The following is a 144179-nucleotide window of genomic DNA, read 5'->3' on the forward strand; positions in this document are numbered from 1 at the left end:
GTGAAAATGAACCAATTTTATTGTGTCTTCTTACCTTTCAATGTGTGCGTGCGTGTGCGTGTGTGTGTGGGTGTGCGTGTGTGTGTGCGTGTGTGTGTGTATTTAGTAAATAGATCTTAGATTTAATAGCAACTGTCTCTCAATACATACAGTAACGTGTGCCTGCAAGATTTTATTTGCAGTACTAAAAGTCGTATGTCTCAAATTAATTTTCTGGACTTGGATCACTCATCAACAGATCTTTAGGACACAGAAAAGTCTGCACACTACTGCCCCAGACTGCCTATGACGGCGCTGATAGGAAAACGTTAGAGTTCACTAACTTATTGCATTTAGTGTGATCTTAAATTATATTCACAAATAATAAGCAGGGGTCGGGAACTTATATTGTTTTGTTGGTCTGACATTTGTCAGTGCCCCACCTCCTTACGTCATCAACCGTCTGACATTTTTTTACACTGAAAATTGCAATCAACAGCCCGTCGGTACGTCAGACATACCAGCACTCCCCACCCCAGCCAACTTCAGCCAACCATGTCACACTGCACTTTAATCATTTTTTTTTCTTTTTGTACTTAAAGTTAACACATCTGTAACACTCCTGATAGATTGCACTTGAAAAACAAAACATTAATATGTTGAAAAAAAATTTCAACTAAGTGGATTCATTCTATGCTACAGTATAATACACCATCATGTTGAGTAACCCGCATCTGAGTGAATGCAAGTGGGACATGAGAGCGATTAGCAATGGCACTATCATGTTTTACATGATACTTATATGCTGGATTTTGGGTCTCATTTATAACTGTGTGGCCAACTTTTCTACAAGTAGATGAACATTAAAAGAAAAAAAAAATCATTCAATTTTGTTCAAATTTCATTTGACACATACACTACAAGTAAAACAAAGTAGTACCGAGGTTGAATTTAGTCAAAAAATGTTTACTAAAAAACTATATAAACGGAATTCAAAAACTTTTATCTTGTAGTTCTTGGCTAAGATCCAATTAGAGAAAGCATTTAAATTTGTTCTGCCCCATCCAATGGTTACTTGAAAGAGTGACCTCTATTCAGTGCAAACGCATCCCAGAATGCTCTTATCAGCAAGCAATTCCTTGATGTAAAATATATTTTAAAAGCAAAATAACACAAAAAAAATACTTTTAACTTTTGGTCTGCGAGATCGTGTACAGAATGCAGATGATTGCGTCAGATTAAAATTGCACTTCCAACATTTTTAGTTTGCCTTTTTTTGTTAAGCATTCCCGTCATTCGTCGGCAGAACGGGCGTCCATAGGTGATGAACTGATGGACTGTCCATCGGTGCTGATGAATTGCCCACCTGTTAACTATGTACATGACACACAGTAGTACCTCTGAGATGTCAGGAAAAGAATAATTACAAAAAATATATTAAAAATTCAGTCCAAAATTTGTGCTTTTCTGTTGTATAATGTTTTTGAATTCCTGTTTGTGATTCCCTTTTTTATATGCTTAATTTTGTTTGATTTGCACTTCACAGCCACTGTGGTAAGAGACCTTTTTTCATCTCTTAATGGAAATCTTTCACTCCTGATTGAAAAAAGTTCTACAGTAAACAAAACCAAGTTCTAGATCAGGAGTGTCCAAACTCGGACCTCAAGGGCCGCTGTCCTGCATGTTTTCCAGGTTCTTTCCCTGACACACTTGATTCAAATGGTCAAGATCGTTATCAGCCTTCTGCTGAGCTTGCTGATGAGTTGATCATTTTGAATCAGCGGCCCTTGAGGATCAGGGTTGGACATCCCTGCTCTAGATTAAACAAGACCAATTGATGCGAAGCTTGCTGTGTAAAGACACAAGACTGGCGTGTCGGTCCACTTGAATGGCCATTTCTTGCCAATTCGCCAAAGTCATGCAAAACTCACATGTTGCTGTCAATCATGTCTGATTGTCCCCTGGATCTAAAGAACAGTGGGGGTCAGGCAAATCAATTGTTCAGGCCTAGAAGATTCTTTCACCATACCAGGGGTGCTAAAATGTTTTACTCCAACAGGAAAATTGGATACAAGTGCAAACCTTGGCATGGTTTACCTTTCGATTGTGTGAAATGCTAAATCCAAACTCGTTAACAAGCATGCTAAAACAAAAACCTCATTGGAGGTAAATACATTATATCTACAAGTACGTACAGTACAAGTATGTTGTAATATGTTAGGCAATAAGGTAAAGTTTAAAAAATCTGAATTTATCAATAAATGTGTGGCAGCTCAGTAGGACTTGTAGTCGAAGAATCTCATTTCCAGTCAGAACTCAAGCCAAGAGCAATATAATATAAATGTGACATTACATGCTGTAATTACACTATTTTCTTTTACTGTTTTATTATTATGTGCAAAACAACGTTTTTTAAGTGGATAAAGAAGTGTTTAACTATGAATTTTAAAAAAATCCTCAACATAAATGTCAATAATATGAAAATAAATGTTCTTTCACATCAACAATTTTGCTTCAGATAGCTGACCTGAATATTTCACAAGCGTAATTCAGTTTTTGACTGACAGTTTGTTTCATTTCTGTAACCAAAAAGGAGCCAAAAACAAAAAACAACTGAAACAAAGTTAAAGTTCATGTTTTAATCATGACCTAGAGACACTGCAGAGGTGTAAATTTATAAATTTAATCATGCAACACAACGTGCACTATTGTTCTATACACAAAGACAAGAAAACATTCACACATATATGGACACCCCTATGCTTGAACATGGTGTTCGTTATTGACAATCCATGACAAGCACAGAAGTCCAATAACAAAACACCACTCAGGTTCAGACCAGGGGGGCCGTACCTCCCAATCACACCCCTCCAGGTCTCACTGTCCTTGCCCACATGAATATTGAAGTCTCCCAGCAGAAGGAGGGAGTCCCCGGAGGGAGCGCTCTCCAGCACACCCTCCAAGGACTCCAAACAGGGTGGGTACTCTGAACTGCTGTTTGGTGAGCTACCACACACAACGGTCAGGAAGGCGGAGGAAGGCTAGCCTCTCGTCCACTGGGGTAAACTCCGATGTACAGGTGCTGAGCTGGGGGGCAATAAGCATGCCCACCCCTGCTCGCCGCCTCTCACTGCGGTCAAGTCCAGAGAGGAAAAGAGTCCGACCCCTCTTGAGAGGACTGGTACTAGAGCCCAAGCTGTGTGTGGAGGCCAGTCCAACTATATCTAGTTGGAACTTCTCGGCCTTACAGATCAGCTCTGGCTCCTTCCCTGCCAGAGAGGTGGTGGTATTCCATGTCCCAAGAGCTAGTTTCTGTAGCCGGGGATTAGAGCACCAAGGCTCCCGCCTCTGGCTGCCGCTCAGCTCACACTGCACCCGACCCCTATGGCCCCTCCCACAGGTGCTGAGACCATGGGAAGGGGGACCTATGTAGCCTCTTTGGGCTGAGCCCCATGGGTGAAGGCCCGGCCACGAGGCGCTCGCCAGCGAGCCCCACCTCCAGGCCTGGCTCCAGAGGGGGGCCCCGGTGACCCACGTCCGGGTGAGGGAAATGTGAATCCATTATTTTTATTCATCATTAACGGTCGATGGACCATACCTAATCTGGTCCCTCACCTAGGACCTGTTTGCCATGGGTGACTCTGCCAGAGGCATAAAGCCCCAGACAACATAGCTCCTAGGATCATTGGGACGCGCAAACCCCTCCACCATGATAAGGTGACGGCCCACAGATCGGTTCCTCCGTTTTGAAACAAGTGAGGCCGACCAATACCAGACCACCATCTCCGTGAGGAGACGCTGACCAATAGCAGAATTGTAGTGGTGCGTTGCAGGGACAGCAACTGATAATAAGTGTAATTACCTAAAAATGCCTTCAGATGGAGATGAAACAACACAAATACAGCCAAGCCCCTAGGGTCAAGACAGTTGTTTTTGTCGCAAAACCAGGAAAATACCATAAAGAGGGGATGAAAAAACTATTCCGCGTCACGACATGAAAATAACTTAAATCAGGGAAGTTGTAAATGTACATATACATACATACGTATTAATATAACACACTCATTTTTTTCTACAAATGACATAAAATTCACTTTCTGGGGGGAATGGTGGCAGAAACTTCTCCTTTCTTGGCAGTGGATATCAACTACTTTTTAATAGGCCAAAAGGGAAGCAGCACACACCTTAAGGTAATATTGACTCATGGTTTTGTATTTAAGACGATCTCCGTGTGTGAGTGAGTCAGTCTGCACAAGTCAAGATAATGTTTGTTACATTGTTTGATTTTTTTTTTTTCCCCCCTCAGGAAATTTTACTTGAGCACGAAATTTTCTTCTAAAGGTGTATGTGTGTAAGCAGGCATGGCTTCACTGGGACAGATCATCTTTTACGTGTGAGTTTCTTTACGATTGTATTTACTGTAACCACATTTAAGCCAAAATATAATCAATAATGGAGTCAATCGGACTTACTTTGGAATGATGAATCTTAGATTATTACTACGGCTAGATCAAAACATTATCTCTCATAATTGTGTTGTAAGAAAGCTCATTATGTGTGTGTGTGTGTGTGTGTGTGTGTGTGTGTGTGTGTGTGTGTGTTTGTGTAGCATGATCACGCTCATTGTTGTCTTCGCAGCGCTTATCATTCTCATCTTGTCCTTGACACTCCCAGGTAAGACTTTTATGGTCAACCAAGGAATCTTTAATATGTGTCTTTTTTTTCCACCACGACACTGCTGTGTTTAGAGCAAAGCTTCTCAATTATATTTTGCCAAGCCCCCCACACCCTCCCCCCTTCCCCACAAACACACACACACCACGCACTGACTTTAAATAAGATTTTTGTCATAAAAATTGTATAAGTATAAAACCAACAGTATAAGTATAAACCAACAGTATATCAATTTTAACATGAACAAAAGAAAAAAAAACTGATAATTGTTTTTTACCACTATAGGAGCCATTGTTTATTTTGTGTGACAGTTGCATAAATGGTCACTGGTTGGCGATATAGGCTGCTGGGGTAGGTATAGAAAATGCCAGTAATAGCATATTTAAAAACAGGTGTGGGGGCTGCACGGTGATGGGTGACGAGGAAATAATACTCGTTTTACCGCTACCGCCAAACACTCAATTCTACCGCTGAACACTATTCGCTACTCTCTGGACGCACAATGTTACATGTAATACCCTTCATTTTGCACCATTTCAGCTTTGCTATCAAAATTCATTCAATAGTATTCACCCCAGCCTGGAGTATTGTGGAAACTGTTTAAAATGTAAATAAATTGGAAACCTGATTCATCTTGTAGTGTTGGAGTTCTCAAGAAAGGCCATGGACTTGAGACCACTTTTTAAGAGTCTTGGTGTCCTTATAGTTATGGTCTCTGTCTTGTCCCAGTCTTGGACAGGGTGGACAAGGGATTGTTGATCATCCAGTGAAAATAGGCCAACATGCAGAATGCAGGTGCTGCACTAGCTTTCTGATGTCAGTTGGACTGCCAGTTCCCCACATGCAGCTGAAGACGACTGGAGAAGCAGCGGCCCCGAAAATTTTGAATATATGTCGACAGACCCATCACTAATTAAGTTTGTTTGCCAAAAACAAGAGAGTTTTTTTGGTGCTGTTTTGTTTTTCTTTTTTTTTTTTTTTTTAATATATTTATACCATTTTGGTCTTATCTTGTTCTCAGCCTCAAAAAGTCTTGGTCTTGCCTTGGTTTTCCCCTCCAAATGTCCTGGTCATGTCTCAGACTCCATAAGTGATCTCAATTAAGTCTTTATAACACTCATTCCTTGTACTGACACTTGAGGGACCCCTCCTAGTCACATGTTGTAATGACCACAGTACAGAATGTGTTGACTTGTGTGTGTGGTTTACGACGTCCCTGCCCTTTGTTTTTTTCACCTTACGACATGGACCGTGACGTTGTTTTTTTTGGCCCTTCTTAACGCCATTTCTGTCACGTTCTGTCGGGTCTTTTCTTTTGTGGGTTTATTTTTGTGAAATGTCAGTTCAATTCGGGCTTAGGCTCATGTTCTTAAGTTCAAGTTTGTTTCCCCTCGTGTTTGTCGTTAGTGGGATTTGTTCATCCTGTCATCCGCGTGTTCCAGTCACCCATGTGTTCAGCCAATCAGCTCCCCTTGCCTCTCGTTTCCTTCGAGCTGTTGCCTGTTGTTCCTGATTAGTGACTTTAGTATTTAAGCCTTGGTTTGTCAATGCTAGATGTCGGGTCATTGGTTCTTTCTCCGCTGTCTTGCCGTCATTCTGTTTTTCTCCTCCTTTTTCTCCTCCTTTTTCTCCTGATTTGCCTTGTTTGTATCCATTTTTTATCCTTTTTTGTTGAACTTGGTATGATTTCTTCCTGTTTGATCAGTTTTGTAAATATTCTTTGTTTGAACCACATCCCTCTCAGTTCCTGCATTTTTTGGGTCCACCTTTCCCACACCCCCCATCCCCATGTCTCAAAGACATGACAAATTTTTTCGCCTTACAGTATAAAAAACAACAACTTCTCTTTTCAAACATGGCGGTCAGTGTCGGCACGTGATAGTCATGTCTTACGTCACCACACGCGTCACGGCCTATGTCACTACAATGCTGGTCTGCTATCGGTCGATGTTACGACTCCCTAAGATACTGTTCTGCTATTGGTCAGCGTCAGTGAGTAACTAAGATACTGGTGTGCTATTGGTCGGCATCACTGTCAAAATGGCAGAATGTTAATAATTTGTTCTCATGTGAGTGCTCACAATATCGTATTTATTGTGCATTCTAACTTAGTGCTTAATTCAAACTTTAATTGGTTAGCCATGGGTCCCAGGATTGCTAGTGATGTTAAATAGAGAAGTAAGTAGATGATTAGTCTGGAACCGAAGCTGGAGATAATCAAGAAATGTGAAGGCTAGGCTAGGCTAGGCTACCCTCACTAGGGAATAACAAGCTCGTTAAGTCACTCAAAAGTGAATAAATCATTTCTATATTTTTTATTATAATTTTATTTAATTTTATACATGTATATTATATATAAGTAGCACTTACCATACTATTTTGTTACTGATTTTTTATATGTGTATACAATTTTGACGTGTTTACCTGGGGTTTTACACGCATTAGCTAATTCCATAGGTTCCTATTGCCCGTCATACGACAAATTAGCTTCATGATCCCAACCACGGAATGGATTAATCTCGTAAACCGGCGCCCCACTGTAATACTATTTGTATCTATATGTAATTACTATTTGTTTGTACCTTTGCCCATGTGTCGCCATTTTGGAAGACCCCACCAGTCCACATCTCTTTTCGAGGGTAAAGAGTTGGTTTTAGAATTGAGGTTCGAATTGTATGTGTGCGTGTGTGTGTGTGTGTGTGTGTGTGTGTGGGGGGGGGGGGGGCTGGGAAGCCATATCTCAGTGCAGATCTTTTTTGTGTCTTTGTCCATGAAGGTGGCTTGTCTCTGGTTCAGAGCCTCAACAGACTTCCTGTGGCCAACCTTGGCAAAGACCACATACTTAGTTGTTTCCTGGTCCCAGATAATGAAGAAAGTACGCTCAAAGAAGTGTCCGTCACATGGGAGAAGGAGTCGCTGACGGGAATCGTTTATCACTACGAGGATGGTGCCGAGAGCAACAGCGACCAAAACTCACAGTTCATCGGCAGGGTAGAAATCTTTAGGGACATTTTGGTGAAAGGAAACGCCTCACTTCTGTTGAGAAGAGTGCGACGCAGCGACGCAGGCAAGTACACCTGCTCGCTCAGCCACTCGGGAGGCAGCGGGAAGGTCAACATCATCCTCAGGACAGCAGGTGGGAAAACTAGACATTCCAGTCGCACTGTTTGCTTCCACAATCCAACCGCAGGAATATGCAAATGGAAGTAACAGCTTTTAAAAGTCAACAATGTTCTGTAACAACTTTTAAAAAAAAAACACTACTATAATTTCTTATTGACAACGTGCACTCAAATGTTATACTGTATTCAATTCAATTATGAATAGTACTCTATTTTTCTGATTGATATCTACAGTACAGTACAGTAAAAATGTATCTCAAATAAGTCGGCTTAAATTATTTTGTCGACTCAGTCAAGTTTATACGTATAGCCCTGAACAAAACTCCCAGAAGGGGAAGGAAAACTCAAAAACCCCATCTGGGGAATAAAAGAAACCGTCAGAAGGGACCGCAGGAGGGAAGGAGCCCCCTTCCAGGTTCAACAGATTGCTCTAGATGCTGACTGCTTAAAAACATTGTGCCATGTTAGGCACTAACTGTCCAGTGCAAAGATGCATTGACAACAGGCGAGGCCATTGGGTAAGATCCTCCTCACAGTCTGGCCTAGTGGGTCCATCCTAACAAAAGCGCCGGAGAGGAGGTGGTCCATCTCAAAACACTTTGTATTACCATATGTGATGTCTCGAAACCTTTGATCATAAGATGCCGTTTTGTTGGCGAGCCTGAGCACCGAAAAGAAGACCGCAGGATCCCAATGAAGAATGTATTATACTGTATTTGTGTGAGACACTTTGTTTCAATGCACTTCCATCATTTTAAAGGTATACTTTGCATATTTACGCCACTGTAGTAGTTCAAAACTAATACTTTGTCCAAAACAAATTTGATTCCCATCATTTTTATGTACATTTAATGAAAACAAAAACGATTTTAAAATCAAATATTTTGCTGTCAAGTTTATCAAAGCTGCACTTGAATGCACAATGATACAAACTGTAAATTGAACTACAGCACTTAGCTAAAATGTTCTCGTGTGCACAAGAGAAATGCTTTACTGCATTATTTGTCTATAAATCCTCCGGGTTGTCTAATGTATGTAAGTTGTCCAGCAGTGAGGTGGAGTCATTTCTGGAAGCTTCTGTAACAGCTAGTGACCACTGCTGGCAGAAACAATCCCTGCAGTTGATTTGGAAAAAACAAAACAACCTTTCCTTTAATTGCACACACCAACGCCGAAGTAGGATCCTATTACGAAATAAAGATTAGTTGACTAGAAATAAAGATTTTTATATTATTTACTTATTTATTGTTGTGTTTATGTGGCAGTTAATCGTTAAATATTGTGACAAACCACTTTAAAGTTTAGATTAAGGATTTTCAAAACAATAAATTGATTTGGAGTCCCAGGTCATTAGCCTGTCAGCCCAATTTCATAAAAGTATTAATGAATAAATTGGACATTAACGTTTTAAACTTTCAATTGTTGATGTATGAAGTAAGACGCATGCATGCTTGACTAATGTTGGCGCGCGGATGACTCTCATTTCACGTAACATTTCAATTTGCATTGCCAACTCAAATCCAAAGGTTCAGATCCACGAATGCAAAGGGTTAGATCCACAAATCCAAAAGTGAGATTCATGCAAAGATGTGAAGTCGTGTCTCGCGATGTCATAGTTGTGCAAGCGAGTTTTGTATTCAAAATGCCTCCACGCACACGACTTTGTGACAGCGGTCTTACTCCATATAAAAACAGCACTTCTGTCATCACTTGCATCACCCATATCTGCCCCCCCCACCCCCCCCAAAAAAAAAACTTGCCCAAGAAAACTACAATCTAACTTCTATCACCTTAAACCAAGCCAACACCAGATAATAAGGTAGACAAGCTTATGACAAAAATTACTTAAGTCAAACCTACAAAGCCAAGCACGCATACATCAACACCTATGCTCTTTGTTGGTATAATACAGTGCTTCTCAAATAGTGGGGCGGGCCCTCCTGGGGGGGCGCGACGTGATGCCAGGGGGGGGTGCGGCTGAACCCAGGAAAAAGGCTTTGTTTTTGTCATGTGGGATGTAATTGCAATAAAGATATAATTTTCATCATTTTCTTTTAGTTTCAGGCACTTTGGTGCACGTGCTTCTTTTTTTTCTGTTTTAGACTAAGCTATAACTGCATAAACACGATAAAAATAATTAATAGTTGTTGAAAGTTGATTTTTATTTCGTTTTTATGCTGTTAATGTTAAAAAGGATAAATGTGTAGGTATACTTAAACAATTTTCATCAATAATAATCTTACTTATATTCAGTGCATCGACTGGGGGGGGTGACGCGAGAAGTTTTTTCTTTTCTAGGGGGGGCCTGGCAAAATATAGTTAAGAAACACTGGTATAATAATAGGTATGTATGCTTGCTGCCTGTTTTTTAGACTGTGTTTACATTTATATGCGCCCAGGTATATGGAAGTTTAAACATTCCTCAGAAACTTTTAAGCCTTAAGGGGACAGTGTGTAAAATGTAGATTTTTTGTTTTACTACGGACAGCAGGAGGTGCTTACTATAACAAACATCGCCACCTCCAGAGAAGTACCAGCCCCCGTGAAATATAATTTAATGATAACTAGACCTATGATTATATTTAAAACATACTGTTGGTCATTAAGAACACATACATCTGCAAATTTTTGAAATTTACAATCATTTAACGTACCTTTTTAGTGAAAAACGTTCTAAATCTTACACACTGTCCCTTTAACTTGATGAGATAACAAACCATTACCAGAGATCACAGCTGACACTGGTGGTGACGATTACTGAACGGAATAAAATGACTGACGAAATTTACATTACCGTTGGTCGTCAGTCCATTGTTTGTAAAATAGTTTCGGTGGTCCACCTCTTCTTGTTCCGTCTCGTTCGACCCGACATGGACGTAGCACCCATGTGTTGAAAGTATAATCATCAATGTGAAGTTCTGTATATGAATATAGAAGTAAGAAGCGTCAGCTCTTACAATGCCTTTTTCAAAGTGAACTAATACTTTACTACTACTCAACCTCACATGTAAATTAACGAAGCCTTCCTTTAACTCAAAACTAATTTTCTGGTTCAAATCGGTTTTGTTACACCCCTAGGATTTACACACAAAGTGCTCCAAGTCTTTTATAGCTCGGGAGGGCATTTAATGTGATCAGCTCCCATTAGATCACCTCACAGTTTTTTGTGTTTAGATTTGTATCGTCACATGAAACAACGCATTTTTATGCTGAATTCAATATTTGTTTCTTACCTCGTCATCAGCTTTCACTGCACCCATGTTTACGTTGTCCAACGGGGTCCTGACAGCGGAGGCGAGCAGATGGTTTCCCAGGCCCAACGTGACTTGGCTGGATGCTGACGACAATGTTCTGCAAGGGAGCACAGACTTCCAGGAGAACTCTGCCGGCATATTTCGAGTAGTTAGCACACTGCAGCCGGTCAACCTGAGTGACACTTACACCTGCCGGATTAAGAATGATCTTGTGATGGCTAACTCTGATGCCACTGTAACAACAGGTCAGTTACCCAGTGAATGGAACATGTTACATTTTGGTCCATTCATTTACAAAACCATAGGAGGATGTTATGAATAAGTTCCTTTGACGTCTTATTTTGCAGGCACTGATGTTACCAAGGAAACCTACTTTACTTACAACACCGCAACAGCCCTGCTAGCGTCATATTTTAGAATCATAATGTGTGTCTTTTGTGTTTATGTGCTGTAATGCAACACAAATACTTGACAATTTATTAGACGTTATGCACCACATAGATATTGTAAATATAAAATAATTGAAATATTTCTGGTGGTTGCGCAGTGAATAGCACGTTCACCTCACAGTTAGAAGGTCCCAGTTCAAGTTCACCTGCCTCCGGCCTTCCTGTGTGGAGTTTGCATGTTCTCGTGCCCGTGTGGGTTCTCTCTGGGCACTCTGGCTTCCTCGCATCGAATCTGCTTATTACTTATTACATACTCTTGTAGTAAATAGCGGTTTGTGTGGCATTTGAAGATTCACTTTAACTGATTTTTTGTAACCTTATATCTGTCACTGGATACTTAACCTGTCTTTCCAGACTATAAGCCGCACCGGTATGTAAGCTGCAGCATCAAAAATTGAGCAAAAAAATAAAATACATTTTGTCACGGATAAGCTGCACTCCGGCTTCCTCCCACCTTCCAAAAACACGCATGGTAGGTGTATTGAACGCTCTAAATTGTCCTTAGATGTGATTGGGTGCATAATGGTCGTTCGTCTCTGTGTGCCCTGCGATTGGCTGGCAACCAATCCAGGATGTCTCCCACCTACTGCCAGAAGTCTGCTGGGATAGGCACCAGCAAGCCTGCAAACCCATGTGAGGATAAGCAGCTAGAGGAAATAAAGGGATCTCAAAGTACTGCTCAAGGGTTAATTTGGGAATTTATTTTTCTCTTTTGATAGCAGTGCATCCATAAAATACATAGATGTACAGAAGGATTGATTTTTCAATTGACAAAAATACACATTTTTTAAGTGACGATGTTTGAACCCCTTGAGCATGTGTCAAACTCAAGGCCTGGGGGCCAGATCCGACCTGCCACATCATTTTAAGAAGCTTGTGTAATGCCGATATAACGTCAAGTTTCTGGCTAAAATACCAAACTAGCAAGTCGTCCTCAACTTTTAAAATTTTGTGAAGAAAAAAAAATCCTCCCAATAGAAACTGCACATCTCTTCGGTCAGTCAATGTCCCCTGAGAAACTGAGAATACTTCTCCAAATTAAACTAAGGCTTTGTCACGGGGTGCGCGGCGGGTGTGAAAGCCGGTGTGGTTGTGGAGGAGGAGGACCCAACAGCAGGAGGGCGTCGAGACAGGGGCTTCATGTAATCCATATTTATTAAGGAACGGGAACAAAAGCGGGAAAAACAGGACGGCAAAAATTCTAACTAAGGGCGCGTGCAGGCTGGCAAAACAGAAAACAAACACTACGTGCAGGCTGGCAGGAAAACACGGAACTGAGGGACGATGGGCAAGACGGGACTACAAGACGACTACGAAAATAGGACAGAGACAATATGACAATGATCCGACACGGACTGTAACGAAAACTAGGTTTAAATACATTCACACTCTAATCAGACAAACGCACAGCAGCTGGGCAGGGACAATAGGCAAAGGGAGCGGATTGGAGGACGCGAGGGGCAGGTAACGCCGACAGGTGGACTAAATCAAAACTAACGCAGGGAGACACGAGAGGAGCAGGAACCATATATGAAAACAGAAAGGAACAGAACCCCTCAAAATAAATCCACAACCCAAAATCCGACAAACCATGACAGGCTTGTATGATCAAGAAAAAACATTGTGTGGAAAATGTCATGTATCTTTTATTTTATTCACTATTTTCACCTCCTACCGGAACAGTGCTTCTCAAATAGTGGGGTGGGGCCCCCTGAGGGCGCGAAATGATGCGGGGGTGTGGATGACCCCAGGGAAAGTGCTTTTTTTTGTCATGTGAAGTGTAATTGCATTACAATAAAAGTTTTCCATCTTTTTTCAGGCATTTTGATGCAATTTTTTTCTTCACAGTTTTAGACTAAACGGCAGGCTGTAACCGGCATAAATGCTGTAAAACAATTCACAGTTGTTGAAAGTTGATTTATATTGTTGTTTTTTTTTCCCCTTTTGTGATGGATACAGATTTAGGTATACTATACAGGTTTAGGTATACTTATAAAAATGTTATAGATATATTATTTATAGTCATCGAGTGGAGGGGGGCACGAAAAGTTTTTTCTTTCCTTTGGGGGTCTTGGCAAAATATAATTGAGAAGCACTGCACTAAAGTGACACGTAAAAAAAGCCCACACAACTCCACATGAAAAAAAACTGTGTTTGTGTGTAAAACATTGTTAATGTTTAATAAAGAATGCAATACAATGTGTACACGACTGGTGTGAATATTTGCTTAATGTGAAAAGTTGCGTTCAGCCCTGCGAGTAGAAAAGGCCTGTTTGAGCATGTTTGGTATGAGGGTCACTTAAGTGTTAGTACCGCCCATGCTGGACCCTGGCGCTTATCCATTGGCCCACGGATGAAGAGGTGTCGTATGTCCCATTGGGGGCATGAAGCAGTGCATTCCAGTGAGATTTTAACAAATGAGTTAAAGTTTAAAATGTGCTTTGGTTTTAATAGAGAGATTTCACGCGAGTGACTGTCGTCATGACAAAAACTCTCCTTCAGCATTGACAACTTTTGAACTGAATTGCTGCATAGTTTTAATGTATTTATTTTTGGGGCACCGACAATGTCCAAAGAAAACGATGATCCGGAACAGCTGACGACAACTTCGGAATTTGCAAACGACGGACTGCCGGCGAACCCTCGAGCGGTTTGTAGCGCGTGTAAGCGCTTGTATCGGGAACCTAAAATCCTGCCGTGCCTGCACACCTTCTGCCTGGACTGTATCAGCCAACTGGAGCCATTCTCGGTAGCCTCTGGTTGCCACCGGGAAACCCCAGAACCGAAAGACGGTAATGGAAGGACTACGACAAGGGAAGCCGCAAGGGTCAACGTCACGGTTCTCTGCCCGGACTGTGATTCCGAAGTTGACCTTCCGCCTTCGGGGCCAGCCGGGCTGAGCACCGACCACCTGGCGTTAGACGAGGTGTTTCTCGAGACCCTGGCCACCAACGGCCCGCTTGGTTGTGACCTGTGTGGCGAAGGACGGGCCGAGAGCCGTTGTGAAGTCTGCTGCGTTAATTTATGCGAGTTCTGCTTGCAAGCGCACAGGTGCTTCTTTCACTGTCTTCTTACTGTTTACTTCCGCTTTTTTTTTTTTTTTTAGCCAACGTCAATCTTTATTGAAAACTCAACTCACCAGAAAACAAGACAGACACGAGGGGCGTTTAAAGGACACATGGTCAATAAATATTCACCTCGTGAGTACGTGAATTTTTATTGACCATATGAATTCGGAAATAATTATCTGAATTCGGATTAATAGTAGCAAAATCCAACCAATTTTTATCCTTGGAGGAGACATTTTGCTACTTGCTGTACTTTGAAATTGACGTGTCGCGGTTGTTCAAGTCTCGTGTAATGATCATAGGCGACTAGGCTTGAGAATGTCTCATGACAAAAATCAGAAAATAGTTGAGCCGTGATCATTACTTGAGCAGTGAGCAAAAGTGATGTGATTTCCAGATGTAAGTAAGTGGCAAACTGGCTACCCAAGGTTGGAACTGATTAATTTTTTTGCGTAGTTAATATTTCACAAACACAATAATCAGAATGCCCTGTTAAGACTAGTAGGAGAGTACAGAACAGGAGTTGTCAAACGTGTTGGAGTCAGGGACCCCTAAAGGAAAGCAAATTTTCCAAGGACCCCATTGCAAATGTTTGACAAAACAAAACAAAAACATTTAAGCCATTTTGGTCGTCTATTGTTGGTTTCAATAAATCCAGATTAGATGTTGTCCTCCCAATTTTTTTTTTTTTTTTGGATAGCTTTTTTTTTTGTCTTTTCCTCAGTAGATGTCAGTCTTACAAACTCATCCATAGCTAATTAGATTGCAGAGTGCGTGTTGGTCAAACTTTTTCATGATGACATGAGTTACGTAGATCCATTTAATGAATTACAAAACGGTTACATTTTTAGAAACGTATTAAATTCGTTAAATGTATTGCTTTATTGAATACATTCACAGTGTAATATAAAATAAGAGGAAAACAACACAAATATGTCTTTTATGATTAATTACCCAAATTATTTCATGGACCACCTGCAGTCATGCCACTAGCCCCAGGGGTCCGCATATCCAACTTTGTAAATCACCAGTAGCAAACATATTATTTTAAAGATCATTTTTGACTTGACTCCCCTTTAATAACTTCAGTTTTACAACAATTCAGGTTATAATAAGAAAAAAAAAACTTGTCGCCAAGAATTGATTTCACAAGATAGAAAATCTAAACTTATGAGGCAATATTGTTCAAACTGTATAAAAAACTTTGTTAAATTAGTTTCTCTACAAGGTACTGTTAGGGCCTTAGGCCCTTATCCATTGAATGTTCTGCCACTGGCAGTCATGCCTTTGTCGCAGGCATGGATAGATTAAAGAACATAAGTTATTTGTCGTAAACAAAAAATTTTTTGGTTCTGTCATGCAACACTAATATGTTGGGAATGGCTGTTCTTAATTGATGCTGTTGTCCACAGGCGTCAGACACGTACAGCGTCTCACTCGGTTCAGCAATTGCAGGCTCTCAAGTCTCGGGGTCGCCTCTGCCGTCCCGTCCTGTGTGCCCTCCATCCAGGCCAGGAGCTGCGCCTCTTTTGCCAGCCCTGCGACCTGCCAGTGTGCCTGGAATGTGCCGCAACGCTGCATTCCGAGCACCGCTGCTGTCCTTCCCATGAAGTCATTGGCTGCCATGGAGATCGCATCAGAACGCTGGTCACTGTCCACCTGCAACCTTACCTGCAAAGACTGGAGCAGACTCTGCAAAAGGTATGACAAATTTCATTTGGTACCTCCGCTGTTATGTGTAAACATTTTACAAATATTCTCCAGGTGGAGGTTTCCCATGAGACTTTGCAGACAAAAGTGGAGGCCACAGCCAATGAGGTGAGGACATTCGCTCGAGGCTATGCCAGTGCAGTGGAAGCTCACTGTCTGGCGCTGCTGCGTCGCCTGGAGGAGCTTCACCTCCAACGCAGGTGCGATACCAACATGGCAAACTATGCTGGAGGCGATGCTGAATTTGGGATGTTGGATGATTTGCTGGATGCAGTGGTGGGCCTACTATAACCTGACATTATCATAACTATAATAAACTGTAATAACTATAATAAAAGTCAGTCCCATTTTTATTTATTTTTACCAAATGTTTACTAAATATATATATATTTTATATTACATATATAGAAAATGATTCTCCATATTCCGTTCTTTTCATGTCATATCCATTTGGTTACGATCCTTCAAGTGCTGTAGTTTTATATTGGAGTTTTTAGCCAATTAGAATTCAGCTACGGTGCTTTTAAAAACTTTGGGGGACACCCAAGTGGATACACTGTACATCTCAGTGCGAAGGGAAAGAGAGAGCTCCACAATGAAGAGGGAGAGTAAGAAAAATCGGGAAAAATTGAAAATACTGATTGATTGTGACCGCCGTTTTTTTGGTGAGTGATAGCATTTTCTGTATTTATTGTTTCATTTTTAATATGTTTGTGTTATTTTATTTCGTTCATATTCAAATAATAGTAAAGAAATAAAAAGATGTTCATCTTATATTGAACTGTGATTTGTAATTTGGACTTCATAAAATTTCGTGGATATTTATTTTAAATAATTATTCATTCTTTTAAGTATAATGACAAGTTTTAATTGCTGATGCAGGTTTATTGACGTTTAGATGCTCCGGAAAATAGCCTATGTAGCCCAGTAATGCGTACGTGTGCGCATGATGGGTATTTATTCGAGCGTCTGACGTCACTGAAGGCGTAAGTGTAAAAGTCATGGCCCGCCACTGGTTGAATGAAATGTTGGATAACATGCTAGATGCTGAAAGGTACTGTATTTCCCCATGCATAGTAAATATTTTTTAATTAAATCAACATTATTTAAAAAATGCATTCATCAATCCTTTTTCGAAAGCTACTTAGGCTCGCGAGGGTCGCAGGCTTGCTGGTGCCTATCCCATTTGACTCCGGGCAGCAGGCAGGAGACATCTTGAACTGGTTGTTAGCTAATTGCATGGTACACAGGGACAAACAACCTTTCACGTACCCAATCACACCTAAGGACAAATTAGTATGTCCTATTAAAATAAATGATTATCAAAAAGAACAGAAAGTTATAAGAAAGAATGTCATTGCACCATTATACTTGGGCACAACAAATTAATAAGAATGCTCTTGTCAAAATTAACGGAAATCAAAAAAAGTCATTGCACCATTCATATCACATGACATAGAATCACTTTACAGTACATCTTATCCAGTAGTGGTGCATAAAGTTGCATGAAACTAGATTGCAACATGGTAAAAAGCAAGTTATACAATCACTTTTCAAAGAAAGGTTTTGAAGTTGCTGAAAAATCTGGCAATCAAGCGGCAACGTGCAAATGTGTTGTTAACTGAGCAAACATCAGACTCTGGAGCATGAAGAAGATGTCTCCAGCCAAAGCTGATGCTATGAGAAGATAAAAAAAAAAAAACACATTCCCAAATATAGAGGCCAGACTGGTGGATTTTCTTTTCTGGATGCCCATTTAGAAATATGACTGCTAGCAGCAAAATGAACACATGCAAATTACCCCAACAAAGATTTCAAAGCCTCTCCAAATTAATGTTATTGCTTTATGAGGAGGAATGACATTTACTTTAAACAGAGGACTTCAATTGCTCAAAAACTTACGGAAGAATGCAACAAAAATTAATGGATTGTCAAAAGAGTGTTAGAAGTTTACCATGAAAGCATACATGTGCAGAAATGCCATTTCTGACTCTGGGAGTGGCGGTTGCACACCACTTAATTTTGATTTGATTGCAACCAAACACTGAGATTTCAATGGCAAGTTGAATTAAAAACAGTTTTGTTTTGATTTCATCTGAATTGGACAGCCTGGGTTGTGCATAATACACAAACGCTATACATAAGTAATTGCGATATTATATGTTGGATGAGCGGTCAGAGATGCTTGTTAACATGTTGGAGTACATGGTGAATGACATGTTGTAATTTGACATGCCAATAGGTTGACATGCGCTGGATGTACACATGTCACCTGACATGCTAAGTGACATGTTGCGCATTCACATTAACAACAGACACCACTGGCTGACATATGGGAGGGATGAGGTGCTGGATGCTGACATTCTCGATGTTGGACGAAATGCTGGGTGACATGGAACTCTGACATACTAAAAGCAACAATCCAGCTGGTTCGCAAACAATTATTCAGTTTTGTTGCTTAAATGTACTGTCAATATTCAAGTGGTTCTCAAAGTGGGGTCCATGAACTAATTTGGGTGTTGATTTGGAACGGATTTAGTGACAGTTAACAGATATGTGCCTTGTTTGGCCTTGTCTTTGTTTTTGGCGCCGCCTCTGGCCGCTGTTGATAGTGAATTGATAGTGCACTGTCTACCTAAACAGAACCCATTGTAATGTCTAGGAAGGACAGGGCATTGGGGTCTTAATAAAAAAAAATATACCGGTACATATATTTATGTTAATTTCATATTATATTATATTAAATTGTGAAAGTATTCATGTCTTTTGAGTAATGCAACAAATTCAACCAGATTAATATATTTTTTCAAATTTGATAATGTTTTAAGTTGTCAAAATGGTCCTTGTGTCTACGATTGCTTGCTATCAAGGCATGAAGCCAGCAAAGCTGATGCCGTTTTTTGACTAAATAATTGGCAGCAACCCTTTTGAGGGAAATTGACCGGTCTATTGTAAGGAGGCGTGAAATTTGCTTTTTCTAAACTTTAGTATAGCTGAAAAGTAAAATTTACTTGTGGTCAAATTTAATATGTTGCTGAATAAAAAGGGCACTTATGTTTGGCCTGAATGTGTCCCCCCCCCCCCCCCCCCCCCACAAACATTTGCATTGGGGGTCCTTGGAAAATTTGCTTTACCTCAGTCAGATCAAAGAAATGTCCCTGACTCCAAAAAGTTTGAGAACCCCTGGTCTAGATCATCTTAGTTGCAGTTCATGTTGGATGACTTGCTAGATGACACATTGGACACTGACATGCTGAATGACAGAATGGCCTGTTGATGTTAACATTCTGGATTACATGGTGAAATGCTCACATTATGGATTACTTGTTGGAAGATGGATTACTTGTTGGAAGTTGACATTCTTAATGACATTTTGGACAATGAGATGCAGTAAATCGTTTAGCGTGATGACATCCTCGATAATATCTTGAATGCTGTTAACTTAAGCATCATTCCTGTTGTGTTGCAGGAACCAGCTACATCTACAGAGGGTACAGCTTAAGCAGGCTCTCTCAGATGTACGAGGTGGCGTGGACTTCACCAACAGGCTGTTGACCTGTGGCTCAGATGCCGAGATCCTCAGTGCTAAAGGCGTGACGCTGAGGCGACTGAGCAGCCTGGCAGAGAGCAGCTGTGATGACCAGCTGGCGGCGCTCATCCCCGATGATGGCAGTGGTATTCGCTTTGATCCCCAGGAGTTGGCGGGTGAGGTTAGCGGCTACCCGGTTGTGGGCGTGATCCATTTCAAGGCCCTGGATCCCAACAAATGCACCGTAGATGGAGAAGGTGAGCAGTCATGAACAGAGGTTTAGAATACCGGCTAGTTAATTGAATGAGCTTTCATGTCTTTGCGCTCACTTACCATATCCTATTTACAGTATGCTTTAGAGCCAAAGGTTATATAGTTCAAATCCCACTGCAGACAAAATGTATCTCTGTTATTTACATGCCTTGGGTATGCAAACAATAAACATACAGCAGTTTGAATTTGAATTCTCTCCTTGAGGGATTGTAATGAATGTAATAATTTATGAATTATATTTAAAGTACTGTACCTTTTCTCTATAGGTCTCCAGCAGGCCAATGAGGGCCAGCAAGCCCACTTCACATTGGTCTGCAGGGACTCCGCCGGGGACCAGATGGCACATGGCGGGGATCATGTCCTGGTCAGCATCGTCCACAAGGAGAAGAATAACTGGTGAGGATCGGTCATCTTAACATTTCGTGTTGGCCGATGCCGAAGGTTTGTAAACAGTGGGTGCCAGGCTACTTCCATGTGGGAGAACCTGAGTGACTACAGTACTGCTGTTGTGAACTGAAGTGGTGACAAAACCCTATTGTTTGGGTTGACTGGCCACTCGTCTTGAGCCTTTCTCTGTTTCTTGCCCAACATTGGCTAGAATAGATTCCAATGTCCCCCCCCGGTCCGCAATACAAACCTAAGGCGTTGACCGGTCCGTGATGATAAAAAGATTGGGGACCACTGCTCTAGAAAATGAAATGAGGATAAGCGATTAAGATAATGGATGAGTGGACTGAGATCAGCAAAGGCATCCTGAACTCCTAATGGCGAGAGCAAGAAAAACAAAATGTCCAGGCATCCTCAAAAGATCAAAGCACAAAATATTAAATTAGTTTGTATCACGCCTATTTGCATGTTGGCTTAGTATGTGGAGATTGCTATAAATTTTATATTTCACATTGATTTTGACATACAATATATGCCATTTTGTTAAAGGTACTGTACTGTACTTTTCAGTGTGGTGGACAGCACAGTAGTGGACAACAATGACGGCTCTTACAAAGTATCCTACACGCCAGATGAGCCTGGAACATACTCTGTGTGGGTGTGTGTCAAAGCTCAACATGTGAAGGTACAACATGAACCCAAGTGACTGACTTAATTGGAAATTGTTTAGATACAATACTTACAAAAAGGCGATCCTTTATACCTTAAATGTGATGACATCAAAAACTTTCCTGAGGTTTTCCACAATTATTTATTTTTTTTACAAAGAAGGAAAAAATCGTATGTTGCTTCGTATGCCGTTTATTAAAAAAAAAAAAAACTCACATAAGATATACAATATGAGATCGTTGGAAGTGCAGCACTTTGACGCCTCTTATGCTACGTTCACACCAACACCAAAGTAGCTTTTTGCCACACCTGTTTCGATAGCATTTCATCTCAAATAAACATTGGAATACACCGGCAAATAGGATGGGTGTTGCTGAGCACTTCCACTTTTTTTTGGGACTGTGGCAGTGCCAATCTTTTGTCCTACTGCACAATTTTTTTTCTTTGTGTGTTTCTTTGTGTGACAGAAAGTTTCAAGGAGCCAATACTCTGCTAAATACCGTAATTCCCCAAATATAGGACGCCCCTGCATATAGGGCAGGCCCCTATATATAGGTGATAACAAAGATAAAACACAGACTACAATGTAAACCATCAATAGGAATTGGAATATATTGAAACATGCACTCACATCATCATTTACTAGAAGCAACCCTAAGAACTGAATGACAATGGAGTAAATAAAACAGGGAATGTAAATACAGTCAAGCACAAAACGCCAACCCAATTGCCTCTTTGTTGACAACAACGAGGCTGCATGGATACTTTTTTCGGCAGACTTTGGCTCATTATTAAAAGGAAAGGACGGATTGACTGATCTCCTCAGCCTTTAAATGTGTGCTTGAACAAGGTGGCATGGTTGCCGGCAGCAAAGGACAACGTTCCATGCTCTGATATGACAACAGTCGTCACTTGGGTAAAGAACATCCCAATTAGGATGATCAGCAAATCATCTCCGAAGACCTGCATCTCATCCAAATTTGATGGGTCCAAAGGTGACTACCCACGGAAGAGTAACGAGGATGATTGAACAAATTACGAGGAGATAGGAGAAGACGTCCGGTTGTTAAAATGGAGGAGCTATTTTGCGTGTCAGATAGTAACAATTTCTTTCAGGGCTTGACGACAATATTCAGCTGTATTTAAAAAAAAATAAAGCATTGAAACTTCAAATCGTTTTATTGTAGCAACATTAGTTTCAGCATTTGCGTCTAGGCGCACTCGCACATTGTCTCACACTTGTCTCGTTACCACCCCACAGTATACGATAAAGAAATGCATCAAAAAGTCCTGTAATTTCATCATTTTAATAACACACACCATGTCTTATAATTGGACAGCAATGATCTATGTAATCACTAATATCAGGGGTAGACTTCTAATTGCATTTTTGTAAAATTCACCCAAATTGAAGTAAAAAAAGGGGGAGGCTTATAGGTGAGGTCGACTTGTACTCTGAGACATACAAGGAGTGCACGTTTGTCACCATTGTACAAACCTCCTCTCGCTTGGCTCTGGCTTGAATTGAAAGTTCAGCTTGGCCGTGTTGTATAGCTCCCGGTTTACACAAACTAACAGTCATGATTGATTCCTCCCGAAACTGATTGGCTGTCGCGGCGCAAAGACTGGCATAAGTTCAATTTACTTAACCTAAGCAAATGGGTGAAATAAGGAGCGTGTCCTGTCGCCTCAAACATTTCCTTCGCACCACCCAACATACATTGGTGCCCTGCCGCACAAACTACTTGATTTCAATTCAAACGCGCCCCATGTTTGGGCCTACATGCAGTTGATGTGGATGTAGCATGGGAATCAGGAGTTTGTTTCACAGAGTGACTTCTGTCCTGTTCTGTAGGGCTCTCCATTTGTTTTAAATGTGTCAAAGAAACTGAGGCGCCACACTGGAATGTTCCACTGCTGCTCCTTCTGCTCCAGTGGAGGAGCCAAGGAAGCACGCTGCGGCTGTCCAGGAACTATGCCCGGTACGAGAAGACCATAATTACAGAAATGTTGCCACACTCAACATAGAAATTATTTTTGATGACATAAAATCACCTAAGCAATGATGTTTACGTTGGTTCTAATGTACATAGATTACAGGTAAGTCTGTAAATTGCAGCACTACAAAATATTATGCATGTCACCTAATATTATGCATAAGAAAAGAGTACAAGTTAAATATAGATTTTACCACCACAGAGGTTCATGTGAATCGTTTCTAATGTTTACAGTATGTTGACATATTTAATCCGATAGTGTTTTTTTATAACTTTTTTTATTTTATTGGGGGGGGGGTGATACCGTACTGATATCAATACCTGATCGGGACACCCATATTAGGCGTCTTCTCACCTTTGACAAAGACAACCAGTAAAGACAATAATTGGGCAATATATGATAGACTAGAATACAACAGATTAGAATGCCTTTATTGTCAGTGTACACAGGTACGCAACAAAATTGAGAGCGCTGTTTTGATTGATCCATATTAATAACATGAACAGTAAATAAAATAAATAAGAAGAAAAGGATGTCATTGAATTTTAATTATTTATTCTTATTTGAACGATAGCCGCCCTCCGTTAGGGGCAGTGTTTCAATAAGTACATTGTCTCTGTACAAGACAAAGAACAATATTTGTCTCTGTGGCACGTGCGACACAGAGGAATATTTATGTTGTAGTGGTGTGAAGCTGTTTTGTTGTGAGTGTTCTTACTCATACTGATTATTTGTTTTCACTGTGTTGTATTCTGTATTTATGGTTTGTTTGCTTTGATGCAGGGCTTCCTCATCTTTCTCATTAAAAGTTAAGTTGACATAGAGGAAGAATATTTTTCATTATTAGGGCTACAAAGATCTATAGTGACTCAAAATGCACAGATATTGCTCTCAAAATCAGATGACACACTCGCTTACAAAACTTGTGATTGGAGCATCCTTAGTATATATATATATATATATATATATATATATATATATATATATATATATAGTAGTAATAATAACAGTAATGATGATGATGATGTCTCATACTTTTGTATTGGGGAAATAAATGACAAAGCACACTTCCTCATGATATCGAATCAGAAAGTGAGTGTGTCAAAACGTGTAACAGGCTGTGTATTTTCTCTTTTCACACTCATGCAGGACCTTAATAAGCCCTGATACTAACATAAACGTACATAAATGGATAAAATATAAATATATCAGGTATCAGTGTAATTCGACAGGCGATAGATGTTTCATCCTTGGCAGAGGTTTCATGCAATTGATGACTTTGTATTTGTGTGCTCAGGAGGATTTCAAGGGTGCGGTCACAGCCACAAGGGTCATCCCGGAAAGCCACACTGGTCATGTTGTGGCAGCACCACAGAGATGTCTGAGTGTTTACCTGCCAGCGTGATCAAAGCCGTTTCGGCTGGCAAACATTTACGCACCGTTGAGCTGTAAGGTTGGATGATGTGGTCAGTGACGGGCCTGAGACAGGAAGTCTTCCTGCTTGACTCATTAGCCAGTAAGTCATTTCCATGTGATGTGAAACGTTCTTCGGCTGTTATGTTGAAGTGCTTTTTTTTCTAGAACCACATTGCCTTCAAACTTCAAATAATGCAACAAACAGTAAAGTCAATATGACAATTTAAAACAGAAAAAAAAACAAAAACGAGTGAAAAAAAAAACAAAAACGAGTGACTGACTGGTTAGCACATCTGCCTCAATGCGGAGGTCATGGGTTCACTTCCGGCTTCGGCCTTCCTGTGTGGAGCTTGTATGTTGTCCCTGTGCCCACGTGGGTTTTCTCAGCATTCCGGTTTACTCCCACATTCTGAAAACATGCATGGACAATCCAAACGACCCTTGAGTGTAATTGTGAGTGTGACTAGTTAGTTGTTTGTCTATGTGTGCCCTCCAATTGGCTGGCAGCAGTTCATGGTGCACACTGCCTGAAGACGGCTGGGATAGGCTCCAGCACTTCGGCTGTTGTTATCGTTGCAGACTGTTGTGTGAAATTCTCTTGTGGTGGCCTATTTAGTCAATTGCAGAGATGGTAGCCATCCATCCATGGGAAAGATTTCATTTGTGGTATTACGTTTTAATCAATGTTTCAGATTTGCATATGAGATTCTGTAGCGCTGCGTTTGAGCTCATGAATTAACTGTAACTTCTTTGATCTGACTGAGGTAATTACACTCTCGTGACCTGCTTTTTTGCATAATGGAAGCTCTCTATGATGGAAGGTTCTTTTTTTTCCCCTTTAAGTGAATGCCTTTTGGCGATTAAATTCTTTCCTTATAAGCGATCATATACTAACAAAATTCATGGTTACCTACTGTGTTACTATCATATATTAAATAAAAATATACTGTCGATTAAGCGTTAACACAAAAGAATTTTTCATGTTTCTTACAACTGATGATGTGCCAATAATAATGCCACTTTACAAGCTCCCTGCATGATAAAGGTTTTATAATTTATTCGACAAATGTATTGGAACTAAGAGGAATCCAATAATTGCAGCTTTTGCTACTGTATTGCAATAAATGTTGTTATTACACACTATCCAGTCCTCCATTATATGCATGTTTTTCACTGAAACGACACATTCTGGAATAGTATATTCAAGTGTATCTCATGTATGACGATATGGTACTAATACTTTTACTGATATTTTGTTAAAAAAGGTTTGTCACCTAACCTGTACTTGTTCAGTTTTAATGTAAAGTCCTCTCGTTCCTTCTTGTACCACTAGATGGCAGAAAATACTTTTATTTCTCTTAAACCTCCTATTGCGGGGCTCATGCTCTTGGATCGCTTTCATTTCTTATGGCAGCTGTCTTTAATCTTTTTTTTTCTAACTTGTTAATATTGTAATGAAATAAAAAGCAGTACTTCCAGCAACAACTATGAAAACCCAAGATAAAAATTACTGCCGTGCAAACAATTTATTTTTGCCTTTTAATGCTTTTCTATTGTCTCAGCTTGAATATTTGTAAAGTTGTGTTTTGTTTTGTTTTTATTAATTGCCCGCAGAAGTAGGAATAAAATAATATAAGATTTGTCTTTCGTTGTCAATTGCACACACATACATAGTTTGATTTTCATGCCAGGACAAAACTAAAACATCAAATTTGGGAATTTGTCAGATGGTACACCACCATGTCTGGCAGTCTCATGAACCAAGAGTATTTTCTTTTACACGTCTCTGGGTCACATGACAATTAGGTGACAGAAGGTTGACTAAATCTTAGAGCAGCTCAGAACAGGTCTAACTCACGGCGCAGGTAGTCTAAGAAGACTGGTGGATTTGATCAAAGTGCAGGCTGACCGATTCGAAGCTTCGTGGACATGTGTGGTGGATGTCATACCGTAATTCCCCAAATATGTATAAGATGCACTTTTGTTTCCCAAAAATAAAGGCGAAACGTATGGGTACGTCCTATGAATGGTAACTTAAAGATTACACTTTTTTTTTTTTTCAAACGCGACGACATTCGAGGAAGCCTCATTCTCCAAATTTTGATGTACAGATGGCCTGTTGTCAACCAAACAGAATAACGGGGAGGTGAAATCAGCGTTTACATTTGTTCCAATGACACTCTTCCTGAACCTCTGTAAGGCTCGCTCTTTCTCTCTCTCTCTCACTCTCTCTCTCTCTCTCTCTCTCTCTCTCTCTCTCTCTCTCTCTCTCTCTCTCTCGCACACACACAACAAATAAATAACTTATGAATGCAAATACAAGAAAGTTTGAAGAATGACAAAGATAAGATTTATTCTGTTTTGCTACAGTTTTCTACATTGTCGCCTACTATTGGTGCGTCCTTGTAAAAAAGGGGGGGGTGTCGCCCTAATTTCGGAATCTGATCTTAGGCTTAGCACGAGCACGAGTCACACTTTCAAGACATTTGAGGCTCTCGTTATGCGATCGAGCTCCTCACCACCATTTTATGTGGTAGTTATTTACCGTCCTCCTGGCCCATACTCTGGATTCTTAGATGAATTCCCTGAACTTATGGCTGACTTAATAACTCACACAGATAATATATTAATTATGGGTGACTTCAATATTCATATGAACTCCCCATCAGAGCCACTTACTGTAGCTTTTCAAGCAATAATCGATGCATTTGGTTTTACACAAATAATAAAAGCAGCAACACACCGGAATGGTAATATCTTAGACTTAGTGCTAACCCGTGGCCTAACTGCCTCAAACGTCATAATTCTGCCACATACTAACGTTATGTCTGATCATTATCTTATAACATTTGAAGTCCTAGCTCAGTGTGGTCTTGTTGTCCACAACCAAGGCTTTAAGAGCCGTGATATTAATTCTTCAACGACTGCTGCACTTTCTGAATTACTGCCTTCCGCAACAGCTGCCTTTCCGTCCTTCACTGGCTCAGTCGATAAGCTCGCGAATGATTTTAATTCGGTTCTTCTAAATTCCCTAAACTCTATTGCGCCGCTGAAACTTAAAACTCGTCCGAAGCGGCGCACTCCGTGGTTTACGGAGGAAACGCGTACGTGTAAACTGTTAAGTAGACAACTTGAGCGTAAATGGCGAACAACTAAACTTGAGGTTTTCCGTCAGGCCTGGTGCGATAGCTTGCTGAAATATAAAGAGGCTCTTAGGCTAGCAAAAACTAATCACTTTTCCAAAATGATTAGTCTTAATAAAAACAACCCAAAGTATTTATTTGAGACGGTAGCGCAGCTAACACAGCAGCAGCAGGTTAATCAAAATTCCCTCCATTCAGCACACGATTTCATGCAATCCTTTACTCAGCGGATTCAGCTAATAAGGGAAGAAATAAAAAAGGCAGCGCCGCTCACCACCTCAACTGTGATTGTTGATGCTAGTTCGGACAATCAGGTTCATGAAAGTCTGGCTACCCTGTCCCAGTTTGATTTAGTATCCCTGGAGTGTCTTACACAACTGGTTAATGCAGCAAAGCCGACGTCCTGCATGCTCGACCCGCTTCCAGGCAAACTCGTCAAAGAGCTGTTCCCGATCTTGGGGTCGTCTGTCTTGAATATTATCAACCTGTCACTCTCCTCTGGCATTGTACCTGAAGCTTTTAGGACGGCCGTCATTCAACCATTACTTAAGAAACCACACCTAGATCCTGAAGATCTCGCTAACCATAGGCCAGTGTCACACCTTCCGTTTATCGCCAAAATTCTCGAGAAAGTTGTAACACAACAGCTTAGTGATTTTATGATAGACAACAATAGATTTGAACTCCTTCAGTCAGGTTTTAGGGCCAACCACTCAACTGAGACAGCCCTAGTAAAAGTGACGAATGATCTTCTCTTAGCCTCGGATTCCAACATCTCATCAATATTATTACTGCTTGATCTTAGTGCCGCATTTGACACTATTGATCATCATATTCTTATAGAACGTCTTAGATCATGTGTTGGTATCTCGGGATCAGCACTTTCTTGGTTCAGATCTTACATCCTGGGAAGGACGCATAGTGTCTCTTATGGCGACGCAATCTCTGAGTCTTTCTCCGTCTCATGTGGTGTCCCGCAGGGGTCAGTACTTGGCCCCTTACTGTTCAACATCTACATGATTCCTCTCGGCGATATTATACGTAAACATGCTATTAGTTTTCATTGCTATGCTGATGATACCCAACTCTATATGCCCTTAGAAATAACGGATCCGTGCAAGTGCAGTAAACTGGAGGCTTGCCTTGCCGAGATTAAACAATGGATGTCTTCCAATTTTCTGCTTCTCAACCCTAATAAAACTGAGATGTTATTTATTGGCCCTGCTCATCATCAGCACCTGCTTAAGAATACCACGCTGAACCTAGAAAACTGTATTATTTCCCAAAGTAGTTCTGCAAAAAATCTCGGCGTGATATTTGACTCAACTCTCTCCTTTCGAACACATATTAATAACATGACAAGAACGGCGTTTTTTCACCTCCGCAATATAGCTAAAATTCGCCCTATTCTTTCTCTTAGCGATGCAGAAACATTAATTCATGCATTTGTTACGTCGCGCCTAGACTATTGCAACATTTTGTTTTCTGGCCTTCCCATGTCTCACATTAAAAGCCTGCAGTGTGTACAGAATGCAGCGGCGAGACTATTGACAAGGACGAGAAAGTTTGATCATATTACTCCGATTCTAGCTGACCTGCATTGGCTTCCAATACACGTGAGATGTGATTTTAAGGTGTTGTTAATTACTTATAAAATTTTACACGGTTTAGCTCCTTCCTATCTCGTCGACTTAGTATCACCTTATGTTCCGTCCCGACAACTTCGATCGCAAAATGCCGGTTTGCTATCGACCCCACGGGCTAAAAAGAAGTCTGCGGGATCAAGGGCATTTTCCATTCGCGCGCCAGTACTATGGAATGCCCTACCTATGGAAGTTCGCGCAGCCACCTCGGTAGAAATCTTTAAATCCCGACTAAAAACACATCTATACTCAAAAGCATTTAGTTAAATTAGCCTGTCTGCAGCCTTCTTCTTTTTTCCTGCCCCCCTCTTCCGGCCGGGAGAGGGGGCTAGCTAGATGGTGAGGGTTGACTTGACCGCCTCCATTGGGTCCTGCGCTGGTCGACCATCACGGGTTAGGAGTCTAGCCGTCTGCGGTCCACCTGGCTGGAATGCGGGATGGTTCCTGCCCAATGGCTTTGCCTGCTGTCAAGACATCACTGCACTATATAGCACAATATGTTTTCTGTAATTTATATTGTTTCTGTGTTCGGAACATGCAGCATCCACTTCAACCTGTGGGCCTGGAAGGGGGCTCCTCCCACCTGTGGTCCCTTCTGGAGGTTTCTGATTTTCCCCAAATTGGGGTTTTTGAGTTTTTCCTTCCCCTTCTGGGAGCTTTGACAGGGGATGCTGTTGTGTACCTTACATTGAAAAGATGTCTCTGTATGACCTCTTTTCATTCTGTGAAGCCCTTTGAGACTTCGGTGATTTAGGGCTATATAAATAAAATTTGATTGAATTTGATTGATATACACAGTAAAAGAAAATACCCAAACTGGACCATCAAATTAAGGGAGCATCCTCTACACAGGTGCGTCCTACTGTGTATTTGGGGAATTACAGTCCTAAATATTGCAAGATAATTACTTAAAGAAGAATTACAAGTTAGGTTACAAGTTTCTTGCCAAACAACGGCATCTTCAGGCCTCTCGCGTAACTAACCTTGATGAAATGCTTGTGCCTGTAGCATGCATGTAACAAATACAGTAAAAGGAAACTACATGAGTGTGTTCTCTTGGAACTTTGCGTTTCATCCTTTACAACCATAGTGCTTCGCGTTTGTTTTCTCATTTGAAAAAAAACAAAAACAAGATGCCTTGTGAAAGTTTCCAGCATGCCAGACAGACTGTAATCGCAGATGCCATGGGCACTTTTCTGACTACCTAGTCACTAGGTCCTAGTGGAACCCATTGCTGAACAAACATTAAAACAGAAGCTTAAAGCAGAAGAGTTTACACCTAAAATTCATTTTTTTACAACAGCATTTGTAATATCTTCCCAATGCTCTCTTCCTAACCATACTCCTTCAGCAGTGTGCTCTCACTCCTACTTCGAAGATTTCACTTTTTGCATGGGGTTTTTGGTCCATGAAAAATGAGGGAATCCTGTATTTGCATCCCTAGCAGGCAGAATGGTAGACAGGTTTACTATAAGGAATGTCTGAGGTAAGTAAAGTTATATTTGTAGGTTTTGAAGGCAAATATAAACTAGAAACGTGTGCGTACGTAAATGTGCTGGCTGAATTGGATGAATTATTTACGCAAACAAAAACATGGCAGCAAGCAGCCCATCTTGGTTGTCTGGTATACATAACCAAAAGACAAGCAGAAGCAATCTGAATGAGAAGCAGTAGTGTGTTAAAAGGCACAGCTGGGCAATTTATGATGAGTCGCTGACAGCGCACCCGCCTTCGATAAGCGCTTCCGCACTTTTGGTGAGAGCTTTATGATGTGACACCTTGTAAAAATACACTGATTGAAAAAGACTGCCCTCAATCAACAGACATAAACCACTTAAATCAGTTCTCAATTTGCATATTTTTTGCAAGGCCTCTCATCATGAAGCACATGCTGAAAATGCAGAAGCTCTCGCTGAAGGTCGGCGTCCCGTCAGTGATTTTCCGCTTTACCGACAGATTCCCCAGCTCTGTAAAAGGCAAATGTTTTTTCCTACTTGTTATTCGGCATTGTTAATATAAATTTGACCGTGTTAAAATGTCAATCAATAATGACTGTGTCTACTTCGGAAACAGTCACCTTACTCATCTTATGCTACGTTCCATTTACAGTGTTGGGCAATTACTTCAAAATTGTAATGCTTTATTTATTATAACTGTCATTTCAAAGTAATTAGTTGCTGTACTTGACAAGATGACTGTGTCTGAAATGTAAGGCATTACACTACTATTGCATTACTTTTATTTTACTCTCACCAACATAACTGCAAATACGAATTTGCCATTCTAAATGTAGCTCATGACACTCATTACACCAGTGGAAGGCTGGTTTAAGCCTAACAGCAGTTCAAAGCATTTCATCTGTATTGTTATATAAACCTTTAAAGACATGACAAAGTACAGAATCTTTCTTTTGTCTTTTAATCTCTTTATTATTTAGCTTCACAGCATAGTGATGCATTGTTTATGTCTAAAGTTTAGACAGAAACAGCACATTCCACATATTAAATGTTAATATTCAAATTCAAGTTTAGTTGACTAGGCTAGGGACAGACGTTTCAAAAATGGATGGTTTCAGTGGAGCTAACCTCAGCAGTTAGCCTAAATCAGCGTAAAGTAAGGGCCGTATGTCCATCTTGTGTACGTATTGTCCATATTCAACCTGTCTGCTGCTGCCGCACTCATGTCCAGCACTCATGTCTGCTGTAGTAGGTACTAATAACAGAAAGTAAAGATTTTGCCGCCGACTTTTCTTCTCTGATCTCATGGTGTTTTTGATAAATTTGGGGGGGACACACCACTTTCAGGTTAAAAATGCATTGTAAGGCATTGCATTACTCTTTTGTTCCGAGTGAAATATGGGGGGTGCATTACAATACCATGTTACAGCAAAAAGTAATGCCATTCATCCATTTTATAGAGCTGCTAATCTTCAAAAGAGTCGCAGGTTTGCTGGTGCCTATCCAAGCTGGCCGGGCAGTAGACGGAGGACACCCTGAACTGGTTGCCAGTAATTAATGATGATAATAATTACTTTTATAATGCATTACTCCCAGCACTGTCCATTTGTACTCGAAAGTCTAAAGCCCATTGTCCGACCTTTGAATTGAAAAGCCCGCAGAAGTGTTTTAGCTTGTTTGTTTCGGATCTGCATGATTAAAGAGTGTTTGGGGACACCAACTGATGACCAGGCTCCTTCAGGATCTTCTGGTAAATAGCATAATTAATTCTTCCGTCAATGACACCAACTTGTCCTGGTCCTGAGGAAGCCAAACAGCCCCAGACCATGACGTCACAGCCACCACCAAGTTTTATTGTTGGTATCATGTTCTTTCCACCTTCCAAAATGTTCTGTTTTTGACCCATTAGTCCACAGAATCTTTTTCCATAAATATTAAAAATCGTCAAGATGCTGTTGTGCAAGTGTGGGATGAGCCTTTGTGTTCTTTTGTGACAAGAAATACAAATGTAACTAAAGTGATTTCTATGGTACAATGTTTGATAGCCTATATTCTATGTGAACTGTAGAGCGCTTGAACAAAAATGATTCCTTTACCATTCCTTCACCATCTCTTTCTGCATCTGAGAACAAAGCCTCCGATAAAGAACTGACACCGTTTCTTATCGACCTGATGCACCATGTGGAAACTGAAGATCATGGTCTCTCAAAGACATTAAAAGAACTTACCAGGAAGCATGCTTAACAAAAGCTTAGATGTATCTTTCGTAAAGTATAACTTATTTTCAGAAAGTCAATATAGAACTTAGAATTGCTTATGAAGCGATTGAAATAACTGATGCAATAGAAGAGTAAAAAGACATGCAATTGTTATATTCAATGATTTAAAAAAAACATTTGACATTAACCATTAACCATGATATATTGCTAACCAAGTTACATCAAGTAAATTGTTATACCGGGCGTTGTACGGGAAATGGACTAAAACTTTTTTTACTGATGCAATAGAAGAGTAAAAAGACATGCAATTGTTATATTCAATGATTTAAAAAAAAAACATTTGACATTAACCATTAACCATGATATATTGCTAACCAAGTTACATCAAGTAAATTGTTATACCGGGCGTTGTACGGGAAATGGACTAAAACTTTTTTTCATATAAGGAAGCCATTTGTACAGCTTGAAAATCACTGGTTATCATTCCTCAACAACACCAGTTGATGTCCTTTGGGATTCGGTATTGGGCCCCAAAAAATTCATTACATACGCACAGTACATCAATGTCATTTGTAATGTGCTAGACAAGAGACAATGAATGGGGTTTATTTTGCAGATGACACACATATTTTTGTGTCGATAATGACCGAGTTACAGCAAACAATTGACAACGAATTGAACGTGCTTAAAATGTGGCTTGATATTAATAAACGATCGCTAAACCTGGACAAGACATAATTCATAAAAGACATTCAAATGTGCATAGAACTATATGGGTTAGAAATTGAAAAGGTGCTCAATTGGATTCACAATTGAGAAGAAAATTAACTGGAAGTCTCAGAGTGTGTTCAAATTTGCTTTTTGTACAATCAAACCAGTTCAAATTTACGGATATTGTATTATTTCGAACGGGACAATCGTATAAGGTCAAATGCAATATATTCCTGGAAAACATTGTTCTTTTACTACAGAATACAAATGAAAATTATTATAGAAGAGGTCAACACGTCTTTAAGTTGTTGAACATTTGCACGACTAGGAACGGTTTCTGTCCATCAATTTGTAGCGTAAATCTGTGGAACAGAATAAGTGCAGAATCAAAACAATCTTCAAGTGTCATTCAATTCAAAAGAGGGTACATATATAAAGGGACTTGTTGGTGTGAAAGGGGCTGATGTTGCTCCTGTGGTATGTAAGTGATGTATGTGAGGTGTATTTTATGTATCTATGTAGACTGGATTAAATGGATGTTTGTTTGTGTTTGTTTCTGAACCCCCTAAAAAACTGTGAGGTCAAATAAAAGGAAGATCCGGACAGATACTGCAGAGGCTCAGCAATCCTCAGAGTCCTTTGACCCTGATAAGTTGGCAAATAAGTGCACCACACTTGATGGTTAAAAAAAAGGTCAATAATAAAACCATAGGCCAAGTAACTATCAGCTTCTAATGGTTTTGGAGACATGAATGCCATTCTGGGGGCACAGAGAGCATCACAATATTGATTTTGCTGTGGTTGGCACATCAGTGGGTGTGGAAGTCACACAACCAAAGGTGCTTAGGCTTCTTGGCGTCACATCACACTGAGAGGGTACCTCTTTTCCCCATGACCGAGACAACTTGCTAGGTGATAAACAAATAAGCGACTTGACACTTTTGTTTCATAGTTAACATGTTTACTGCCTCACTACATAGAGAAACTATTTTGCACAATTTACATCTTTCAGTGTGTTATTAAACTGTTGTATTTCTTGCAGCACTCGTGAGTATGGAGGGATGGGACACTCGACCAAGTAAAACCTCAGATCACTTTTAAAAAGAGCAGGATCATGGCCTTGTGGTGTTTTTGTAGTGTGTCACCGACTTGCTGTTGGTCTATCCCAGCAATCTTCGGCCAGTAGGCGGGGGACATCCTGGACTAACAACCTTTCATACCAATCACACCCAAGGACGATTTAGCATGTCCAGTACACTAATACACCCAATAAAAAAATGTGCTTTCAGGTGACTCCACCTTAACAGTTCTGCCTGCTCCTTCAATGTATGCATAGAAATTGACAGAATCTGGCTGCAGCCTACATTCTCAGCCCCTCCTCCCCACAACCCTGCAGACCTCTCACATTGTGGCTTAGATGTTTACACGTTCTCTCCTTGTGTACTGTCCTTCCCCTCGAGCGGAACAAATCCTGCTCTTTCTTTGTCCCGTGAGAGTGTGTGGGTCACACCCCAAGAGAAGTGTCATCATTGAGGTTTTCAGACAAGTTACAGCCTTCGCTGTCTTCCAAAAGTGTTCAGAGGGTGGAAGTGCCATAATCAAGACAGAGTGGTCAGTGTCAGCATGAAATAATAATAGTCACACAGAATGAGCATCTTCAGGTGACACCTGTCCACTAATCCAAAACTATCAATCTTAAGGCCAATATGAAAGCAACAACAATGAACTTAAATTCGTGTTTCAGGAGGCAAACATCATTGTGGTTAAGTGTGGTTTTGTTGGTTCAGTGAAATTGTTTAATTTGGTGAAACACTTCTAAGAGTTTGTCTTTCTGCAAAAATAATCGAAATAGAAACGAATTAAAGGCTTGATTTATTTAACTGTGTGGTTTATTATTCATTTTACTTTTTGAAACAAACTTTTTGGAGCTTTTAACAATGTTAAGATGTTAATCTAACACACCAACCACCCCCGAGTGCTATTTTCAACTTTGATACATTTCTAAAAATTCCTTGCTAATTCTGCGCTCACAGCACTGGCCCCACCCCTCTACTGTCAAAATATTTGGCACCCATCTTCACGTGACAAGATAGTAGTTACTACATGAGTTATATCACATTTAAATAATATTTCTGGATCACAGATTGCTTCGGAGGGCTTAACCAACAAAAGGGAGTGAGTTCGATAAAATCACATTCAAGCCAATGATGCGTGATCATTATTATCAGGTAATATTGTGTTTTTCCCTTTACGCAAATTGTCCCTCATGCAATTGTCATACGGTTCCTTATTCAGCTAGGCTGAGAATGCAGTTGCAGCTCACTCGTGGAGCTGCAGCGGCAGAAAAGCTTCAGTCCCCTGAGCGGGCCCTATGGAGCTGCCAGACAGGCAGCTCCACCCCATCTTATCGGAGATTTTTTTTTCTTCCCAGCACAAAATCGCTTATGGGCATCATGAAACCACCTGGCGGTCACGTTTGTCTTTTCCGACGGCCTGGGAAAAAGAACGCTCGTCAAATTAAGTCTGAGAAATTGAGATCGTCGACGACAGTGATGCGGCACGGCAGAGACTAAAGCCCGCCTCTGTCGGCTGCTCACCAGGCAGACTAGCATTAGTAGCCGAAAAACGTAGCTAACAGAACCAGCCCATCGATGTGAGTGACCGTTCGGCGTAGGACATCGACGACTTCAACTCCGTGAGCCATGATGTCAGCACGCTAGACGTGCGTGCGGAAACGATTATTCTCTCCAGGTGACGTCTCCCGTGCAATGTTTTCGGGGAAGTGACACATTTTTATTTTATCCACGGGTATTAGCTGCTCGCGAACTAGCAAGGGTAGCTTGCTAGTCCGCTAATCGTCTGAGCCAGAATGGAACAGTCGATGGATGAACTTCCCGTTAGAAGACGTCATTCAACAAGACGTACTATTCCGTTGCATCCATTTGATCAGATTCTTGCGTAATCTCTGCCTGTGTTGGTGTTTTTAAAGTCGAGACTCGCGTCATTATTAGTGATTGCTACCCCATCCGTCTGTCCATCCATTCACTGAACGTTTGGATTGGAAGCGAACGTGTCTGCTTTGCATGCACCGCCACGATGCGTGTTTAACTCGGGTGTTTAGTGGTCGTTTTGCGGGAATCCATTCACACATTCTTACCTCAGACATCTGCTTTTGTCGATCTATTTATTTGTTGTTGTTTTTCTCCAGTTAATTTGTGGTCTGTGGTGTCAATGCAGTAAACAGGACGAGAATTCTAGGGTTGAGACAAGTGAACTGTCGATTTTGTCGTTTATCACTTGCTTGCTGGCCGCACCGTTACATCAATTGCAGTGGTTCTCAACTGCTGTGATCCAGATTTCTGCTTTTGGAAAAGTGTAAAATGCTTAAGGTTTAAAAAGCGTTATCAATCATCACCAACATTTATGTGAACATCTCTACTCATGCCCACTTCAGAAAAATCACCCCAATTCTTTTGATTTGGGGGACATTAGGCATTTACTGTACCTCTCCAAGCTCAGCTTAATCAGGAAGCTACAATCAATTATCACCCAAATGTAGGTACACATCCCGATTCATTTGGTTAGCAATATCTGAAAGTATTACTAATTATTGTTGCAATATTTTCTATTATATGGGCCCATAAGACTCATGGTGATACCAGTGCCGCAAACACTTTGAATGCCGCAGTCTTTTTTGACATAAAACTTTGTCTGACTTGACCTCATTAAAATCTGAAGTGGCATGCATTGAACATTATCATGCGATAGTCATGTGACTCTGACCTGAAGTAGCCTCTCCAAACTGCTGGTATTGCTGGTGGGCTGATTTCAATTTCATCCATTTTCCATAGCCGCTTATCTCGGGTAGTGTCACTGGTTTGCTGGCGCCTATCACGGCTGTCTATGGGCAGTAGGTTGAACACCCTGAACCAGTTGCCAGCCAATTGCAAGGCACACCGGGACGAACAACCATTCACGCATCCAATCATACCTTGGGACAATTTAAAGTGTCCAATACACCGATCATGCATGTTTTTGGAATGTGAGGGGAAACCCGAGTGCTTAGAACTCACGCTGACTCGGGGAGAGCGTGTAAACTCCGCACAGGAAGGCTGGAGCCAGCTTGAATTGAACTTGAAACCCTGAACTGTGAGACCGATGTGCTAACCACTGCCACCGAGATGCCCCAGCCAATTTCAAAATGTTATTTGATACTACAGGTAATTTCAAACTCATTTGACGGTTCCATTACTTTGAGTATGTTCTATATTACATTCAACTGGGTTTCACCATATTTAGTGAACAAAGTCATGTAAAACTAGAGTTGTAAATATCGCATTGGGCTTTTAGTCCTAAGTCAGAATGAACAGCGTGGGGTGATCTATTTGTCACAATAACAAAAATGGTCATATTCCTCCCATTAAAATTAGCAATATCTAATAAATTCAGTTCAAGTATGTTCTGCTTGTAAATAGACAGTGTAGTAGATGGACAAAAACTTAAAACAATGTGAACTTATTCTGTTTATATTATAAAACATTTTTCCAACACTGATGTTGTGCTAACACTTTACTCATTTATTTTTATTGCATATGTAGAATGCTTAAAAACCCACCCTACTCACAATCATGGAAAATGACGGCGAGTTTGAGGGATGTGAAAATAGCTCAGCTGAAGACCCTCTTTACAATCCTACTAGGCAACACATGGAGAATGAGTCAAATAAGTTTAGCCTAGGACAAAAACAAGAAACAGAAGAAAATGTCCAAAGGAGAAAACACATTTCTAGGAAGAACAAATCTTTTGAAACCCCTGAGTACACATTCAAAGGACCTTGTGTCTCACTTCCAGACAATCTTCTTAGTCTTCTGGAGTACTTAAAAAAGATCATAACAACAAAAATGATTGTATTACTACTCAAAGAACAAACATATTGGCACAGTGTACAAAAATTGGAAAAGCACAACAATGTTTATGCCGCTAAAGAAGACTTATGAATGGGTCTTTGCTAACTGACAAGAAATTGTGCATACTGGGAAAATGACACAAAATATTGCCAGGTGCGGCTCGGTGACGCAGTGGTTAAGCATGTCTGCCTCACAGTTCAAGGAGACAAGATCAAAACCACCGGCCTTCCTGTGTGGAGTTTGTATGTTCTTCACGAGCCTTCGTGGGTTCTCTCCTCCCACTCCCACTCCCAAAAAACAAAAAAATGCGTGGCAGGTGTATTGGACAAACAAAATTGTCCTTAGGTGTGATTGGGTGCTATTGGCAGCTGGGATAGGCACCAGCAAGCCTGCGACCCTTGTGAAGAATAAGTGGCTATAAAAAATGACTGGATAGATGTTCCATGGTTGCTGACATCATGTCATGTCAATATTCTCAGAATCTGATTTGCAAACCATGTCTGGCTATCATTGGAAGAATACAACTCGATTGATGAGCAAATGGTGTCCTTCAGAGGGACACTTTGTCCAATAAGACAATATGTGAAGAGGAAGCCTCACCCTTGGAGATTGAAAATTTCGAGTTCGTATTGGAGTTCCAGATGATGTAGGGCTGCACGATTATGGGCAAAATAACAACCAAGATTATTTTGGCCAATATTGAAATTCCAATTATTAATTATGATTATTCATCATGTTTGATCAAACATGTCTATTTATTGCACTTTTTTTTAAACAAGCAGTACAAGGGTCGATACTTACAAAAAATAAAGTAAAATAATTAAAGTAAATAATTATGACAAAAACTTGGCACACAGGGAAAGACCGCTATCTTGCTGAGTGCAAACCATTGGAAAAAAATGTAGCCTACTTAGAACCAAGCACATAATACAACAACAGGCCTTTAACAACACCTACAACAGCCTTAAAGTTTTTTTGCAAGAAAAAAACAGTACAAAAGAATCACTCAAAGTGTGTATGGACTTAGCAGTCAAAAATGTCATTTTTGGTCATTTCAAATCCAATTTATTCCAATTTTTGCCATCGGATTTTCCAACCTTCAACGTTGTCATCATGTCCCACTCTTGACGTGTGAAAAGAAGACGCGCGGAATCTCGCCGGCACATATTTTGCTGCACTTTATACTCTGTGCGGCTTTCCTCCGCACTTAGCCGATATTCCTACTGCTGGCAATAAATAGAGCCTGCAGCATATTTTCTCCTCATCTCTGTGTGCGTGCTCGCCAGAAGTTGTTTACGATACTTACCGGCAAGCTTCCAAAAGATTTCGTTAGTTCGGCATGGTTTCTCCTCGGTCCTTCTGCGCGGTAAAGAAATTCAAGAAGGTACACGTTGCTGAAAATCCGGCCTGCTTGGATGCGGCGCTAAGTGGCGTGATTGCCGTGGAGCCGTGCTGAACTCGCGGAATGAGTCAAGCATAAACCAAGCTGCCGCCCTTCTAGCAGGATTTGCTTGCTCGCTATTTAAGCTTAATTAAGTCTTAAACTTGTGTTTGCCCCCTGGTGGTGGGATGACTGAAAGTGCTTGTTTTGATGGCCAGCTTTTTAATTGTTAATATCGCAGAATATCGTCGTAATTAATCGTGGCAGCAAATATCGTGCTCGCAAGTAAAATTTTATTACTTGTTGTTGGATCTTTCACATTTAATCTCAGTTTTGATTGCGGACCCAGTTGAATAATGCTGTATTGTTTTCACATACCTTTGTGAAAGATTCCTGCGCGTTCGGGTATGAGCCGGGATATACACACATGCACACGTTCATCGCGTCAACAACACTTAAACGATTTATTATTACCATATTGCAGTTTACAAGCCAATTGTCCAAAACAGAGATCTCTGGATCATTCCCGTGTCACGATGAGAATGATGCCGGTTCGTCTTTCGGTCCCATCTTTTGTATTCGCCGGTCCACTAAAAGGGGTGGTCCCATGGCCAGGTCAGCATGTTTTTTCCGTTCCGCTGCTGCCCCCTTTCGGGTGGAGGGTTCGAATCTAGCCAATCAGCACCTTGGCGAATACTCTTGGAGATACATTGGAATCCCCCACAGTCCGAGACCTGTGGGCGTCAGTTGACTGATATGTGTATTCAAAGTTGAGAATGGAACAATGCGCAGTGGAGACGCTTTCCTTCACTTCTAGGTGTTATGGCGTCTAACAGCAGGAGGGCCCCTTCGGGGGTGACCAGACCACAATGTCCAACTGATCTTATTACAAGTCAAGAATGAAGAAGAAGCTACCAATGTATATTACACTATATCTCCAGAGAAAATTAATAAAAGCTTCATTATCATGTATGAAATTATATAAATCCCGTCATTGTGCAGTCCTACTTGGGACCAAGTTGCAACAGACTTCTGAAATGTGAAAAGCGTGGCCCCTGCAAACTCTGCAAAGAGCACGCAATTCCCACTCTGTGATAAACGTGGTGTGCGTCTTGCTTCACTGAAAAACAAAATTGTAGCGAGTCTTACTGTTTGACGTAGGCTAAACGATTTGTTTAATACTTAACAAATGTATGTCAAACATGTTTGTGACATCGTGGTGATGATGTGGGTTCTATTTTTCTGCAGCATTTTTTTTTTTGCACAAATAATGTTTAAAAGTTTATTGTTAAGTTCTGTGTACCCATGGTAGCTTGTTACAGCTGCCCTTAAATAAGAAATATTATTTATTTTGAGACAATTTTAATATTTATTTTGTGACATTGTAAAACTTAAGGTCTGAAAATTTGTTGTTGTGCAAAAACATCAGACAAAAATGTTGTACAAAAATGTTTCACATCTTCCTTCCCATAAAATTAGTATTTTGTTGTTATTTATTATTGTCAGTGTAATACTTTTTTTACATGATTACAATACTATTCTGTTTTTTCCTAAAATATAAAATAAAATATTTTGTAATACAGTAGTATGACAGCACATGTAACAATTTGGGTACATTCTGCATGATAACCAGAGCAGATGCTGCTGTGGGCGGGGCAGTGCTGGCGAGAGTGGTGATAGCAGATAAAGACCTTGCTCAGACTGCCAGAAAAAAAATCTGATTTTTAGCCCATGCAAATTGAAACTGTATGGGCGCTTCTGTAGTTTGAACAGTCACAAAGCACATGAAATCCGATTTTTGCAGTGAGGATTATTGCTACTTTTGGGAATTAGTTTCATATCAGATTTTGAAACATTGCCTGCCATTGTTGACAACTCCAAACGCAGAGATCGGTTTTGACTTCCCATAACATGACACAAGACCCACAAGAGACAATGTTCCAGACCAAAGAACTCTCCAAGCCACCTTTCAAAACACGCCCACTCTCAAGGGTAGTGCACAGGTGTCTGAGTGTAATTTTCAAACTTGCCCTAGTTGTTGTTGCCGCTGCCACCGTTATGACGTCAGACATTACATGCGCTGCTAAATGTCTCCGTTCCGGCCTGGTTGTTACACCAGGCAGATGGGTCAATAATGTGGCCTAGTCTAAATGTGACCAGATCCCATTTGGGCACTTGCTACAAACAGTGTGGACAGTCACCCTCAAAATCGGATTTGAGGACGAATCAGATTGGAATCACACATGCCATCAGTCTGAATGCAGCCAAAGAGGCACACCATGGCTGCACTTCAGCCAAAATAATCATATTTAAATAGGGTATTAGTATCATAAATACTCAGAAAACTGTACAAAAGTCTACACTGTACATAAACATACCATTTCAATATTGCTCCATTGTGTGATTGGCTTATATAAACTCAGAAATGGTGATGGAGCCCCAAATTCCTGTTCGTGTGAAACCTGGTTTTAATAAAATTTCGTAATATCTTGATGATAAGCTGTTGTTTTTTGTTTTGTTTTTCTTGCAGAATGGTGATGAGTCTGCTCACCAGTCAGTCCTACTTTGAGGGACCTCATTCTCTTTTGGTGTTTGGACCTGGCAGCACAGGCATGAGATAATAAAGTCAAGCAGCTGCAACTAACGACACCTGCGGGGCTCGTGAGGCTGCCGCTGCCCTTCCTCCTGCCTGATACTCTCCTGTCCCGCTGCTCTATAGCTCTTCAGCAGCTCTCGACATGACAACGCCAGCTCTTTTACCGCTCTCTGGGCGCCGTATCCCCACACTGTCGCCGGGTGCCTCCTCCTTTCTGCACCACCGCGCTACCTTGAGGCTCTCTGAGAAGTTCATCCTGCTGCTCATCCTCAGTGCCTTCATCACCCTATGCTTTGGCGCTTTTTTTTTCTTGCCTGACAATTCCAAGCACAAGCGGTTTGACTTGGGCTTGGAGGACGTACTCATCCCGCACATTGACTCGCCAAAGGAGGGCAAACATGCTTCGGGACAGGTGATCATACATGGTCAGGGAGGACATGATGAGCACAGACACAGGTAAAAATGTTTTCATCATAAAATTGTGTATTGTTGCTTTAACTGTCCTTCTCAAATAGTGCGGGGTTAGGCGATCGGGGGGTGGGCGGATGGAAGGAACAGGCTTACAAGTTTAGGCTTACAAGTTAACATTTGTTGAAAGTTAAATTATATTGCTTTGGGTGTTTGTTTAGACTGCATCAATGGTACAGGGGGTGGTATGCTATGTATCCAGGTTGGGAGCACAGAATGCTACAGGTGAGGTCAAATTATGGTCTGCCTTGTTGTCTCAAGTAAGTGGAATGCATGCTAATCAGCGTTAGCAAATAGAACTTAGACCAGGGGTAGGGAACTATTTACTTGAGGAGTCCTACCTTGCCTGTTATCTTTGTCTCCCCCTCCCATCACACCACCTCATCAGCAAGCTCTGCGAAAATCTGTTAATGTTCTTGATCGTATGAGTCAGGTTTGTTGAACGCGAGGGACATCAAAAACAGATAAGATACAGCTGTCGAGGAACCACTGTTCCCCACCTCTGGCTAAGCTCATCATTTAGCTGCTACAAAACGTCACCTAGGGACTATAAGCAAAAATCATGCAAGATAGCTTTAAAATAGGTTAATCAACATGATGGGTTAATCAATATACAAAGAGCATAAACATCTTGGCTGAGGCACTTTAGGAGTGAGGCTGGCCAAGGTAGAGGCACACCCACGTAGTATTATGTCACTATGGAGACTGTTCACCTTTTTCACCCCTGACTCGTTTTCATGCCTAGAATGCAGTAGGCTTGGGAAAAAAACAACAACAATATGAATGTGGAAACAAACACGCTCTGTTTAATTGAATTCATCCATTGTACTCTTATAGTTTGTGTTTGAAAATCTTTCCCCGATCACTCCAATTTTTTTTTGTTTGTTTTTCCTTTAATCCCTGGTCTAGTTGTGAAGGCTTCTGTGCATTTGATCGGCTGTATAATAGTTTGCAAGTTGTTGCATCATGCAACAGCGATTCATATTTTATAATCGCTGCTAAAACAGCGGCCGAGACACACCACTCATGAAATGATGCGGCACAACTCTGTTCTCTGCAAGAGGCTTACACGTTTCAGTTGATCACACCCCACCATTTGGGCCGGCGCCTCTCGCAACCGAGGGGTTGTTGTGTGGTGCACGGCCAAGTGGAGTGATGTTTTGTGGGGCTGTTAGGGGCTATTAGAAAAGTGCCATAGGTGGGTCTTGTATGAGGTGGCCAAATGTTCGATGTACTGGATCTTCTGTCAAGTGTTCAGACCCTGTACTGTTGTCTTCATTTCAGTCAACATTGCTGGAACAATATCAAATTGTTTCAAGTGAGGTTTGGTGGCCTTATCAGTCTTTCATGTTGAAGTTTTTCATCTGACCGCTGGTTGTGCCCCGATTAGCAAGTGTCCAGTAACTGCTGACGTAAGGATGACATATGGTCTCATTCAAAGGCAGTTGGACATTTTAAACTCATGCAGGCCTTTGACACATTCAACATTAATAATAATAATGATAATAATAAAAACAGTAAGGTCATATCATCGTCATCACGGTATTGTAATGTAAACCTTTAAGACATACAAAATCTTTTTTGTATTACTTAGCTTCACAGCATAGTGATGCATTGTTTATGCTTTAGGCAGAAACAGCAACAAAAACAGCTCTGGACTTCAGCTCAATGTTGGCTTGCAGTGTCAAAATCTCATCCTCCATTTCAGATGAGTTCAGGTGAAACAGTTTTGCAAATTTTAATGCAAGTGTAAAAACCTCAGCATCTTCCCGAAAAGTATCACATGAATGAAGCAACAGGCTTGAGTGAAGCAAAGTCCTGAAATCGTTTGTCAAACTCTGATAGGCAAATTTTAATCTGTTTCGTGTAGCGTATACTGTCAAGCTGCACACACTTCCCCTACATCTCCTGCTCTGATGTGAGGTTCTGGAAGTTTGCCAAGGTTTGCCTGGTGCTTTGAGGAGAGATGTTGCAGTTTTCGTTGGAAAGTATTAATTGAGCTGATCATATTGACCACAGACAACAGAATATTACAAAAGTAAGGCATTTCAAAACCAATACGCAATATATTGGAAAATGAATGTTGTTTTGCAATGTGTGCATTGTGTCACTTTGTATTGCAATTTCTCAATATTATCAATTAGCCCTAAAGTGTGTGTGTGTGTGTGTGTGTGTGTGTGTGTGTGTGTGTGTGTGTGTGTGTGTGTGTGTGTGTGTATATATATATATATATATATATATATATATATATATATATATATATATATATATATATATATATATATATATATATATATATATATATACACAGTGGTACCTCGGTACTCGACCATAATCCGTTCCGAGGTGGTGGTCGAGCACCGATTTGTTCGAACACCGAAACCATTTTTCCCATAAGAAATAATGGAAACTATTTTAATCCGTTTTTACCATTAAGAAAAATACCTAAAATATTATAAGAACATGTATCTAAACAACAATGAGGACGTAAATGTGCACAAGCGGTACATGATAAAGATATATAAAGCATTATTAAGCATTTTGTATAATTTATTTACGTTTTGGAGAGTGGCTGATGGCATACGGGAATGGATGCGGCGAGGACGGGAGGGAGGGTTAATCCTTGGAAGGGGAATCCCCTTTCATGATGACGCTAGGTAACGCGCCTTCAGGGGTTTTCTCCCTTCTCTCTCTCTTCTGTGGAGGTAAATCTGGCTGGGCAGTAGCCTTCCTCTTTTCTTTAAGAAGGAACCTGTCCATTGTAAGTTGCTTCTGCCTTTTTTGCACTATTTTTCGGAAGTGCGCCATAACAGTCTCATTGAAAATTATCACAGCACGGTTAGTGACTGTGGTATCAGGATGGTATTTTTCAACAAACGCCTGCAACTCACCCCACTTAGCACACATGTCATTGATCACTGCACTGGAAGCCTCCTCTCTTACATTCTCATCGTCTGAGGATTCCTGCTCCTGAACCAAATCTTGCTGCTGCTGTTGTTGCAGGTGCAATAACTCTTCTGTGGTTAACTCAGAAGAGTGGCCTTCCACAAGCTCATCAATGTCCTCCCTGCTGACCTCAATGCCCAAACTTTTTCCCATGGAAAGAATGTCCTCCATGACAGCATTTTCTTCAGTAGTACATGTACCAGCAGGAATAACAGCAGAAGTGCTTGGAACAGCCTCATACTGGAAACCCTCGAAGTCCCTTTCAGGTGCACACTCAGGCCCAAGTTTTCGCCATGCAGAGTTTAATGTCCTACAAGTGATGTTACTCCAAGCTTGGTCTATTAAGTTAACACAATTGAGGATATTAAAGTGATCCTTCCAAAATTCTCCAAGGGTCAACTGGGTATCACATGTCACATTAAAACACTTTCGGAAGAGGGCCTTGGTGTACAGTTTTTTAAAGTTAGCAATTACCTGTTGGTCCATAGGCTGGAGTAAGGGAGTAGTATTGGGGGGCAAGAACTTCACCTTGATGAAACTGTATTCATCTGTTAAGTCATCCATTAGACCTGGAGGGTGGGCAGGGGCATTGTCCATCACTAAGAGGCATTTTAATGGCAACTTATTTTCGATGAGGTATGCCTTAACTTGGGGAGCAAACACTTCATGGACCCATTCAGTAAAAAATTGTCTTGTGACCCATGACTTAGTGTTAGCTCGCCACATAACTGGTAACTTAGTTTTAATGATGTTATTTCTCTTGAATACACCGGGATTGTCTGAATGATACACTAATAAGGGCTTGATCTTGCAGTCTCCACTAGCATTGGCACACAATAACAGCGTTAGCCTGTCCTTCATAGGCTTGTGACCAGGCATTTTTGTCTCCTCCTTTGTGATGTACGTATTGGCCGGCAATTTCTTCCAAAACAGGCCAGTCTCGTCACAGTTAAACACTTGTTCAGGAACATACTCTTCAGCCTTGATGGTCTCGCTGAATTCTGTAACATATTTCTCAGCCGCTGCTTTGTCCGAACTGGATGCCTCCCCATGCCTGGTAACTCTATGAATTCCCGTTCTGTGTCTAAATTTTTCAAACCATCCCCTGCTTGCCTTGAAAGTAAATGAACTAGCACTTTCACCTCCAGTAGTTTTCAATAGATCTTCGTAAATTTGAAGAGCTTTTTCGCAGATGAGAGCTTCACTAATGCTGTCCCCTGCCAACATCTTTTCCTTGGTGAAGATAAGAAGCAACTTTTCCATTTCTTCCATTATCTGAGGCCTTTGCTTACTAATTGCTGTCACTCCCATTGCAACATCAGCTTTCTTTAACACTTCCTTATGCTTCAAGATAGTGGAAATGGTTGACTTTGCCATTTCGTACTTCGATGCGAGGTCGGACACCCGTAGACCACTTTCATATTCTGCTATTATTTCTTTCTTCCGTTCGATAGTGGTCCTCACTGTTTTTCTCTTTGCCTTCCCCTTATCACTATCTCTCTTAGGACCCATCATTAAGGGCTAGCGCAACACAAAAAAGTTGAAAATTGGGAAGAAATACGTACTCAAACAAACTGCGTAAGTCTTACTCCGTTGGCGGTCTGAGTTGAACTGGCGCTTGAACTGGCCGAAAAGAGCCGAGGAGTGCGTTCGGGTCGGCTCGGCTCGGCTAGGCTCGGCTAGTCGAGAACCGAAAATCTGATCGAGGTCCGATGCATTACCTACTTGATTTTTTTGGTCGAGCACCGATTTGGTCGAGTATAGAGGCGTTCGAGGACCGAGGTACCACTGTGTATATATATGTATATGTATATGTATATATATATGTATATGTATATATATATATATATATATATATATACAGTAATTGTATGCATGTACATTATATATACGTAGCACTCAGAAGAATAAAGCAATATTATCTTATGGTTATGTCAATATTTTTTAATTTTCAACACAAAAAACATACTTCCTTTATATAAAAATTCCCATAACATTTATTAAATGAATGAGGCAATTTTATTTCAGGCACCATCAGTATATTGTCTCTGGGAAATGGCAAAAGTAGGCAACATTTTCTTCAAAGAAATCAATATCAGCATTTTTTTTGTCAGTCACTCAAGTGAAATACTTTTAAAACATAATTGAAAAATAAATTACCGGCAGTGGTGATTTATTTCTTTTATTAACTTCTGGGAGTAATTTTTTCACTGAAGTACTCAAACACTTGTCCACATAATTTACTTGACAGTATCACCTTTGGCCTTTGCCTACCATACACAATCCGGTGCTTTGTTTCCCCCTGTAGACCCGCGGTTGGGGTCTTGACACCTCTTTATACATATCATGTCCTGTAGTTGTCCCATGCATAGAACCTAAAATCTCCACTGTCACTGTCTGGCTGGAGCCCACCCTGCGGATGAAAATTGATAGCTGGGCAATGTCAGAAGTGTCATGCTCTCATCCACAGTGTGGAAGTATGCGATGAATTGTTTTCCCTTTATCACAGGCTGCTCTTTTAGATTGATGGACACGCTCAGGTTCAGTGTTGTCTGCGCAGGCTCACGTTTTAAAGGAGTTGCCTTTTATCTGGGCAAACTGCATCGTGCTAGATCCATGAAATTTGGCCTTTGCATTTGACCCAGCAGAGCGACCATGCACACTTTTATTGGCATCCACTGGAGCAGGTGAAAAAAAAGTTTACTTGGCATGTGTGGTTGACGATATGTGATGAAAAATGTGTCCAGAAATGGCAGAAAATTGTAAAAATATGGGAGCATTCCATATGGAAAATTGCGCCATGTAGTGTATTCATTATTGTCACAAGGGCCATGTGCTCCGCCACAGATATCCACTGTTGTGTCTAGGTAAAATACCTAGTCTCATCCTTATGTCCAGCTTTAGTGATATACTGTCATGACATTGATGTACCAAAATGTGGAGGGATATATGTGTCTGTCAATTATGACATGTTCTGCTGAGTTTTGGCCTGTTTATTTCCATGGTGAAAAGTGCAGTACAGTAAGTGTTATGTCTTATTGCTCAACATGAAAAAATTATGAGAAAAATCAAAGATGAAATAGCTCAAACAATTTGAAAACAACAAAAGTAGTTGTTGATGTGTCTAGCAGCATGTCATTTGGAGCTGCATCATTTGGAGTGTGCTCGACGACGCTTCTCACCTCAAAACCCCCCCATAAATTACAGGGGCTATGTGACCTGATGCTAAGTAGGACTACATTACCGGTCCATGACATACATTTAAGTGTTGATGCACATCATCATGTCATTAGTTTTTGCAGCTCCGTGCTTCCTTGCATCATCAATGCATAAGCCACACACTTTGCCTCGTTCAGGCATAGGTCTCAAACTCCAGTCCTCGAGGGCCGCAAACCTGCATGTTTTCGATGCTGCTCTCTTAAACACACCTGATTCAAATGATTAGGATAATTTTCAAGCTCCCGCTGAGCTTGCTAATGAGCTAATAATTTGAATCAGGTGTGTTTATGACAGAAGTATCAAAAACATGCAGGATTGCGGCACCTCAAGGACTGGAGTTTGAGACCTATGGTAGCTAGCACCTTGGATGCCCAGGGCAAACATACTCAGAGAGTCCTTTGTTCGTTTTTGACAAAATATGAGTTAAGTGATGTAGGTCACTTTATAAGTAACATCAGACATATTCATGGTGACTCACCGTGCACATGCTTGATGTTGCTCACTGTGGTTCTAGACCTGCTCAGGAAGTTTGCGTGAATGCATCAATATGAGCCTGAAATAGGCTGTCCCAAATGGTCATTTTATTCTATAGACATATTTAGAACACCCCTGTACCCCCACCAAAGTTTCGGATGCCTTGAATTTTGAATATTAAAGACATTTTGTATAGGGATATCATCTTATTGATTAAATGATCACAAATGATCGCATCATTTTCAGCTGCAAAGCAACAAAATGTTAAGTACACAGATTTTGCCAAATGAAAAATATGTTCGTTTTATACGATACGCAACATCATAACCAGTAAGAGCCAGTGGAGGGAATGTTTAATTCCGCAGGCGACTTTGTTTAAAACACTGCTTCATAAGCTTAATTACCAATAGATCCATTTACCCACCCACAACTCTGGTCACGTACTATGGATTGTGACCGAAAGAACGAGATCCCGGATACAAGCGGTCAAAATGGGTTTCCATGACCCGATCTCAGAGAAGATAATAGAAGATAATGGATTGATGGATGGGCAATACATGCTCGCTGTGTTTGCCTCTTATAGGTGTATAGAAGTTACCTTTTTCCTACTTTTCCTGCATCATCGGTCATTGCTATGTGTGTGATCGAAGCAAGAAACTATGTTCAAGAGTGCTTCCATTCTTTTTCCAACTTATCATCTTGAAAGCAGCAGAGTGCTAATTCCCCAAAGAGCATGTCTTTTCTCGTCACAAGATTATTTAGCTTTTATCACATTGATAAATTTACTAAATTACACTGTTTATTTAATGTCAGGATTGCTTGCTACTCTCTTTGTACAGGCTAATTATCTGCCAAAGTCAAGAGGATATTCTCCTAACTTGTTTGCTCTACTTTCACAGGGAGGATGAGGCGAGTCTCCGGGACAAGATTCGTGCTGACCACGAGCGGGCTCTTCAGGAGGCCAAAGAAAAGCTGCGGAAGTCACGTGAGGAGCTGCAGGCCGAGATCCAAACGGAGAAGAGCAAGGTGGCAGAGGACCTGAAGAAAAAGGGTGCGGACCCAAAGCCTTTGCCACCCGTGCCCATGCCCAAGGTCGTTGGCGTTGGCGATGGTGAACCTCTTGAGCCAGACGTCAAAGAGAAACGGAACAAGATTCGTGAGGTAAGAAAACAAGTTGTATTTAATACTCGGTTGATTCACAAACATCCAAATTTCTATTTATATAGTACACTAGAGGTGGGCATAATTTACTGCCCGAGTTTTTGGTCTTCGAATTGAATCGATATTTGATTCAAAATACCGTATTTTCCGGACTATAAGCCCTACCAGTACATAACCCCAAAAATGGAGCAAAAAAAAACAAAAAAACAAAAAAACAATTTTTTGTCATGGATAAGCCGCACTGGACTATAAACCGCAGGTAGTAACATCAGATACTTATGCAAAAAGATGTTATATGGAAGTTTTTTAATTTTTTATAATTCTTTTCTAAAAATGAATTCCCTGCTAACGGCAACATTCTCTCTTTAACATACTCAACATTTCTGCATTTTTAGCACCAACATATTTATGCAAAAATGGATGGATTATTTTCAACATAACACCAACAGAATACTGCAGCGTTAAATAGCAGTTCAAACTCAAAATCATTTCTTCGATAGCATCTTCTTCTGTCTCTCAATGTTTAATTGCTAGATTATTTTAGTGAACATACAAACACATTGCAGATAATTCATACGTACAATCATAACTATTTAAATACAATCATATATACCTTATATCAAATTTACACATCACAAACTTGTATACGCAATCTTTTTCAATTTATACATATTTTTTACTATTTTTAATGATTTATTTTTAAAACTCGTTTCAAGTTCAGCCATTGATTCACATCTTTTCAGTTCTATTTCATGGTTGTTCCCTTAATTCAGACCTTGAACAGATACACACATTTTCTTGACCGGTGGATTGTCTCCTGGTGGCTAGCGCAAAAAAATAACGCAGGTAAGCTGCACTGGACTATATGCTGCAGGGCTCAAATCACGGAGGAAAAAGTCGCGGCTTATAGTTCGAAAAATACGATAGTTTTTAATTCAATATGATTCTATTTAATTGGTCACATTATGACTCTGTCACCCATGCTAAACAAGTAAAAGTGGTCACAGAAATGAGTTGAATCTGATAATACAGTAGTAATAATAAATAAAGCCTACAGACCTTTAGAAACCTTTGAATTGTGGTTCCAGATTATTATTTGAAAAGACAAACTCATGAAACAAGCCTGGACAAATGACAGTATCATCGACTTAATATTTTGTTGCTCAACCTTTTGAGGCAATCAATGCAACAATTTTCGTGACATTCATTGAGACTTCCGCTCCTCTATTTTGGCCCTCATTTTCTCAGAGTGCTCCAATTCAAACATGTCTTTTATCCATACAAAATATAGACAAAATAATCCGTTGATTATTTATTTAAAATATTGTCAGTTACAGGCCTGGATTAATAATAATTTCCCCCAATTAACCCATCAAACCCAGTTTTTGTTATATTTAAAATGACTTGCAGGTTGCCCACTCTCGACACTCTATTCTTAATTTTCTTGCTTTTAAATTCCTATTTTAAAGATCCAAATTGCTTTAACTCTACATCTATTACTCTGTCACTGTGACATTTCAGATGATGAAGCATGCGTGGGACAGCTATCGTCAATATGGTTGGGGTCACAATGAGCTCAAGCCCCTTGCCAAGAAAGGGCATTCTACAAATATCTTTGGTAAGTTTCCAGACAAAACTCAGATCACACACACACTCACGCAAACCCTGGTGGTAAATAATGTCGCCCTTCTCAGCCTTGTCTGGTAGGCTGGATCAAGTGATAATACTTTTGTAAATAAGTTGCCAAGTGCCTTTGCATAGAAACAATTCCAGAAAATTTGAACGATACATAAATTGTAGGTCATAAAACAGAAACTATGCCATAGACATGGGTGCGCATAATTTTATTCGTGGGCTACTGATATGAGTACTAAGACATAATATTTGGTATGCACCCTGTCTTTCATTAAAATGTCTTCCTCAAAGTTCTTCTCATTGTTGTTCCCACATTAGCAGTGCACCATCTGCAGCCAGCCTGCATTATGGTCTGTGAAATTCGTTCGGAATCCAATTTAATTCGTCCAAGCCTGCAGCTTGTCTCGTCACCTAGCAAGAGAGCGATTAGCCATTGCTTCTCAACTGGCTTGCTTACCTGTCAAGTTGTACACATTCAGTGTAATTCAAGTGGAAGCACTTTTTTTAAACCACGTACGCCGTACCTCGCAATGTGTTCAGCCAACGAGCGTGCATTTTCCTATGTATGCAGGTATAACCCTGGTTACGATATCTTTCACAAAATAAAAGCTTTTTAATCAAACATTCAATAAGAAAATACATTAGTTGTACATACTAAATTGATCTGCATAACTCAAGAACATGTCAGATTAAAATCTTGCAAATTAATTTGGTATTATATATTTTGTATTCATTTAAAACGATCAAAGTATATATCTAAACTTGTTTTGGAAGGCTGGTTGCGAAATAACACCGGCGACCCGAGACCATAAGTATGCACTTTTGCAGTAAGTCTCTCAACGAGCATATGTTAAACCATGGGGAGGAAAATTGCTGGAAAGTATTTCTTCGAAGCTTTTTTGTACCATGAATGAGATTTTTGTGTATTTTTGCAACCTGTTCTTACCATGCAATTAAGTTTGTGTATATAGCAAAGATCACAAAAATGATAATGCTTTGGACTTAGAAGAAAAATGTTTTGTATGCCATGTTTTGTTTTGTTTTTATCTTGCGCATGCGCTACAAATTCTGTGTAAGATTTTTTACAGAAATGTGAGGCCGAATTACATCTTTCATGAGCAGCCTGTTTGTTAGCAATAACGTTGTTTGTCATGGATGAAAGTAGGCACACAACTGTGCGCAGTATGCGACATTACGCATCAGTAATTTTTGTCTCGTATGCGTACCTGCATACCACTTATGTGCACTTCTAGCCTTAGGTTTGTAAACACCAATGATAAAATGTTATTCAGTGGTGGAAATGTCCATCATTGAGATCAAGGTTGCATGGTCCTTCACGGTTAATGCAAATGGGATCACCAAAAGGATAGAAAAGGAGGATTTTTAAAAAATATTCTGTTGAAAAAAAAAAAGTTGTCATTGTTATATCTTCGCCTCAAAACATTTACACTGGTGTAAAGCAGTTTTCCAATGAGGGTTATGTACTGTATCTTAACACATTGCAAGAGATGCATTGAAACATTTACTATTTTATTTCCAAAATGATAAGTAAATATTCTCATTCACTTCTTCAGTTGTTGGTAACTGGTGATTTTTATGAGTTTTATATAACAGCATGGTATTTATTTTTATTTATTTTTTTCTATCAATTACTTTTGTTCATTTTGAGATGTAAAGAAAAGGACATGAAATATAAAATAAAATAATTTTCATACAAAAAAAGTTTGGGAACAACTAGCGAGCATAAAACATAAGCTTCTTCCATTGCTCCTACACAAAAATGACCTCGCAACAAAGTCTGCATTCCATATCCATTACAAGCATTTGACCCAGTTCCAGGTTGTGCCTTATTGTAAACGAGCACCTTGCTTCATTCCCTGAAGTGACATTATTTACACATGATGGACATCAAACCATGCCCATCATTGTGAGTTCCCTCTAGCCTGAAAGAATCACTGTTGGGAAAGACTCCTGCGAAAAGTGAATCTGCGAAGTAGGATCCACAAACATGCTGTATGTTTGTAAATAAATAAAGTGTATGAAATGTGTTTCCTACATGTCAGACAGATGAGGTAACTGTAAATACACTTGCCACAGACGCCAAACTACTGCAGTACACATATTTACTTAAATCTTAAATTATTAAACCTTATACACAAACTGAACAGTGACCCCTTTCCATCCTGTGTAGTTTTGCCAAGAGGCACAGTTATATTAGCGGTGCCTGGAAGTCTAAGGACAATATAGAGTGTCCAATACACCAGTCATACATCTTTTTGGAATGTGGAAGGAAGCTGGAGTGCCTGGAGAGAACCAGCACGGTTGACTGGAAGAACATGCTAACTCCACACAGGAGGGCCAGAGCAATGCAGACGTGCTAACTTCTCTGCCACCAAGCCACCCTAATGCATTTTTATAATTTATTAATATTCATTTAAAGGGTTTAGGAGAATTTTTTTGGGGAGGGGGGATAGAAGGGATTAGGCTTCAGAAAAAAATCACGTTACGAAATTACTTCCAGAACGAGTTCATTTTGTATGTAGATGTAAGTGAAATCTGTAGATGAGCAAACATGATAACAATGAGAGTTTACACTTGAAATTCCAATTTATTACAAAAGAAACAGATTTCGATTTGCAACGTGCGCCTGTGAAGTTCCTTCCTCCTCTGCCTTCCGTCTATCCAACAGCGTGTGTGTTGTATGATTGAGACAGGAACGTCCCTCTCAATGTAACAAGCGGGAGTTGGGGTGGGAGTAGATTACAACTCCTGCCCTCAAATGTCGATGGTCGTGCCAAGAGCCAATCACGTTTTATAGAAGTGCTCTCCCTCTTGAAAATATGTTTAAGTGTCCTGCAAGAATCGTTGGAAGCGAGCAAAATCATGGTTGCTGGCAAACAGCGGTGACCTCATAGAGATCATAGAGAGGTTGACTGAGAGGTGTACTACAGATCATAGAGAGGTGGACTGACAAAAAAATCAAATAAAAAAATGCTGTTCGTACGCAGAGTAATTGTGACTTGTGAAGCTGCAATACCTGTTTACAATTTCCAGAAGTTGATCAATTCCATGCACCACAGAAGCAAAGCACTTATCAGAAACCATGGTCATGCAACTAAGTATTAGTTTAGGCTACTCAGTTTTTTTTCGATTTCTTAATTTGTACAGTACAATTTTGAGTTTCCAAAGACAGGTATCAATGCTGCTATTTTTTGAACATCACATTTCTTGATTTTTGGTGAAATATTATAAAATGTATTAACTATGATATTTTCCGCACTAGATAGATAGATAGATAGATAGATAGATACTTTATTCATCCCCGTAGGGAAATTCACATTTCCAGCAGTATCCTCAAGTCGAGATATAAAATATGAGAAATAAAATACACAAGATACACATAAGTCCAGTACAGAAGTATACTTAAGGTGCTTGTTAACAGTGTAAACAGAATAGTGTGAATCGTTGGAGTCCAGTGCAAGTATAATTAAGGTGCTTGTATAAAGTGAATAGTGCAGTGCAGAGTATGAGGTTTTGAGTTTAATGTGAGCTTTTACTGCCCCGGGTGGAGTTGAAGAGCCTCATGGCATGGGGGAGGAATGATCTCCTCAGCCTGTCCGTGGAGCAGGACAGTGACAGCAATCTGTCACTGAAGCAGCTCCTCTGTCTGTGGATGATGCTGTGTAGTGGATGTGTTGGATTGTCCATGATTGATAGCAGCTTGTTTAGCGCTCGTCGCTCAGCCACAGTTGTCAGACTGTCCAGCTCTGTGCCCACAACCGAGCCCGCCTTCCTCACCAGTTTATCCAGACGCGAGGCGTCCTTCTTCTTGGTGCTGCCTCCCCAGCACACTACTGCATAGAGGAGGGCGCTCGCCACAACAGTCTGGTAGAACATCTGCAGGAGCTTTTTGCAGATGTTGAAGGACGCCAGCCTTCTGAGGAAGTACAGTCGGCTCTGTCCTTTCCTGCACAGAGCTTCTGTGTTGGTAGTCCAATCCAGTTTATTGTCCAGCTGCACACCCAGGTATTTGTAGGTCTGGACAAACTCTACACATTCTCCTTTGATGGTTACTGGTTCCGGATGGGGTTTAGGCCTCCTGAAGTCCACCACCATCTCCCTGTTCTTGGTGGTGTTCAGGTGCAGATGGTTAGCGTCGCTCCATGAGACAAAGTCCTGGATCAGTTTCCTGTACTCCCCCTCCTGCCCACTCCTGATACATCCCACGATAGCAGTGTCGTCTGCAAACTTCTGCACGTGGCAGGACTCAGAGTTGTACTGGAAGTCTGACGTATACAGGGTGAACAGGACAGGAGACAGCACGGTCCCCTGTGGCGCTCCTGTGCTGCTGACAACAGTGTCGGACGTACAGCCCCCCAGTCTCACGTACTGGGGTCTGCCTGTCAGGTAGTCCGTAATCCATGCCACAAGGTGTGAGCCTACTCCCATCTCTGTCAGTTTACCACTGAGCAGCAGAGGCTGTATGGTGTTGAAGGCGCTGGAGAAGTCCAAAAAAGTAATCCTCACTGCACCACTGCCACTGTCCAGGTGAGAGAGGGATCGGTGTAGCATATAGATTATAGCGTCCTCCACTCCTACCTTCTCCTGGTAGGCAAACTGCAGGGGGTCAGTGGCATGGCGGACCTGTGGCCTCAGGTGGTGTAGCAGCAACCGCTCCATGGTCTTCATCACGTGTGATGTCAGGGCGACCGGCCTGAAGTCGTTGAGCTCCTCCGGTCGTGGTTTCTTTGGGACTGGGATAATGCAGGATGTCTTCCACAGCTGGGGGACCCTCCCCCGTTGCAGGCTCAGGTTGAAGATGCGCTGTAGAGGGTCTCCCAGCTCCAACGCACAAGCCTTCAGCAGTCGCGGGGATACTCCATCTGGACCTGCTGCCTTGTTGGGTCGCAGCCTCCTCAGCTCTCCACACACCTGGGCTGCAGTGATCTTGGGTGGGGGGGAGATGTCCTCCTCTGTGCTGGTGTCTAGGGGGGGAGGGTGAGCTAGGAGGGAAGCTGCAGTACTCCGGGGTGGGAACGAGTGGGGGTGGTCAAACCTGTTGAAAAAGTTATTCAGCTGGTTGACTCTCCCCCTATCTCCTTCCATGGCAGCACCCCGCTTTGTGCTGCAGCCGGTGATAGTCTTCATTCCATCCCACACCTCCTTTATGCTGTTGTTCTGCAGCTTCCGCTCCAATTTCCTCCTGTACTGCTCCTTCGCCTCCCGGAGCTGGACTCTGAGCTCCCTCTGCACCCGCTTTAGCTCCTGCTGATCACCGTCTTTAAAGGCCCTCTTCTTCTGGTTCAGAAGGCCTTTGATGTCGCTAGTGATCCAGGGCTTATTGTTAGCATAGCAGCGAACAGTTCTTACAGGAACAACAGTGTCCATGCAGAAGTTGATGTAGTCTGTAGTGCAGTTTGCCACCTCCTCAATGTCTCCCCCATGTGACCCCTGCAGTACATCCCAGTCTGTAGATTCAAAGCAGTCTCTCAGAGCCTGCTCTGCCTCAGTAGACCACTTCCTGAATGAGCGTGTGGTTGCTGGTAGCCTCCTCACTTTTGGTTTGTAGTGGGGCTGAAGCAGAATGAGGTTATGGTCTGCTTTCCCCAGTGCAGGCAGTGGAGTAGCACTGTATGCATCCTTAATGTTTGCATACAGCAGGTCAATGGTCCTATTTCCCCTGGTGTTACAGTCCACATACTGGAAGAAAGCAGGTAATGTTTTGTCCAGAGTCACATGATTGAAGTCCCCAGTGATTAACAGAATGGCCTCGGGGTGCTGTGTTTGTAGTTTAGCCACAGCGGAGTGGATGACGTCACACGCTACGTCCGCGTTGGCGCGCGGTGGGATGTAAACAATGACTATAAGACATACCGGATTATAAGGCACACCTTCAATTAACTGCCTATTTAAAACAAAACCCAAAAAAAAAAACCTGACACAACACTGTCCAAAACAGCAAAAACAAAGCCAACAGGGTCAAAGCATCAAAGCTTCATTGCAACATGCCTACTGAGTGAGAGACATGGTCCTAATGCCCTCCACTCAGCCCCCCCCCCCCCCCCCCCCCCCCCCCAACACTCAGAAAGACATAACGAAAACCCCACAGGGTATTCACCAGTCTGACACCCTGAGGACACAGTCCAAGCCTGGGCGGTTTATGTGACACCAGGTGCGACAGGAGTAAGGGTGAGACACTCAGCGTGAAAACCATGAGGTGGCATTGCCAAATGCATGTTCTGAGGTTCCGCAGGAGCCAGAGCGGCAGCGCTGACCTGCATGTTGGCAGGCACAGTGGGCTTCCGAGGGACAGGAGGTCTCCGCTGCGCCCCAGTCTGTGCCTGGGCCAGAACCTGCTGCGGCACCACCACCAACTGACCCGCTCCAATGTATAGCAGGACCATATCTGCGGGCATGGTGAATCGGAGGGGCAGCTGGATGATGCTGCCTTGAGGCCTACTATTTGCGATTGGTATGACGTTGTTGAGTTTACAAACACACAGATTAGTTTATGCAGTCAGCATCTGTTGTCAGCTTTATTTTAGAGTTGCAGTCTGGGAGTTGCTGTGTGTTAAGGATAGTGTAGCATGTGCGCGCGTGAGGTGTCTCAAGGATTATTCCTTTGGGAGCGGAACGGCCGACACCCATTTATTATTCAACTCCCTCCAAAACTCTCCCTCCCTCTCATTGACTTCTCTGACGTCATCACTCCCGGACACTTCCCTACAATCTAGCCGTTACAATAGCAATAGCCATGCTCATTCAGATGACTCCGTCATTCAGGACTCTTCCCAAAGCAATTACCGTAAGTTTGTGTTTTTATGGGTTTTGGACATTGTTGTTGCCTCATGCTGTTGTTACTTATATGCATCATATCCTTGCCAACGATCTAATTAGCATATGAAAAGATCGCAACCATGCATATTAGGTGCATCGCATTATAAATCGCACTGTCAGCTTTTAAGAAAATTTAAGGCTTTTAGATGCGCCTCATAGTGCGGGAAATACAGTAATTGCAATTTTCTAGCTTTGAAAACGAATGTGCTGTGTCCCCAATTTTTTTGTGTTCATTAAAGTATAATTTATTTGCGGAATTTTGAGTCGAGTCGTGTCAAGTTTATTTATGAAGCACTTAAAAAAAAAACCCTCAAAGGGCTGACTAAAGTGATGCTCAATTACTAAAATACTAAATAAATTATCACGCACAAATATAATAATAAAACGGTGATAAAAATCAATATGCTGTAAAGCAGAGTTAGAATAAAAAGGGAGGCAAAACAGACAGAGCGAAGATTATCTGTCAAGCATGGAGTGAATGCCAGAGAGAAAAGAAATTTAGCAGCGTTTTAAAATGTTCAACTGCCCTAGCAGCCCTAACCGGAAAAGGTAAGCTGTTCCATACCATAGAGAAGGCTCAGTCATCATGAGTAGCAAACCTGGTCGGAGGGACTTCCAGGAGCAGCTGGTTTGACAACCTAAAAGTCCTGCTTGTCATGTGAAACTGAACAACCTCTGGCAGGTATGATGGTGTGAAACCATTTAAACATTTAAAAACAATTAATAAAACTTAAAAAATGGATCCTAAAACAAATGGGCAGCCAAGGATGCAAGGACAGGACTAATATGGTTGCGCTTTTTTCTCCTACTCAGCAAACGGGCGGATGTGTTTTGGACAATTTGTAACTGGTGGAATGCTGACTGGTTGAGACCAATAATCAAAGAATTACAATAGTCCAGGCGTACTGTAACAAAAGTATGAATACGTTTTTCAAAACTCTTTGTGGAGAGATATACCCCTACTCTTGATAGAAGTCTCAACTGAAAAAAGGTTGGTTTGACTTTTGAGCTTATTTGCTTGTCAAATTTAAATCAGTGTCTAAAATAAAACCAAGGTTCCTTGCAAAAGGATGACAGTGAGACTTTAGAGTCCCAATGGCACTGTCGTAGCCATCAATGAGATTTTGTTGGCCAAATAAAATTATCTCCGTTTTGCTTTTATTTTAGGAAAGAACATTTCGTTCCATCCAAGACCGGATATCACAAAGGCAGTCTAATAGGACCTGGAAAGAGGACAGGATCATTTATTTTTTATGCATCAGCAAAACAATAGACATTGTGTTTTCTAAAAATAAATTCCAAAGGCAACATATAAATGGAAAAAAAAGAAGAGGGGGCAAAATAGAACCCTGGGGCACCTCATAGCTCAAAGGGGACAGGAATATTGCCCCAGCTGGACAGAGAACCTCCTGTCCTCCTTAATGTACTTTCATCACATGCACCGGTGTTTGTCTCAGCGGTTGCCAACTTGGCCAGAAGTGTAACTGCAGGTTACAAAAAAGACGGATGGAAGCGAGTCTGAGCGTTGGTCTGTCCAACAGTCAACCCAATCTGTCAAGAGAAGGTTGGCGACCAGGGCACTTTGGTTGTTCTCCCTCATGCATGTCACTTCTATGTATCTATGTCCTATGTAACTGATTTTGAGGCTTTACCGTTCCACAGTGACTTTGTTCAAAATGAGTATAGTTGTGTTTGATGCCTCTCGTCGATCAATTTCCAGTTCCTCTCCCCAATGAGCAAAGCAGAAGGTTATCCCCCTTCAACAGCTGGTCACACTGTGTCAGAGAAATCTCTAAAAGAAGACTAGGACAAGCCTAGCTGCTAAGCAGCAAAAAGAGTAACTCAGACCAGCCAAGATTGACTTTTCTATACCATGGATAGGGAAAAAGCTTTGACAAATGAACTTGTACGTTCTCCAACGCTAATTCAATTCGCCCAGCCGCCCCTCCTGGTTTTTTATTCAGCAAGCCACATTACAAGACATAACAAAAAGAGCCAGTCGGGTGCCACCAACAGCTGGGCCAAGGTCCCGGCTCACACTTTCCTGCGTCAACAGCTTTATCTAAGGACTGGGGCGAGATGAACTAGGACTGCACACATGGATAGCGATGCACACTATTCTAGACAAGAAATAAGCACATAATGATAACAACCTAATGTATGATTTCCTTCACACACTGTAGCAGCAGGTCCACCCGCTAATAACCTGCACATTATCGCATATAGGAAAATTGTGTACAAATCCAAGTACTTAAACAGCATACAGCTGATCTAAAAGTTGGTCTAAAATTTAGATTGTAAATCAGGGATCTTCCCAGGTGCAGGGGATATTCTCAGGGAAAATGTTGGGACTGTAAAATGTTTTGATTTGCGTAGCGTACTATATCTGCAATTTTTACGATTTTTCAAATCCACAGCAGTGATTTAGTTTTAAGTTTTCAGAATCTCAAATACTGTAATTCCCTCAATAAAACACACTTTTTCCCCAAAAATGAAGGCCACATGTATGGATGCGTCCTATAAACGGTAACTTAAAGATTATAATTTATTTTTTATTCAACACCATTCAAGGAAGATTGCCCTGTCAGCCACTTAGGCCGGGTTTTGATGCACAGACGTGCATTTTCATATCTGCTGTATTCTTACTTACAATAATAACTGTAATAGCACGAGCTAGAGGGCGGAAGTCTATTGGCTATTAGCAGCCAGTCCCTGTTGCAGCTAACAGCAGCTTGTGTTTCCTGAGCTTGTTAAGGCATTATTTCCTATAAAAGAAACGAGCAGTATGAACCACGTCTGAGTCCATCATTGTTCACACACAGGAGTATTACCGTAGCTTTCAAGAAGAAGGTGTTTATTTTTGCAAAGCAGGTTGCAAACGATGAGTCTGCTACAAGGTTTGGACTAACGGGCTTACTGCTCTCGCATGTCAACATAGATTGGAGCCTGTAGCTGACTAAGCGGGATAACGGTACAATCAGCTTTCACATTTATTTCAACTGTACCTTAAGTGAAACTCTTCATAAGGCTCTCTCTAATCAGCTATTCCTATGTGGCAGCCGCTCCACCCCCTTCTCTGCAACAAATAAACACCTTGTGGATAGAAATAAAGGAAAGTGAAGAAATTATATATGTAAGATTAATCCTGTTTTGCTACAGTTTTTACATTGCCACCAAACTCCCATGCACACTAACAAAGAAAATATCCAAATTGAACCCTAAAATTATGGATGCATGCACAAGCGCATCCTATGTTTGTTTTTATGAAGGCAGTGTCCTTTTTTTCTGACCACAACTCTTCACAACCTCTCAGTTCCAATGGGCATCCAAGTGCACTTTTTCTAGTTGGCAATCAGAAAAGTTGGACTTCCCACCTTCCTTGTATGCAGTGCATGACGAGTAAACACCAGAAAGATGAATGGAGAAGGCTCAGAACACCTCTTGGTTTGAAAAGACACCCATCATTGGCTTAATAAATATATGTGACAAAATACATCAGCCGCATATGTTTTAATACTGTAGCTGTCAAGGCACAAGCACTCCATCAAGATTGCATTTTTTATAAGGCCTGAAGATTTTGTCGTATTGCAATAAACTTGGGACTAAATGAATCAACCTTTTAATAGTCTGTCATTATCTTGACAATGGATCTCCAAACGCTGTAATGTTCTGCAAGATAGGCATGATCCTGGAGGGTGAGACGTCCAGCCATTATTTTGTAAGCTTTCAAATTCAAACGAAATATTTGATCTGTAAAAACAAAAGTAACCTCGATTTAACTCAATATAACTCCCATTGTCTTTTTTTTTTTTAACGGTGTGCAATTAATAACCATTCTCTGTCCTTCGGTTGATGACTACCACCACTATGCTTTAGCAAATGTGCAATGTTAAGTGAATATCAATCCTTCACGTAAATGTGCATAACCCTTTTTTTTTTTTTAATTGACTTATTACACAGTTCACAGATGATCTGTTGTAACATAAGTCAGTGATCTGGATTGTTGTGCATGGGAAAGTCAATATGAACATTAAATGATGGTATTAACCTAATATGATGGATTTTACTTTGGACTTACTTACTACCTACAGCAGAGGTGTTGAACATACGGCCTGCAGAACATATCCAGTTGTGAAGAAGTTTAATCCAGCCCACAAGATCATTTCATGAAGCATAAAACCCATAAACCCATTAGTCTGCCGTTCATAATACTGGAATTCCCTTGCTTGTGTCAAAGGATTCACTCAGTTCTGTCTGATCGCTTCTTTTTTTGACAGAAATTAAACAGAAAAAAACTGTTAACAAGCGTGTCGTCCTGAACTGCTGTCCTGCTGTAACTAGCGCTCATGCTCGATAAGAAATCTCTCAGTCTTCCTCTGTAATCTTTCTCGTGCCTTTCTCGACATCAAATATTACAATACACAAAAATTTTTACTTTTACAAGTAATGCCCAGATGAGCACTGTAATTTACAAATGGAAGTGACCAGTAGTCACGTTTGTGCAAAATAGCTTGGTGTGCTTCAGTGACAGGAGGTAGAAAACAACATTAGTGTTCTCGTTTGCTATAACATTTCCATTTTACCTTTGTCATGGTGATGCTATGACAGATATATACCATGATTTTACCTTGAGTGTAGATTTTCCTCCATGCGGCACCTGTGCTTAAATGAGTTTGACCCCTGACCTACAGGCTTGTATATTAAACCTATGGTCTAATAATGTTTATGTGCTTACATCTGTTAAAAGATGTAGGGCAAAAGCAGTATTACTAGAGTAACTGTTAGTTTTGTTTTCTATATTAGAAATTAATGTTAAAAAAAACATTCCTAGAGAGCATAGTCAGTCCAATCCAGTCGATTGATGGATGGATTGATGAGTAATTAATTTGGGGGTTAAAATCAAACAAACAAAAACATTATTTTCCATTATTTTCAACCAGTTTTTCCTCTGTTGTGTGCAGGTAATTCTCAGCTCGGAGCATCTATTGTGGATGCTTTGGACACGCTATACATCATGGGCCTGCACGAAGAGTTCAAGGATGGACAGGAGTGGATTGAACAGAACCTCGACTTCAGTGTGGTGTGTACCTAACTAACCTCCACTTATTTCTTATATACAGTTTTCCCACAATAATTCATGTTACTTATGATTGTGTCTCAAATTGTGTCTTCGCTTAGCAAAGTATATATATATATATATATATATATATATATATATATATATATATATATATATATATATATATATATACATACAGTCGGCCCCCGGCTTACGAGCACCCTGATTTACGAACAATTCGCCTTACGAGCGTAGATCAGGGAGATTTTTGTCCTAGAACATATCACCGGCGATTTCCTTCTCTTTAATCCATAATAGAAGAAGCCTCTCAATTTTGTTGTCGATCGAGGTCCATCCCCGGCAAGGAAAGTCTTGCCCTTAGAAGATTGCCGAGCGGTTACGTCCATACTCACAAGCAAGGTTAACTATGCATGCGCCTCCTTCGTATTTTTTTATTATCTCCTGCTTGGTTTCTATTGTCATCATCCTCTTACTTCTTCCTTCACCGCCACTTGCAATTTTAGAAGCCAAAGTCTTCCCAACATTCCTTCCTTCCGTTTTTCACTCATTTTCTCTCCTTCCTTCCTTCCATCCCGACCAGCTGTGCCATCAAGCTAGATAAAGGCGTTCGGCCGATAGCATATCGGCATTTCTGTGATTGACGTGACGCCGGCCAATAGCATCTCCGTGACTGAGTCCGTGACTGACACCGTGACTGAGACAGTGACTGTGACATTGTAAGAGCAATAGCGTTCAACGTTGCCATGATGAGCGTCAACTTCTGAATAAGTTGACGTAGCAAAGCGAAAATAAATGTATGAATACAATGGCCGGTATGTCGTATTGTTCGTAAGACAGAAGGTTTTTGCGTAAGTGGGGGACAAAAAAGTCTGCGTTCCACGCTCGTAAGTCGAAATGTTCATAAAAGAGGATGTTCGTAAACCGGGGGCTGGCTGTATACACACATATATATATATATATATATATATATATATATATATATATATATATATATATATATATATATATATATATATATATATATACACATACATACAGTGGACACCCGTGTTACAACGTCCCTGACTCATGTTGCGACCTGGAATACTGAGTTTTTTTCCATCCCCTCTTGATGACATATTCCCAGTTTTGCGCCTAAAACAACTCATGACCCTAGATGCTTGGCTGTATTTGTGTTGTTTCGTCTCCATCTGCAGGCATTTTTAGGTAATTACACTTATTTTCAGTTGCCGTCCATGCAACGCGTCACTACAATTCTGATCTACTATTTGTCGGCGTCTCCTCACGGAGATGGTGGTCTCCTAATTGTCGGCCTCACTTTTTTAAAAATCAGGGAACGGTAAAGGTTTGTTCTATTGTTAGTGGTTACAAAAACCGTATTTATAGTGCATTTAACTGCTTAATTCAAAGTTGAAAGGGTTAGCCATGGGTCCCAAGATTGCTAGTGTTTTTAAAGAGAGAAGTAAGAAGATGATTAAATGAACACGATGCTGGAGATAATCCTTATTAGGGGATATGGGCATAACAAGCGTCACTCAAAGGTAAATAAATCCTTCCTATATTTTTTATTTATGATGTTTTCTGATTGTATGCATGTATATTATACATATGTATCACTTACTTATTTTGGTACCAATTTTTAATATGTATGTCCAATTTTGATGTTTTTACCTGCTGTTCTAAACGCATTAGCTATTTAACATAGGTTTGGATTGCCCGCCATACGGTGAATTCGTCTCACGAGCCCAACCGCGGAACGGATTAATCTCGTAACACTGGGGCCCACTGTAGATTCAAACCTGTAACATCTGAGCTGTGAGATGGATCTGCAGTGAGTCTGACAATGTATCGACCACCTAACCATGTCAAAATGCAATGGCTCCCATTTTCAAGACATCAGCAGTCAATTATCTCCAATTATTCTAGGGTTACATGTTTGCAGGATATCTATATATGTACTAACAAAATTTTACTGAATGCATTATGGTCTTAAATAGTTGCATTTCGATATTTGAAAGACTATTTTGTCTTTTGTTTGTTTTACAGAATGTCGAGGTGTCAGTATTTGAGGTCAACATCCGCTTCATCGGAGGCCTTCTAGCAGCCTACTACCTATCTGGACAAGAGGTAAGTGCCTGTTTTTTTCATGACAAGACATGAGAATTTCAGTGCTAAGGTATTTAGACAGGGAGAGTTCAATTTACTATTTAGCCTTTAGGCAAAACCATGTTAGTTTTCAGATTAATACATTCGTTTCTTGTTGTTGACTGTTGCTAGAAATTTGGACCCTGTTGCAAACTACTTGCAAACACACTTGTTTGGAGCATATAATAACCTGTTTTAGATTCTTGACCTGTTTTACCAAAGAAAACTTTCCTTAAGCAGGGGTGACCGATTGGCAAAATGCCACTCTTAACCATATATTGTTTTTTAAACGACCACTCAAATAAAAGGTTGCTATTAGGGATATCCAGATTGCGATCACATGATCAGAAATCCAGTCTGATAACAACATTTTCAGCTGATCACAATCGGTGAATATATTGCTAAGGTATGTGCAACCGTAACTTGTAGCATCGGGACTTGTCACCACTTGTCAGGCGACTCATACTCAGGTGAAAAAAAAAGATTAGCGTGCCTAATACACACAATAAATCTTGTAGTCTTTTTGATGCTGCATAATAATCTTTGCTCAGTCACTAGACATTTACAATAACTAAACCTATTTTCTACCACCTTTAACCTCACATCCTTCCATCAGAGCCCACATGAATCAAATAGAAGCAGTGGGGAAAAAAGTAATGTAGTGAACAAAGGAGAGAATTTGGTAACTAATGGAATCACAATTTGTTCGAAGGTGATTGATTGCTGAACCTGCAGATTGCAGTAGTGTGAGCATTTAACCCCTCAAATCTTGAACTGCTTCACACACAAATTGAAAATCATAATGTCGGATCAGGTAGGAAACAAAAAATCGCAGCAGCAAACATAGCTGGAGGTCCTGTCAACAAATAGAGGAATCACAGCCGATTCCATAATGGTACCAAGAATGATTTTCGGCGAACTGTTATGGCAAATGCAGTAGGCACAAAGATTGGAATACCAGCAACAACTAGCATTAGCCACAACCAGTTACTGGACTTACGATCATTTTCTTGAAGGAGCCACTCCTCCTCCCCTTGAAACAACAACAAAGCAAGCTAGATGGCGCGAGATGTGATATGACTTGCCTGTTTTTATTTAAAGAGAAAAAGAAACATACTTTTTTTTTTTTTTTTTACTTTTACTGAACTTTCCCTCAGAAGCTGACTCGAGGTGCACCGAGTTAAATATTTACACAGTCGGACATCTTACACATGTGTGGAATCACTAATTCAATGCACCAAATAGCAATCACTAGTATGTGACCACATTGCAGGGGCTATAGTTTATCTAAAGAAATATACTCCTCTATTTGAACATAACTTTTCATGACAAAGATTAGGAAGCCCTGCATCAAAGCTAACCAACCATAAATACATAACACTGTGAAGACAAATAATCAGTATTACAACACTCCCAATAACCAGGTGAATCACACCACTACACTAAAACATACTTTTTTGAACGTGGCACAGACACAAATGGCAATTTCTTTGTTCCTGTACCAAGAGACAATGTACTTAATGAAACATTCTCCCCTGAATAGAGGGTGGACTATCCTGCATTATCATTTGTTTGACGCATCAAAATGGCTGTGCCATTTTCATTTTATTGTTTTGGGCAGTAACGTATTAAATGTTTCTACATGCCCCTGAGTACCCCATCTGGGAAACACTGCTTGAGGAATTCAGAATAGTTGTACGTGTTCCCTTGTTTCTTGCAGTTAATGGGGACTGGGAAACTACAGAGATAAGTGAATCCCGCAAAGTAGGATTTGCCCCCTGACGGTCATTGTATGCACATACAGTGTCTGGAATGTGTTTAATAAAACCTTGCCTATCATTCTTCCCCATCCCCAGTGATCTTCTAACCATAGTACGGAGTCTGAACAAGCATGTCTCACATTGGACACGAACCTTATTTTCTTTTAAAACTAACAACATTCAGTGTGCCAGAGCGTCACAAGAGCGGCGCTTACTCTCCCCGAACGTCTGCAGCAGTGAGTCCCATCCCTCCCCACCATACTGAAACACAACGCCCATTCGGAAGATTTTCTTAAAGCAGTGTTTCTCAACTATATTTTGCCAGCCCCCCCCCTAGAAAAGAGAACTTTTTGCCCCCCCCCCCCCAACCCCCCCCCCCCCCCCCCCCCCCCCCCCCCGTGGATGCACTGACTATAAATAAGATTATTATTGATGAAAATTAAGTATACCTACACATGGATCCTTTTTAACATTATCAACAGAAAAACGTAATATAAATCAACTGCTAATTATTTTTATTGCGTTCATACGGGTTACAGCTTAGTCTAAATAGGAAAGAAAGAAGCAAGTGCACCAAAGTGCCTGAAACTAAAAGAAAATGATGAAAATTTATTGCCATTACATTCCACATGACCCCCCCCCACCCCCCCCCCCAAGCATCATCTCGCGCCCCCCCAGGGGGGCCCCGCCCCACTATTTGAGAAGCACTGTCTTAAAGGAACAATCACATCCACTGACTTTAACCCTTACAGTAACTGGGCACATAGGCCGCTTTCGGCCGGTTAGTTCAAACAGTCAAAACAGCCGTAAGCATCCGTAACAGCTATTGCTTAAATTCTAACGTACCCCTACATTTCTCTAAAATTTTGAAAATTCTTGCCTGTTTAGCACTTTAAAATAGTAAAACTTGTGCCTAATCAAGGCCCTTTATCAGCCAAAAGTGGCCACAGTGCCCAGTAAAGGGTTAATTGGGAGACTCAGGGAGATTCTCTCTCCAGAGCCAAAGTTGCCCCTGTGAAGCAGCCGTCACACGTCAACCAAACTGGAGCCCATAACTACGGGAAGGCAGAGTTCACAATGCAGCAGTCTTTTTATTTGAAGTCATTTTATTTTATTTCACACACTGCTTCAACTGTAATTTGGCAAGTACTCCTTCTGTAATTCGGCATGCAACCCTGCACCCACCACCACCATTCTCACTCCTTCCCACGCGCATCCACACACAGAACTCGCCTGTAACAATAGTGAAGAGGATATAGTTGTTTCCAAATGCCAAAATTCCCTTAGACATGCACAGTAATACCATGACTCTGTCGATGTAGAAACCAAGTTGTGGTGTAGTTATAAGCAAAAGTGTCTTTATTGGATATGAACAAGCAGTATCAAAAATTCACTAGTTAGGACAGGAAAAACCAAATGGGACAAGGGTTTATGGAAACATGGCCTCACTATGAATTAGTCAACGTATTTGGGAGCTGCCGGAAAATTACGCTCTCTTGGATGCCCTACAGATAGGCCTGCTATCTAACTAAAAAGAGATTCAACTCTGCTCTATTTTCAGTCTACCTCTTGGGTAGGGTGGGGCTAACACGCAGTAATCATAATGGAGGAGTGATGGCACGTGTAGGCAAGGCTTTCTGTACTATATTGTTTTACGTTTACAAAATTAGGGCGTTTCCACCATACAAAATGTATGCGATTCATCATTTTACATTTCCTTCGTCACAAATTCTTTCACTCTGCTGTACATGCACAAGAAACATGAACTTTACAAAGACGTATAATGCCACCTAATGAAAACTTAAATATTTCAATGTACTGCGCTGACTGCATTGCCTTCAAGATGTTGAAAAGCTAATGTCACTGCGGTGTGCCTTCACCTCTTCGGCACGGTCACTCAAATCTGGTCCAGGGTGGCCTACGTCCGGGTTAGTGACGGGCCAACCAGGTGCCCAACTCTCCCGCCACCAGCAGTGCGGAGAGGAAGTCGTAGTTTGTTTGTGCATAAAAAATACAGGGATTTAAGTTTTCCGTCACCATGACTGATTTTCGTCAGTAGGAAATAAAAATTAAGATGAAAACAGGCTTACATGTTTTGGGTGACAAAAATGTGAGGAATGCAGTTACACCGTGGTGCTCGTCACAATAAAGCTGACCTGAGAGTATGAATATGTAAGGACGGTTATTTTGTATGTCCTGCATGAAGTGTCAATTGAATGTTTATGACGTGTCTTCACAATGTGCATGATGGGCAGGTGGCAGTAGTATGTTTACATTTTAGCACACTTGGCTGGCAGTTCATCTGGGAGGTCCTGCATTGGCTAACTTCAAGAAGGATGAAAATCCCCCACCTTTAGCATAGTACGCTTTTTTGGAAACTAAATATGTGCTCTACGTATGTCCTGGAGATCTGAATAGAAAACAATTTGCCATCATCACAGTTTTATAATTAAGGGGTATGCATACGTGTGCTTGGGTGTGAAGCTACCACTGCAAATATTTATTTGATGAACTTAATTTGTACATTTCTCCCACTAATTACACAATAACATTTATCTATATCTGCCTGTCTTTACCTTACCTCATGCAACTAAGCAAACGGCCTTCAGTGAATTCACACATCCGCATTCATCCAGCTTTCAGTCTGTTTTTTCATAAATAAATACAAAATAAACATTGATTTCATTAGGTGTCAATTACATACCAATTTTTTTCTATTTGTGGTACCTACACCATGCAAATAAGGGTATGTTGGCTATATACAAATATGTGCTGTATTGTATATTTTAATTTGCTCTAATTAGCATTTTTAGAATTGGTGTAATTCAAAAATAATATTAATCACGATGTAATTCAGTAACATGGTACATAGATTAAATTACTAACTTTTTTTAAATTAGTAACGAAGAACTGTATCAGAAGATATGTTTTAAAGTGATACTTTATCCTGCTAATAGAGCTAAATGTGACTTTGTACAGGTTGTATATGTCGATGCTGTCTTTTATTTGTGCATAATATATTAAATATTTTAAAAAGTTCATTGTATTGTTCAAGGACAGGCTGACCCTTTTTTTTTTCAATGCAGATGACAGTGGGTGTTGCTGACCAGACAAATACAGATACACAAGATCAAATGATAGAGATTTTTTTTTTCCCAAACAGATCAGTTTCCCCATGTCATCTTAAGAGGCATATTTTCTCTTGATTCAAATTTAGATGTATATCACTGTCCGTTTATTCATCCAGATTCATTGTTTTATTATCAACTGTTTTAACCTATTACGTTGTGAGTTGATTTATTTGTAATTTTTTCAGCATAGGAAAAAAAAGAATGTTTGTCCTCATGTGCTTTGTAGCCTTGTGTCTCTCCAGCTTTTAGCAGTTTGCAGGTGATTTCACAGTGTGTAACAACGTGCCTATTTGCAACTTTTAGAATGTGTTTATGCTACAGATTGCAGCTCCCTATTGCATCTCATTGCAACATCCATGTACCTTTTGGCTGCTCCTGAAGCGCCTTAACGGGACAATTACTTGTAGAAATCTAGCTTAACTTAGACCATGATAATGTCAGGCAGGTCATTTAAAATAATTTCTTCACTTCCTCACTGTTTATTGTAATTATAAATCTGCATCCAGGGAAATCACCCCATCCACACCAAACATGTTGCTAGTGAGAAGAGACGAAGAAACACAGTGCACAATCAACAATAACAAACACAGTAAACAATGAATAACCCAATCAGGGTCAAAAATATGTGAAAAGGATTCGTCTCATTCTGAACAGTAGATTTTAGCCTCTCTTGCGTCAACTCTCTTGCGTTGTATACTGAGCATGACTTGCAACTGTGTGTCTCCTTTTGAAAGTGCGCTAGTGAACATACTTTGCAGTAGAATCAATACATGCCATTGTTATCCACGTATTTGCAGAACAGTATTTGAATATCACAAGTAGCTTGCAGGCCTGTTCTGCAAATAGCTTACAAATGATAAAAGATTGGTGATATCTGATTAATTTTACTAACAATTATACATGTATCACGTTTACATTACATATTATACTTGATTTACATATTCACCACAGCTTTTCTTTAAGTATTTTGAAAAATCATAAAGATGATCAGTGTCCTCACATAAACTGGTAGCCCTTCATATTACTCAGTACCAAAGAAGTCGCTCTCAGTTTCAAAAAGGTTGGTGACCCCTGCCCTAAACTAATTCTTGTTAAACTTACATGGTCAGGTTTTCCAAAACAAATATTGTTATTTACCCTTGAAATGATGCCTAGATCGCTGGAAATGTAAATTAAAAACGTACAAAAGCGACCTAAACAATGTAACAAATGTAACCCTGGAGAATAAATTTAAAACCTTGGTTTAAATTCACTTCAACATGTTTTGATCCACTTCTTGTCTCCTTTAGATGTTTAAGTTAAAGGCGGTGCAACTTGCAGAGAAGCTGCTGCCTGCCTTCAACACCCCGACAGGGATCCCGTGGGCCATGGTCAATTTGAAAAGGTGAGTGATATCAAGTAATATCAAAGTTGTCTCTCATATTCCCTCTCCAGAGCAGCGAATTTACTCAACGGATGTAGTCTCGACAAAGTGTTATAAAATAGATGCATTTTTTTCACACAGTGGTGTTGGTCGTAATTGGGGTTGGGCATCGGCTGGCAGCAGCATCCTGGCCGAATTTGGAACGCTGCACATGGAGTTTGTTCACCTCACCTACCTGACAGGGAACCCTGTCTACTACCAGAAGGTAACGTTTGGATTTGCATGACTGTTTTGAAAAGTAGGTAAAGATTAATGAATTGAAATGTCATAAAGTTACATATTGCTTTTGCAGGTAATGCACATCCGAAAGCTACTAGCCAAAATGGATCGACCAAACGGGCTCTACCCAAATTACCTGAACCCTCGTACCGGTCGCTGGGGCCAACGTGAGTACACTTGTTGTATTGTAAAATGGACGTGTTCCGCTTTTAGGATTGACTGTCCATGATGAGAGCAAATGGAAGATGTAATAATTTAAAGAGATAATATGAAGACATTTAAAAGCCTTATGAAAACAACCTTAGAAACAGTTTATATCTTTGATTGTTGTATATTTTGGAGTTTGTTTAGTACTGTACTTTCCGCACTATAAGGTGCACCTAAAAGCCTTAATTTTTTTTTAAAAGCTGATGGTGTGCCTTATAATCAGATGCGCCTTATATATGGATCAATATTGAGATTGGGATTCGTAGATGGGGAATGAACTGATTAAGTAAGCTTTACCCGTTTCTTTTGTGTGTTTACAGTTGAACAAGGTTGGTCATATTGATATTGAGTTATTATGCTATTGAGAGTTTAGTTATTATTTGAGTTATAATTGCTATTACTTTGAGTATTACTATATTGTGATTGAAAAAGTTTTAAAATGTCATTAATTGAGGGTGCGCCTTATAATCCGGTGTGCCTTATACAGTATATGGAAAATGTTTTAAAATATGTCATTAATTGAGCGTGCGCCTTATAATCCGGTGCGCCTTATATTGCTGAAAATATGGTTCTTTGGATGAAGTTAAATCTAAAGAACGATTATTTTGATAATGTCAATTCTAGTGGTTCCTCATTTTTCATGGTTAAAGGGGACCGAAAATCCCTGCAAAAAGTGAAATCCGTAAAGTAGAACCCCCACTCCACCCACGGGAATTTTCATGCATGTGTATGTATGTACCAGAATTTTGTAAATGTGGATGTATTTAAACTTTACACATTTGAGACAAAGATAACTGCAGCACACATATTTAGTTAAACCTTGTACAGTAAATGGACTGTTACCCCTTCCCATTTCCATCCCTTGGCTGTAGTCGAGGAACACGGAGGGCTGGAGTTGCGCTTGAAGTAACGACGATCTAGAATAGATCCTGTATCTGACCAAATATGATATAACAGGCACTAGAGTTTCCAATTCATTATTGTTAAATGTGTCCAAAAAATCCACCCATAATTAAAATTATTAAAATGCTTTAGATGAAGCAAAAAAATGAAGAAAAGAAACATTCTGAAGTAGCATCCGTGCAAAATTCTTCTAAAATAGTTTGTATTAAATGTGTGTAAATTATTCAGTTTTGTGTGGCCTCCATTTAGCTCCGTGCATTTCTTGAGGCGCAGCACGGAGTTGTCCATGACGTTCTTACAGACTGAATTGGTAATGGCTCTCATCTCCGCCCTGATGGCTTTCTTGAGTTCCATAATGGTTCTGGGTTTCCCTGTGTAGACTCTGTCCTTAAGATAGCCCCAAAGAAAAAAATCTGGGGGGCTTTGGTCCGGGCTATGGGGTGTCCACTCAAAATCAGTCTTGAGGCTGATCACTCGGCCTCCGAAGTTCTCCTTCAGACAATCTCGGGACAGGTGTGAGGTGTGAGAACTTGCTCCGTCTTGCTGGAACCAGAACTTGCTCATGAGCGACAGGTAGATGGTCTGGACAACTTCGTGCTGCGCCTCAAGAAATGCACGGAGCTAAATGGAGGCCATCGAGAACATATGCTGTAGAACGGAGAAAAAAAGGCCAAAGACCCTAGTGTTTTGATGTGATGTTTTGAATATAAACTAGTTATGACCAAAGTTTCATTTCATTCGGACAAAACACTAAGAAACGGGGCCTCATTAGAGTTGGGGCCCGTTTTTTTGGGGTCACCCTGTAAATGAGAACCGACATCCAGCATTTAAGTATCATGTAAAGTATGATACTGCCATCCCGTGGACATGTTTATCAATTGCAGTTTTGTACCACCTTCAGGTTAATCAACATGATGGTGTATTATAGCTTAAGGTTAAAAGCTTTAGTTGACTTTGTTTTTATGTTCCGCTTACGTCATTGTTCTATGTTTCAAGTGCAATACAATAGTAGAGCTACATAGATTGTGTCTGGACAAAAATAGTAAAAAGTAATAGTTTGAGTGCAATGTGACTTACATGGTTGGCTGAAGTAGGCTGGTGGGGATTGACAACAGAAGTTGGCAGCTGTGTGTGGGGGGGGAGTGACGGACGTTTACAGGGTGGCAGATGTTACCAACGGACCAGTCGACGTCTGACGTACCGACGATTACTATTTTTGGCATGAAAAAAATGGCAAACTGACGATGACATAAGGGGGCGGGGCACTGTGGAATTTCGGACCAGCAAAAAAAATCTAAGTTGCCCACCTCTGCTTATTTCTGGGTTAGAAATATAGCCAACACAATAACTCATATTTCAAGAGAAATTGAATTGCTATTGTGCCAAAGGAGATATATAGTATAAGTATAAGCTGCTGCCTTCGCGACCCATCCCCAGATAAAGCTGTCTATTAATGGATGGATAGAAAATACCACAATGCCCTTTAATTCATAAAATCATATACAATATTGTATGTACAGTATATGTACAACTTTGAAAAGCCATGGTTGTAAAGTTATAAGTCTTCCAATATTCTTTTATATAAAGGTGTACTTTATTGGGTCAGCAATGGCCCACTTACTATAATAAAATAAAGTGATTTATTGTCATTGTATAGCTTGTATGCAATGAAATTAAGAGAAGCAATTGTAATAGCTAAATGCTTGCCTCAAGTTTTGACCTCTAGGTGTTTTTTTCATGTTTGTGTGATTAAATGAGCCTTTTTTTTTTAACCATAATTTCTTGGGGATAGTGTTTGTTTTTTGTGGATGTGTGTGTAGTAGAGGGGCTATACTAATTCTTTGGGTCTCTTGAAGGGGTGATAGACTTTAAAATGTTGCATAAATCTGTTTTGGAAAGGCATCTCAAAATCGCAAATTTTTAAAATAGGTATTTTCTGTCTACAGACCACACCTCAGTTGGCGGTCTCGGGGACAGCTTTTATGAATACCTGCTGAAGGCGTGGCTCATGTCGGACAAAACGGACACGGAAGCACGCAAGACATACGACGACGCCATTGAGGTAAGACTCAGGTTATGTTGGCATGTCCACATAGTGCTCCGTTACTGCTAGTAGGGATGTTCAATACTGCTTTTTTAAAAACCGACACCAGTGTTTCTCTCTTGCATGTGACTCATACCGATACAAAGCACCATTACCACAGGTACTTTTTGACGCATAAAGTCTAATAACATTATTTTAAAAAAAGCATTTTCCTTTAAGTTTACACACAATTCATGCCCACTTTATATATCATTTTCTGTTCCTATTAGTTGTGCAACGGATCAGAGAACTCTGGCTTCTCGTCAGATCACGGTTTTTAGTCACGGATTGGATCTTCTAAAAAAAATAAAAAAGAACACTGTAAATAGAAATGTGTCCACTTATTTTTGAAAACACTTTAGCACACTAAAAATAATTCAACTCATAAGGTCAAATATCGTCACATTTCAGGAATTACATTTCAGGAGCATAACTGAAAGAGCAATAAATAGCAGGTTACATTCTTATATACCTGGGGAGGGACAACATAAAACAAAAACCTCCAAAAGTTGTTGAATACATCATGCTCAGCTGTGTTGGGAGCAATGAATTACAAAAGTAATGTAATGACTATAATCCATTACTTTTTACTGTAACATGGTAATGTAATGTTTTACACACAAGACAACAGTAATATTGTACTCATTACAAATGAGAGTACAGTAATGCATTACAATGCATTTTTAGCCTGAGATCAGAGGACAAAAGTCCAGAGCAAAATGTTTACTTCCTGATCTACTACAGCTGAAATGAAACAGCAGGTTGAACATGGACAATATGTACATATGATGGACATACGACCATTACTTTCAGTTCGTCAGAGATAAAGACAAGAAAAATATAATCGTTAAGTACATTTTGTGCACGATACCTAAAAAGCTGTCTACATCGCGAAATAGGACTAGTCATTTGACAAACCATTTAGAGCGGGGCCATAGTATTGTGAAGTTAGCAAAAAAAAAAAACACGCGTAGGATTGCGCTCTCTCACTGAGGGATAACACTTCGACATCAAGAGGTTAGATGATCCGTTAGGTGATAAGATAAGCTGCCGCATTCCACAGTGGTTTCCCCAGCATTTGGAAACCTTGTCGGCAAGATAATGCTGCAACTTGCAATAACAACAAGGTAAGCTAACGCTAATATATGCTGTGCAATTGCTATAAATATTAGTCTATAAATAGTTCTGGTCAATGTGTATCTAGATGATATACAATTACAATGATGTAGGCTAGCTGCTAACGTTCACCCCACATCAGGGGTCACCCGTGGGGGCTGGGTAGCCCCCAAGGATCACATGAGTAGCCCGCAGTCCTGTTCTACAAATAGTATACTTGAACATTATGTTTTCCAGGAATTTTACTGATTATGCATATATGACTTATACATTACATATTACACTTGATTCACATATTTACTACTGCTGTTTCTTAATTTTTGTGAGAAATCAATAACATGATCAGGGTATTCACATAAACTAGTAGCTCTTTGTATTACTCAGTACATGTACCAAAGAAGTAGCTCTCGGTTTCAAAAAGCTTGATGACACCTGCTCCACAGAAACCATCTATTTTTGAAACGTACAGTATGTCTCTAACCTAGCCAACTGATCTTGAAATTGAATATTAGCTTTGAAATTGTGAAATGCAGTAAATGTTTTTGCCGACAGCATAAATAATGCATGACTATGCTATGAAGCTAAGTTATAAATGGATTAAAATACAAAAAAAGACTTTGTATCTTGTCTCTAAAGGTTTACAATACAGTACAGATGAAATAATTTGTTCTTGTTTTAGGTTTAAGCCAATCTTTTACTGGATCTGTAATGAGCTCAATGAACTACAGTGAGAATGGCAAATCCATATTTGCAGTTATGGTGGTGAGAGTAAAATAAACGTAATGCAATAGTAGTGTAATGCATTACTTTTCAAATACAGTAAGACTGTATTTTTCTTTTCTTTTCAAAAATGACTTCTTTTAGAGACTGGATGTAGAGTGATGGCCGTCGTAACTCTTCATAATTCCCCATAGGATTTAGATCAGTAGACATATTTGACCACTGAATCACTTTCACCCTCTTTTTCATCAGGAATACAACAGTGGCCTCAGATGTTTACTATAGATCACAGGTGTCAAAGTCAAGGCCCGGGGGCCAGATCCGGCCCGCCACCTCACTTTTTGTGGCCCTTGAAATGCTGATTTGACTTCAGGTTTGGGACTAAAATCCCAAAATTGCAAGTTGTCTTTAACTTTTAAAAATTTGGGGGAAGAAAAACAAATATTTTCTTATCCTCCAAATCTCTTTTGAACAGTTTTTGCCAGCTTCTGATATCAAATCTTGGTAAATGTGTGATCAACACACTTAAAATGTATTTGAATTCACAGTCGTTCCGGCCCTCTGTCAGAAACGATCACTACAATGCGGCCCAAAATAAAAATTTGTTTTGACACCACTGCTATAGATCATTGTCATGTTAGAAGAAGAAAAAAATAGGTACTTTGTTCAATGGCATTGTTTCAACTGTTGTTTTTCAAAGAGGGTATTCTCCTTAATGCTGAAATTTGTATATCCATGTGATATTTGGTGTCCATGTATTAATTTAAAGTTGGCCTTTGAAGTGAATTGGAGCCATTTGCTTATCAGTAGGATACCACCTTAACACTAGGGGTGTTTGATTATGATTGGCCGCTTACTGAGTTGACTCCAGAAGCCGCCTCTTTGCAAATAATTTGAGGGAACATACTGTTGTTGTTGTTTTTGTGTGTTTGTTTTGTTCTGTTTTTTTTTGTTTTTCTTTACCTTCTTGGCATGCATGGCAGATAAGGACTTGGCATGTTTGTGTGTCTTAACACGCCCTCCATGCCTTTTTTGGATGCTTAAAGTATTTACTGCACTTCACTTTCTCCATATTGTCATGTTACTGTCATGTTACTCTGACAGAGTGACCATCGGGTTCTTGGTCACCTTCTTGACGAAGGCCCTTCTGCCCCAATCGCTCTGTATCCTTCCCCAGATTTGTGCCCAAGACAATCCCATCTCGCAGGTTTACTGACAGTTCTGACTTCATGCTCAGTGTTTGTGCTCTGACATGCACGGTCAACTGTGGGTGGGCCCTTATATAGACAGGTGCATGTCTATCCAAATCATGTCCATGCAACTGAGTTTATCACAGATGAATTCCAATTAAGCTGTAGAACCATCACAAGAATGATCAGTGGTGAAAGGAGTTTCATGCCAAAGGCGTAGTTCTTTTTTAGTAACTTCAAAAAATATATTTTAAAAAAACTAAAATCACATTGTCATAATTGTGAGCAGATTTTTGAGGCGAAAGATTGATTTAGAACAATTTGCAGTGAGGCTATGAAATGATAAAATGTGGAAAAAATGAAGCACAAACTTTCCAGATGCACTGTATAGCTGCTTATGCTATTCAGACAAACTTGCTTTTAGTATAATTATCGGTTACAGGTGATATTTAAAAGTGTATTTCTTTATTTTTTTAAGTATTTATTTCAAAGCCTAGTGCGCCTCACAGTGGTCATCCATAGAAAGGTGGTGTAGCTCCACATTAATAGGACTAGTAATGGCGTCACTAGTGTTTGCAGACATGTCAACAAACTGCCGCTTTGAAAATAATTAGATGGCAATCGTTTTGTTTTGTTTTCAACCTTTTTGGCTTGCATGGAAGAGAAGGAGGGTTTTGGTTTAAAGATAACATGACAAGTGACATGCCAAGAATAATTAAAAAACAAGGAAAATGTCAATGTATGTTTGTATTTCTTAATTCAGTTGTACTAAAGATGGTACTTTTTTTTTTAACATATTCAATATTTTGTTTTAAAATAAAATGGGCTGTCTTCAATGGGGAAAAAAATAAAGCTGCAATTTTAATGGCATGATATGTTTGATCATGGTTATGTACATAATGAACATAATGTACGTAATGAAAATGAAAAATGCTCTAAAAGAACAGTAATAGTTTTATATGTTCATATTTATGTATAAATTTTATCAAATCAATCATTAACTCTTAATATATCATTATAATTGCATAGAAGTGTGGCTCATTCATTTATTGCGGAAAAAAATTCCAATCCGCTGTAAAATATTTTGTAAACTTAATAAGTTATTGTCAATTGTCACTTCATTCCGAACACTATATATATATATATATATATATATATATATGTGTGTGTGTATGGGCGGCTTGGTGGCGCAGTGAATAGCACGCCAAAGGTCCCGGTTCAAATCCACCTGGCTCCGGCCTTACTGTGTGGAGTTTGCATGTTCTCCCCGAGCCCGCGTGGGTTCTCTCCGGGCACTCCAGCTTCCTCCCACTCCCCAAAAATGCATGGCAGGTGAATTGGACATAGTAAAATTGTCCTTAGGTGTGATTGGGCGTCTCTGTGCGCCCTGCGATTGGCTGGCAATCAGTTCAGGGTGCCCCCCGCCTACTGCCTGTAGCCAGCTGAGATAGGCGCCAGCAAGCCTGCGACCCCTGTGGGGATAAGCGGCTATATATATATATATATATATATATATATATATATATATATATATATATATATATATTTAGATATATATATATATTTAGATATATATATATATTAGATATATATATATATTAGATATATATATATAATATATATTAGATATATATATATATATATATATATATATATATATATATATATATTAGATATATATATATTAGATATATATATATATATATATATATATATATATATATTAGATATATATATATATATATATATTATATATATATATATATAATATATGTGTATATATATATATATAATATATGTGTATATATATATATATATATATATATATATATATATATATATATATATATATATATATATATATATATATATATATATATAGTTTCAATCAGCAATCCCCTGGGAGAATAAAAAAAACACCAAAACTGACCAACTGACGAGATTTTTTTTTTTAATCACCAATGCCACCAGGTGAATTGAGATAAAATGTTGTTTTGTGGTTTTAATAAAATTTTGGGCAGAAATGATCAGATAAGTGCAGTGTTGATTTGTGATATTGGTACTTAATCATTCTGAGATCCGTTCGAGATATGTTAATTTGACGAACTTATTTAGCTACAGGCTAATTCAAATATTAAGAAGACTTGTCAGTCTGATATGCAAATGCCTGCCCCCCTGCAGGCAATCGAACGACACCTGATCCGCAAGTCCAACGGTGGCCTGACATTTATTGGTGAGTGGAAGAACGGCCACCTGGAGAGGAAGATGGGTCACCTGGCGTGCTTTGCCGGTGGCATGTTCGCGCTGGGCGCAGACGGCTCGCCCGATGACAAGGCGGGACATTGGCTGCAGTTGGGCGCGGAGATCGCACACACCTGCCACGAGTCTTACGATAGGACAGGTGAGTAATGCCACAACAGCACAACCGAAAAAATACTAGGTCTCAGAGAAACAACGTCATGACCAAAAAACTAAAGTGTTCATCAAAAGCAGGAGCATAGGTTTAACTCCTAAAATGTTTATTTATGAGAAGCCATGATAACATGTACAGTTTGAACACACTCCGTTTCTATGGACAAAAGTAAAAGGTGTGAGAGTTGATTTTTGGACTTTCGCATTTTTAAAATCAGATAGTTTTAACTCTTTCGTCTGACGATTCTTTTTATTTATTTTTTTTCTTCAGAAAAAGAAAACTTATGGCATATGTTACTTATTTTATAAGTCTAGGGTACTTGGAAAATAATTTTAAAAATTCCCACTTCCATAGATTACTTCACAGGCACTGGGATTTTTTGACCCATTGATATTTAAAAATAATAATAAAAATAATAATATAAACATGCCAGAGAAGTGACAATGATCACCAAACACCTACAATTCATAGTTATCAGTGTAATCTATATAAACACACATTTCCGCAGTAGTAGATGGTTAATTCATGAGAAATTGTATAACGCAAGCTACCTGGTTTACAGTGGGCCCAGCACTGGCTTGTTGTGAATGGGAAAAGTTGCTAAATGCCATTAGAATATGTAGATAGGGGTGTAATGAACCACTGGATGCCATTTCATCTTATTGCTATTACTCTAATAAATTACTTTGAGGCAAAAGACAAGAGTTCAAAGAAAGCAGAAGTTTTTTTCTGGTTTTTCACTCCCATATTGAACTCCTCATATAATTGACTGTAAAGAAATACCGTAATTCTTCAAATTTCAGATGCATTTTTCCCCCCAAAATGACAGCCAAAAGTATGGGTGCATCCTAATTTTTTTTTTTTTTTTTTAACCCTTATATGAAGAAGATTGATCTGTCAGCCACATAAGCCGAATTTTGACGCACATATGCATTTTTATATCTGCCTCATCCTTACAATAACTACTGTCAAGATACGACGAGCTTGAAGAGGGGGACATTAGTTGACAATCATAAACTTGGTGATACACGGATAATGCTCAACTTCGGGTATTTATGGTCAAATAAAGTCGAACCGTGTCACGAGGAAAAGGAAAAACACCAGCTTCGAGCACATTCAACATTACACTGGCAAGGCGTTCATCGAACGCTCACAATGTGGGGAAGCTGTAACACACTTAAGGCGCAATATACTGTAACTTACCGATATGAACACAAGAAAATATTAAGTTTACAAAAGGTGAGATTTATTCTGTTTTGCTGTAGTTTTTACAACTGCCAAAGTGTTGGTGTGTCTTATACACGGTAACATGGAAAATACCTGAATTTGGAGCCAAATTTAAGGGGGCGTCTTATATTTGGGGAATTACGGTATCCATTTGAATTTGACTTAAGCAATTACAGTTGGACATTTGCTCTCACTACCCCTCCAGTGGTGAAGCTGGGCCCTGAGGCCTTCAAGTTTGATAGTGGCCTGGAAGCGGTGGCTGTGCGGCAGAACGAGAAATACTACATCTTGCGACCGGAGGTCATCGAAACCTACTGGTACATGTGGCGGTTCACCCATGACCCAAAATACCGGCAATGGGGCTGGGAAGCAGCCCAGGTACCTCTTCACACACTTAAGAATGAACAAACACACTGCACTTGCTTTGGCTTTTTGATATACTACTACACAATGCTTGGTACCTTATCGGGGGAAATGCAAAAAAGTGGTACAATATACATACACATTTGGTATCTTTCATAATACATGAAAGAGTGTACATCCATGCTCAGTATCCCAACCAATGGTCTTAGAGGAGGAAATTATGTTTTGCTAATTATTTGTAAAATTTCTAATAATTATGAACAATTTTTGCAGGTAATCCAGGCGACCTGAAGCAAGGGTTTTATTAAAGACAATAAAATGAATGAACAATGTGTTTACTCTATACAATCCATCCTTTTTATTTCTCTAATTGATATTGTGTATAGCCATAAACTGTATTTTCTTGCCTAGTAACATTTTCACTAAAAAGAATGCTCGCCTGCCGAGAGTCAACCACATGACATCGCACTACATTCTAAAAACATAACAAGGCCATTCATGTCATACATTGCTCAGGGTACAGTTTATTTTGGAGCAATGACACAATATTTGACTGATTTACTACAATTGGGAAGATTAGCAGGCAGCGCAATTTCTCCATATATTTCATTGCACTTCTGGCCCATTCTAAACAAACCTTGCACTTGAGCAAAAACGAACTGTTGTTCAAAAACCATTTGAGTGCCTTGGCAGGTGCTCGACTCTCGAATTTGCGATTCCATGAGGCATATGAGACACAAATTCTAAAATTTACATTGCAAACAGCCAAGCAAAATTGATTATTTTTAACCTTGGAGTTACATGATAGCTTGTACAAAACACCATGCATTTAATCGTAACCAAACTACTGTGCCACCTCACGCAGGCCATCGACAAGTACTGCAGGGTCAGCGGAGGCTTTTCGGGAGTGAAAGACGTCTACTCTTCCAACCCGACCTACGACGATGTACAGCAGAGCTTCTTTCTCGCCGAGACGCTCAAGTAAGATGCTGAAGGTTGCTTGCCAGACGCATGATGGGGCAATGTGTCTATTTAAATAACTTGTTGAATCACTGTCGGGTCGCGTTGCATTTCCGTTTCCTATTTTACGTTCTCTGTGCGTCATTCGGCTCATTACGGTGACGTAGTGAATGATAACGTAAGCTCATATTTATAGTTAATTATCATTTATGTTGATAGCGCACGCTACTGCCTATGTTTAGTAAGCGATGAGTGTTTATTCTGTTTATGTGTTCGTTTTTGTAGAGGTTGCACTTTATAGTTAGTAGTTGTTGTTAGTTGTTGCTAAACCTAATGTCGGCTAAAAATACAGTAAATTCATAGATTAAAGTTTGGCAAGCGTTTATATGTTAGTTGACTGATTTTAACGTTGTTGATTTATTATTCAGCAGATACTACGTGATACACCATACATGAGCCAAAATAAATGTGAAGTTCAACGTGATGACTTGCGTACTCTTTCACCGGAGTCTTGGTGCAGATAACCAGTCCTGAGAACAAATTCTCAACAAACTAAGTAATATTAATTATTTAACGAATATACAACAATGTTAATAAGGATAATGTAATGTTAAATAATAGGAGAAAAGAAATAAAATACGCAAAAAATACACAAAAAAAGGATTGTTTATGGTTACTGCGTCTATATTGAGGCGTACATAGAAATCTCGGAACTGATACCCTGATACCCTACTTCGCAGGTTTCAGACTTCGCAGGGGGTTGACACCCCCCATTAACCGCGAAGTAGGCAGGATCACTGTGTGTGTGTGTGTGTGTGTGTGTATGTATATATATATATATATATATATATATATATATATATATATATATATATATATATATATATATATATATATATATATATATATATATATAATGTCATAAACCACACTGATGATTGACTTCCCTTGTAAAAGTTTTGTTCACAAACCTCACAAGGTCACTTGTGGACAGGAATTAGATTTCATCACACTTTAACTCGCGTGCGTGTGGTTTGTTTTTTGCCAGGTATCTATACCTACTGTTCTCCAGCGATGACCTAATGCCGTTGGAAAGTTGGGTGTTCAACACGGAGGCCCATCCGCTTCCCGTGCTCCATTTGGGCAACATCACCCTGCCGGGCAGTGAGCCAGCTCAGCAGTGAACGGGCCACCTGCCCTTAGCGACAGACACTGGACTGACGTTTTTCAGGACCATATCGGAGCTGGGATCTCCCTGTGAACTCTGGTGCTCCGGAGTGGACCAATTAGTTTTTGTTCCAATGTTTGGTGTTTGTTTGACCAAACTCTTTATCTTTGTCGCTTTGATGGTTAGACGCCAGTTGAATCGGAAAGATTGTTTTCATGCCACAATCTTGGCAGCTGTTCTTGGCCAGATGTCCATCTTTCAAAGGGACAGCGGCAACATCATCGACCCAGCTAAAAATATCACCATCACCACACACAACAAAAAAACTGCTGCTACGCTACGGTTGGATGCTGCTTTTTTGACTCCTCCCACTATTTTATTTTATTTTTTTATGTATCTTTTTCCATCTATGAACTTCATCTGCTTCTCTAAAACTGATGTTGAGGATGAGGACAAGCGGGATCAGTCACGCAGTCATCTGACTTTGGTTGCCGCCTTCATCGTCAAAAGTTCTTTGGTAACTTCCTGCCTTTATATCGATCAACTTTATGCTATCACCGGCGTTCCGAAATGAAGTAAATCTAATTTGTGCTCTTGTGATCAGGTTTTCTATTTTTTTTCTTAACCCAAATGTTGTCTTCAATCATTTGTTGTCTTGTTCATGGGTTTACAGTATATCTATTGTTCCTGACGTCTCACAGCATTCATTTTCTTTTGCACCAAGAAAATGCGCCAATTACAATGAGCCGAAAAAATCTATTGTGAAAGCTGACAACTCAAGCTTTCACAATCATCCGTTATGCACTGTTAGTAAAGGCTGAAACTTACGAAATAAACAACTTCCTGATTCAATGCAGTCTTTTAGTTGAAGTTGAGCAACTATTCTGAAAATTAACCAACTCACAACGATCACGTCATAATGTATGAATTTCATTGTCAATCAGTAATAATCTCCCTTATTTAATGACTTGGATGATGCATTGGAAAAAATGATGACTGATTTGAAGCTCAATCAGGAAAAAAAGCATTTGTCTCTAGTGCACATGGCTTGAGAAGTGCAACGATTAATCAATCATCAATACATTTTTTGATAGCTATTCTGATTGTTGATTAATCGCTTGATATGAAAATGTTCAAACTCTTGGAATTTCAGCCTGTTAGCAGTAAGTATTCTTAAGAGTTATGTGGTTCTGCTTAACTTCAATTATTGTTTGTGCGTTGAATAAAAACAAATACTTTGCAAGCATCTTCTTTTACCTTGGAAAACTAATTTGAAAACTATTTTCTGGCCTTTCATAGACGAAGCCAGTAACTAAATCTTAGCTAATTTGTGCATTTCCTCCGGTCAGTGTGAAATATCCTGTCTTTGAATATGAGGATGGAAATTGAAACTTTTTTGATTCATTCACAAAATAATCTACAGTTAAATAACTGTTAGTTGCATCCCTGACAGAGTTAAATCCAACTCCGTAATGTGTGTATGCAGATGAGTTCTCTCTTTTTTTTTATTACTATTTTGAATTCTTAACTCAGCCTTATTGTCTAACATGATGCAATTGTGTTTTTTTACATTGAGATTGTGGGCTTGTGTGTGTGAATATATATATATATATATATATATATATATATATATATATATATATATATATATATGTGTGTGTATGTATATATATATATATATGTATATATATATATATGTATATATATATATATATATGTATATATATGTATATATATATATATATATATATATATATATATATATATATATATATATATATATATATATGTGTGTGTGTATATATATGGGTGTGCTGTAAAAAAGTACTGGATTTGCCCTTTTTCTGGTTTCTGTGTATTTTGCACAGTGTTGGGAGTAATGCATTACTTTTTGCTGTATCGCGGTAGTGTCATATTACATAAAAAAATGTAATATTTTACTCGGTACAAATGAGAGTAACTGAATGCATTCTAATGTATTTTTAGCATGAAAGGTTTTTTTTTTTGTTTTGTTTTTTCTGCAAATTCTCCAAAAACACCACAAGCTCAAAGGAGAAAACTCCGGTGCAAAATATTTACTTCTTGTTGTAAATATCTACGACAGCAGAGATGAATGCGGCAGCAGCAGGCGACAGGTTGAATATGCACAATACGTACACAAGATTGACATACGCCTCTTTCAGTTCATCAGTGATCAAGAAAAGAAAAATATATTCGTTAGGTGCACTTGGTGCGCGACACCGAAAGCTGTCCACTTTGCCAAATAGCACCAGTAATTTGGCAAACCATTTAGAGCAGACCCATAGTAACATGAAGTTAGCGAAAAGAAAACATGGAGGATTGAGAGTGGGGATAAAACAAAGCAGGCAAAATCAGCGCTCTCGCTCGGGGATGCCCCTTCGACCTCAAGAGGTTAGGAGACTCGTGCCATGTGCCACTCGTGAGTATGTGGTACGTAGAAAATACGCTGCCGTTTTTCACAGTGGATCCCCCAGCATTTCAAAACCTTGTCAGCAAGATCCTTGTTGCAACTAGCAATAAGGATAAGTTAAGCTAATGCTAATTTTCGCTGAACAATTGCTATTAACAATAGTCTAAATATAAATATAAATAGTATATAATAAATATAATATATAGTATTATATATTATATATTGTATTATATATATTATATTATATAAATATAATATATATAATAAATAGTAATAAATATAAATAGTTCTGGTCAATGTGTACCAAGATGAAGACTCATGTTAAACAATATGTTGAGCACAATAATGGTGACGTAGGCTGGCTGCTAACATTAGGCCCACCAAAACCATCTGTTTTTGAAATGTCTGTCCCTAACCTAGTCGATTGAACTTGAATTAGAATATTAACATTGAAATTGTGGAATGCACTGCCTAAAGCATAAACAATGCATCATTATGCTGTAAAAAAGGGATTAAAATACAATAAATAATAAAATACAAAAAAAAAATTGAATCTTGTCTTTAAAGGTTTACAATACAATACAGATTAAATGTTTTGTACTGGGTTTAGGCTTAAACCAACCTTCCGCTAGATCTGTAAGGAGTGTAATGAGCTACATTTATTTATTAAATCCATATTTCCAATAAAAGTCATGCAATAGATGTGTAATGCATTACATTTGACATACAGTTAATATTGTAACGTGACAAATTTCTTTGAAATGACTAATAAATAATGCGTTACAGTTTTGAAGTCACTTGCCCAACACCGATTTTGCATTTATCACTATTGCATATCACATTACACATATTAATATCATACTTAGAAACCCATAAATATATAAAAGGCCGTTTCTAAATGAGGGTTTTATTTACAGAGGGGGGGAATATAAACCTATCTAATGCTTTGTGAAAAAGTAATTGCCCCATCCCCCCATAACCAAATAGCGAGTTTTTTACACCTTTGGTAGCAGTTTCTGAAAAGCTTTTGCGATAATAGGTGATGAGTCTTTCACATCACTGTGGAGGAATTTTGGGCCACCCTTCTTTCCAGAATTATTTCTACTCTGCCATATTAGAGGGGTTTCTATCATGAACTGCCCATTCAAGGTCACACACTACAGCATCTTGATTGGATTTAAATCCAAAGTTTGACTTGGCCACTCCAAAACTTGAATTTTGTTCTTTTTTAATCATTCTGAGAGGGACTTACTGGTGTGTTTCAAAGCGCGTGAGTTTGAGGGCACAAAAGATGGTCAAACGTTCTTCTTAAGGATCATCTGGTAAACAGCAGAATTGATTTTTTTTCCTCAATTAGTGCATGTTGGCCTGGTCCTGCAGAAGCAAAGCATACCCAGAACATCACACTGGCATCTCCGTTGACTGTTGCCTTCATGTTGTTTTAACTAAAAGCTGTGCCATTTTTACACCGGATGCTAACACACCCTCCAATTTTGACTCATCGGATGTTTCTCCAAAAGTGTTAAGGATCACCAAGATGTTTTTTTTTTGGCAAGTGTGAGACAAGCCTCCTTGTTCTTTTGTGACAAGAGTGTTTTTTGCCTGGAATCCGTCCCGTTTTCTTATACTAAAGTCATGAACATTGACATTAACTGAGCCGAGCAAGGCCTGCAGTTCTTTGGATGTTTTTTATGTTCTTTTGCGACCTTCTGGATGGGGTGGTGGTAATCAGATTTGGGTACAGCTTGTGAAATTGAACTCAGCTTTTCCATAACTGTGGTTTGTCACAGTTGTTTAATAATTTAACAAGGAGTAGCAATGACTTCCTCACATGGATTTTTCCCCCTGGGTAAATAAAATCATTTAGAAACTGTATTTTATATATCCTTGGGTTGTCTTTGTGATATTAAAATGGCTTTGAAGAAATGAAACCCTTGCAATTGATATATATGCTAAAACAGAAATCAGGAACTGACTAATACTTTTTCACAGCACTGTGTGTGTGTATGTGAGCATGTACTGTATGTATGTAAACAGTTTTTGCTAAAAGGGTTAGAGCTGTGAAATGAAGGATAAAGGCAGGACTAAAGTGACAGTTGTATTACATTTGAAATGCGAATGGTGTTTTCTGAATGAGTTTTTAATGGAGACTGAGTGAAGCCATCTTGTCACATTAAAAAAAGACTACACATTGTCGCTTTTCAATGAAAAGCGTGTATCATCACATTTACTGAATTCTCTTAATTTATATTTAAAAAATAAAGTTCTTAGCTTATCAGATGAGAGAAAAGTACAAAATTCTATGATATTTTTGTTAGACTACACCTTGCATTATTATATACACTAAAGGTATTGTTTGTTAAATGATTATTTAAAGTGAAAACCGATTCCTTTTTTTTTCCATTTGGGAGAACTGCATCACTTTTGGCCAGATGATATACTTAGATGTTGATTTTCACAAGTCCACCCTCCCCTCATTCATCGTAGTTTTCAGAATACACTCAACCATGTGGCTGCAGCAAGCCAGCCAGTGAGTGACTGTCTTCTCTATTTGTATTTTTGCTTAACTACAAAGAAAAGGTATGTGTAAATATGTTTAAAAGTCTGACAAATTCAATAAAGTTGTTGCTACAAATGAGGAACTGGAGTTGTTTTGACTCAACAAATGTTGCTTGTAATGTTTGCTTTTTAACTTGTTCGGTTGATTTTACACTTTTTGTGTTAATTAAAATTCCATTTACAAAGAAACTCCTTTTGCATTAAATCACATGGAACCAGAGGGATATACTGACTTGATTAGGCTAATATTAGCATATCAGCCACATGTTTTATGGAACCAACATGGCCATGTACAGTATTGCCACAATAACGCCAACAGTTTTGTTCAGGGTTATGGACCCAACATGGCCATAAATAGCAAAAAAAAAAAAAAACCCAACACCTATAGTTTAGAGCTTTTGAGCATCGCATGACCAAACTCAGAAAAGAGCCGAGGCGTGATAGGCTAAGTAACTGTTATATCATTTGTCAGTGGACAAAGTAGCCACAAAGGGGGTACAAGCCAACGCCTCTTTGTGCGGGTCCCAAGGCCTGATAAAGACAGAGGGTTGTGTCAGGAAGGGCATCCGACGTAAAACTTCTCCCAAATCCATTCACGCGAATGAAACTGATTACTTCCATACCGGATAGGTTGAGGCCCGGGAATGAGATTGAAGAGGAACACGAAGAGCCTAGAGCTGAAAGTAGGGACCTTAAGTGTGAGAACTATGACAGGGAAAGGTTTTGGGAGGGAAAAGTCAGAGCAGAGAGGCCTCACTGAGATGGTTGGGACATGTCCAAAGAAGAGCTAGTGAATCACTGGGAAGAAGGATGCTGAATTTGAAATTGTCTAGCAGCAAGTCTAGAGGAAGACCAAAGAGGAGGTTTATACCTATAGAGAAACAGGATGAGAAGATAGTTGGAATGAGAGAAGAGGATAAAGGAGACAGGCTTAGATGGAGGCAATTGATTTGCTGCGGCGGCCCCTCAAGGGAAAGGCCAAAAGGAAAAGAAGTGGCAAAATTGCCTTCCCTGAGATTGACAAATTGGCAGGTAAATATGTGTTATTGGTCATTACCCGAACACTGAGAAATAGAAATTTTGATGTCGTTTTCAGTCAATAGAATGTGGGAAAATGGCATCACCTGAAATTAATATAATCAGGTGGCTTTTGCTGCTTAATTAATATTCAATAAATACAATATTAATTAGAATACCATAATTAGACTACTGGGGATTCTTACAGAACACAAGAAAAGAACAGTTTTAACTTGACTTCCCCTTTAAATTGTTTCTACAAAAGCAAAGCTATTGAGAATTTATCTTTTCAGAGCAGTACAGTCATTTTTCATGTGAACACAGTACAATAATTTCATTTTGTGGCATGAAATTATCAATGTTATGACAATGACTATCAAGGTTTTCTTTAGGGTGCTCCCCCAATTCAAAGTCTATTTTAATGAGTGTTTCCAAGAAAGTTCCCTCAAAGTAGGCGTCCGACAGACATTGTATCAACCAATCAGCAGTGAGAATGCCAACAGGTGCATTATCATCCTGCCTTGTCTTTCACTGCTGTATCATCACTGCAGAAAATTGTCTTTCCTACAAAATGTAGGCGCACTAGAAATTCAGCCTTGAATCCATCTGTTCGGAACCCCAATGATTGCGCCCAACCCCCCACCTCACCCCACCCTCTGGTAAGCTGCCCTTGAAAGCAACAGGAAAATTTGTAGATATACTGTATGTCTATGGACTTTTGCGAACAACATACACCAAAATATCACCTTATGAAGATGATCACCAAATGATATGAAAAAAGTTGGTTAGCACTTTGTTGTCGTGATCATGTCACACCAGGGGGGGGACAAACAAACAACTGTAATTAAAAAAAATAAAAAGAGTGATGCAAGTGATGTCACATGAAGTTGTGAGCTATTACTGGCCTGATTCAGCCGGAGTGAACAGACAAGATTCAGCATCACCATTAATGGATTACTTTGTGTTTGCACACGGACATTTGAGCGTGCGTGTGTGTGTGTGATTTTGTGTGTGAAATGTGTTAATGGAACTTGGTTCAACTACACCGGAACAAACAAGGAAATGACACAAAAACATGCTCTTTAATTGTACACTACTAATAAATTAGTTTCACTGGAAATGATGGAAATAGGATTAATCTTTCCAGACTCAAAATCTAGCCATGAAAAATGCAGACAAACGCTTTAACACTTTGAGTCCCCTCTAATCATTTTAGAACGGCAAGGTCATTTCCTTTGTTTTTGTTGTATGCTCACCACTTGGGTTTGTGGTCAAAAGATGAATATGAAATATAAGTTCAGAAGCCTGTCTTTTATTTCATGGTATTGACATTTAGATGTGTTAAGCAACTCAGGACCGAACACATGGCATTTGAAGCCACTTATCTTTCAAGTGAGCAGTAGTGTTAGAATTTAATGAATGAAAATAAATAATAAATAAAAGTCATCCACTCATCATTTTCTTTATGAAGTTACTCCAAGTCATGTCAAAAAACAGTACTGTATGCAGTGTTGCAAGTTGAAGTTACAGTAATTCAAAACTATAATGCATTATTCATTCTTCATAGCTGTCATTTCAATGTACAGTAATTAGATGCATTACAACTGTACTACTGTATTTGAAATGTAAAGCGTTACGCTACTATTGCATTACTTTTTTATTTCTCTTACCAACGTAAATGGACATATGGATTTGCCATTCTAAATGTGGCTCATTCTTCAGTAAAGGCAATATGAATATAGAAACGCATGTGATTGATAATGCTGAAATTGAAAAAGTCCATGGGCACTATTCCTGGCCGTAACCCTTTATGATATAATTTTCTTGAGAGACCGCACATCATAAAGGTCAATACCGAAATTGATAAGATGTGGCAAATATTATCTTAATAAGAAAACATTACCGTAATTCCCCCAATATAAAATGCACCTGTGTATCAGACACACCCTTAATTTTGGGGTCAAATTCTCGTATTTTCTGTTACCGAGTATAAGATGCACAGTTTGGCAACAGTGTAAAAACTATAGTAAAACAGAATAAATCTCATCTGCCTAAACTCTTCATAATTTTTTTGTTCATCAAATCAAAATCAAATCAAATCAAACTTTATTTGTATAGCCCTAAATCACCTAAGTCTCAAAGGGCTTCACAGATGAAAAGAGGTCATGTGGAGAACTCCTTCGAAAAAAGAAGTCGTACAGAGACATCTTTTCAGTGTAAGGTACACAACAGCATCCCCTGTCAAAGCTCCCAGAAGGGGAAGGAAAAACTCAAAAACCCCTATTAGGGGAAAATCAGAAACCTCCAGAAGGGACCATTCATATCCGTAAGTTGTATACAGTGGATCCTTGGGTTACTGCGCCCCTGGGTTAAGTTATTTTAATGTTGCGACATCGAATATTGAGTTTTTTCATCCCCTCTTTATGGTATTTTCACGGTTTTTCAACAAAAACAACTTTCATGACCCTAGGGGCTTGGCTGTATTTGTGTTGTCTTGTCTCCATCTGCAGGTGTTTTTAGGTCATGACACTTATTTTCAATTGCTGTCCCTGCAACGCATCACTACAATTCTGGTTAGCCATGGGTCCCAAGATTGCTAGTGATGTTAAAGAGAGAAGTAAGAAGATGACTTATATGGAAACGATGCTGGAGACAACCATTATTACGGATTATGGGCATAACTAGCGCCCGTGGTATATATATATATATATATATATATATATATATATATATATATATATATATATATATATATATATATATATATATATATATATATATATATATATATATATGTACCGATTTTTAATATGTATGTACAATTTTGATGTTTTTACCTGGGGTTCTAAACACATTCGCTATTTAACATTTTTGGATTGCCCGTCATACGGTGAATTTGCCTTACGAGCCCAACCGCGGAATGTATTAATCTTGTAACACGGGGCCCACTGTATTTGTTAAGTCTAAAGTTAAGTGTTAAGTGTGTTCAGATTTCCCGCATTGTGAATGGTCCATGAACGCCTCGCCAGTTTAACTTTGAATACGTTCGAAGCAGTTGGTTTTTGTTTTTTCTTCGCGACGCGGCTCAAGTTCAATTTTACCTTAAATTCCCAAAATTATGCAACATCTGTGTTTCATCAATTTTATGATTTTGTATACATGCCAAAAGACTGCAATTAAGAAACGAGTCAAATTGAATACTCAACTGCTTACCTTGCCACTTGTCATATTGAATCAGCCGGAGACATCAGAACTTTTGTGTGATCCTCTCCGGTTTAGTAATATTCTTGTGCGAACGAGGAAGTCTACTTGATTACTTTATTTTTAAATCAAGGCTGTAACAAACTCAGCTAACATAAGCTGCTGTTAGCTGCAACAGGCACCTGCTGCCCGTTATGGTAATTATTGGAAGTCAGGATATGACCGATCTAAAAATGCACATCTGTGCGTAACAACTCGGCTTATGTGGCTGACGTATCAATCTGCTTCGAATGGTTTAAAAAAAAAAGTTATAATTTATAAAACAAACCCATAATTTTATCCTTCATTTCGTGGAAAAAAAAACGGCCTTATATTTGGGGAATTATGGTATATGTAATGCATTATTCACTGATTTTACCAGTGGTGGTCCATAACTTTCACACGTGAGGTGTGAAATTTCTGTGAGGTCAGACGCTAGAAATAAATACCCCTCATGCACACACTTATGCAATACTGGGCTAAACAGACTATTTTCCGGAGTTATTAAACGTCAATAAACGCGCATCAGCCATTACAACTTGTCATCATACATGATGCTGTCAAAACGTAAAACAATAATGTTTTAATATTTAAATACAGTACATTTAAAATAAATATCCACAGAATGTTATGAAGTCCTAATTACAAATAACAGTGTGATATGAAGAACATACAGTAATTTTATTTCTTTACTACAAATTAAATATGAACAAAATAAAATAACACCAACTTATTAAAAAGAAACATTAAATAAAGAAAAGGCTTGCATTCACCAAAACAAACGGCGGTCAAACTCGATCAGTCTTTTCAATATCTCCTGATTTTTCTTGACCTCTTCACACGCTCTTTCTCTTCGCACTGAGATGGACAGTGTATCCACTTGGCTGTTCCCAAAGGTTTTTTTAAAAGCACAGTGGCGCATTGAGGAGCTCTCTTTACCATCGAACTGAGATGTATAATACTGTATATCCACTTAGGATTACATATAGCCTGGCGACACAAGTTAGCTGAATTCTAATTGGATAAAAACTACAACTTAAAACTACAACACTCGAAGGAACGTAACCAAAATGATATATGACATGAGAAGAATGGAATATGGAGAATAATTTTATAAATTAAAAAAAAAACAACTATGTAATAAGTATATTTAGTAAAAATGAATTAAAAATGAAATTGACTTTCATTATAGTTATTATTATTATTATAGTTTATTTTAGTTATGATAATGATGTCAGGTTATGTTAGGCCAGCAGAGAAGGCCTTGCTGGCCCTGACAGCCTACTACTGGATTTGACCACATTCAATGAGTAATATGGAACCATTATACATAATATGAAAAAGCAATACAAATTATCAGTTCTGTGAGCTATTGGGCCCACACACAAATGCCCTCTTCAGTTAAAAACACTAATAGTCAAGGACCTCATAGCATTTAAATCAAATCAGTTCATATTCAACATACACAAGAATTAACTCCCTGCAAATAGCCACAAAACGTTCTGCACAAGAAAAGGAATGCATAATTTGAAGGAAAAATGAATTTTACAAACCCCTACTCCCAAACCATACCAAAGAGCATGTGTGTGATAAGAGGTGTTGTAAATCTTTGTAACAGTCTTGATGAAGAAATTAGAATTGGTTAAAACCTGGTCCAATTTTAAAATCGTTATAAGAAGAACTTGATGTGGATATATATGCAGAAGAAGAAAATATATAATTAAAGGTAACATTTGATGAATTTTTAAATGTATTTTTAGTTTTTAGTTGTGGTGTCACACTAATGTAGCAATTCTTTTGTTTCTTCCATATACGGCATGCTGTATGAACAAGATGTAAATGCATCGTGAGTGATTTCTTGAATATGATCAATCTGTCCCTCTCCTCTGGCATTGTACCTGAAGCTTTTAAGACAGCCGTCATTCCACCATTACTTAAGAAACCTCACCTGGAAAATTTCTCAAATTATGGACGAGCATCACATCTTCTGTTGATTGTGAAATTCTTGAGAAAGTTGTAATACAACATCTTAGCGATTATCTGATTGATAACAGTAGATTTGAACTCCTTCAGTCTGGATTTAGGGCCATCCACTCAACTGAGACAGTCCATGTAAACGTTGCGAATCTTCTCTTAGCCATGGATTCCAAAAATCTCATCAATGTTATTATTGCTTGACCTTAGTGCCGCATTTGACAATATTGATCATCATATTCCTGAACGTCTTGAATCATGTGTTGGTATCTTGGAATCAGCGCTTTCTTGGTTCAGATCTTACATCTTGGGAAGGACGCATAGTGTCGCTTATGGCAATGCAATCTCTGAACCTTCCGCCGTTTCTTGTGATGTCCGGCAGGTTTCAGTACTTGGTCCTTTACTGTTGAACATCTCTCATAGGTCTCAAACTCCAGTCCTCGTGGGCCGCAAACCTGCATGTTTTCCATACAGCTCTCTTAAACACACCTGATTCAAATGATTAGGATCATTTTCAAGCTCCTGCAGAGCTTGCTGATGAGCTAATAATTTGATTCAGGTGAGTTAATGACAGAAGCACCAAAAACATGCAGGATTGCATTGTAGATTCTACATGATCCCTCTTGGTGATATTATACGCAAAGCTATTATCTTTCAATGCTATGCTGATGATACCCAACTATACATGCCTTTAGAAATTACAGATCCATGCAAGTGCAGTAAACTGGAGGCCTGTCTTGCCGGGATTAAACAATGGATGTCTTCCAATTTTCTGCTTCTTAACTTTAGTAAATCGGTGATGTTAATTATTGGCCCTGGTCATCGTCAGCACTTGATTAAAAATACCACTTTGAACCTGGATAACTGTACTATGTCCAAAGGAGTTTTGCAAAAAAAAAACCTCAGCGTGATATTTGACTCAACTCTATCTTTTCAAACACACAGTAAGAACACAACAAGAACAGCATTTTTTTCACCTTTGCAATATCGTTAAAATTCACCCTATTCTGTCTCCTAGCGATTCTGAAACAATAATTCATGCATTTGTTACGTCATCCCTTGACAATTGTAACATCTTGTTTTCTGGGCTTTCCATGTCCTGCATCAAAAGTCTGCAGTCTGTACAAAATGCAGCAGCGAGGCTCTTGACAAGGACGAGAAAGTTTGATCATATTATTCCGATACTAGCTGACCTGCATTGGGCTATAAAATACAAATTGATTGATTGATTGATTGATTGATTGATTGATGGAAACAATTCTTTTGTTAGTACTGCATTCTAAGACATTTTTGATGTACCGTCTTGTGTATCAAACAGGGCTTGTGCCTATGATGATGACCCTAGTGATGATATGTGGCTAAGAAAAGGGATGGCAACCAAGAAAATGGATGGATAATAACTAATAATAAGGTAATTAAATCAGAATAAATAAAAAGAAGATCGGTCTAGAGTAAATATAAATTTTATAATTTTATTTTATAATTTTGACATTGTCTTTTTAATGAATATTTTCTTTCAATTCTCAATATACGTTTCCAAGTATCAAACACAAAAACAAAATGGAACTTAAGTGGCAAAAATTGCATTGGAACGTCTGTTACGGTCGCTTGGCAACGAAACACAAGAATGACCAATCAGCGTGCTCATATAGCGCATTGATACAACCAAACAGACCGCTAATAATACGTTGTGATAAAACACACACATGTGTTGTTTTATTCACTTGGTTTGTTAAAGTTATAAATATTATTTGTTTATTTGTTATTTTTTTGTTAATTGTACAATTTGAAGACCAAAAAAGCAACGGAGGCCTACATGGGACTCTGTCGTGGCGCGGACGTTCATCGGCATCGCGCTGTTGCGCCACGGTTCTATAAAATCGTTGCACTGCCAGCTGCTGGGAGGACGCTTAAAAGAGCGAACTTTTTTCTGTGCTCAATTCCTGATAGTGTTACAGGCTGTGTGGACTAAATGCTGGCTTCTGCGTGTCCACGAAGAAAATGTAACAACCTCTGTCTCATTCTACACTTCCCCACACATTCTGGATGACTGTGGGAAACTCTAAGAAACGTAGGTATTTCCTCTCATTTCTTTTCTTTAAAGTTACATCCATTCGTAATAAATTAAAACAAGAACGACTCGTGATTAGGAAATAATAAATGTTTGGAAAATTTATCGCGAATGCAACATTTAATTTAGCTGTCTTTTGGACTGATGATAAACAGCTGTGTTGCATGTTTGGTGCCGTGTGTCGCCATATGGGCAAGCAAACTTGCCAACAAAATCGCTAAATAGCCAGATAACTAGCTAAACTGGTGCTCAGTCAGCGTGCGTTGCCGGTGTCGCTTTTAACACTTTTTATTTATTTTGCTGGGGCCCAAACCTTTCCGAACGTAAATTATTTTCATTGGAACGCGGCTGGTTAATTTTGGATGCGGTTGTGCGCGTGCGCTTGTGTGCGTGAACGCGTGTTTTTAAGGAAGACTCTGGAAAGGTGGCATAATGGACGGGCACGTGCGCTGTTCTGGACGCCTCACGCACTGTGTGTGTGCGTGCGTGTGTGTGTGTGTGTGTGTGTGTGTGTGTGTGTGTGTGTGTGTACGCGTGGGATGCCGTCACACGTTAGTAAAATCAAACATTGCCAAAGATTATTTACTTAAGCGATCTACCCTCTCGTTGACTTCAGTTCAAACACATCCGATTTTTTTTTTTTTTAAATTGACTTCTCGCAAAATGCTTGCTTTTCTCCGTGGAACGTTTACTCAGTTACGCTGTATACATCTGTCTTGTCACAAGACAAATTACTCTTGTGATATTATTTACTACTCCCTAAATAAGATTGAAAAGTTATTAGATAGCAGAAAATTACTATTGATGATTTTAGACATACATAAAAACGCAGTTTAACACGCATAAAAATTTGGAATTTATGTTTTCTTGGTGTCAGCATTCTCGTGTGGAATTTGCGTGTTTTGCCAGACGTAGCCAGATCATTTTCATTGGCGTTGCTATGGAATTATATTTGTGCCACATTGAGCGAGGAAATATTTAGAGCGGGAGAAAATAGATTTTGAGTACAGAAAAAAATATTGAGCGCGCAATGATAAGTGTTTGAATGAGCAACAATGGATTTTTAGCACAGAAACACTTTTTGCTCGATCAAAATCTCTGGTCGCTCATGATAGCCCTCCATCCCTCGCTCAACATCTAGCTCTCCGCTCGCTCGTGTTGTGTCCCCTCTACGCGCTCAGTTAGGCACACACGTTTCGAATGTGCCACAAAACTAGCCAATCAGAGCTAGTAAAAGTACATTTACTGCTTGGTCTCCAATTCGATGGCTTGTCGTGTTGACCCGGAAGGCGCAAACGACTTGGGCGGGATGTGGACTTGTATCATTAAAGTACAAAAACTGACAAGTTAGTTCTATCAAATGAGACAATACAGTAATAATAATACTGTAATAATAAAAATAATGCCCAAGTCTATGTACAATATAATACAAGCATGCTCAAGGCTGAGTAAAAAGCGACCTTTTGCTGATCTTAATTTACCACAGTAGATGATGCCATTGTATTCTCCGTCGATTTTATCTCGGGGTCTACTTTTATCTTGTGCACTGATTTGCTGTTTAACCTCTAATAACAATGATCAATTTCTGCCATCAGTGGTCCGTTTATTCAAACCACTCCAAAAATCTGATAGAAATCTTAATTTTTTCACAGTTTGAGTCTTTGCTTTTGACTTAGTTTTTTACCTCATGTTATGACTGCGCTTGGCACGTTAGTATACTTGTGCATTATTTCACCAAATCATAACTGGATGGTACAGTATATAATGAGATGTTCTCAGCTTATTTACTTGTTTTTAGGGCTGCATGATATTGGCTGCCGCGATTCATTGAGCTGATCCTTGTCGATATTAACATTTAAAAAGCCAGCTACATGCAGTACATGTCAAATAAAGCCCTTTCAGTCATCCCACCACCAGGGGGCAAACGCAAGGTTAAGACTTCATTAAGCTTAAGAAATAGCGAGAGAGCAAATCCTGCAAGAAGGGCACCAGCATGCTCGGTGCTCAACGTGAACTCCGTGCGGCTCAAGCATCAAATGTGGACGTGGAGTCCGCGTGGGCCAGATTTTCCGCAACGCATACCTTCTGGAGTTTCTATCACGGACAACATGGCGGAAGAATTATTGCTTATGAAAGTTCGCCGATACAAGCACTTTTATGATTTGGCCGAAAAGGACTACATTGACCTAAATAAACAAAAAACTTCTGGCGAGCACGCACACTGGAGATAGATGAGGGGTAGCTTTAAAAAAAAAAAAAAAACTTGGAAGAATTTCAATTGTTTGAATCTATTAGGATTCTCTACCTCTGTCATAGAGTAGCGTCGTTTGTATGCTGTAAACTCTATTTACTGGCAGAATATCAGCTGACTGCACGGGAAAGCCACACAGAGTATAAAGTGCTGCCACACATGTGCTGGCGAGATTCCGCGTGTCCTCTTTCTGCACGGAGCGTTCACGCGTCAAGCATAAGCCACGCCTTAGCAGCAGCCTTAACTGAGAGAGCGGAACGCGAGGACAACGCTGAGGTTGGCTTCGCGGGCGCGCTCCCAAGATTTCAGGTTTCAATTCCATCTTAAAAGCCTTCAGATGGCAATTTTGCCCACATGTATGACAAAAGCCTCTGCTTTTTAATCTTTCATTTCGCAGGGTGAAATGGCGTTGAGTTGCTTACCTGTTTCCTAATATACCATGCTAGCTGTCAATTGAGACCCATTTTGAAAAATCTGATTGGCAAAAAATTGGAATAAATTCCGTTTGAAACTATCAAAATGACATTTTATATGCTAGGTCCATACTCATTTGGAGTGATTCTGGTACTTTAGTACTGTTTATTTTATTGTCTTAAATGCATAGTAATACAGTGAGCCCTCGTTTATCGCGGGGGTACTCTCATATTTCAGTCCCAGCTGTGCCGCTCCGCTTTAGTGTCTGTTTCTACTGAAGGCGCAGGAGTCTTTCTCCGAGAGAAGAACATTGTTGTGGGTAGTTATTGGCGCTCTTTCTTTTTCTGAGCAAGAAGATTTTTATAAACGGATATGCCCGGAAATCAAATTAAAGTGAAGCCTCTTATAACAATACACTTGAAATTTTAGAGACAAAAGCGAATTTTTGGATCCTCTTGCCTTTTGTAATAAATTGACAAGTGAAAAATCAATTCAGTACAGCGTCAATATTTTATTTCTAGTCAACAGTAAAGCCCCTGAGCCAATCAGGATTCAGAGCACAAAGCACTGTAAAAAATATCCACACTGTAAAAAATCCGTGAAGCAGTGAAAGATGAACCGTGATAGAGCGAGGGATCACTGTACTACACAATGAAACCCCATTTCATTCCACAATCGAGCAAATAATGAAGTACACAATAAAACAACCCCCCCCACTGAAAAAAAATTCAGTTCCCCAAATAAACCGCTTTAGAAAAGGTATTTAAAAAAAAAAAAAAAAAAAAGTTGCTTGCTAAGACAAGTAACTCCGAACTCATTCACCTCCTGCAGGCAAGTATGACTGCACGCATATTTCACTCTCATTATGTTTCCACTGATTTTGTAAGCTTTGAATACAACCATTAAAACCAAAGCCACATTTGGATGCAGTTTTCCCTATTTTCATTTGTGGGTGTTGAAGGTCCACTTTAAATATACTGTACAGTTAATTTCAATGTATGGTAGTAGAGTATTGAGTGATCTAAGAATATTTCAGCCATGTAAAGAAGGAATGTATCACAGATATCAAAATTTTCCCCTAAATATAGCGTGGCCAGAGTGACCAGGGGTAGCCATGGCTACCATATAGCTCCGCAGCTGCTCCCAGAGTCATTAGATTAATTGAAGAATCAAAGTTGTCCATGGGGATGAATGATTGTTGGTCTACATGAAGCCTGCGATTGGTTTAGCCAAACCAGTCTTAAGTTGCACTACGACACTTGCCTTAATTCAGCTGCTTTATGGTCCAGCTCACTTGCAAGTCAGAGTCAGAGTCACAGTCTTGGCAAACAACTGTGCAACTAGACCTGTTTTAAGCTCGTGTCAATACAGTCAGTGTAAAAACCATTTGGAATTAGTTTTTACTGACAAGCCATACATATGTTTCCTGAGAAGCACAAATGGACTTTAACTTTGATACCTAATAGTTGTTTTGATGAGTGTCTGCTTTGTGTTGAAACTAAACACACCCACATTTCACACTAAATAAGAATGTGAGGAAATGGATGAGATCGTTCCAGGATGCATATGGGTTATAGTTCGTACTTATATTTCTGGGCAAGAAAATACACTGGAATTTTTTTTATATATATTTTTTAAACCTCAACACTTAAATTGGGCCATAAAGTATTTTAAATTAAATATATACATAGTTTGTATAACAGCTGTGTGGAAGGGGGCTGATATTTGGCCTCGTTGAGCCACACTCAAGCTGGCTGGATACATACAAAAGACTCTGAAAGTAACACGTTACCTGTGGAAGTGGGCCGCAGGAGCTAAATTGTATTGATATTAAATCCCACAAAGCAGGAAATGGACAATGCGATTGGCTGCTGCAGCAGAGGAGGATGCACAGTAAAATTGCATGTTAAGGCCGACGAGGCCTGAGGGGAAAAAAACGTACCAGTTTTGACAAATGTAGCCTGTTTTAAATAACTGTGACTTTTAAAACTGCAAATTATTGCCCACCCGGTCATCGGCCCATGCCTAATAATAAAGAGATAAATACATTTACTTTATCAGTGCCCAATGTAAAAGTAATCTAAACTTTTTTTTTTTTTTTTTTTTTTTTTAAACTTGGGGAAAAAAAACAGAATGACGACAACTTCATTGCTGCTGCAACTTTGATAAAACCCATTGACAGAAAAAAAGTCGGGATGCTACACATATAACTAAAGTGCACTATAATAGACGAGGGCTTTACAAAAACCATGCGAGTTGAACTAATTACAGTGCATGTATCGTATTGAGTCTGCGGAGCTAAGTGCATACATGATCCTAAGCATTCAGTTACAATCTCATTCTTATACATCCTTCACATTATTGGAAAACATGCATTTGTTGACCCTTGAACAAACTAATATTGCAGCAGCAACATCTTCCATTTTGCTGTCTGCCTTTTGTGAAATAAGTGCAAAACGGCTTCCACATCTGCCACTTTAGCTCAATGATCAAACTGATCTATTGCAAGAACACGAGTCTTCCTCCAGTGGCGCAAAGTATACAGAGAGCTTGACCAACAAGATGAAACGTTAAAAAAAAAAGCCAGTAAAAGAACTCTTACGGTAACAGCGTTTGCAGAACCAATTAAAATGAACGGCATTTGAAACACAGATGTGAAATTGAAATGAACGAACCCATGAAACCTTAAAAAACAAAACCCTGGTATCGGGGGACTGTCATGTTTCCCCTTTTTCTCAGGTAAAATAAACGTGAAGATGGACACCAAAGTGACACCCAGCACCTCAGTCAGCGTGCTGTCCTGGGAGCAAGTCAGTCGTCTGGACGAGGTCCTGAGTGAGGTGGTGCCGGTCCATGGTCGCGGCAACTTCCCCACGCTGGAGGTGCGTCTGAAGGACATCGTGGCCCGGGTGCGCTCCAGCCTGGCGCTGAGTGGCGTCTGCGTGAAGGACGTGCGTCTAAACGGCTCGACGGCCAGCCACGTGTTGGTGCGGGACCTAGGCTGGAGCTACAAGGACCTAGATGTCATCTTCAGGGTGGACCTACCGCACGAGTCGGAGTTCCGGCTCATCCGCGATGTGGTTCTGGGCACCCTGCTGGACTTCCTGCCCGAGAGAGTTAACAAGGAGAAGATCACGCCCGCCACTCTCAAGGAGGCCTACGTGGAGAAGCTGGTTAAGGTCAACACGGAGCAGGACCGGTGGAGCCTCATCTCGCTTTCCAACAATAACGGCCGCAACGTGGAGCTCAAGTTCGTCGACCGCATCCGCCGCCAGTTCGAGTTCAGCGTTGACTCCTTTCAAATCATCCTGGACTCCATGTTGGCCTTCTACGCGACGGAGGCGGCATTGTCGCCCGAGCGCCGCCCGACAGTCAGCGGCGAGAGCGTGTACGGCGACATCGATGCGGCGCTGGGCCACCTGCGAGACAAACTCATCGCCACCAAGCGGCCGGAGGAGATCCGTGGCGGCGGCCTGCTCAAATACTGCAACCTTCTGGTGCGTGACTTCCGGCCCGCCAGTGAAGAGGAGTTCAAGGCCTTGGAGCGCTACATGTGCTCACGCTTCTTTATCGACTTCCCCGACATCGGCGAGCAGCAGCGCAAGGTGGAGGCGTACCTCCACAGCCACTTTGTGGGCGAGGAGTCCAGCAAGTACGACTACCTCATGATCCTGCATCGCGTGGTCAACGAGAGCACCGTGTGCCTCATGGGCCATGAGCGACGCCAGACTCTGCACCTCATCTCGCTCATGGCTTTCCGCGTGCTGGCCGAGCAGAACGCCATCCCCGACGCGTCCTGCGTCACCTGCTACTACCAGCCGGCGCCGTATGTTCGCGACCACAACTTCAGCAACTACTACGTGGCCAATCAGAACATTCCTACCTGGCTGCCGTGCAACTAACGAGAAGAGCGGGGCCCTGATCCGGAGCGGGCTATGCATGCGGGCGGGGGGGGGGAGACGACAACGTAAGGTCGTGACGTTTTCATTTTTTGGAACCCTTTCTTGTTCCTTCGCTTCAGATGCGTCAATGTGAATTTTTAAGTGTTATTTCCACTTTTCTTTCTTTCTGGATGCCTCCCACCCCTTAAAGTTAATTCAGAGGCAATTGAGGGCTGTTTACGATGAAGCGTAAATATCCCCCCCCCCCCCCCCCCACCCCCCTTTCTTGGGAAGAGTTTCAAAATGCTCCACATGGGAAATTGTAATATGGTGTTGGCCCAAAAGGAAAAAAAAAATGGGTTAGTGGTTCTTGCTTGTTCTGCTGAGTCAGTTTTCTTTTAATTTTTGACTTCATTTTTCACAGGTGTACAAAGAAAAGAAAAAAAAAGTGCCTTGTAATGTATGAGAAATAATTTGTGTTGCTATGTTCTCAGAGTGGTCTCAAAACAACCTTGTGAGCACCTGTCACTGTGTTTCCAACCTGCCGGCTGTGCTTTATTTGTGGCGAGCCATCTCCAGGCCAGCCTGTTGGCACCTTTAAGGATGGCCTTCCAAATGAGCTGATCATGCCAATGACAATTTGTTTGTCTTTTGCCCTGTAGTGTTCTGAGGCTGCGTTTAGAGTGAAAGGTGAGCGAGTTGCTTCTGACCCTTCAAGCTTCCTTAAAAGCAGAAGCACATGGTGAGCCCCCAACCACGCCCTGTAACCAGAGCCTGTTTCTATAATTAACTTCACTCTTGGGGGGTGCACGCCACAGCACTGAACCCCATGTGTGGTCATGGGGTAAGGATACCAGGTGTGCTTGATGATGACATGCTATTAATATTAGCATTGTAAAGCAGCGTAGGCGGCTGTTTGTTGGCTTATTACGCATGTGGCGGCAAGCAGCCCCCCCAGCACCAATGCCTGAACGTTGCCAATGCCGGCCCCGGCCTTTTCTCGGAATCGCTTGCCTTCTGCTGCCGCCTCCGCCCATGTTTGCTCCAGATAACCAGCAAGCACCTCTTATCTGGAGTTGGGGGCGTGGGTGGCCCGCCGCCCTCTCCCCTCCGGCCAGTTCAGGCAGCCTCTTGCGTACTGTACTGCTTTCTAACAAACTACTCCCGCTATGGACCAAAACGTTTTTTTTTTTTTTTTTAATGCTTTTAAATCCTAGTTGATTTAATTCAATCAAGATGCCCGGAAGAAGCAGGTGGTCGTTTCCGTTCGGACCCTTTAAGCCAAGCAGTGTCAGAGCAATTGAAATTCTAGGGTGTTTGGAGCTTCTCTCTTTTTTTTTTTTTTTTTTTTTTTGGTTTTACTTTGTTTTTGCCATTTTTGTTTCCCCCTCCCCTCTTAAGCATCTTGAGGGATCTTTGTTTAGTTTAGCCTGTAAGGCAAGTAAATAGGCTAAAGAGCAGTTGCTCGGGCTTTTGATTATTTCCTCTCATTGCATAACTTTATTTTCTAGAGTAGAGTGTGTATGTCAATTTAGAGCACTCTCAAGCTAATGTGAGGGACTCAATTTTTTGGGTGGCTCACCCAGCTCATTAGGACAATTCTTGTTTGTGCAGTCACGTTGGCATCTTAACTTTGAGGGAATGGCCTTGTGGCGCCCAAAACACTCTGCGTTACATGTGCGTTTGGTGAGCAAAGAAGCATTGGTTCGCTTGCGTTTGTGGCCAAATATTTATGCAGCCCCTTGACGCAAGCATTTTGCCCTATCTAAAAAAAAAACCAATAAAATAAAATAAAATGCCACGTGGCCTGTTTGAGTTTACGCGTCTTTTGTGACGACGGAAGGTGTATGTATGCCTGCTAGCCTGCCGTCAGGAAGAAATTTACGTCTGTTTGTTTTCTGAGCTTCTGCTGTAAACTTGTCAGTGCAAAATGTCACCGCTTCCGTTGCAAGTGTTTGGTGTGAGGTGCGGGTGGCGTCAGTTTAAAAAGTCCGATGCTTTACCGCTCGCAAGGCGGTAAAGGTGGACTGTCAGTGGCCTTATGCCATGAGAATTTTCTCAAGAGTTGAATATTTTTTTGCAGCAGGTTTGTGTGAGTGTGAATGAATGCTGGTGGACATATACCTGGAATGTGTCACTTTATTTTTGGAAGAAAGCAAGTCTTTTGTCGTAACTACGACGACCATATGAGGGTTATATTTCTTCAATTTGTCAGCACTTTGACCTCACTTGACTTTTTCCTTCTTGGAAATGTTCACATGTGGAGTTTGCTTGAAAAGGAAATAAAGATATATTGAATGCAGCATCTGTACTTGCCATTTATTTTGATAAATGTTTGTGTAGTCCGCGTCACATGTCCGTGTGTAACCTAATTGATAATCAAAATTTCCACGCCAGGTTTAACAATTGGCTATATAAACAGAAGTGTAAATGTGCTTGGGAATAGCCATTTCACCACTATTTTGTGGTATTTTACATGATTTGTGAACTTGTTAATCCGATTTAAAGCAGGCCAAGGCAACAAGCTGTCAAATTGCGTTTTTAACCGATAAATGGTGACGTAGGGTTTCTGTTGACACCATGACATGGGCTGGTCAATTCTACCAACTGACATTTCAGTCAATGTGGAAATGAAGATTGTTTAGGATGTAAAGAGAAACCTTGAAGCAACATAAACTGAAATGCAGGTTTCACTGCAGGAGAAATGAAATGGCTGTTTCAAGACAGTCAGAGGTGTTTGAGCAAGTCCAATGACGAGGGGGAGGGAAAAAAAACCGTCCGAACGGGACAAGACAGAGTTGTCCGTAAAGCACTAAGGGTATGCTAAATTGGTGGGTCACTATCGTTTCATATGTTTGAGTAATTGTACTACTCTCGAATGCATTCCAGTTCACCATGTTTTGCCTGATTTCCTTGAATTAGGTTTAATATCTTAAAAATTCTTTGGAACAAACATTTATCTTTTTAAGTGTATTGTTTAATGACTTTTGGAATCACAAAAGACATTTCTAACTACACAAAAAGCCACCTTAAAGGGAGTATGTAATTTTTTGCATGCGTCTGTGGGAGTTTTAGGGCCATTACGGTAAATGCAGCAATACACACTCCTCCTCCTCCTCATTCCTTTAACAGACATGGGAACGTCCGGAGGAGTGCCACCCCCAAGATTAGAATTAAAACATACTGTTAGTTGTTAAGAACACATTTATTTGAAAGTTTTTTTGAAATTTATAATCATTTAATTCATTCCTTTTTAATGAAAACCGGTCTAAATCTTACACAGTGTCACTTTAAGGGAAAGTCAACCCCCCCCTCCCCCACACCCCCTTAAAAAAGTTCTTTGCAATATGTTCTATGTGTCCTCACTAGTCTAAAACGGCATTCTGATTAATATCGCTTTTGTGTAATTTGAATGAAGCAGCAAGATACACTCATCTTTATCCTTCAGGGGGGCAACCAGTTGAATGATACAACAGGATATTGTGGTTTATTGCGCACGTCTGATGATGGATCTCCATTTTTTTCCCCCCTAAATCTTCAAAATGAAAATGACAGCAAAAATCTGGTTCATTAGAATCAGGTGATCTGGGTGAGAGGAACCTGCAAAACCCAAAGGACAAAAACTTTGGCCCTCGAGGACTGGAGCTTGACATGTGGTGTAATAAAAGTTAAACATAACCTTCTCGGTCCTGAACTGTCAAACTCCAGTCCACAAATGTTTCAAATGAATAGCTTATCAAATGAGTTCTGTAGGAGTATCTTAATAATCCTGATCATTTGAATCTGGTGTTTTGCAAAGAAAAAAAAATGGACTGGAGTTTGACACTTTGGGACTAACGGGGTTTTAAAGCAATATTGGACAATTCGGAGAATAAAAAGCGATAGACTTTTCAAACATGAAAGTATAGAGTCTAGAGTCTAGACTTTAACATAGTCAAGTTGGTTATGTCAGTAGGGCCCAAGAGCATCATGGAGACATTTGCTGATGTATTCAAAGGAATAAGGAAGTTCCCAGTTGAAAGCAGGCTGCGTACAGACCTCGAGTTGTGCCAGTTTGTTCTTCTCCGAGGAGAAAACCTTTCATGTTTTAAAAAGGCTTAAAACAGGAATTGGATGATGGGGAGAGATAGCACCTGCTTGCTAAGCTTTGGCCCACTTTATGTTGTATGTTGAAAAACAAAGTTTGTGCCCATAAATAGTTCAGTCTCCGTGCTACGGTTAGGAGATCACTGGGCGTGGGAGAAAGGTAGGCATCTAGGCAAGGTTTTTTTCAACAATTTTCATGAACTTGATTTATTTATGCTCAATGTCCAGGAGGGCCCCAATCCTACTTCATGGAATTCATTTATTGTGTTTTTTTTTCCAGTGCCCATTAACCTCAAAAAATGAAGGATCATTTAGTAGCTGAAGCACATACAGAGTGAACGCAGAGCCCATCTCAGAGCAGCTAAAGAGCAATACCGTATGAAGATCGATTAAAGCAGTTGGTCAAACTCATTTTAGTACGGGGGGCCGCATGGAGAAAAATCAATCCTCAGGTGGGCTGGACACGTAAAGGGTTAGGGTTATGCTGTATTTCTTAAAATCAGTGTCAATTTTATGTCAGTTTTGCTATATGTGCCGGCCTGGTTCCAATTCCTCGCAAATAGCGAGGGTCAACAGTAAATATAATGTTGAAAAGTACATTTAAAATACAATACAAAAAAAACACAATCCGGAGCAATCATAATCTGTGGTTTGTACAATTTCTTTGCAAGGATTACAGTGAACTGCAAAGAATTGAACAGAATCAAATGGTGCTGTGGTGTCTCATTTTGCACACTGGGTGGCACTCACAGACAGACGACATTATTAAAAACTCACGAAGAATAAGAATATGTTTGCGTTACGTGCTAACTGCTGAGCTGTAAATAAAGTAAAAATGTAATTAGAAATACAAGACTGAATGTTTGTAATACATCATGGCACAAAGCTGAATGCCTAGTAATGACCCAGGCTGTGACCCCCAACCATTGGGAATAGGAGAGAGCGGGATGCCGGGTGAGCTTCTATCCATCATGGACCACGCTCACACATGGGTGCTTTTCCTGGGCATTATGTGACTTTTTTTTTTTTTTTTTTCATGTCAATGTGTGGACAGTACAATTCAAAATATGTTTTCTTCCTTGTCTGGACATGCGACAGCCAAAGACAGCCGGGATATGCTCCAGTGTATGCCCATGACTCTTGTGAGGATAAGCAGTCAAGATGTTGGATTGATGGACGATGCATTCCTGCATGTTTTTGATGTCTCTCTCCTACGTCACAGCTAATTCAAATAATCAGGCCATCAGCAAGCTCAGCAGAAGCCTGATCCTGATCATTTGAATCAGGTTTATTATATAGAAAGGAGACATCGAAAACATGCAGGATAGTGGCTCTCCAGGACCGGAGCTGCCTACCTATTCTATAGGTTATCAAAAGTCGACAAACATTGCAATTATTCAACGAATCAGACAGTGCCAAAGAGCATGAGCATAAAACAATGACAGAAATAAAATGCTTTAAAAGAAGTAAATACAAGTACATGAACTGATCGATGAGTTCAAGCAAAAAATTCTTGAAATTTCCATCATTAAGGAACAGTTGTAGTAAATATATGAATCAAGTGTAATATGTAATGTAAATGTAATACCTGTATAATTGTTTATAAAATTCATAGAAAATCACCAATGTTCTCTCACTTGTAAGCTATTTGCAGAACAGGCTACGGAACAGAACAGAACAGGCATGGATCTGTCTTTGCACGCATGGATCTATGGAGAAAGATGGCTGTCCAAAAGACGTATGTCGTGTTTTGAATATTGTATTCGTGTCTTCGAATTTGTATTCCTGTTTTCAAATTTGTATCCGTGTTTTCAGATTTGTACCCGCGTTTTCAGATTTGTACCCGCGTTTTCAGATTTGTACCCGCGTTTTCAGATTTGTATTCGTGTTTTCAGATTTGTATCCGTGTTTTACCAGTCGTATGAGTACGACTCTCGCGAGACACGTGCGAGAATCTCTCCTTTGGATGCACGAATCTTCCTTTGCACGCATGGATCTGCTTTTGGGCGAGCCATCCAACGCCTCTGCAACAATTCAGTTGGCCATTATTGAGCAATAAATCACATAATTTAATGCAACGATCTGGCCATTGATATCTCCAAGTCCCCTTTTCTTCTTTGAAGAAACTGTTAAAAGAAATGCTAAATAACTAGTGGCAAATAACCCCGTGGCACAGTTGAGTATTCAACTGTGCTCTTCGCCTGAATTTCCCAAAGCTCCGTCCATTTCCGTAGCGTAGCATAAAGCTTCGTTCTTTGATTGTTGCAGAGGTGTTGGATGGATCGCAGATCGACTGACATTGAAAGGATGCGGTAATTTGCTATGTCTGACAGATAGGGGAGGTTGCAACCCATGATTTTGATCATGATAATGATTCTTTGTAATGATTTCTTGTCTGCAGTGGAACATCCAGAAAACCACATAGAGATGCAATGTGTTATGATGCTCGCGATTATTGACCTGTAGAAGGACACCAGGAGATTCTTGGAAAAATCATTCTTCCAGAATATTCTTATGGAAGTGGAGGCACTGTTGTGTTTTCTACACCGCTGCCTTCGTGTTAATTGTCCATGCAATGAGGTCAGTGATGTGCATGCTCAAGAATTTGAATGAGTGCATTCTCTCCACACATTCACACGTTGTTGATGAAGGCAGACTGGTGGTTGGCTTTCCCTGATGTCTGTCAGTAGTTCTTTTTTGGAGGTTTTCAGGATGAGGTTGTTGGCAGAGCAGAGCAACACTCGGACAGGTGTACATTCTGAGGTGTATGGTGAGTAGGTGAGGGGGCTGAGCAAACAGCGTGTTGATATAAAAAAAGAACAGTTTCTGTATATTCCTGAAGGGTTTACGGTATTAGGACCTCAAACAGGGACCATTCGGTGCATGGGAAACAGTCTTGAAGTTGGGGGAGTGCTCCTTCAGCACGTGTTGTGACGGTTTTAATGCTGGGTTTAGCTGTCCTACTGAGAGGCATGTAAGCAAGAGGGAGGAACAGGGAGAGGTGGTCTGAGTATCCCAGGTAAGGGAGGGGCACTTTTCTGTAGTCTTGCTTTAGATTACATTACACATGGTCAAGATCCCATGTTTTCCCTCGTAGCACAGTTCATATATTGAATGAATTTGGGCAGCACTGATTTTAAGGGCCTGCAATCACATGACGGATTGATTTTTCTGCTGCATAGAGAAGACACGGTGATGGTGGGCCAGTCCAGAGCTAATATTAGCATCAGGGGTAATGTAGAAAGCTGTCAAGATGACAACATTTAGTTTCTTTGGCAGGTAAAAGGGCTTGCGCAGAACTGACAGGGACTCCAGTGAGCAGTGGCTGTTTATAACACGGCTCTGTGTACTGTGTACTGTGTACTGTACACCAGTTATTGTTCACGTACACACTCAGCCCCCTCCTCTGCTCTTGGTCCTGTCCTGTCTGTGTAGTGCCCTGTCGGTTGGCTCAACGTTGGTATCCGGGATGGAGTTGAGCCATGTCTCCGATAAGACCATATCGTTAATATTCTGAATGGTGGTGTTTGTGGCTAGTAAAAGCTCCAGTTTGCCCATCCTGGATATATTAGAGAAGAGGCTAGGGATTGGTGGTGTGGATTTTTAGGAGCACTAGCAAGTAAGCCCATCTTGCAGCCCCACTTCTGCTTTTGCTCTCTCCAGTGTGTGCATCACTTTTCTGCGATGGTAGTCCACAGGGAGCCCGGAGCTCTAGCAATATGAGCAGCTGGAAAAAACCACGTTATTATCTCACTATGGGCAACTCCAATATGGAACAGTTCCTGCAGACTGTAATGTTGTGTTGACAGATATACATTAGGTTGATTAGTAGCAACAGCCAAAAACACAAATAAATACCAGCTCGGAGATCAAAATCCCACTGTATTCACGCAAGCTGCCATTTTTCTCTTGCGAGTTTTATGCATGGTGTGTGGTGGTGATGGATGTGTCAGAAGCTAAGACAGGAAAATCACAGCGCCTTCAAAGTGTGCAATGCTGTATATACTTGCAGGGAATTGACTCAAAGTGTACTTCTGGAGGTCACACATTGAGGTCTTGGTAGTGAAGCACTCCTGATGAGTGCTCCTGTGAGTCCTGATGCATGTATGTATGTTTACTGCCTATTTACTACTGTAGAATGCGTTTACACTTCCATGCTCCCAAGTACAGTATATTATTATTATTAAAGCGTTTCATGATGCCAGCTGTACTACCAATGACATCCGTTGTAATAAACGAAGACTAAGCTAATTTACATTTCACTCTAACTAGATCATTGACTTGTCATCTGTTTTTTGTTTCCTGGGTTTCAGAAGTCCTGAAACTGTTGCGTCTCGGTGGAGTTTCAGGTCTATAACAAACATACAGTATATGACGAGAGGAGCTCCTCATACTTTTTCAAGGGTCTGACCAAATGTCTCTAAAAAGTCTTTTGTCTAAGACAGATATCTTCAGCACAAGACAAGTACACATTTCACACATGGACAGAGCAACAGTCACAATCAGATGATGCGGCTCTCTATCAAAGTCTGACTTAATACTGCATGCAAGTCGTCATCATAGGTTAGCTTGTTACAGGAATGATGACGCTGCCATTAGCTGGCCTGGTGGTAAAGTGAGCAGCAGGGCGCTGTGCAGCGGGGTATTGGCACTAAAATGTTTTACAGCTTGCTGAGCCCTCATAATTGACACCGGATAAACGAAACACACACGCGCACATGCAACAATCACCTGGTCATATGACTTGGTAATTATGGTGGTAGTTGCTCAAAGCAGATTTATATTTTATTCCACTTGACTGATTAAAAACCAGCATTTAAAACCTATTTTAAAAAAAAGCTTTACACACATAATGTACATATTTAAAAGTATATATAAACTGGATAGACTACATATGTATGAATACAATAAGTAGCATATTTGTGTATGGGTCATTTCATGTTTTATCAATAATGTTACCATGAGTCAAGAGCTGTGGAAGATCATAAGGTGGAAAAAAATTGATGAAAAACTTTATGCATTCAAAAGCAGTGGTCCCCAATGCTTTGTGTGTGGGTGTGTGTCATAAAGGGGATTGCCAGGTTTAAAGCGTTGATACTGGGAAAAAAAAAATCACATAAGCTGTATATTACTATAAAAAAAAGATATGTTAAAAAAAACTCTTAATTCAACATTACAACAAATGTAAAACCATGTTTAGGAAAACACAGCAACTTACTAAAAATGAATGCCTCAGGAATAAACACACCTTTAAACATAAATGAAAAATACATTTTTAACTTATCATCCTACATACAGCTAACACTGATACCTGCAAATGTGCATGATCAAATCAATAACAGCTGATAGTTTGCCATAAATAATGTCCAATTTATTAATAAATGATTTAATGAAATTGGACAGACAGTCTTATGGCCGGCCGTAGCTTGCAACCTAATGACCTGTGTCTCCAAATCCATACATTGTTTGAAAATTATTAATATAAATTATAAATTGGTCCGTCACAATGATTTTTAAGGGATTAACTGCCACTTAACTACAACAATAAATAAATAACAAATAACAAACATCTTCATTTGTAGGTAATGAATCTTTATTTTGTAATAAGATTCCACCTCAGCGTCTGTGTATGCAATTCAAAGGAAAGGGTTTTTCCAAAGCAATTGCAGTACTTGTTTCTGCCAGCAGTGGTCACTAGCTGTTACAGAAGCTTCCCAAAATGACACAATTTCCCCCCCCCCAAAATGGCCCACAAAAGCTTCATTTGAGAATCACTAAATATGCGCCTACATTATCCTGAAGATTGAAGCCTGATGAGCAATTGAAAGCTTCTGTTTGGCGTTCAGTTTGCGTTCAATTCAGCCATTTTTTTTCTGCTTTAAGTATGCCTGGTGCAAATGACTTGCAAATGGCCTGACTTTGCTCTGAAGCTTGGCGTGACATTATCTTAATTTGCATATCCAGATCCACAAACGCAAAGAATCAGATCCATGAATCTCACGAATCCAAAGAAGCGATTCATGCGATGACGTGAAGTCGTGTATCTCAAGAGTCGTACTCATACCACCGGTGAAACACGTAAACGTCTTTTTGACAGCGATCTTACTCCAACACAATTTAATAGCAGCTAAACTGCTAGCTAATGTTTAAGTGGGCAGGCTGTGCAAACTACGCTCACATTTTGATGCTTTCCACTTTATCACTTGGGTTCCACTTGTTCAAATGATACAAGTCTTGCAAAGTTTTCGACGACATTTTCTCAATGGAGATACCGCCACAAAAGTCATGACCTGCCGTTTAGCTGCACGTTTCGTCAATGTTGCATATACAGTGCGTTGTGTTTACTGCTTCTTCTTTCATTTGCAAGCGGGTTCTGTTTATTTCAACTTGCAAACCAGTGTTGGAAGGAGAAGTTGGACACCGATGGACTGCAGTCTTGCACATCGTCTGATACATTCAGTGATTGTCGATCTTAAGATTGACACTTATCTTCCAATATCGCCTGTCTGAAGAGGATTTAATGCATATGAATGTATAATTGTTACTATTATTAATTTATATCTGTCTCATTGTGTGGCCCTGTCCCAAATGATCCGTGGTTCATGACTTTATTTCATCAAAGTATTTCTAGTTTACATAGCTAAGTTATCCAAGTGCTTTAATGGTTGTTCAAAGTGTGCAATAAATGTCAAATTTAATTTACAAATGAACTGTTGTTCTACCCAAAAAAAACTCAATATACATGCAAATTTGAGAAATCCCCTTCTTCAGATCAGTGTGCATTGACCTGCTGTGAAATTTCAATAAGGATTTCACTATAGTATAATGGGCCAAAAAAAATACCATTTTGAAACTATAATTTTGAACACAAAAACTTCAAGCCAAGCCATTTCAGCATGCAACACAAAAAGGAGCAATAAAAAAATGCAAAATTAGAAACAGGTTTTTACTTTTATCACTAAAAAATGGAAATAGCCTGGCAAGAGTGGTGCAAGCTAATGTGCAACTATGATCACAACCGTGATCAAACCAGCAATAAAAGTTCGACTGCTATCACTAATAATTTTACATTAAATTCTACTTCTGTATTCGGTGCTGCCTATACCTCAACTCCTAATGTTGAACTGAGAATTAACAAAAAAAAAAGACGTGTAGGAGGGTTTTCCCGACAATGCTTGTACCTACTAGTTTGAGGCTTGTAGGATCCCGCAGCGGCTGTCAAGACGCCAAAACAGCAAGGTGTCTCATTTGGACAAATTACCACCATATGCATTCACTTCACTTTTGTGATCATATACAATGTTTATGTGAATGTGGGTTAGCTGAAGTAACATAGGTTTAAATAGGCTAGCAAAGGAAGAACATGTGGTGGAGAACATTGTCCCATTATTACATTAATGCATGTGTCCACTTATTATTCCACATTTTTTAGGCATTTTTACCACCTGCAGCTCTATAAAACATGTGGTTAAAATCTTGCTGCGCGTGATTGCGGTTCATTTTATCCAACATTTTGAGCTCCGTCTGCATATTATTTCTAAGACATTGACAATGTATTTTTGTCAAGTCAAATAAAAATACATTTGATCTTTTGTGTTTTTTGTGCTGGAAAATGCTAAACTGATGTATTCAGCACTGTTTTGGATGAAAGACATATACTGTATTTCTCTGAGTCCAAATTGAGTATTTTTTTCCCCCCCCACATTTTCAAGCCCCATATTGGGGACGTCGATTTATACCCGCATAAACTCAAATCTTGACCAATTTTTTCCACATAATTGTGTTTGAATAACATTCATTCAAATGCAAAATAAGTTGCATCTTGTCATTTACAATGCTTAAAATGATTATGTATACCTCTAATTGGATGTAGTATGCATCAGTTTTAGCGCGTTTGCACTTTGAAATGCACTTTTGTCATTGCCTCTTTGTTGTCAAAAACAAGGCTGCGTGGGTACATTTTCCAGCGGACTTTGACCCTTTATGAAAAGGAAAATATGGCTTGACTTGTCTCCTTCGGCCCTTGGGCGTGTGCTTGAACAAGCCGGCATGGATGTCAGCAGGTGGAGGGAGAAACAGCGAAGGGCAACCTTCCACGTTCTCGTCTCACAACAGTTGTCACTTGGGTCAAGAAAGCTTGGGATCATTTCCCAAGTAAAATGAGATTAGCAAATCATCCCCAAAGACCTCCTTTTCAAACAATTTGGACGGGCCCGAAGATGACCTGTGGAAGCGTAACAAGGATGTTCGGCAGGAGGGAGAGGAGCTATTTGGCGTGTCAAATAGTGATGATGACTTTGAGGGCCTTTAGATGGATTCACATTCAACGGTGTCAAAAAATAAAGAATTGAAACCTCAAATCATTTTATTATTTGCAACATTAGTTTCAGAATTTGCGTCTACGCTCGCTCACACTTGTTTCATATCTGCACCCCCAAAACCGCAACAAAATGCTATGCGATAGACAAGGGTGTCAAACTCGTTCTTATCGAGGGCCACGTTGCAGTTAGTTTTTGTCAGTGGGCCGGAATGACTGTGATAAAATACATTTTGTTTGTATTTGTCACACTTCCAACTACTTTTGAAATCAGAAAGAGGGTTAGGGTAAAAAGCGCTTGCTTTTTCCCACCAACAATTTCAAATTGACTTACAAATGTGATATTTTGACCGGAAACTTGAATTGGAATGGGCGTTTCGCGGGCCGCGTGAAATGATGTGGCGGGCCGGATCTGGCCCCCGGGCCTTGAGTTTGACACCTGTGCGATACACGATGAAGCAATGCATCAAAAAGTACCAAAATGTTTCACTTTAATAGCGCACACCATGTGTTTTAATTGGGTACCCATGTGTAACCACGAAAGTCTGAGGTAGACTTTACCCATATAATGTAAAATTGTAAAACATGTCAAATTCATCCATATTGAAGAAAAAGGGGGGGTTGACTTATGCAAAAGGGCAACTTGTACGCGGAGAAATATGGTAGGCTCGCTAACATTTGCATTTTCTTTGCATTTTAAAGCTGCTCAAACAAAAGCAAGACAAATTTGGCAGAGAACACAACCATCCACTTTCTAGACTCTAGAGCCACTTATCCTCTCTCGGGTTGGTGCCTATGTATTTTAATGACGCTGCTCTAATTTATGGACGTTGAAAGACTCATCGTGATCTTCACCAGTCTGCTTTGCAAGAAGAAGGGCAAATAGAGACTCTGAAATGTCTTTTTTTTTAACATTAATTTTGAATTGTAAGGACTGCTCTTTTCAAAAACAATGTGTGGTTCCCCATCTGCTACTCTATTCTTTTGAGACATTGACAAAGCCACAAGAATGCTATTTCATTAGGTATGGTAAACATAAATGACTTGATAGACCCTTTATTCTATACATTTGATTTTGGGACATTTTCTATCAATTCGAATTGCAGTGAATGACAATCTTGATTATGTGAATCGATTTTTTGGGGTCTAAAAATTAGTGAAGCTTCACCTTTGCTTCTTCAACTAGTTGTTTAAAAAAAAAAAAATCTACTAGATGGCACAGTCACTGTTCGATATCTCACTTCAAGAACACAGACTTGCCATTTCTTAAACTTCATTATCAAACTTTTTGGACCCCTTCAGGGACCCCTTTTAGAAAGCACATTTTCCAAGGCCCATTGCAAATGTTTGCAAAAAAAATAATTTGAGCCAACCAAGTGCCATTTTTATTCAACACAAATTCAGTATGAAAATAAGTGTAGAGTATTTGTTGCTTTTCAGCCATACTGAAAATATGAATTGCACACCTCCTTATAACAAACCGGGTCAAATTCTCCCAAACAGGTTTCTGCCAATTATTTTGTCCTTAACTGCATTATAAAATAAAATAGCATACAATGTTCTCAATCGCTTTGACTGCTCCATTGTATTTCTTCAGGTTCTCAAAAATAAGCTCCTGTGATAAAAGTTTAGTGTATAACCACGGCAACTCTCGTGACGTATTTACCACTTTGTATGTGATGACACCATTATTGACCAATATTCAGAATTTTTTCTTTCCAATAAATGATGAAAGACTTACAAATGAATGCTAAGGAAGTGAAACACTGCGAACAGTTTCTCAATAAGTACTGGTAAACGTCCATGTCTTTTGTCCTGCCGTCTACACTGCCATATTTTCTTTTTAGAATTGTTTTGATCTTGGATATTTTTTTTCCTGGTTAAAATAAATACATATAATTTATGGCATATGCTACTTGTTTATAAGTCTGGGATACTTGGAAAACCAAACGCCTTCAATACATTTGTAGTAAGTACAGTAACACACATATATAACACATATCCATATATTTGCACAGTTCTAGATGGTTAATTGACAATTTAAGCTACCTTGTTGGCAGTAGGCCCAGCAGTGTCTTGTTGTGTTTGGAAAAGTTGCCACTTGAATGTGTAGATAGGTCATGTAATGAACCGCTGGGACGCCATTTCATCTTATTGCTACCATTCCTATACCCCAGGCATGTCCAAACCCTGTCCTCAAGGGCCACCTATCCTGCATGTTTTTGATGTTTCCGTCATCCAATGAAGCTGATTCAAATGATCAGGTTTGTTGTCAGGCTTCCGCTGAGCTTGCTGATGGGCTGATCGTTTGAATCAGGTGTGTTAGGAGGACAGAAACTTCCAAAACATGCCGGATAGGCGGCCCTCTGGGACTGGGTTTGGACATGCCTGCTATACCCACTGCCATTTTTTTCAAAAGCGCAGGGATGCGTTGTCCCAACGGGAGTGAAAGGGTTAATAATGATGTGTTTTTTAAATTTATTTTGTCATAGGTTTGCTTCCATTTCCTTTTTATGAGTGTCTTTTAATTTAAAAAAAAAAAAAAATTGTGTGTGCAGTTTTTGTTTGCAATTCTTATTGTTTGCCTCATTCCTGTATTTGTTGCATTTTGCCAGTTGCAGCGTGTTTATCCCAGTATACCAATTTATTGATTTTAAGCTGAATATCAGGCTTGGATTTTTTTCAACTGGCAACTAGTTCCACATTGAAAAAACATGCAAAGTGGGGCAGCTCGTGTAAATTGTCCACATAGCAGAAACCACACAAGCTGCGCAAATAGAACCAACTGGCCTGACTCCACCACGAACACCTGCACAACAAGAGTCAGGCCCAGCACACAAGCAAGTGTGAAACAGGTGACGTGGCCGAAACAGAGACAACGCGCACCATTCCACGCATCAGCGCCTTTGCTCTCAAACACAGTCTTGTGGACACGCTCGCCCCACTCAAGTGTTGCCCACATGGCAAGGTGGCAACCCTCTGGCAATCCGAGAATTGAGTAAATATCTCACTGAACACAGGACTGCAGATCTAGTGTTAACCTAACTCCCGGGGGTAATTTTGAGCCAACTTGGGCTTTTAGGTGTTTTTGATGTGTGATTTCAAAGGAAAAGAATACAAAAATCACTAGGAGGCTAAACTATTGATTGCCATCTTGCCGTCCCTTCTAAATGCTTGCAAACGGGAGGTCAAGAGATACACCCTGTGTATGTCAAATTTAGCCCGTGTGGGGCCATTAAAAATTGGAAATACAGTGGAACCTCTAGATAGGAATTTAATCAGTTCCGGAGTGCAGTTTGTATCCTGAATCATTCTTAGAGTGAATCACATTTTACATGTAAATTTCCTAATTTGTTCCAAGCTCAAAATAAATGTCACATTAAATTTTATAATATTATATCTTACCTTTCAAAAGATGCGATGTTCAGTAGATGTTAGGTGAAAGACAGAAAAAAATGGCTAGTGACTAATTCAACTGTATAGTGAGGTTAACCCACTCCACAGAAAAATGCCTGACACAACGGCAATTCGCGAACAGGGTGCAATACAAAATTTTGTGTTGGGACCCCAAAACCACCGAGGTGGTGCAAGGTGACAACTTATGACATTTGTAAGCCTTTCACTGAATGGCATAGCCTGACTCCCAGAATTGCCCCAAACTAACTGGTGTTACGAGCAGTGTTTGTGCAATTTACTTCAAAATTATTTATTACATTATTTATTACTTATTACTGTCATTCCAAAGTAATTAGTTACATCATAATATCACTGTATTTGAAATGTAAGGAATTACACTATTGTTGCACTACTTTTAGATGATTCTCACCAAAATACCTGGAAATATGGATTTATGGATATGGATAATTTGCCATTCTAAATGTAGCTCATTACACATCTAGTGGAATGATCTCAAACTAAACTTTATTTAACGTACATGCTCAAAATTTTCCCAACATGTATTTTATTGCTCTCTTGGACTTTTAAATGATGCCTAGATCGCTGAAAGTTTAAAACAAAAACATACAAATAAAACAACATAGGTGTCTGCACACCACCAATACACTAGCGCCATCTTAATACAACCAAATGAACTTCATTCATGTTATCAACTGCTTCAATTAATGTTATAAAAGTAAAGGGATAAGAGCGTTTTTTTTTTTTGTATTGTAACACACATAACTGTCATTTGCACCGAGTAAAATAGTACTAGTTTTTTGTGTGTAATGCCTTACACTCCCTCGTTACAGCAAAAAGTAATGCATAACAGTAATTACATTACCTTTGTAATGCATTACCTTTTGCTGCATTACAGTAATTAAATTACTTTTGTAATGCATTACTCCCAACACTGGTTACAGGTTCCCAGTCATTGCTTGTTTTTTTTGTTTTTTTTTTCTGCTTATTGCAGCAACATTGTACACTGGGAAGCTGAATTAAAATTTCGTAGAACTGCTTGGTCAATTGAAATGAACACCCATTTAGAATTTTCTAGCTCCTTTCACATTACTCAAACAGGGAGTAAGTGAATACTAAATATCTGGATTAAATTATATATTAGTTTCATGATTTAGTTGTGACATACCGTACATAAAACATTTAAAAGGACAGTGTGTTGAATTTTGTGCCATCTAATTGCTAACTGAAAGACTGCAACAATTTTGAAGGATGCACAATACAGTGTCTCAATTCTTCTTCTTCGGAAAACCGTGTCATTGAGATGGCAGGTAAACATCTCAGTTCCCTATTAGGCAAGCTCACAATCCTACACGCTGTCCTCATCGTTACACAAAGTATGTTTGCATGCGTTCTTTGGTCGTTATTTTGCTTTGCATGTTTTTCATGGGTTTCATTACATTGTATTTGCACCATGAACCTTCGTTTGCTGCACAAATAAAACACACCCAAGTATGTAAAGTTACTAAACAACCAGAGGAGGGCAACATTTTTTTTTGCTGGTTTTTCTGTTTTTTTTTTTTTTTTCTGGTCCGTCATTTGTCAGGCGCTGGTCTGCTTCTGTCTGCACTCATACTTTTTTCTGATTTTGTACTTACTTACTTTGTACTCACTTAAAGTTAACACCATGTCTGTGATTCTACAGTTCAAACACAATTGAAACAAAGCAGTAATATACAGTATAACAGTAATATAAGTGTTACAAGAAAGCAAAGCCACCTAAGGTGTTTAACCCTTGGCTGTAATACACTATCATGTTTATTAACCACATCTAAAGGGAACACAAGTGTGATGAGAGTACAATTAGCAATCATGTCCACTGGATGGCATTATCATGCTATACGTGACACTCAAATCGTGGATGTCTGTTCTCATTCTCACAATCAGTTTGCGCGTGCGCCACTGCTGAAAAGTAGAGCAGTTTTTTTTTTTTTTTAAACATCGACATGGAGATTGTCACTCTGTTTAAACAGAGGCTTTCTCTTGACTGCTTTGGGACATTCAAGTTCTGTTAGCCGCTGTTAAATTTTTGTGTCTGCGTTTGATTTGGAGTCTTAAGTTGCGTCAACGATGTGTGAAGAATCTGTCAACACATCGACTCGCCATGGTTGATTTGTTCCCCAAACTGATCCAATCATTGATGCTAGGAACCCTTTCATTCATTGGTTCCAGATGTAAATCAAGTTAAATGCACAAAGCTATGCCAAGGCTAAACTGTTTGTATCAATTCCTCCCTCTTCCCAATTACCAGTAAATGCAACAGAAAACAGATTTTGAAAATTTTCAGAGTATTATACTCTCATTTTAGCTGTGAAGATTGCTATAGATTGCATTACAAGTGGTTGAATCCAATGTTAGCGGAAACATTTTCTATTATTGAAGTTCTCAAAATCACAAAAATGCTTTTACTTGACTCATCTCAATTTAAAAATGTTGTTGATCTTTTTTCTTTTTCCACCAAGTACTGACTAGAATACGCCTTATAATTGTGCAATAGGCCCAAGGACAGTTTTTTTTTTTTTTGGTAAAACATATATATTGTCAGCCTCCAACATTATGTGCAATTGAATAATTAACTGTCTTATTTAAATTATTCAATGAAAATGTATTAAGTTAAATGTTTAATAAAAATTGTGAATAAATATTTTAACACAAATGTTGAAAATAAAGTACCAAAAAAGTACAAATGTATTGTGCTAAGATTTGTTTTCTCTGCTTAAACTCTAGAAGTGATGAAGATAGCATAAACACTCAAACTTTTAATGATCGCATAACCTCTCAGTTTCCTAAACTATTAGCACAAACACTGCTTTGCAAATAATAAACAGTCCTTGCAAACTACACATTATTTATGGATATAATTTATATGGTTCTGCCGTTGTGTGGCCATGCGGTCAAATTAGAACACCATTCATTTTCTATAGCCGCTTCTCCTCTCAAGGATCGCAGGCTTGCTGGTGCCTATCCCAGTTGACTTTGGGCAGTATGCGGGGAACTGCAGGGCACACAGAGACGAACAACCATTCATGGACTCAATCACACCTAAGGACAATTTAATACTGTATGTCCAATACACCTGCCATGCATGTTTAACGAGTGTGGGAAGAGGTCGAAGTGCCCGGAGAGAACCCACGCGGGCTTGGGGAAAACATGCAAACCCCACACATGAAGGCCAGCTGGAATTGAACTCAGGTCCCTTAACTGTCAGGTGGACGTGCTAACCACTGTGCCGCCAAAAGTACAAAAACACTCATATAATTACTTCAATTTACAATCAGCAGAAGTATTTCAATACACCACAGGTAAAATGTAAGGTAAACAGTGTGGAGAGAGATAAAGGGAACAGGAAGCGTGAGATGAATGAGAATTAGGGGAGGACAAGGAAGAAATCGTAATAGGAAGGAAGCAAGGTGAGAGGAGGACGATCAAAAGTATGTAAAGGGAGAAGCAGTTTAGGAAATACAATTACTGAGGATGCAGGGGCGTTGAGGCCATTGCAAATTTGGGGAAAATATATTTACTGTATTTCTGTTCTGAGATTTTACTTTCACACTGTTGTTGTTGCCTTCTTGAGCAAAGCAAGGGGGGGGGGGGTGGCTTTCAACTTTTTTGAAAAACTGCAGAAGCTCAACTTCTAAGGACACAATTCTAGTGTTAGGTCAACAGAACAATTCAACTTGGTATGATGTCACTGACATTTTGCGTACACATCTGTTTGTCAAGGTGGAAATTTCACTTTTTAGCTTCCTTAATTGCTAATATCCCATCATCACAAATGCATTGAACATGAACAACATTCAGCAAACCTTACATGTTTTAATTCAAAATTCTCCTTTAACAGGCTCCCAAAACTTAACAGCCCATATGGGTAGTATGAATCTTTCAAGATCTAGTGGTGTTCCTCTTCTGGGCTGACATCACAGCCTGAAATGATTAAAAGTGCCTGAACTTGTCGCCCCAAAGTTCTTCCAAGTGAACTCGGTCTGGCTCCAAGCGCTCCAACATCAAACAACCACAGAATTTGTAGAGCATGTCCACATTCATTCTCAACTGTTTTCAAAGCTTCTTGAGAAGGATCGCATTTTCCGCAGTTGGACACCCTCAACACACATATGAAACCCTTTCATACTGTCTGAAAGGCGAGAATGTTTCCATCTTTTACCACTTCACTCATACAATATAAACAGCACTGAGGGAAATGGTTGACCCGAAGGCCTCAGGATGTAAAATGAGAGAAAGGGCGCTGCCTGTGTAGACACTTCTCCTACGACTCAATCTTTCGCCTAGCGTGCTGTCCGTCTGATGTATTAATTTCCTGACCCCATCCATCTTGGTCACTCCCAAAGAGAACCTCATCATATTAATCTCTGCTACCCCCAGCTCTCCCTCCTGTTTTCCTCAATGGCACTGTCTCCAGGCCAGTCAGCATCACTGGTCTCACCCCAGTCTTGTACACCTTTCCTTTCATTTTAGCTTTCACTTTGGACACTTTCTTCCACCCGTTCTAACAACACGTTTTAACTCTTTTTCACACTCTCTGGACTGTTGACCCCAAATACTCAAAATCCTCCACCTTTTATATCTCTTCTTCTATCTTCACTCTTTCACTGGGGTCACTCTCATTCACACACATATACTCCATCTTGCTGCGACTAACCTTAATTCCTGTCCTTTCAAGGGCCAACCTCCACCACTGTAGCCTCTCCTCCACCTGTTTCCTACTCTCACTAAAGATCACAATGTCATCTGCAAACAGCATAGTCCATGGAGATTCTTGTCTAAACTCATCTGTCAGTCTGTCCATCTGCATAGCAAACAAGAACGGGCTCAGAGCTGATCCTTGATGCAGTCCCTCCTCCATGCTTCTGCCACACCTACAGCATATCTCACCAATGTCTTACTGTCCTTCTACTGTACATGTCTTGCACTGTTCCAACATACTTCTCTGTCACTCCAGATTACCTGATACAATACTACAGTTCATCCTTAGGCACTCACTCATAAACTTTCTGCAGATCTATAAAGAACAATGCAGCTACTTCTGACCTTCTTTGTACTTTTCTATCAACATCCTCAGTGCTGCTGCACACAAATTGACATTTCTGCTCTTAGTCTAGCTTCAGCTAGTCTTTTAATAAATTCATTCTATAGCTCATCAACTTTATTCCTCTATAGTTACCACAACTCTGGACAACTTGCTTGTTCTTAAAAAAGGACACCAGCACGATTCTCCTCCATTCCTCAGACATCCTCTTACTATCGAAGGTCCTGTTAAACAACCCAGTCAAAACACTTCCATACCTCTAAAGGCATATCAGGAGGTCCAAGTACCTTGCCACTCTTCATCGTCCTTAATGCCCTTCTCGCTTCATCATTACCAATCTTTGCTACTTCAACCACAGTCACCACATTTTCCTCAGTAGTCTACTCTTCAAAGTATTTTTCCTTCCCACTATTGGCATCGAGCAGGATGTTTCCATCTGTCATTGAGCACCCTGACCGACTGTCTCTCTGCCTTGCTAACGTGTATAGGTCAGTCTGTCCCGCTTTCCTGTCCGACCTAGCGCACAAGTGGCCATAAGACCTTTATTTGGCCTTTGCCACCTCGACTTTCAACGTATGTTGCATCTCCATGTACTCCTGTCTACTCTCGTCATCTTTAAAAACTTAATTTCCATATTTTTGTCTTGAAAATGTCTTCCAGCATAATATAGGGAAATATAACAAATTCAAATCACATCAGATTATTTTAATCAGAGAATAAAAAAGATTGACAATTGACAGTTGAAATAAAATGAAGCCAAAGTTTTAAAAGATACATTTCCAAGAAGGTGATTTGGCTCATATTTAGTTTCAGACTATCGGCAATCGCCAGTGTTTCCAACATTTTATTCACACGTTCACATTTTTGAGGAAAACAGAAAATTCACAAAAATCTCACAACTTGTGTGTTGATTACCTTACAGGGAATCAACACAACCTTCGAGTCCAGTCTCAAGTGTCAAGCAGTGTGAAGGTCATGTGACTTTTTATAGCTGTAAATGTGTTACGGCCATGTTGTCAAACAAAATGTCACATAATCAAAGGAATGTATTCAGTTATTTTGTATTTTTCATTAAATAGCCCCCTCTATTGTCACACCCCACACACTCCAAAAATGTGCTTGTACATGTGCAATACACTAACTAAAGTGAGCAAACAAAAGTGTCATTGTCGATGAAAAATCAAGGACAATTCCCTTTCATGGTCTAAAGTCTGAAGTTAAGTGATGCCATTTTAATTAAAACCAAATGGAATGGAAGAGGTCCAGATGACAATCATGTAGTTTGGAAGCAAACTACTGAATTTTGATTAGTGTACCCTAAACAAACTGCATGGCAGCCATAAATCTGTCATAAGAGTCCAATGCCTTGGCGCAGTAGGCGCCACTCGGCCTGACATGAAATAACATTGAAGGTGAAGAAGTAAAAGCGCTTTGAATGTGACTTTGGTTTACTAACAATTGGCTATGAGTTAGCTAACTTACCTGATGACAAATGTATCACATCTGATAGAAGAATGTTAAATCTAGAAGAGTCTGAAAAGAATGTTAAAATTTTATCATTGGGGTATCACTTCAGGTCACTTGATAAAAATTGTCGGATTAGAACTAGTTTGGTGACTAATAAGTGATTTCACATGATTGAGATTAAAATGACAGCACGCTACAAGTGAAAACATAGGTGATCAAATAGGAGCACCTCGAGATGCATGAATGGAAATCTTTTTGATAGATGTTAAAATGGAAACATTCAGTGCTACCTTGCAGAAAATCCTAACAGCTTAACATCTGGCAGTGTGATGGGTTTGTGGTCAGTTCCAACTTGAACTTGATATGACACTCTCTCAATGTCATGTAGCATCACACTACCAAAATCTTTTTCTTGCTCTGTGTCTATTACCATGTCATGCTGGTAACTTCGAGGCATATGGGATGGTGGACCTCCCAGGGTTTCCAGGATGTGGAAGCTATACAAGAAGCACCAAAAAGCGGACTAAGAAAAAGTCTCTCCAAAATACGGATCAGTCCCTCAGGTACATAGAGGCAGCAGTCAAGCCCAAATGTTCACAAATGGCTTGCAAACTGATTGAGAATGGCCATCACAAACCGGAAGACTGGGAACGTCCGTTCACCTGTAGAGGAGAGAACAGAAACAGTCATGAATGACAGCCATTTTAGTGACAATGAAAAAAAAATAATCAGGGTGTCTATTTTCTGGTCGGCCAAGCACATGGTTGAAGAGCCAACCACTTACGTAAGAATGAGGACCTCCAGAAAGATTCAAGACTTTAGAGATAGTCCCACTTATTTAGCCATTTTTAGCAGTAACGGTTAATATCTTTTCAATAATGAATTTGATTTCTACAGTTGTCAGCAATGATAGATTTAGAGCACAGTAAAAGATTTTGCTCGCTCAAAAGCTGTCATTGCTTGCTCAATACCTCTCTCTCTCTCTCTCTCTCTCTCTCTCTCTCTCTCTCTCTCTCTCTGTCAAACGCTGGCTCTGGGTTTGTCCCCTCCGTGCTCAGCTTGGCACACGTTACTAATGTGCCACAAAGCCAGGCAATCAGAGCTAGCAAAAGTACACAGCCCAAGTCGATGTGACGCGTTTGCTTTCTCTGGGTAAACGAAACAAGCAATCTATCGCATTTTTCGCACTATAAGACCCACTGGATTATAAGGCGCACCTTCAATTATTGGCTTTTAAAAATTTTGTATATAAGGCGCACATGATTACATGGCGCATTGAATCAAAGCTACATGGAATCAAAGCTACAGTGGTGGCTGGGGCTGCATTTGCATTCTGTTGTGTATTCACTAGATGAAGCTGCGCTCAAAGGAACGTCAACTCAATGACCAGATAAGTCACTCAAACATTATTAATAGAATATAAGCATTCTCACACTCCAAATATGAATAAACAACAGTTTTATTTTTTAATGTCAGTGAGGTGGTGTTTTCACAACACAAATTTAAGGCTTTTAGGTGCGCATTAAATCAAAGCTACGTAGTGGCTAGGGCTGCATTTGCATTCTGTTATGTATCCACTAGATGAAGCTGCGCTCAAGGAAATGTCTACTCAATGATCATAGGAGTCAGCAGTTTATGCAGTTAGCACATGATATGATCCGTATATCAGGCGCACTGGATTATAAGGTGCACTGTCAGCTTTTAATTTTTTTTTCTTTTAGGTGCACCTTACCGTGTGGAAAATACAGTAATTGGAGTTCAAACAGTCAATGGGTGGCAGCTTAGGGCAGAGTGGTTAGCACGTCCGCCTCACAGTTCAAAGTCCTGAGTTCAAATCCACCTCTTGTGTGGAGATTGCATGTTCTCCCTGAGCCTGTGTGGGTTCTTCCGGCTTCCTTCCTTATTCCAAAAACATGCATGGCAGGTGTATTGGACACGCTAATGTGTCCTTAGGTGTGATTGCAAGTATGAATGGTTGTTTGCTCTGTGTGCCCTGCGAATGGCTGGCAAACAGTCCAGGGTGTCCCTCGCCTGCTGCCAAACGACTGCTGGGATAGGCACCAGCAAGCCGGCGACCCTAATGAGGATAAGAGGGTCAGCATGGTTTAATGTTGATTGAGTTTATTGAACATATACTGCAATTGCATTGACATTTCAAGGTCAACTTTTGGATTTTTTCACCATGTTACAATGTTAATTTCCCACCCTAAACACCTCAAAGATGTTATTTTCCCCTCATTGTAAGAATTCCTATCAATATATCCAAGAAATCTTTGCATGCGAGTTTGACATTGCAAGCATTTCATATGTTGTCTTCTCACCACTGAAGGCAAAAACGATGTCAGAACGTTTTTACGGAACCTCACAACAACAAGTATAAGATTATTGTGAGCCAAGATGCAAGAATGCTCTTCGTTGATTATAGCTCAGCATTTAACACAGTCATCCCTGACAAACTGAAGGACAAGCTCCTTGCTCTTGGTCTGGCACCCCACCTCTGCAGACACCAATCAGTCAGAGTCCACAATTGCACATCCAGCACCAGGAATTTAAGCACTGGGACAGCCCAGGGTTGTGTGCAGAGCCCCCTGCTTTACACACTCTCCACCTATGTGTTGCCTCCCAAAACAACACAAGCATAATTTAGTATGCAGACAACACTACAGTCATAGGTTTGATCACTGGTGGGGATGAGACAGAATACAAGAAAGACATGGCAGACCTTGTGGCCTGGTGTCGGAGCAACAATCTCCACCTCATCAGCGAGGATCTCACCTGGTCCCACAACACTCGACAGATCATCAAGAAGTCCCAACAGAGACTGTACGTTCTGTGGAGACTGAAGACATTTGGCATGTCAGCAAATACTCTTGACAACTTCTGCAGATACACAATCCACAGTGTCCTCCATCTCCATTATAGTCTGATACGGCAATGGCACAGCACAAGTCAGGAAGGCTCTCCACTGCGTGATCAAGTCCTCACAGAGCATTTGTGGAGGAGCCTTATCCTCACTGCAGGATATTTACCACACCAGGGTTCTGCGGAGAACACGCAACATCATCAAGGACAAAACACACCCACAAAACAATCTTAACATGCTGCCATCAGGCAGACGCTACAGGAGCCTGAGGGCCAGGACTGCCAGACTAGCAAACAGCTTCTACCCACAAATTCTCAACAAATCCCTCACAAAATAATCTGCCGCCCACTGCATGCAAAAAAAAATATCTGGCACTAAAATTTTGCACTACATGATATTCTGTACTGAGCACCATCATCTCTGTTTGTTGTCTATTGATATTTATTTTTTATTTAAGTGAAACAGAATAAGAATTCCATTCTTACAACTATACATATGACAATAAATCTCTTGTTGCCAGCCTACATCCAGACTAATCCCACTCCAGTGAAAAAGGTTTTCTCCTAACAAGGTGACAGGCTTCAATTTGAACAACTGGAAGAACAAAGCTGGCTCTTCACAGCCTCAAGCACTGCATAATTATGTTTAAAGTGAATGATTTTAGCATCTGATAACTCACCCACAACCAAAAAGAAACACCTCCGCAGACAAATGAAGTGTTTGTTGCTGTTCTCATTCATAATTATTTTCTGGTTCTACACCATAAAGAGGTAAAACAAAGGTAACAAACTTAATGAGGTTTAAGTGAAAAAAGCCTTGCTTTAGGGTAACTGCCAGAACATGAGGCAACTGTTTTGAAATTGCCCCACTACAGACTCCTGAATTCTGTTCTATAGCACAGAGCTCAGATTAGGGGGTGTGTTGAGATTTGGGATTGAGTTAAGCAAAGAGACATAAAGATCAGCATTTGCAGGTTTTTTTTTTTTTTTTTTAATGAAAACTACTTTATTTCCCAGTGCTTAAAAATGACTTAAAGTATGCACACATGGGAGAATGTTGCATAGTTGTATATTATTTACGTGTACAAATTTCAATCAGTTCCAATTTCAATAGCAGTTTTTGTTAACGATACTGTAGTTATAACAATCAACTGCAAGGGGAATTGTGTAGATGTCATATGATAGATGATACCACATTTGTAAGGTTTTCAACCCTCTGATAGAAACAATAGCTATGATCAGGCCCATGACATAATCAAGTTTTGGCACAAGTGATCTAAAGCATTACTTGAACTGAACTGTATTTTGCTTTTTGTTTGTGTTAGTGATGGCCCCCAAAGAATTCAAAATACTAACATTAAAACGAACCTTAATTAATTAACCAGAATTAAAATGAACCTAATAGGAGAAACTTTAAATAACTACCAATTTTATAAAGAAATAAATTGTTCTGTCCTCCCAAGATGTTAAGGTGGTTTTCGTCAAGGTAGACAGACAGCGAACAGCAAAATGAGGGCAACTTCTTTAATAGTTGTGTCGTTCTCACTCATTTTTATTTTGTAAAACTGCAAAGAATATATACCAAACGTAAGTATACATATGTGAAAATCACATCTTACCAAATGTAGACAATGTAGACAACTGTGAAGATTAAATCAAACATACAACCACAAATAATGTTCTCTTCAATATGAAATGCTAATAGGCTAACGCGAAAATGCTAACAAGCCAACACATTCAAAGGCAGCACCGTTTAACATGCTAATATAAACTAACATTAGCCAGCTTATTATCTATAATGACACGAATGACCAACCATGGGCATATTAGGGCAAATAATATTCCACTAAAGAAAACGACTCACAGACACTCGTGGGCCAGCTCTCGTAAGGACGGACAACAAACGTGAGGCATCGACATAACTGCTCCCAACTGGAACACCTCCCCTCCCCTTCAGAAATGCACTCCCAACAGCGGCCAGAGGCGGCGCCAAAAAACGAAAACCAAGGCACAAGTCTAACTGTTTTAACTGCTCCAGAACACTCCTCGCCTGGTATAAGTCCTTTATACCACTATGTATTTTGTTCTTTTCGAGTCTTGCTTGAAGGTTCCTTCTTGTCCTCACTGGGAATGCTCTTGACGACGAGACCGATGGGCCATTCATTGCATTTGACTTGTTCGTTTTTAAGAAGGACAATGTCTCCAACTTGGGTGTTGTAATTGTCTTTGCTCCATTTCTTCCTGGTCTGCATGTTTGCCAAATACCCTTGTAGATCTTTTGGGTCAAACTCTTCTTCTGGTGCAGGAGCAGCACATGCCTTTTGTGTGAGAAGCATCGCTGGTGTTAAGACAGTGGGACACTCTGGGTCAGGGTCGATGAAAGGGTCTAGCTTTGACAGGGGGTTTGTTTTGGAGACAGGTTTTCCTTTTTCCAGTTGTTTAAACTCCTCTCCCGGCTCTAGCACATGCACCATCTCTGCTTGCTGATTGTCAAGCATGCCTTGCATGAATTCAACGAAGTGATCTCTCATGTCTGCTGTCTTGTCTAAGCTCTTACGAAGGGTGGAGAGTCTCTCAAGAGTCTGGACTCGATTATTAGGCAGTCGGCTTAGTGTTGCAAATGGTAGGGGTGCCATCCATGTGTTGGACTCATCTTGACACATTTCCTTTTTCTTTTTCATAATGGTCAGGAATTGTTTATTGTCGACTGAGGGTGCAGGACTCTTGTCGTCTCCCTTCCTTATGAGCACTGTGTTTCTAAGATTGTCTGGTTGGTCTCTGTGGTGAGTGTCTCCCAGTTGGTTTGCAGGCAACTTTTCTTTTACATCGATGCTGTTTGTGCATGGACTGATATACGATGGTCTCCCTTTGAGCAGTGTATTGGTTTTGAAGGTCTTCTCTGTGGTTGGCTTGTGTGTCCCTTCAAAACTGACATCTCCTATTACCACCCAGCCAAGGTCAAGACGCTGGGCAAATGGCGCGTCCTGTGGCCCATTGCGTTGTTCTCTCACCTTGTGCAGACTCAACACATCTCTTCCTAAGAGCAGTAAAATTTGTGCCTTTTCATCAAGAGCTGGGATTTTGTGTGCTATTGGCTCCAAGTGTTGATGATGATGTGCAACATCAGGAGATGGTATCTCAGAACGGTCTTTTGGAATCATGTCACACTCAAGCAACGGAGGAAGAGGCACCTTTGTGTGGCCATCAATGGATTCAATGATAAAGTGCTTTGCTTTTCTTCCTTCCATTTCCACAAGACCTGAGCAGGTTTTGAGTGTGTATGGCTCCTTATGTCCTATGACACCAAACAGATTGAAGAACTCAGACTTCGCAAGAGAGCGGTTGCTCTGATCATCCAAGACAGCGTAGAGCTTGACTGACTTGTCCCTCTGTCCTTCTGGATACACCTTGGCTAGGCAGATTTTTGCGCAAGACCTGGAACTACGCCAGTCTCCACACACTTCCGTGCACAGTGTTGTTGCTGAGGTTGAGTCTGTCTTCTCTTCCGGCTCCTCGCCGTTATCTTCCAACTCTGGCTGTGGATTGGTGAGATTTGTGTCATATGGTGGAGGACCTGGGTGTAATGCTGAAATGTGTTTTTTACTTTCACATTCAATACAGATAGTTTCAACTGTACAGTCCTTTGCCCCGTGTTTGGTGGATGCACAGCATCGAAAACATATCCTGTTCTCTTTCAGGTACATTTTCCTTTCTTCTAGAGTCATGTTGCGGAAACCGCGACACTTCCGGAGCGGGTGCGGTTTCTTGTGGAGAGGGCACTGTTTGTCTGGATTGTCAATTGTGTCGATTTCTGGAGCGCCAGACCCCGACTCATTTATGATGTCTGTTTTTCTCACTGAGATATGTGTTCTATTGAGGTTGTTTGTAGGTTTCTCCATTTTCCCTGCACTTGCGGAGTGGAAGAAGAAGCTGGGGTCATTCCTGATCCTAGCTTGCTCTTGGATGAATCTGGAAAAGACGGTGAAGGGAGGGAATGTGACCCTGTAGTCTATTTTATAATTGGATGCTTTGGTTATCCATTTTTCTTGGAGTGCATATGGCAGTTTCTCCACAATTGGATTGACACCACGTGCTGTGTCAAGGTAAGCAAGTCCAGGTGAAAAACCTTCTGCTTTAGCAAGCTCCAACTCCATTAAGAGGTCTCCTAATTCTCTCAGTTTGGCTCCATCTCTGGCAGATATCCTTGGGAATTCTTCGATTTTTTTGAAGAGACTATATTCAATCATCTCAGGAGCTCCATACATTTCTTCTAGGCGCTGCCAGACCATTTGAAGGCCTGCACTAACATCATGAGCCCGTGCAGAGCTGACTCTCTTTGCTTGTGCTGCTGACTGTGGCCCAAGCCATTTGCAGAGAAGATCAAGTTCTTCTCGTGGTGTCAGTGATAAGCCCTTGATTACGTTCAAGAATGAAGCTTTCCAACCACGGTAACTTTCTGGCTCGTCATCAAACTTCTGTAATGTGGCTGATACTAATTCTCGTTTCATGAGATATCGTGCCACATCTTCGATCGGCGATGAGTCTTGGGTGATGTGATGAGGAGGTGATAGGCGAGATGGCTCGCAGCAGCGTGTAGGCTCTGTATTCTGCTGATTAATGGGAGGATGTAGCTGCAACAAATGTGGATGTGCTGGTTGATCCTCATCTCTCTTAAGCATACGAGGTGGAGACAGTTGTGTGACCGGGTTCACACGATGACCTTCACATGCCTCTGTCTTGAAAAGTGCATCCGGGGGAGCCAGAGAGGTGATTGGACATGAAATTGATATTTTTGGTGACACCTTAGGTGGAGCTAAAGGTGTGACTGGATAATAATCATGTTGTATGGTAGTCTGGTAATTCTGGTCATATGGTTGATTGTTCACATACTCTTGAACCCTTTGTACTTTATGCTCAGACGATATTGAGAAGTGTTCATCTCTGTTGAACTTTTCATCTAGCTGCTGAGCTGCAACTTCAAGACTTGTAGCTTCAGCGGTTGCGGCAGCAGCCATTTTCTTCATTCGCAGGACATGTAGCTTAGCTTGAACATCAGCTTGTTGTTTCATAGCTTCTGCTTCCTCTTCAGCATAGGCCAAATGCGCATGTGCAGCTGCCGCTTTGGCTCGCGCTTTGGCAGCTGCGACGCTTGCTAATGACCTACATGAATGCTTTGAGGAGCTGGAGCAACAGGATCTTGTTGCTAAAGATGATTTTGCATCCATTTGGGGTTGTTGCTTTTCCTGGGAATGGTATTTATTGAACTGTTCCTTGTTGTCATCCATGACACACAGTAGCTGTCTCTTTATGGTTGCTTCTGCCGAATAGAGTGTCTTTTTACTGTTCTGTCCTCCCAAGATGTTAAGGTGGTTTTCGTCAAGGTAGACAGACAGCGAACAGCAAAATGAGGGCAACTTCTTTAATAGTTGTGTCGTTCTCACTCATTTTTATTTTGTAAAACTGCAAAGAATATATACCAAACGTAAGTATACATATGTGAAAATCACATCTTACCAAATGTAGACAATGTAGACAACTGTGAAGATTAAATCAAACATACAACCACAAATAATGTTCTCTTCAATATGAAATGCTAATAGGCTAACGCGAAAATGCTAACAAGCCAACACATTCAAAGGCAGCACCGTTTAACATGCTAATATAAACTAACATTAGCCAGCTTATTATCTATAATGACACGAATGACCAACCATGGGCATATTAGGGCAAATAATATTCCACTAAAGAAAACGACTCACAGACACTCGTGGGCCAGCTCTCGTAAGGACGGACAACAAACGTGAGGCATCGACATAACTGCTCCCAACTGGAACACCTCCCCTCCCCTTCAGAAATGCACTCCCAACAGCGGCCAGAGGCGGCGCCAAAAAACGAAAACCAAGGCACAAGTCTAACTGTTTTAACTGCTCCAGAACATAAATGTACCTGCAAAATGTCACGAAATGACAGTTTTACCCCAGAAACACTTTTGTGTACCCACTACATGATCTGGCTTTGAGGTGTCTTTCAAAGACACTCAACTTAGCTAAGAAATATTAAAATGTTATGAGTCAGTTAAGAAAGGGTTTTGGCAACAGTTTGACACTGTTTTCACTGTTTATGGGAACTTCTTGAACATTTACGTTAAACTTAACCAAAGTAATCAAAGTGTGTGTGTGTGTGTGTGTGCGTGTGTGTGTGTGTGTGTGTGTGTGTGTGTGTGTGTGTCTGGGTGGACGCTCACCCGTGTATCGTACTCCAGCACAAAAGGTGGGATGTCAATCTGCTCCGGCCTGATGCAGTTGAAGAGCTGCTGTAAGTTGTCGATGTAGCGCACCTTGTCCTTCATGCCAGACACGCTGAAGGTGGTGAAGAACCACGTGGACGCCTGCAGGTATTGACAATAGCGTTATATGACACAAGAATGCTTCAATTGCTTCATTAACAGGAAATCTTTATTTAGAGAATGGCACATTAAACCGGTAATGAAATGCTATGCATTTCTATGCACGCTATGCAAGTTGCTAAATGGTTATGCATTTGTATTTTTTCCATTGTATTTTTCATCTTTTGTCTTTTTCATACATTTACCACCTTTGACACATAAGGTCCTATATATACAGATGTGACTAGATTGCTGCTTGACATAACAATTTCTATGCTGTTGTTAATGGTTCGTTAGGGTGGATTCACGCCTACAATTTGATTCACTTGAAACAGACCAAGTTTTGTTTCCTACACTGGCCCATCATGTTAATGCAAGTGTGAATGCACACAAACGGATTCCAGGTCAGGGAAGTCAAAGTACCGTATTTTCCGGAATATAAAGTGCACCGGTATATAAGCTGCAGAAGCAAAATATGAGCAAAAAAATGACTTTTGTCACGGATAAGCCGCACCTGACTATGAGCCACAGGTAGTAATATCAGATCTTTACCCAAAAATATGGTATCTGAAGTTAATTTTTTTAGTTACGTTTTTTGTAATTGTCTGCCAACAGCAAACTGAACATGCCTGCATGTTTAGTCCCAATATATTTATAGAAAATGGATGGATGGACATCTGTTCGTGAAATAGCAGTTCAAAATCGAAATCAATACTTCAATTGCATCTTTTTATCTCTCCCTTTGTTTGATAGTTTATTTTAGTGAACATAATCACACATTCTACATAATTATATACAATCATAAATACATGAATAAAATCATATATACTGTGTACTGTATGTAAAATTTACACATCGCAAATTTACCCAAAATTTTATACTCTTATTAAATATAGACATAAATATTTTTTAATTATATATTGTTTTAACTCTTTTTGAGCATAGCCATTGATTCACATCTTTTCAGTTCTATTTGATAGTTCCACAAATTGACACCTCGAACAGATACACACATTTGCTTGCAAAGATAAGCCGCACTGGATTATAAGCGGCTTATAGTCCAAAAAATACGGTACATTGTCTGTCCATTGTATGTATATGCATTCACATATGTTGTTCTAAAATATAACAGTGCATCGCAACACTGTATGTAACTGAACTGTATGTAACAAGTGAGCTTTTCTTCATACACAAAATTATTGTAGCACTAATAACAGCAAAAAAATGCAGAACAAGAATGTAGCACGTAGGAATTCTGTCCAAAGGGAATACTGACCATCACACACATCCATGTATTTATAAAAAATAGTTTGTTTGCAGAAAGTACAGTGTAAAACAAATGTCACCAAAGGAAAAAATAAATCTGCTTTTGATTAGTACTAAACAATGGGACTAAATGACCTTTTTTCTCATATACTGTACGATTGATGTCTGACAGTATGTAATCTTCTATGTTCTCTGTGACACGTCAAAACATTATGTCAAATTTGCAATGTCTTACGAGTTACTCCCAAGTCTAGTAAGTTTTCAGAGTCCTATTTTGTAGTCAGTTCTAGTTTTTGACGCTCACTGTAGTTAAGTTGGACTTTTTGTGCACAAAGACTTATTACTTCTCCGCTTTAGTTTCCTGTCTGCTTCTGGGTCAAAATTTTATTCCAAAGACAATAAAACCTAATTTTAATTTCTTTTGTACACTGGCGACCCTAGTGAGGATAAGCAGCTATAGACAGGCATGCACATAAGTTTTACGCAGGTACGCATGCCAGACAGAAATCACATAATGCACCGCTGTGTGCCGTGCCACCGTAACGATGCCACACACCCCCGGCCACCGCATGGGTCATTACATTGTCATTACTCACACCTTCAAGACATTTGAGGCTCTTGTTATGCGATCCAGCTCCTCACCAACATTGTATGTAGCAGTTATTTACCATTCTTCCGGTCCATATTCTGGGTTTTTAGATGATTTCCCTGAACTTATGACTGATTTAATAACTCATGTGAATAATATATTCATTATGGGTGACTTCAATATTCAAAAGAACTCCCTGTCAGAGCCACTTACTGTAGCATTTCAAGCAATAATCAATGTATTTGGTTTTTACCTTATCTTAGATTTAGTGTTAACCCGTGGCCTAACTGCCTCAAATGTCACAATATCGCCGTACACTAATGCTATGTCCGATCATTATCTTATAACGTTCAAATTCCTGGCTCAGTGTGGTCTTAGTGACCACAACCAAGATTATAAGAGCCATAATCTTAACTCATCAACCACGGCTGCGCTTTCTGAACTACTGCCTTGGGCAACAACGTCTTTTCCTTCTTTTATTGGTTCAATTGGCAAGCTCACAAACGATTTCAATACAGTTCTTTTAAATTCCCTAAACTCCATAGCACCGTTGAAATTTAAAACTAGTCTGAAGCGGCACACCATGGATTGCAGATGAAACATGCATGCTTAAATTGATAAGTAGTAAACTTGAGCGTAAATGGCGAACAACCAAACTCGAGGCCTGGTGCGATAGCTTGCTGAAATATAAAGAGGCTCTTAGGCTGGCTAAAACAAATTATTTTTCCAAAATGATTGGTCTTAATAAATACAACCCTAAATATTTATTTGATACTGTAGCAAAGCTAACGCAACAGCAGCAGATTAATCATAGCTCCCGCCATTCAGCACACGATTTCATGCAATTTTATATTCAGCAGATTCAGCTAATAAGAGACGAAATTAAAAACAAAAAAAAAAGGCAGCGCCACTTACCCTCTCTGGTTCTGTGATTGCTGATGCTAGTTTGGACAATCAGGTTCATGAAAGTCTGGTAACCCTGTCCCAGTTTGATTTAGTATCCCTGGAGTGTCTTACACACCCCGTCAAAGCAGCAAAGCAGACATCCTGCATGCTCGACCCGCTTCCAGGCAAACTCGTTAAAGACTTAGTCCCGATTTTAGGATGATCCGCCTTGAATATTATCAATCTGTCGCTCTCCTCTGGCATTGTACTAGAAGCTTTTAAGACGGCCGTCATTCAACCATTAATTAAGAAACCTCACCTAGATATTGAAAATCTCTTTAATTATAGACCAGTGTCACATCTTCCATTTATTGCAAAAATTCTTCAGAAAATTATAGCACAGCAGCTTAGTAATTACATGATTGATAACAGTAGATTTGAACTCCGTCAGTCAGGATTTAGAGCTAACCACTCAACTGAGACAGCCCTTGTAAAAGTGAAATGTTCTTCTCCTAGCCATGGATTCAAACATCTCATCAATATTATTATTGCTTGACCTTAGTGCCGCATTTGACAATGTTGATCATCATATTCTTATAGAACGTCTTGAATCATGTGTTAGTATCTTGGGATCAGCACTTTCTTGGTTCAAATCTTACATCTGCGGAAGGATGCATGGTGTCTCTCATGGCAATGCGATCTCTGAATCTTTTTCTGTTTCATGTGGTGTCCCGCAGGAGTCGGTAATTGGTCCTTTACTGTGTAATATCTACATGATCCCTCTTGGCGATATTATACTTAAACATGCTATTAGTTTTCATTGCTATGCTGATGATACCCAACTATTCATGTCTTTAGAAATAACGGATCCGTGGAAGTGCTATAACCTGGAGGCCTGCCTTGCCGAGATTAAACAATGGATGTCTTCCAATTTTCTGCTTCTTAACCCTAGTCAAACAGAGATGTTAATTATTGGCCCTGTTTATCATCAGCACTTGTCTAAGAATACAACTTTGAACCTTGATATCTGTACTATTGCCCAAAATAGAGTTGCAAAAAACACCGGCGTGATACTTGACTCAACTCTCTTTTCAAACACATGTTAAGAACACGGCGAGAAAGGCTTTTTTTCACCTTTACAATATCGATAAAATTTGCCCTTTTCTGTCTCCTCGCGATGCTGAAACATTAATTCATGCATTTGTTACGTCACGCCTTGACTATTATAACATTTTGTTTTCTGGGCTTCAAAAGTCTGCAGTCTGTACAAAATGCAGCAGCTACTCTTGACAAGGACGAGAAAGTTCGATCATATTACTCCGACACTAGCTGACCTGCATTGGCTTCCAATACACCTTAAGATGTGATTTTAAGGTGTTGTTAATTACTGATAACATTTTACATGGTTTAGTGCCTTCCGATCTCGTCGACTTAGTATCATAATATGTTCCGTCCCGACAACTTCGGTCAACATGCCGGTTTGTTATCGAACCCACAGGCTAAAGAGAAGTCCGTGAGATCAAGGGCTTTTTCCATTTGTGCGCCAGTACTCTGGATTGCCCTATTAATGGAAGTTCCCCTAGCCCCATCAGTAGAAATCTTTCAATCCCGACTAAAAACACATTTAAACACCAGGCATGTAGTTAATGGGTCTGTCTTCAGCTTTGCTCCTCTTTTCCCTGCCCTCTGCTCCCGGTTCGGAGAGGGGATTGGATGAATGGTGAGCGATAATTTGTTGGACCATTGCGAGTTATGAGCAACGACCTATGTTTTTTTTTTTGGGGGGGGGGGCCTGAACACCTGGCTGGACTGTGGGGAGGTTCCTCCAAAATGGCTTCACCTGCTGTCATGATATCTTTGCACTGGACATTTCTTGCCTGCTTGACTTAATGTTTTGATGTGTCACAGTGAACATAGGAGATTCCATACTGTCAAACATCAGTGGTATATGAGAAAAAAGGTAAATCACATACATACAAAAAAAAATTATGTGCACCTCTGGCTATAAAAAATGGATGGATAAATGGATGATAACTCTCACCTTGGCTCGAAATGTTGGATGAACAAAGTAGAAGGCCTGTATATTCTTCTTAAACCTTGACCATATGAAAGAGAAAATTGAGAGTTACAAAGTTTCTTGGTTAAGAACAGGTCTGGAGTAAGACCAAAATACATACATACAACATACGTTGCTGTAAATGTTTATATATATTATATATATATATATATAAAAGAGAGAGAGAGAGAGAGAGAGATATAGATACCGTATGCTTCAATACTATGACATTCAAAGCTCTCCTAACAATATAAGAGTTGAGAGAATGGCTTGTTTTTATGCTACAACACAAAAAAGGTCAAGCTCTTATGCCTCCCAACACAGCCAGTAATAACTGGAAACATTGTGGGTCGGCAGGTTCATGTCTGCCAGTTCAGGCGGCCTAGAGCCAGAAGACCTCTGAAGCATAGGGAACAGGCAAGATGGGTTGAAACACACCATGCATGGGCTCACTTCTCCCGGCAAGTGAGCCAGAACACTGTTTGAGAGTTTGAATTACAACCCACCACACACCGAGGTAAGCCCACATGGCAATCCTTCTTTTGCGGGTTAGAAGTATTTATGGAAGAGTGAGATCCTGGTGAGTAATATGGAGAACACAGCAGAGGTTGGTTGGATGGATAGAAGGAGCTTGATAGTTAGCAGAGGAATAATGCTGACCTCCTCCTGGGATTCTTAAGCTTCAGAAATGCTTTAAAAGACCACCCACTGAAGAATCAACTTATATAGAGCAGGCACACCAAAAGTTGCAAAAAAATACACTATTGCTGTGTCCTGCTGCATGACCACTGTTACAAGCCTATAAAACTTCTAAAACTATCTTCAAAGTCATCTAATAATGAATTTAGGCATTTGCCTTTGTACCATTGATTCTGCAATGGTACGTCAATAACACAGAACAGTGACAACAGGATGAGACGGCTTTCTTCAGAAACTAGGAAGCAAAGAAATCTACTGTAGTCAACACAGACACCTCTTTGATACAAATATGCAACAAGTATGCTGAATCAGACGTGATACTGCAGTAACGGTTTGCATTTTTGCACAGGATAATGCTCAGCAAGACATTAAGCCTTTCTGGGAGCGATAACTGGTTCGCCATTGAAATAAATGGGAAAAGGCCTCAAAACATATTTGCAGTTATTTAATTACAGATATTTTATGTATTGCATGTTTTGAAAGCAGCTACAATGTTGAGAAAATAAGTTCTACTCATTTGTAAAAGAATAAATGGATCATTCTCAAATCACACTTTTTTACTTGTATGCATTTTTCATAAATAAAAATGCAACGAGGCGCTTTGTAGTTGAACCACGCAGATGAGAATACAATTTTTATTTATGTTGCACACCATACAGATGAGAATCAACTATTTTATTGATGAAAAGTGCATATAGGTTTGATTCTCCGTGGTGTGGATTGTAAAACAAGATTGTCTTCTTATCCGCATTTTATTCATGAAAAGTGCACATAAGTTTGATTTGATTCATTTAAGCAGGCATGTCTTGACTTGAATGCAACACTGAATTTGAGGGGGAAAGGATTAAAAACCAAGTAAAAGAATAAACATTAGTACTTCTTGCTGTTCTCTACATGAATTTTATTAATTCTGAATTTGTCTTCGTTGTGTCGTAATGGCCTTTTCACGCCATTAGTAATCTTGTAAAACATTTTCAAGTCGGACATACAAACAATATAAGAATTATACAGAGTAATCATCTTAACAATACTATTTTCGTTGCACACAGGGTGCTTCCCTACGGCCAATACTATATATTTATGGATGGGTCTGATGCCACTAAACATTTTGAGTGGTGGAAAGAAGAAAATATTTACAAATTATATGTCCTCAAAAACGTCCAAATTGTGTCCAAGAGAATACTTTTTCAGTATAACTGACATTGCCAATAAATGGGTTTGCGTAGAATTTTTTTGTCAAAGCTATAATGTGTTATATAAAACATGCAATCAAAGAGATTTTTGGGGGCTTTTTTTTTTTTAATACAGCCCTTTTGATGTTTTTTTTTTTTCGAAAGTCACATTTTTAAACTTAAATTGTCTTGGGTGGGATGAAAATAAAACATAAAAAAAAAACAATTATGGATGGCTCTGATGCTACTGAACATTATGAGTATAGTTGAAAAAACTCAAAAGCCATCGGCCGTCTTGGTTAAAAAAATGTTCGAGGAGGATTTTTTTTAGTATAAATGCCACTGCCCCAAATATTTACATGCTTGGATTATTTTTGCTATATTATGAGTTAATGACATATTCAAAGTTTGATCGTGTCATGGGAAAATATTAAAAAAAAAAAAAAAAAAAACATTATTTTTGATACAGCCCCTTTAAGTTTTTTCAAAGTCAGTTTTTTGCACGTATATTGTACTGGGGTGTGGGGGATAAACAAGTAAATGAAAAACAACATATGTATGGATTGATCTGATGCCACTGAATTTTTTGAGAGGTTGAAAGAAAAGAATACTCATAAATGACAAAGT

General features: G+C 39.9%; 7 protein-coding genes and 2 long non-coding RNA genes across 14 annotated transcripts in view; 6 read left to right on the top strand and 3 right to left on the bottom strand.

The window, feature by feature from the left end:
• Positions 1-4234: 4234 nt before the first annotated feature.
• Positions 4235-13681, top strand: LOC148424145 (V-set domain-containing T-cell activation inhibitor 1-like). The gene is made up of 5 exons (XM_088415921.1): positions 4235-4372; positions 4589-4653; positions 7430-7789; positions 11020-11274; positions 11377-13681. The coding sequence occupies exons 1-5, from the start codon at positions 4341-4343 to the stop codon at positions 11481-11483; spliced, it is 819 nt and encodes a 272-aa protein (XP_088272047.1). The 5' UTR covers positions 4235-4340; the 3' UTR covers positions 11484-13681.
• Positions 13682-13866: 185 nt separating this feature from the next.
• On the top strand, positions 13867-35433 carry LOC148424146 (E3 ubiquitin-protein ligase TRIM45-like). Of its 2 annotated transcripts, XR_015865762.1 has the most exons (9): positions 13867-14529; positions 15959-16247; positions 16311-16456; positions 19726-20042; positions 20325-20454; positions 21016-21130; positions 22970-23096; positions 24410-24628; positions 34744-35433. XR_015865762.1 is itself a non-coding variant. In XM_088415920.1 (8 exons), exons 1-8 carry the CDS (start codon positions 14045-14047, stop codon positions 24562-24564), a joined length of 1764 nt encoding a protein of 587 aa, XP_088272046.1. In that variant the 5' UTR covers positions 13867-14044; the 3' UTR covers positions 24565-25671. The 2 variants fall into 2 exon arrangements, 1 of the variants encoding a protein (XP_088272046.1); XM_088415920.1 differs by lacking the exon at positions 34744-35433 and having other exon boundaries at positions 24410-25671.
• Positions 19389-20469, bottom strand: LOC148424147 (uncharacterized). Its single transcript, XR_015865764.1, has 3 exons — positions 20312-20469; positions 20119-20172; positions 19389-20008 (listed from the first exon to the last, which is right to left on the bottom strand). It is a non-coding gene; the product is annotated as an uncharacterized LOC148424147 (long non-coding RNA).
• Positions 26933-30062, top strand: LOC148424148 (uncharacterized). The gene has a single exon (XM_088415919.1). The coding sequence runs from the start codon at positions 27029-27031 to the stop codon at positions 29579-29581; it is 2553 nt and encodes an 850-aa protein (XP_088272045.1). The 5' UTR covers positions 26933-27028; the 3' UTR covers positions 29582-30062.
• Positions 35434-35910: 477 nt separating the features above from the next.
• Positions 35911-86033, top strand: LOC148424149 (mannosyl-oligosaccharide 1,2-alpha-mannosidase IB-like). 2 transcript variants are annotated; one of them, XM_088415857.1, is made up of 14 exons: positions 35911-35929; positions 42520-43041; positions 50592-50853; positions 52375-52471; positions 64287-64405; positions 66452-66532; positions 72731-72825; positions 72946-73069; positions 73157-73250; positions 76140-76255; positions 81484-81703; positions 83148-83320; positions 84171-84286; positions 85314-86033. In XM_088415857.1, exons 2-14 carry the CDS (start codon positions 42728-42730, stop codon positions 85447-85449), a joined length of 1947 nt encoding a protein of 648 aa, XP_088271983.1. In that variant the 5' UTR covers positions 35911-35929; positions 42520-42727; the 3' UTR covers positions 85450-86033. The 2 variants fall into 2 exon arrangements, with proteins under 2 accessions (XP_088271983.1, XP_088271982.1); XM_088415856.1 differs by lacking the exon at positions 35911-35929 and adding an exon at positions 36040-36452.
• Positions 86034-98579: 12546 nt separating this feature from the next.
• On the top strand, positions 98580-107573 carry LOC148424150 (terminal nucleotidyltransferase 5C-like). Of its 2 annotated transcripts, none has more exons than XM_088415594.1 (2): positions 98580-98725; positions 104130-107573. In XM_088415594.1, exons 1-2 carry the CDS (start codon positions 98701-98703, stop codon positions 105290-105292), a joined length of 1188 nt encoding a protein of 395 aa, XP_088271720.1. In that variant the 5' UTR covers positions 98580-98700; the 3' UTR covers positions 105293-107573. The 2 variants fall into 2 exon arrangements, with proteins under 2 accessions (XP_088271720.1, XP_088271721.1); XM_088415595.1 differs by having other exon boundaries at positions 98597-98729.
• Positions 107574-126861: 19288 nt separating this feature from the next.
• The window catches only part of LOC148424151 (ganglioside-induced differentiation-associated protein 2-like), a 33928-nt gene continuing 16610 nt past the window's right edge, over positions 126862-144179 (bottom strand). For both annotated transcript variants that reach the window (XM_088415592.1, XM_088415593.1), the window contains exons 12-14: positions 141667-141721; positions 136745-136888; positions 126862-128300 (exon numbers count right to left, since the gene is read on the bottom strand). In XM_088415592.1, coding sequence (XP_088271718.1) covers positions 128268-128300; positions 136745-136888; positions 141667-141721 — 232 coding nt within the window. In that variant the 3' untranslated portion in view covers positions 126862-128267. The remainder of the gene's footprint in view (positions 128301-136744; positions 136889-141666; positions 141722-144179) is intronic.
• On the bottom strand, positions 132011-136436 carry LOC148424152 (uncharacterized). Of its 2 annotated transcripts, none has more exons than XR_015865779.1 (2): positions 132365-136436; positions 132011-132065 (listed from the first exon to the last, which is right to left on the bottom strand). XR_015865779.1 is itself a non-coding variant. In XM_088416151.1 (2 exons), exon 2 carries the CDS (start codon positions 135783-135785, stop codon positions 132573-132575), a length of 3213 nt encoding a protein of 1070 aa, XP_088272277.1. In that variant the 5' UTR covers positions 135786-135960; positions 136260-136436; the 3' UTR covers positions 132011-132572. The 2 variants fall into 2 exon arrangements, 1 of the variants encoding a protein (XP_088272277.1); XM_088416151.1 differs by having other exon boundaries at positions 132011-135960; positions 136260-136436.
• LOC148424153 (uncharacterized) overlaps positions 136745-144179 on the top strand; it is a 20903-nt gene continuing 13468 nt past the window's right edge. Inside the window, exon 1 of the long non-coding RNA XR_015865698.1 lies at positions 136745-136894. This is a non-coding gene — a long non-coding RNA (uncharacterized LOC148424153). The remainder of the gene's footprint in view (positions 136895-144179) is intronic.

Source organism: Hippichthys cyanospilos, chromosome 5, assembly GCF_059441005.1.
Source record: "Hippichthys cyanospilos isolate Australia breed blue-spotted pipefish chromosome 5, RoL_Hcya_1.0, whole genome shotgun sequence".
Classification (NCBI taxonomy): Eukaryota; Metazoa; Chordata; class Actinopteri; order Syngnathiformes; family Syngnathidae; genus Hippichthys; species Hippichthys cyanospilos.

Excerpts from the sequence above, each read along its gene's own strand:
- LOC148424146 (XM_088415920.1), top strand. The coding sequence starts at position 14,045 with ATGTCCAAAGAAAACGATGATCCGGAACAGCTGACGACAACTTCGGAA. Across the intron at positions 16,248-16,310 it reads TGGAGCAGACTCTGCAAAAG|GTGGAGGTTTCCCATGAGAC; the intron begins GTATGACAAATT and ends AATATTCTCCAG. Across the intron at positions 23,097-24,409 it reads CTGTCCAGGAACTATGCCCG|GAGGATTTCAAGGGTGCGGT; the intron begins GTACGAGAAGAC and ends TTGTGTGCTCAG.
- LOC148424148 (XM_088415919.1), top strand. The coding sequence starts at position 27,029 with ATGCGATCGAGCTCCTCACCACCATTTTATGTGGTAGTTATTTACCGT.
- LOC148424145 (XM_088415921.1), top strand. The coding sequence starts at position 4,341 with ATGGCTTCACTGGGACAGATCATCTTTTACGT. Across the intron at positions 4,654-7,429 it reads CTTGTCCTTGACACTCCCAG|GTGGCTTGTCTCTGGTTCAG; the intron begins GTAAGACTTTTA and ends TTGTCCATGAAG. Across the intron at positions 7,790-11,019 it reads CATCATCCTCAGGACAGCAG|CTTTCACTGCACCCATGTTT; the intron begins GTGGGAAAACTA and ends CCTCGTCATCAG.
- LOC148424149 (XM_088415857.1), top strand. The coding sequence starts at position 42,728 with ATGACAACGCCAGCTCTTTTACCGCTCTCTGGGCGCCGTATCCCCACA. Across the intron at positions 52,472-64,286 it reads GCATTCTACAAATATCTTTG|GTAATTCTCAGCTCGGAGCA; the intron begins GTAAGTTTCCAG and ends TGTTGTGTGCAG. Across the intron at positions 81,704-83,147 it reads CGAGTCTTACGATAGGACAG|TGGTGAAGCTGGGCCCTGAG; the intron begins GTGAGTAATGCC and ends CTACCCCTCCAG.
- LOC148424150 (XM_088415594.1), top strand. The coding sequence starts at position 98,701 with ATGACTGTGGGAAACTCTAAGAAAC. Across the intron at positions 98,726-104,129 it reads TGTGGGAAACTCTAAGAAAC|GTAAAATAAACGTGAAGATG; the intron begins GTAGGTATTTCC and ends CCTTTTTCTCAG.
- LOC148424152 (XM_088416151.1), bottom strand. The coding sequence starts at position 135,785 with ATGGATGACAACAAGGAACAGTTCAATAAATACCATTCCCAGGAAAAG.